The following is a 144,179-nucleotide window of genomic DNA, read 5'->3' as shown; positions in this document are numbered from 1 at the left end:
GCAATCTACAGATTCAATGCAATTCCCATCAAAATTGCAACTCAATTCTTTTCAGACCTTGAAAAAAAGATTCTCAGCTTCATATGGAGAAACAAAAACCCAGAATCTCCAAAACAACCCTATACAACAACAGATCATCTGGGGGTATCTCCATCCCCAATCTCAAGCTGTACTACAGAGCAATAGTAATAAAAACTGCATGGTATTGGCATAGAAATAGAAAGGAGGATCAATGGAACTGAATAGAAGACCCAGAAATAAACCCACATACCTATGAATACTCAATTTTTGACAAAGCAGCCAAAACCATTCAATGGAAAAAAGATAGCATCTTCAGCAGATGGTGCTGGTCTAATTGGAAGTCTACATGCAGAAAAATGAAAATAGATCCACATTTATCACCCTGCACAAAACTAAAGTCCAAGTGGATCAAAGACCTCAACATAAAACCAGATACGCTAAATCTGTTAGAAGAAAAAGTAGGGAACAGCCTAGAACTCATTGGCACAGGAGACAACTTCCTGAACAGAACTCTAACAGCACAGACTTTAAGAGCAACAATCAATAAATGGGACCTCATGAAACTGAAAAGCTTCTGCAAAGCAAAGGACACCGTCATCAAAACAAAGCGACTGCCTACAGATTGGGAAAGAATCTTCAGGAACCCTTTATCTGACAGAAGGCTAATATCCAGTATATGTAAAGAACTAAAGAAGCTGAAAAGCAACAAACCAAGTAATCCAATTAAAAAATGGGGAACAGAGCTAAACAGAGAATTCTCTGTGGAGGAATATCGAATGGCAGAGAAGCACTTAAAGAAATGCTCAACCTCATTACCATTAGGGAAATGCAAACCAAAACAAAACGACCCTGAGATTTCACCTTACACCCATTAGAATGGCCAAGATGAAAAACTCAAGTGACAACATATGCTGGAGAGGTTGTGGAGAAAGGGGAACCCTTCTCCATTGCTGGTGGGAATGTAAACTGGTACAACCACTTTGGAAGTCAATCTGGCGCTTTCTCAGACAATTAGGAATAGTGCTTCCTCAAGACCCAGCTATACCACTGCTAGGCATATACCCAAAATTTGCTCAAGTACACAAAAAGGACATTTGCTCAACCATGTTTGTAGCAGCTTTATTTGTAATAGCCAGAACCTGGAAACAACTCAGATGTCCATCAACGGAGGAATGGGTACAGAAATTGTGGTATTTTTACACAATGGAATACTACTCAGCAATCAAAAAAGAGGAAATCATGAAATTTGCAGGCAAATGGTGGAATCTAGAAAAAGATCATTCTGAGCGAAGTATCCCAGGAGGAGAAAGACAAATATGGAATATACTCGCTTATATAGACCTAAAAGATAAGATAAACATAATGAAATCTATACACCTAAAGAAGATAATCGAGAAAGCGGGCACGGGGTATGATGATCAATCCTCATTTAGAAAGACAAATGGGATGTGCATTGAACGTATGACAGGAGTCTACTGCAGAAAGTATCTGAAGGACTCTACCTAGCAGTGTTCCAAAGTAGATACTAAGACTCATAACCAAACAATCGGCAGAGTGCAGGGAATCATGTGAAAGAAGCAGAGATTTATGTGGAAAGGATAGGAGCTCCACAAGGACCAAACATATCTGGGCACAGGGTCTTTTCTGAGATGGACACTCAACCAAAGACCATGAGAGGATAAAACCTAGAACCTCTGCTTGGATGTGACCCGTGATAGCTCAGTAATCAATTGGTTTCTTATAGTAAGGGGAACAAGGACTATTGCTAACAGGAACTCAATGACTGGCTCTTTGACCTCCCCACCTCCCAAGGGAGGAGCAGTACTGTTAGGCCACAGAGGAGGACTTTGCAGCCAGTCCCGAAAATACCTGACAAAAGGAGTCTTATGAAAGGGGAGGAGGTCCTCCCCTATCAGTGGAGTTGGAAAGGGGCAGGGAGGAGATGAGGGAGGGAGGGTGGGATTGGGGAGGGAATGAGGGATACAGCTGGGATACAAAATTAACAAAATGTAACTAATGAGAAAAAAAATAAAGAAAAAGAAAAAAAAAGGAAGAGCTGGAGAGGACGGGAACCACACAAGGAGAGCAACAGAACCAGAAATTTGAACACAGGGAACTTCCCAGAGACTCATACTCCAACCAAGGATTATTCATGGAGATAACCTAGAACTCCTGCACAGATGTAGCCCATGGCAGTTCAGTGCTCACCTCCCCCTGAGCGGGGAGAGCAGCCTTACCAGGCCACAGAAGATGACAATGCAGCCACTCTTGATGTGGTCTGATAGAAGATCAGAAGGAAGGAGAAGACCACCTCCCCTATCAATGGACTTGGGGAGGGGCATTTGTGAAGAAGGGGAGGGAGAGTGGGATAGGGATGGGAGGAGGGAGGGGCTTATGGGGGGGATACAAAGTGAATAAAGTGTAATTAATAAAAAATAAATAAAAAATAAACACCATGGATTTCTTGTAATCAGTTTTAGGAACACAAAATAAAACAAAACTGAGGGTGGCCCAAGATGGTGGCCACCAGTGAATACCATATCTGAGGGGCACAGGATCTGAAACTACTACGAAATGTTGAGTGGAGGCACACCTGAAGCCTGAGGCTTCACTGAGGCTTTCTCAATGAGAGGGTACCACCTGGGAGCTGGGACAGTTTGGATCCAGGTCACTTGTGGACGTCTCCAGGGACAAAGAATGGTGACTATTCAGCAATAAATAATAAATTTAAAAAATTAAAAAAAAATGGGGAAGGAGATCCAAGATGGCAGAGCTGGAAGTACTGTGTTCGAAGAGCAGGACAGCAGTGATGGCACGGGACAGCAGTGATGGCACAGTGAATAACAAATCGAACTCTGGGCCCTAAAATACCAGCAATTGTGTTTCCCAGGTGAGAGGAAACTCCACTGTATGGGAATCAACTGGGTTCAGGTCACCCAGCTAAAACCCAGAAGAGTTCCCTGGTCCCTGTGACCAGCACAGAGCCACACGTCTGCGTGGTCTGATCACCTTCCCAGGCTGGACTGTGGGCACCAAAACACAAGAGACTGGGATTTCCAGTAGAAAGAAAACCATACCAATGAAGGAAGCAATCAGGACCGACCCCAAGTTACCCAGACAATCCCTGGAAAAGGACCCAGGGTCTGGTAGGTGCTCACACACCAGCCCAGAATGGGGTGCTCAGCCAGAAGCCCAGTGACCTATCTGTGCTCCAGACTCACTCTCCCAGACACAACTGTGGGCCCCAAGGCACCAGAGACTGGGTTTCCCTGTCAGAATGAAACCCTACAGTGAGGAAAACAGCAGGTCTGAAATCAGAGCACTCAGCCGATGTCTCCCCCCCCCCAAAAAAAAAAGTTCTTTGGAAAAGTTCCAATGTTCCTGCAGACACCCAGTCATCAGCTTGCAACCACCACTCGTCTGTGCCTGTGTGTTCTACACACCACTCCAGACAAAACTGTGAACCCCAAAACACCACAGACTTGATCTCCCTATTGGGAGGAAACGCCATGGTGGGGGGAAATATCAGGTGTGACCTCAGGACACCCTACTCCAGAAAACTTTCTGGGTTCCCACAGGCTTCAGGCACTAGCCTCCTGTTGCACACAGGAGCTGTTCTTACCTGCCATTGATTAACACTTGGGGCACAAAGCTCCAACCTCAGATCTACAGAAGCCTGGGATCCCTGATATCAGCCCCCAGAAACTGCACCAACGGGGAACCAGTTATCCATAACAAAATTGACCAAACTTCTGGCCTCCCAGGCTCTTCAAGAGGGATGTGCCTAGAAAATATTCTAAGAACAGAAACAGCAGCTCACTAAATTCAGAGCAAGAAACCCAGCAGGAGGGTAGCTGTTTCCAGGACTTCTCTGGGTGAGAGGAGAACCCCCATCCCGACTAACAAACACCATAGTTACCACTCAGGTCTACACACATGACGTGAGCTGTGACAATTCCTGAGAAACACCAGCCATTCAGTGGCCATACCCAAAAAGCTGAGGAGGCCTCCTTCAGGAAAAAAAAAATCATCTTTCTGCCAAGGGGATTCTCCCCACCACAGGATTCCAGGAAGCACCAGAAACTAATAGCCAACATCTAAGATAGCCCAATGGGCAGAGACCAGCATAAAAGCTCAACCAACAAAAGGCAGAGCTATGTGGCATCTCCAGAACCCAGCTATCCAGGGGCAAGCAGGCCTGGACACTCCAGTACAAATGAAATTCAAGAAGATTACCTTACATCTATGCTTATGAAGAGGATAATAGAGGAAACAAATAAAATGAGTAAAGAAATACAGGAAAATAAAGTCAAACATATTATGACCATCCATAAAGAAATACAGGAAGATGCAGCCAAACAGATTGTGGCCTTTATAGAGGAAATTATTAAGTCCCTGAAAGAAATAAAAGAAACAGAGGAATATTAAAAAAAAAAAAAAAAGAAAAAGAAAAAAGAAAAACAGCTGAAGGAATTGATGGAAAAACAGGAAAATCCAGTCAAACAGGTGAAGGAAATCAACAAAATGGCTCCAGACCTGAAGATAAAATTGGAAAACTTAAAGAAAACACAAAAGGAGGAAATTGTGGAAAGAAAGAACTTAGGGAAGAAAGCAGGAACCACAGAGGTTAGCATAACCAATAGACTACAAGAGATGGAAGAAAAAATCTCAGGTGTGGAAGATACAATGGAAGAAATTGATGTATCTGTCAAAGAAAATGTTAACTCTAAAAAATTCCTGACACAGACCATCCAAGAAATTCAAGACAACATAAAAAGAGAAAACCTGCACAGATGTACCCCATGGCAGTTCAGTATCCAAGTGGGTTCCATTGAAATAGGAACGGGGACTGTCTCTGACACGAACTGATTGACCTGCTCTTTAGTTACATCCACCTGAGGGGGAAGCAGCATTACCAGGCCACAGAAGAAGACAATGCAGCCACTCCTGATGAGACCTAATTGACTAGGATCAGAAGGAAGGAAAAGAAGTCCTCCCCTATCAGTGGACTTGGGAAGGGGCATGCATGAAGAGGGTGGAGGAAGGGAGGGATTGGGACGGGAGGAGGGAGGGAACCACAGGGGAGATACAAAGTGAATAAAGTGTAATTAATAAAGAAAAACAAAACAAAAAAAGTAAAGAGAGAGAGAAAGAGAGAGAGAGAGAAAAAAACCTAAGAATAATAGGAGTATAGGAAAAAGAAGATTCCCTGCTCCAAGGACCAGAAAATATTTTCAACAAAATCATTGAAGAAAATTTCCCCAACTTAAAGGAGAGACCAATAAGAATACAAGAGGCCTACAGAATACCCAATAAATTAGACCAGAAAAGAAAATTCTCCCGCCACATAATAATCAAAACAGTAAGTATACAAAACAAAGAAAAGATACTAAAAGCTGCAAGGGAAAAAGTCCAAGTAACATATAGTGGCAAACCCATTAGAATCACACCTGATTTTTCAACAGAGACTATGAAAGGCAGAAGGGCCTGGACAGATATCATGCAGGCCCTAAGAGAACACAGATGTCAGCCCAGGCTACTATACCCAACAAAACTCTCAGTCCTCATAGATGGAGAAAACAAGATATTCAATGACAAAAACAAATTTCAACAATACCTACACACAAACCCAGTGTTACAGAAGACACTAGAAGGGAAAATACAACCCAAGAAAACGAGCTACATTCAAGAAAACACAGGAAATTATTAACCTCACTACAGTAAAACAAAAAGCAACCAAACACACAACCTTTTGACCACAGCCAACATCAAAATCAAAGGATCTAACAGCCACTGGTCATTAATCTCTCTCAACATCAATAGACTCAATTCTCCAATAAAAAGACACAGACTAACAGAATGGATGCATAAACAAAACCCAGCAATCTGTTGCATACAAGAAACACACCTAAGTCATAAAGATAGACATTACCTGAGGGTAAAGGGTTGGAAGACAGCTTTCCAAGCAAATGGACCCAAGAAGCAAGCAAGAGTGGCCATTGTAATATCTGATAAAATAGACTTTCAACCAAAATTAATAAAAAGAGATGGGGAAGGACACTTCATAATCATCAAGGGAAAATTCCACCAAGAAGACATCACAATCCTGAACATCTATGCCCCAAATACAAGGGCACCCACATTTGTAAAAGAGGCATTGATAAAACTTAAACCACACATAGATCCCCACACATTAATAGTGGGAGACTTCAACACCCCACTCTCAACAAAGGACAGGTCAACAAGACAGAAATTAAACAAAGAAACAGTGACTCCAACAGAGGTCATGAATCAAGTGGACCTGACAGACATTTACAGAACCTTACACCCAAACACAAAAGAGTTTACCTTCTTCTCAACACCTCATGGAACCTTTTCCAAAATAGACCATATAGTTGGTCACAAAGCAAGCCTCAATGGATACAAGAAGATTGAAATAATCCCCTGTATCCTGTCTGATCACTATGGAATAAAGCTGGACCTCAACAACAACAGAAAAAAGCAATAAGCCTACGCACACATGGAAACTGAACAATTTCCTACTAAATGACAGCTGGGTTAGAGAAAAATAAAGAAATTAAAATCTTCCTAGAACTCAATGAAAATGAAGACACAACATACCCAAACTTGTGGGACACAATGAAAGCAGTGTTAAGAGGAAAGTTCATAGCACTAAGTTCCCTCAAGAAGAAATTCGAGACAGCTCATTCAAGCAACTTAATGGCTCACTTAAAAACCCTAGAAAAACAAGAAGCAGACACACCAAAAGGGACTATATGGTTGGAAATAATCAAACTCGGGGCTGAAATCAATCAATTAGAAACAAATAAAACAATTCAATAAATCAATGAAACCGAAAGCTGGTTCTTTGAGAAAATCAACAAGATAGACAAACCCTTAGCCAAGCTAACTAAAAGGCAGAGAGACACCATCCAAATCACCAAAATCAGAAATGAAAAGGGGGACATAACTACAGACACTGAAGTAATCCAAACAATCATTAGGACTTATTTCAAAAGTCTATATGCCACAAAATTTGAAAATCTAAATGAAATGGACAATTTTCTTGTTTGATTCCAGTTACCAAAGCTGAATCAGGACCAGGTAAACCAATCAAATAGTCCTATATCCCCCAAGGAAATAGAAGTGGTCATCGAAAGTCTCCCATTCAAAAAAAAGCCCAGGACCAGATGGTTTCAGTGCAGAATTCTACCAGACTTTCAAAGAAGAGCTAACTCCAGTTCTCTTCAAACTATTCCACAAATTAGAAACAGAAGGAGCATTACCAAACTCATTCTATGAAGCCACAGTCACCTTGGTACATAAACCACACAAAGACCCAACAAAGAAATAATAGAATTTCGGGCCAATCTCCCTTATGAACATTGATGCAAAAATACTCAACAAAATAGTTGCAAACCCAATACAAGAACACATCAAAGATATCATTCACTATGACCAAGTAGGCTTCATCCCAGGTATGCGGTTCAATATACAGAAATCCATCAACGTGATCCTCCATATAAACAAACTGAAGGAGAAAAACCACATGATAATCTCCTTAGATGCTGAAAAAGCATTTGACAAAATCCAACATCCATTCATGTTTAAAGTATTGGAGAGATCAGGGATAAAAGGGACTGACCTAAACATAGTAAGGACAATATATAACAAGCCTATAGTCAACATCAAACTAAACAGAAAGAAACTTAAAACAATCCCGTTGAAATCAGGGACAAGACAAGGCTGTCCATGCTCTCCATGTCTCTTAAACATAGTTCTTGAAGTCCTACCTAGAGCAATAAGACAACTAAAGGAGATAAAGGCGATACAAATTAGAAAGGAAGAGGTCAAAGTATCACTATTTGCAGATGATATGATAGTATACCTGAGTGACCCAAAAATTCTACCAGGGAACTCTTACAGCTGATAAACACCTTCAGCAAAGTGGCCGGATAGAAAATCAACTCAAAAAATCAGTAGCCCTCCTGTATATAAAATACAAATGGGCTAAGAAAGAAATTGGGGAAACAACACCATTCAAAATAGCCACAAAGGACATAAAGTACCTTGGTTTAACTCTACCCAAGCAAGTCAAAAACTTGTATGAAAAAAACTTGCAGTCTCTGAAGAAGGAAATAAAAGAAGATATCAGAAGATGGAAAGCTCTCCCAGCCTCATGGCTTGGTAGGATTAACATAGTAAAAGTGGCCATCTTACCAAAAGAAATCTACAGATTCAATAAAATTCCTATCAAATTACACAACACAATTCTTTACAGATCTTGAAAGAAAAATTCTCCATTTCATACAGAATAACAAGAAACCCTGAATCACTACAACAATCCTCTAGACTAGGTTCAGATGGAAGGAGAGGAAGATCTCCCCTACCATTGTACTTGGGGAGGGGCATAGGAGAAAACAGGGATGGAGAGTGGGATTGGGAGGGGATCAGTGGAGGCTACAACTGGGATACAAAGTGAATAAACTGTAATTAATAAAAATAAGTTACAATTTAAAAAATAACAACAACAAAAAGAAATTAAGGAAACCAGGCCCTTAAAATAGCCACAAGTAACAATGTGTCTTGGTGGAACTCTAACCAAGCCAAGTGAAAGACTTGCATGACAAGACCTTCAAGTGTCTGGAAAATGAAATTGAAGGGGATATCAGAAGATGGAAAAATCTATGCTCATGGATTGGTGGGATTAACATAGTAAAAATGGCCATCTTACCAATAGCAATCTACAGATTCAATGAAAGAATAATTGTTAAATTTATATGGAAAAACAAAACAAAACAAAAACCCTGAATAGCTAAAACCATTTTATACAACAAAATAAATTTTGGAGGTATCTCTGTCCTTGACTTCAAGTTATACTTCAGGGAATTAGTAATAAAAACTGCATATTATGGCTTACAAGCATACTGGTAAACCAATGGAATCAAGCTGAATATCCAGACAGAAACAACACACCTATGCACAGTTGATTTTTGACAAAGAAGCCAAAAAACATACAACGCAAAAGAAAAAAAAAAAAAGCATCTTCAACAAATGGGCCTGGTTTAACTGGATGTCTGTATGTAGAAGAATGCAAACATACACATATTTGCTACCCTGAAGAAACTCAAGTTCACATAGATAAAGACCTCAAAATAAAACTAGATACACTAGATCTATTGGAAAAGAAAGTGGGGAACAGCTGTGAACTCATGAGCATAGAAGGCCACCTCCTGAATAGAATACAAACAGCTCTGGCTCTAAGCAACCATTATTAAGTGGGATCTCATGAAACTGAAAAGCTTTTCTAAGACAAAGGACACTGACAATATACCAAACTGGCAGCCCACAGATTTGGAAAAAATCTTCACCAACCCAACATCTGTCAAAGGGATAATATCAAAAATATATAAATAACTCAAAAAATTAAATACCTACAAACCAAGTAATCCAATTTAAAAAGGGGGGTACTGAGTTAGCAGAGAATTCTTAACAGAGGAATCTCAAATGGCCAAGAAGCAGTTAAAGAAATATTCAACATCCTTAGTCATCAGGGAAATGCAAATCAAAATGACTCTGAGATTCCATATCACTCCCATCAGAATGGCTAAGATCAAAAGCACAAGTGACAGCACATAAGGGCTAGGATACAGAGAAAGAGGAACACTCCTCCATTGTAAGCTTTTTCAACCATTTTGGAAATCAGTCTGGTGGTTTGTCAGAAAATTGGGAGTAGCTCTACATCAAGACCGAGCTTTCTCACTCCTGAGCATATACCTGAGATGCCCCATCACAAAACAAGGATATTTGCTCAACTATGTTCATAGTAGCTCTATTTGTAATATCCAGAAACTGAAAATAACCTAGATGTCCCTCGACCAAAGAATGGATTAAAAAAAAGTTTGGTACACAATGGAATAATACTCATGGATTAAAAACAAGGAGATCGTAAAATTTGCAGGCAAATGGCTGGAGCTAGAAAACATCATCCTGAAAGATACACACATCCTGAAAGACACACAGGATATGTCATCACTTATAAGTGGATATTAGCCATATAGTACAGAATAACTACACAACAATTCACAGATCTAAAGAAGCTAAGAATCAAGAAGGGCCTAAGGAGGATGCTCAAATCTCATATAGAAGGGGAAATAGAATAGTCTGCAGTAGTGGTTAAAGAGAAGGAACACTGAGAGAAATGAGGGTGCAGATCAGATAAAGGTGAGCAGGGGCAAGAAGACAAAGTGTTTGAAAAAAGAGGAGTAACCACGGGCAAGGCATCTCTTAGACAAGCCAGAGATTTACACCAGGGTAGGCTCCTGGGAGGATATGGAGGTGACTGTAGCTGAAACCCCTGCTGGCGGGGGTCATGAAGACTTGAGAGGCCACCTTTTAACCAGACAGGACTTCTGGTGGACTCTTTAACTCTCTCTCTCTCTCTCTCTCTCTCTCTCTCTCTCTCTCTCTCTCTGGCGGAGAGAGACGAACACCAGAAATCACCCTGCCGTCAGTATATGCAGGGATCAAGATAAATCAGAGATTGAGGGAATGGCCTATCAATGCCTGGCCCAACTTAAGACGCATTCCATAGGAGAGAGCCAACCCCTGACATTAATGATGATGCTCTACAGTGTTTGCAAATATGTGCCTAGCATGGCTATTCTCTGAGAGGCTCCACCCATCCATGGATTGAAACAGAAACTGAGACTCCTAGTCAAACATTGGACAGTGCATAAGAAGCCTTGTAGAAGAGTGGGGAAAGGATAGATCAGCCCAGAGGGGAAAGGAGTTCCACAAGAAGACCAACTAACCTGGGCCCAGAGAGGTTCATGGAGACTGAAGCACCAACCAAGGACCATGCATGAACTAGACCTAGGCCCTCTATGGTCCACCAGAAAGGGGATAAGGGCTGTCTGTGACATGGTCTCTGTTACAAACTTTTCAATCACTTCACTCTGGGGTCAAGGCTACCTTGCCAGGACACTGTGAAAGAGGAAGAACACAGTCCTGATGAAACTGGATACGCTGGGGTGGGTATGGGCAATATCCACTTTTCTGAGGGGCAAGAGAGGGAGATGGAGGATAGGGGAGGGACAGAGGGAAGGGACTGGGAGGCGAGGAAGCAGGTGGCCAAGAATGAGATGTAAAGTGAATAACTAAATAGAAAAATGAGTGTATAGGTGTGTGTTTGGAAAAAAAATGAGTGTATAAAGCATTCCATAAGTGTACTTTATATATTCAATTTTATTTATATATTTTATACACACTTATTAGAGTTTGATTTCATTTTAAAGCTATATGTTAAAGGTCACTCCTCCAAGACCAAGGGCGTAAATGGTTGGAAATGCTTTTGGAAACCTGTTTTTCCTGAATGAGAAGATGAAATTACAAGAGTTAGACAAGATAAATTAGAATTTATGACCCCGCAAAATAATACATCGTAAACATTCAGAAATACAGTCACTGAATGGTAACATCACCATTATTTTCACATTATTAAACTAAATAAATTCAAAATAAAAAATAATTTCTTTTTTAAATAGTAAATTTCTATGGAAATATCACAAAATTTAAACAGTTATTTCTAAGGCTGATAATATATAAATGCTTTCTCTTTGTCATTGATTTAAAGAGAAAAAAGATCTTGCTTATTTTTACACTTAATGACAAATGTGACTCACAATAGCATTTCTTCAACAGTGGTCAACATGTGACCTCCAGCAGGCCACAGGGTTCTGTCAGGAAGTTACCTTGACAATTTCTAAATATTCTTTTCTCCATAAAGAGTCAGTAATTGTCCTTTAAATGTATGTTTTAATTTCAAAAGTGACATTTCTAAGTCTAAAAAATGGCTCTGTCCTCAGACAGAAGTATTTTAATGTGGCTGTTTTGTCGCATTTTTCAAGCAATTAATTTAATATTTTTTCCCTAACTGCTTAATAAAATTCGGTACTGCATTCACTTGTTTTCTCATTTTGCTTTGCACGGAAGAGTGAAAACCATTTTTTTTTAGAAGTCCGCTTCCGCCACCTAGTGTCTATATTTGGACCTACAGTAGAAGAAGGTGGGGGTTACCTTAATCAGGCATAATGACTTACAAGCATAATGTATACAACTATCAAAGAATGAATTCAATACAGTTATTTTAAAGGAATTTTTAAAAATTTAAATCGCATAACTACATTCTCATACATAATCATTTGCAAAAATTTGAAAAATGGAAGTACTAATTTTGCTTCCAATTTGAAATGCAGAGTTTTTATTCATACAGTGTCACACAGAAAGTTATTTTTATAGTGACTTCTTTTACTTTTTGCGATTATAATATAATTCTCATGTCCCCCCTCTCTCGTTTCCCTCTAAACCCTATCATATAACATTCCTTGCTCTTTTTTACAAGTCCGTGGCCTCTTGTTTTATTAATTGTTACATACATGAACTTAAAAATATTTATGGGGTGCCGGAGAGATGGCCCAGTGGTTAAAAGCACTGACTGCTCTTCCAAAGGATCCAGGTTCAATTCCCAGCACCCACATGGCAGCTCACAACTGTCTGTAACTCCAAGATCTGACATCCACAGACATACATGCAGGCAAAAAAACAATGCATATAAAATAAAAATAAATTATTAAAAAATATATATTTGTAATGTAAATACATACATAGATATGTACAATTTGCTCAGTATGTACAATGTTTTTTGTATATAAATTTTCAGGGTTGGTTAGTTGGTATTGGATAACCAATAAATGTGCTCTTCCCTTCTGAAGACTATCTCCCAGTCTCAGCACTACTTTATTGCCTATAGTACTTTGGGGCTGAGGCCTCCTGGGTTTCATACTCCCATCCATAGTAACATGTCTATTGTTGTTGTCCTTTTCAGCATATGTTTAGGTAGTCATGTTGGTGAGTCATTTTATTGTTGTTGTTTTGTTTTCTGTTTTTTTTTTAATGTCTGACTTTCTTTTATTTTCACTGTTTCAAAATTTATTTTTATTTTTATGAATTAGTTTGTAACCCCACTATAGCCTCCTCCCTGATCTCCTCCCAATCCCACCCTCCCTCACTCATCTCCTCCCATGCTCCTCTCCAAGTCTGCTGATAGAGGAGATCTTACTCACCTTCCTTCTGACCCAAGCCTGTCAAGTCTCATCAGAACTGGTTGCATTGTCTTCCTCTGTGCCAGGTAAAGCTGCTTCCCCATCAGGGGGAGATGATCAAAAAGCCAGCCACTGAGTTCATGTCAGAGACAGTTCCTGTTCCCATTACTAGGGAACCCACTTGGAGACTGAGCTGCCATGGGCTACATCTGTGCAGGGATTTTAGAGGTTCTAAGTTATCTCCTTCTATGGTCCTTGGTTGTAGTATCAGTCTCCCCTGGGCCCAGAAATTTTTGATCTCTTGCTCTGCTTGTGGAGCAACTTCCCCTCCAGGTCTTCCTTTCATAAGATTCTCTGTACTCTGTCCAAAGTCTGGCTATGAGTCTCAGCATCTGCTTTAATACCCTGTTGGGTAGAGTCTTTCAGAGGCCTTCTGTGGTAGGCTCCTATCCTGTTGCCTGTTATCTTCCTCTTCCCCTGTCCATTCCTTTTGCCTTTCTGTATGAGGATTGATCATCTTACCTCCTTGCTTAGCTTCTTTAGGTGTACAGATTTTAGTATGTTTATCCTCTATTATATGTCTAATATCCACTTATAAGTGAGTATATACCATGTGTGTATTTCTGCTTCTGGGATAACTCACTCAGGATGATCTTTTCTAATTCCTACCATTTGCCTGCAAATGTCATGATTTCCTTGTTTTTAAATGCTGAGTAGTATTCCATTGTGTAAATGTACCACAATTTCTGTATTCATTCTTCAGTTGAGGGACAACCACTTTGGAAATCAGCCTGGTGCTTTCTCAAACAATTAGGAATAGTGCTATCTCAAGATTCAGCTATACCACTCCTGGGTGTATTTCCAAATAATGATCAAGTACACAACAAAGACATTTGCTCAACCATGTTCATAGCAGCTTTATTTGTTATAGCCAGAATCTGGAAACAACCCTTTCTTTTTTTAATTGTAATTTTATTTATTCATTTATTACATCCTGATCATAGTCCCCTCCCTCCTCTCTTTCTGGTCCCACCTGTTTCTACTACCTCCCCCCCCCCAGACTCCTCAGTCAAGGGGAGCTACAGACCATTCCAGCATATCAAGTTCCATCAGGACTGAGCACATTTCTAGGAGACATAGTCTCACAGCCAACTACCCACATGTTTTGGTAGGGCAATTGGAACCATTAATAACCAAATTTGTTATTGACTGTTGTATATCATTTCCCATCACTTTTTTTCAATTTTGTAGTAGTTCAATATTTTTCTGTTCTTTATCTGCTTAACTATGTCTAGAATGGTTTATTCTTTCATGCACTCTCAGACACTGTTCCCTTCAGTGAAGAGGCCTACCTTCAAGTATATTTTCTATTCCTTTATCATGGGAAGTTTATTTTTCTCATTCAATTATAATGGACAACTTTGCTGCTTATAGTAACTTAGTTTGGCATCTTTTGTTGTTTGGAGCAGCATCCTATGTTCTTGTGGATCTTAACTATCTCTTTAAAAAAATCTGCTGTTATTTGAATCTGTTTGTAACTTTCTGTATTATTTCTTTGTCCACTAGGTCCACTAATATTTTGTGTGGACAGAAGTCTTTTTCTGGTTCTCTTTCTTCTTTATTTTCTTGTGTGTTTGTGTGTGTGAACGTGCATATATATGTGTGTGTATATGTATATATGATGTCAGAGGGGCTGTGTGATATGTGTGTATGTGTGTATGTGTGGTTTTGGGGGAGTGACATTTGTGTGTGGTATGTGTGTGGTGTGTATATGTATTGTGTGTGTATGGTGTATATATGTGTGGTGTGTATATGTGATGTGTGTATATGTGTGTGTATATGTGGCATGGGGACAAGTGGTGTGTCTCTCTGTGTGGTGTATATATGTGTGTGTGGTGTGTATGCATGTGGTGTGTGGGGATGGTGTGCTGCATGTGTGTGAGAGAGACAGAGATAAAGAGAGAGAGAGAATGCCTAAAGAGGCCAGAACATCAGATCAAACAAAATTAGTTTTCAACTGCCCAATATTGGTGCTCAGAAGTGAACTCCAGTCCTCTGCAAGGCTGGTACAGGCTTTTAACAACTGAGCCTTATCTTCCATTCCCATGACCTTCTTTTTTTGCTGTCCTAAATGCCTCTGAATCTGAGTGATCATCAGTTTCCTTACATTTGGGAATTATATTTGCTCTGATTTGAAAGACAGATTGAGTCTACTTTTGCCAGCGGGTCTTCTCATACTCTCACAGCCTTATAAATTTGACCTTGTAATGTTTCTCATAGATCTCATCTGTTATACCCACACTTCCTGCTACTTACATCTGCCAATGTCTGGATGTTATAATTTATTTATCCTGTTTTCAATATCGGATATTCTGTTTTCCTTTATCAATTTTGCTAGTAAGGCTTTCTTACATGAGCTTTGCATTTGGCTTAACATGCGTTTCATTTATAAAATTTATTTTTTCTGTATTTCTATTGGACTTGTATTGTTAATCCCTCTTTCATATCCTGTATCGACTTATTTTATTCAGCTGTTTATTTGGGTTGTCTTTTAATTAATTTAAGAATTTGTTTACACCCTCTTTCATTTTGTTCCACAATTTTTTTTTTTATTCAATGCAGTTTATTCAGGAACCTTGAACAATCTTCTGACCCTGGGGAAAGCCAGCCCACAGCTTAAATAGCCTCTGGGTAGCCAACCCCACCGTGCCACGTGGGCAATGCAGATAGGTCCACATACATGGAAGCAAGCCAGACCCTCAGCCTTAGCCAAATATGGAGTTGTTTGTGACAGAGAGCACTCACCATCAGGAAGGTGGAAGGCGGAAACCAGCTCCATCTTTAAAGCGCGGCATTACACAGCTCTCTATAGTTCCCCCTTTTTGTTTTAGACGCATCAGGCAAGAGTAGAGGTCTGATCTCTGATATTAGAAATAAATTGGAACTTTGTACTGATGTTCATTTAGGTGTCATCCACCCAAAGAGCATCAGACCCGTCTGATACCTTTTTCTCAGAGGCGGGACCTGGGGCATCAACCCGCATGCAATCAGACATGCTCTTCTCTGGGTCGAAAGCGGCTGACCCTGAGTGCAGTGCTTAGTCTCGCATCCTGAGCATAACATTTTACCTCCCATGCTTGGGGAGAATGTCCTGCTTCAATGGCTGTAAAGGCCTGAATGGTCATGGCTGCATTACGCTGTTGTAGGACTCTAATCTTGCATATACACCACAGGCAGGCCAAGGAGACCAACACCATAAGGCCTGCTAACGCTCCCATGCCTGCCCATTCCTTCAGATGATTCATGGCTGCAGCAATCCATGATGATAATCCTGTGGCTAGTCCTGCGTCCACTCTGGTAGAATTTACTGTGACAATGGCCACTCTCAGCTGCTCCATCGTAGTATCAAATTCTCCAGTCCAATTAACTAAAATATAGCTAGATAATTGTTTAGACAGATTTGCAGCACAGGAAAAATTCTCATATTGTATGCTAGTGACACAAAGTCCAGCATACTTTCATTAACAGCCAAGTTGAGCGATTTGCCATAGGGTATCAATTTGCTCCTGCACGAGGTCAATCCTCTGATTGAACACCATCAAGCTTCCTTTTAGTTAAGCCTTAATTCCTTTTTGTACATCTAAGGCATGAGCTACATTGGCTAAAAGATTATTCAGGGTCTGAGCAGTCTGTATAGTATGACTCATGGCTAATGCCCCGGTGGTAGCTCCAACAGCCGCCAATGCGATGACAGTAACAATGGCGGCTGTAATTCCAAGATCCCTTTTCTGTCTGAAGAGAGTCATAGTGTGAGGGGCATCAACAGGCACAGGCAACCAGCAAGGCATGCGAGTAACCAGGGCATACCTAAATTCACTAGCATTCCAGCATTGGGCAAAAAAGCAAGTATCATTACCACAATTACTTGGCTCTATCTGGCTAACAATGAATAAAAATGGGGAATATAGACAAACAGGTGTGGGCTTATAGGAAATATTATGAGAAGTCTTAACCCCCTCGTTGGAACATCCTGCATCAGTTCTAGAACTAACAGTGGTGGTGTCCGAGGTCTGAGTAGGTTCAAGACACCATTGCCCCCAGGGTCGAGACATGCTCCATGTAAACTGACTAACTCCATGTTTTCCTCCACTTTTGAAAGTCATTTAAGGTTCTTAAATTATCTTTTTTCCTTTTTTTTTTAATTTTTCATCAATTACACTTTATTCATTCTGCATCTCCCCCATAAGCCCCTCCCTCCACCCTCTGCTTGCATGCCACTACCCAAGTCCAGTGATAGGGGAGGTTCTCCTCTCCTTTCTGATCTTAGTCCATCAGTTCACATCAAAAGTGGCTGCATTGTCCTCTACTATGGCCTGGTAAGGCTGCTCCCCCCCAGGGGGAGGTGATCAAAGAGCAGGCTAATCAGATTATGTCAGAGGCAGTACCTCTTCACATTAGTATGTAACCCACTTGGACACTGAACTGCCCTGGGCTACATCTGTGCAAGGGTTCTGGGTTATCTCCATGCATGGTACTTGGTTGGAGTATGAGACTCTGGGAAGTTCCTTGTGTTCAAATTTTCTTGTTCTGTCACTCTCTTTGTGGAGACCCTGTCCTCTCCAGCTCTTACTATTTCCCAGTTCTTACATAAAATTCCATTCACTCTGTCCAGCAGTTGCCCATCAGGCTCAGCTTCTACTTTGATAGTCTGTAGGGCAGAGGCTTTCAGAGGCCCTATGTGGTAGGTTCCTAGGTTGTTTCCTGCTTTCTTCTTCTTCTGATGTCCATCCTCTTTGCCTTTCAGGATGGGGATTGACCATTTTAGGTAGGGTCCTCTCTATTGCTTAGTTTCTTTAGATGCACAGATTTTAGTGGGTTTGTCCTATGTTGTATGTCTATATGAGTGAGTATATACCATGTGTGTCTTTTTGCTTCTGGGACAACTCACTCAGGATGATCCTTTCCAGGTCCCACCATTTACCTGCAAATTTCATGATTTCCTTATTTTTCATTGCTGAGTAATATTCCATTGTATAGATGTACCACAATTTCTGCATCCATTCTTCAGTTGAGGGGCATCTAGGTTGTTTCCAGCTTCTGGCTATTACAAATAAAGCTGCTACAAACATGGTTGAGCAAATGTCCTTTTTGTGTACTTGAGCCTCTTTTGGATATATGCCCAGGGGTGGTATGGCTGGATCTTGGGGAAGCACTATTCCTAGTTGTCTGAGAAAGTGCCAGATTGATTTCCAGAGTGGTTGTACAAGTTTACATTCCCACCAGCAGTGGAGAAGGGTTCCCCTTTCTCCACAACCTCTCCAGCATGTGTTGTCACTTGAGTTTTTCATCTTGGCCATTCTCATGGGTGTAAGGTGAAATCTCAGGGTTGTTTTGATTTGCATTTCCCTAATGGCTAATGACGTTGAGCATTTCTTTAAGTGCTTCTCTGCCATTCGATATTCCTCTGTCGTGAATTCTCTGTTTAGCTCTGTTCCCCATTTCTTAAGTGGATTACTTGGTTTGTTGCTTTTCAGCTTCTTTAGTTCTTTATATATACTGGATATGAGTCCTCTGTCAGATAAAGGGTTGGTGAAGATTCTTACCTAATCTGTAGGCAGTTGCTTTGTTTTGATGACGGTGTCCTTTGCTTTGCAGAAGCTTTTCAGTTTCATGAGGTCCCATTTATTGATTGTTGCTCTTAGAGCCTGTGCTGTTGGTGTTCTGTTCAGGAAGTTTTCTCCTGTACCAATGGGTTCTAGGGTATTCCCCACTTTTTTTTCTAGCCGATTTAATGTGTCTGGTTTTATGTTGAGGTCTTTGATCCACTTGGACTTCAGTTTTGTGCAGGGTGATAAGTATGGATCTATTTTCATTTTTCTACATGTAGACACCCACTTGGACAAGCACCATTTGTTTAAGATGCTATCTTTTTTCCATTGTATGGTTTTGGCATCTTTGTCAAAGATCAGGTGTCCATAAGTGTGTGGGTTTATTTCTGGGTCCTCTGTTCGGTTCCATTGATCCACCATTCTGTTTCTATGCCAGTACCATGCAGTTTTTAAAACTGTTGCTCTATAGTACAACTTAAGATCACGGATGGAGATACCTCCAGAAGATCTTTTATTGTAGAGGATTGTTTTAGCTATTCTGGGTTTCTTGTTATTCCATATGAAGTTGAGAATTTTTCTTTCCAGGTCTGTAAAGAATTGTGTTGGCAATTTGATGGGAATTGCATTGAATCTGTAGATTGCTTTTGGTAAGATGGCCATTTTTACTATGTTAATCCTACCAAGCCATGAGCATGGGAGATCTTTCCATCTTCTGATATCTTCTTCTAATTCTTTCTTCAGAGACTTGAAATTTTTTTCATACAAGTCTTTGACTTGCTTGGCTAGGGTTACTCCGAGGTACCTTATGTCATTTGTGGCTATTGTGAAGGGTGTTGATTAAATGAACTGTGAGTAGAGAAAGCTCCAGAATAAACTTTCCAGCTAATACTTTTGCCAGTGTGATTTGAAGAACTAGGTGATTCTCACCCCATACCTTTCTTCCCTTCCTAGACCCCATTGATTCTACCAAACTTCAAACATTAGCAATTGTTACTTAAAATTAATGAGAATGCCCAGAAAGCCCTTCCTTGAAAAAAGAGTTTTATATAGTATTACAGAATTAATGATAACAATAGTGACATTTTTCAAACTATTTTGGGAAAGGAATGGTATTCTCAATAGTTGCTATTGAAGTGTATTTTAAAAGAAACTGAAAAAGAAGAAAAAGATGAGTAGAAACAGAAATAAAACCATATAAGTACAGTTTTACCAAGGTATAATCCTTAGCACTAAGTAAATTTCTTATTGGATTAAAGTAAAATATACAAGACATATTTAAGAAAAACTTCATTCCATGCTTCTTTTTGCCAGATCTTTCAATGAAATTTTATGGGAGATAAAAGCTTTTATAGTTACAGCACATATTTGAACAGGTGAGACTAATCTGAAGAGTTAGAAAATGGCAGAAAATCATTCTTTAAATTTCAGAGATCTTAGACTATTTTGCACCCAAGCTAAGTGCTACCCGCTACCCTTTCACGGAGCACTTCAGGCTAAAAGCAATATCTGCAGAGTTGGGAATATTAAATATATTTTATTTGGAATTTCAAGCAGTTTTTGTCAGCTCTGACATACTAAGACTCATAACCAAACCTTCGGCAGAATGCAGGGAATCATATGAAAGAAGGGGGAGTTTGTATGACGTGGAAAGGATAGGAGCTCCACAAGGACCACATATATCTGGGCACAGGGGTCTTTTCTGAGACTGACACTCCACCAAGGACCATATATGGATATAACCTAGAACCTCTGCTTGGATGAAGCCCGTGGTAGCTCAGTAACCAATTGGTTTCCCATAGTAAGGAGAACAGGGACTATTTCTGACAGGAACTCAATGGCAGGCTCTTTGACCTCTCCACCCCCAAGGGAGGAGCAGTCCTGCTAGGCCACAGAGGAGGACTTTGCAGCCAGTCCTGAAGATACCTGATAAGACAGGATCAGATGAAAGGGGAGGAGGTCCTCCCCAATCAGTGGACTTGGAAAGGGGCAGGGAGGAGATGAGGGAGGGAAGGTGGGATTGGGAGGGAATGAGGGAGTGGGATACAGCTGAGATACAGAGTTAATAAAATGTAACTAATAATAAAATAATAATAATTAAAAAATGCGAATTCCATTTCAGCTGATATATGCTCTTTACTAGTGTTTTGTAGAACATGTGGCTTTAAAACAGGAGACATGTCAAAAAAGGTCCTCCCCTTCATCTCCTTTATGTTTTATTGTTGCACTCTTAAGGACCTTCCACACTACTTAGAAGTGTTAACTTAAATGTAGTCACTGAATCAAGGGCTATCACTAACAGCTATAGTCCAGAGAGAAAAATAGAATCAATAGGGCTTTTAAAATATTGGCTGCCTGTTTTTGAGATTCTTTTCCTTCTGGGGATTTGCCTTGCCTAGCCTTGATATGAGGACTTCTCCATTGTCTTACTGTTTCTTGTTTTTGTCATGTCTGGTTGTTGTCTCTTGGAGGCCTGCTTCTTTCTGAAAGGAAAACAGAATGAGAGAGTATCTAAAGGAGACAGGATGTGAGGAAAGCCGGGAGGGGTGGAGGAAGAGGAAACTGTGGTTGGGATGTTTTTTATGAAGGAAGAATCTATTTCCAATTTTATTAAAGTGTTAAATTGATACTAGCATTTGGTATAAATCTCTTTTATCCAGCTCTTTGAAGTTGAGCACATATTGCTCTTGATATAGGGTTGAGAAGAGAAGAGATTCTGCAGAAGTGAGGCTGGTTAACATGCAAGAATTCACTGCATACAAGGTATGGACTGGATCAGGGAGCTTTCATTTGGGTCATTGCCAAGTTTGGAAATTGAAGCCAGTTATCCCTCAGTATCCTCGGCCTGATCCAGATGGTTACGCTCCATGTTGAATATGTGTGCCACCAAGTGGATCACTGAGAATGAGGAGACATCAGGCATAGGCTATATCAAAGTCAACACCTTTAGTTCTTCTAAAACTCTATGGTGCTATCTAAAGTATGCTGCTACTTTCTCTGTCCTGGCTTGGCAATCTTCAAGGAAAAGTGACTTATTTGTGTGTCTTCCCCAGTGTCTTGAATGGAGTGGAACCTACGTGTATGGCTTACCACATATTTTTTAATTATATTAACAAATAAAGTAAGAGAGGAGGTGAGTTGGGTGCAAGACCAAAGCCCCATTGTTCTCCAATCTGAGGAGGCCTGTGGGGTGCTGATCAGCTCTAAGCTCAGAGATCTTTCCACCTGCACCTGAGTGCCTGCCTACCTAACATTAACAGTTTGCCAGCAGAGACACTGAACTCAACAGAGTGAGTAGGACATGAGACCAAAGCCCTACTTTCTTTACCTACTCCCAACCTCTCTGACCATCAGGAACCACCAAATCTGTTAAAACCAGAGATATCATAATGGGTAGAGGTCAGCATAAGAACACAAACAACAATTCTCAGGGCTATTTCACATCACCAGAAACCAGGAGTCCTACCAGAGCAAGCCCTGGAGATACTATCACACCTGATGCACAAGAGAAAGATTTCACATCTGAAGTTATAAAAGTGATAGAGGCCATAAAGAAAGAAAATAAATCCCTCAAGCTACAACAGGAAAATACAAAGAAAGAGGTGAAAGAATTGAAAAAAATTGCTTAAGAAATTAGAGAAAAACAGGAAACTGCAATCAAACAGGAGAACCAAATTAATAAAACTGTCCAAGACCTAGAAATGAAAGTAGAAACAATAAAGAAAACACAACCAGAGACAATTCTAGACATGGAAAACCTAAGAAAGAGGACAAGAACTACAAACACAAGCATCACCAACAGAATACAAGAGATGGAAGACAGAATCTCAGGAGTGGAAGATATAATTGAAGAAATTGATAAAACAGTCAAAGAAAATGTTAAATCGAAAAATCTGCCGACACAGAACAGCCAATAAATCTAGGACAATCTTAAGAATAATAAGAATAGAAGAAAAAGACTCCCAGCTTCACGGCTCACAAAATATTTTCAACAATTCATAGAAGAAAATTTCCCCAACATAAAGAAAGAGATGGAAATGCCTGTAAACTACAAGAAACATGCAGAACACAAAATAAATCAGACCAGCAAAGAAAATTACCCCACTACATAATAATCAAAACAATGTACAAAACAAAGAGAGAATATTAAAAGCTGCAAGGGAAAATGGCCAAGTCACATTAAAGGCAAACCTATCAGAATTAGAATTACACCTGACTTCTTAACAGAGACTCTAAAAGCCAGAAAAGCCTGGGCAGATATATATTAAAGACACTAAGAGACTATAAGTGTCAGCTCTGACTACTTTATCCAGCAAAATTTTGATCATGATAGAGGGAGAAAACACGATATTCTACAACAAAAACAAATTTAGACAGTATCTATATAGGTACAAATACAGCCCTTAGGGATATACTAGAAGGAAAACTTCAACCCAAGGAAACCGACTACACCCCAGAAAACACAGGTAATTAATAACCTGACATCAGCAAAATCAAAAGAAGGGAATCACACACACACACAATCTACCACCATCAACACCAAAATAACAGGAAGTAACAACAACTGGTCATTAATTTCTCTCAACATCAATGTCAACAACAGAATGGATAACAACTGACAATGAGGAAATCCAAAAATCATTACATCTTACTTCAAAAGCCTGTGTTCCACAAAATTGAAAAATCTAAAGGAAATAAATTATTTTCTGGATAGATTTCGCCTAACAAAGCTAAATCAAGATCAGGCAAACAGTTTAAACAGTCCTATAACATCTAAGGAAATGGACTCAGTCATCATATTATCCCGAGCAAAAAAAACAAAACAAAACAAACAACTACAACAAAACAAGTCTAGATGGCTTTAGCTCAGAGTTCTATCACACATTCAGAAAAGAGCTAATCCTAATACTCTTCAAAAGATTTCACAAAGTAGAAACTTAAGGAAAGTTGCCAAACTTTCACTCTACAAAGCCACATTCACCCTGTTGACTAGACCAGACAAAGACTCATCAAAAAGAGAATTTCAGACTAATATCACTTATGAACACTGATGCAAAAATAGTCAATAAAATATTTACAAACCAAATCTAAGAACACATCAAATACATCATCCACCATAAACAAGTAGGATTCATCCCAGGAATGCAGGGATGGTTCAACATAGAAAAATCCATCATCAACATAATCCACAATCCATAATCCATAATCCAAACTCAGAGAAAAAAAATCACACCATTAATTATCTCATTATACGCAGAAAAAGTGTTTGACAATATCCAGCATTCCTTCATGCTGAAAGTTTTGGAGAGATCAGAAATAAAAGGCCCATATCTAAACATAATATTGGCTATATAGAACAAGCTGATTGCCAACGTCAAATTTAATGGAGAAAAACTCAAGTCAATTCTACTAAAATCAGTGATAATACCAGGCTGCCCACTCTCTCCATACCTCTTCAGTACAGCAATAAGACAACTAAAGGAGATCAAGGGCATAGAAATCAGGAAGGAAAAAGTAGAAGTATCACTGTTTGCAGATGATATGATAGTGTACTTAAGTGAGCCAAAAAATTTACACCAGAGAACTCCTATAGGTGATAAACAGCTTCAGCAAAGTAGCTGAATACCAGATTAAGTTTAAAAAAATCAGTAGCCTTCCTATACACAAATGAAAAATGGGCTAAGAAAGAAATTAGGGAAACCTCACCCTTTACAATAGCCACAAATAATATAAAGTACCTTGATGTGACTCTAACCAAACAAGTGAAAGACCTGTATGGAAAAAAAGCCTCAAGTCTCTGAAGAAAGAAACTGAAGAAAATATCAGAAGATGTAAAGATCTCCCATGCTTATGGATCAGTACGACCAAGAGTAAAAATGGCCATCCTGCCAAAAGCAATCTACAGATTCAATGCAATCCCCATCAAAATATCAATAAAATTCTTTACAGACCTCTAAAGAACAATTCTCAATTTCATATGGAAAAATAGAAAACCCAGATTTGCTAAAACAACCCTGTACAATAAACGATCTTCTGGAGGTATTCCAGATCTCAAGCTGTACTACAGAGCAACAGTAATAAAAACTGCATGGTACTGACATAGAAACACACTGGAGGATCAATGGAACTGAATCAAAGATCAAGGAATAAACCCACACACCTACAGAAACTTAATTTTTGACAAAGAAGCCAAAACCATACAAAGAAAAAAAGATAGCATCTTCAATAAACGGTTTTGGTCTAACTGGATGTCTACATGTATAAGAATGCAAGAATATCCAAATTTATCTCCCTGCACAAAACTCAAATCCAAGTGGACCAAAGACCTCAATATAACAGCAGATATACTAAATCTACCAGAAGAAGAAGTGGGAAAGATCCTTGAACTCATTGGCATAGTACAGCTCCCAGAAGAGAAAACCAACAGCTCAGGCTCTAAGAACAACAATCAATAAATGGGAACATTTAAAACTGAAAAGCTTCTTTAAGGCAAAGGATACTTTCAAAAGAAAGAAAAGACAATCTACAGGTTGGAGAAAGATCTTCACCTATATCAGGCAAAGGGCTAATATTCAAAATGTAGAATGAACTCAAGAAATCAAACTACAATAAACAAAATAATCTAATTAAAATTGGGGCACAGATCTAAACAGAGAAATTTCTGTTCTGGTTTCTTTTTTTCTTTGTTTATTAATTACAGGTTATTCACTTTGTATCCCAGCTGTAGACCCCTCCCCCATTTTCTCCCAATCCCATGCTTCCTCCCTCATGTCTTCCCATGCCCCTCTCCAAGTCCACTGATAGAGGAGGTCCTCCTCCACTTTCCCCTGACCCTAGATTATCAAGTCTCATAAGGACTGGCTTTATTGTCCTGGTAAGACTGCTGCCCCCTCAGGGGGAGGTGATTAAAGAACCACCCACTGAGTTCATGTCAGAGACAGTCCCTGTCCCCCTTACTAGAGAGCCCCCCACTTAGAAACTGAGCTGCCCAAGGCTACGTTTGTGCAGGGGTTTTAGCTTATCTCCATGTTCGGACCTTGGTTGGAGTATTAGTCTCAGAAAAAGAGTCCTGGGCCCAGATATTTTGGTTTTAAACAGAGAATTTTCAACAGATTAATTTGGAATGTCTGAGAGTCTCTTAATAAATGGACAAATTCCTCAGTCATCAGTGAAATGCAAATCAAAACAACTGTGATATTCCATCTCACACCAGTAAGAATGGCTAGATCAAAATTTCAAGTGACAGCACATGCTGAAGAGGATGTGAAGAAAGTGGAACCCTCCTCTATTGCTGGTTGGAATGTAAACTTGTATAACCACTTAAAAATCAATCTAGTGCTTTCTCAGAAAATTAAGAATAGTTCTATCTAAAGATCCAGCTATACCACTCCTGGGCATATACCCAAAAGACACTCTGCCATACCACAAGGACACCTACTCAAATATTTTCATAACAGCTTTATTCACAATAGCCAGAAAGTAGAAACAACCTAAATGTCCCTCAACAGAAGAGTGGATAAAGTAACTGTGGCACATTTACACAATGAGATGTTACTAAGCTATTGAAAACAAGGAAATCATGAAATTTGCAGGCAAATGGATTTAACTAGAAAAGATCATCCTGAGTGACGTAACACAGGCCCAGAAAGACACACATGGTATATACCCCCTTATATGTGGATTTTAGCTGTAAACTACTGGATAAACATACTGAGGCACAGACCCAAAGGACATAAACAACAAAGAGGATCCAAGGCAGGATGCAGAATCTCACTCAGAAGAGGAGACAGAACGGACAGAAGTAGTGTTTGAAGAGAAGGAACAGGGAGAAGAGGAGATGTAGAGAGGTAAGAGAGTGGATATTAGACCTGGGGAGAGAAAGGGAGAGAGGATAGAAAACCTTTAGTGAAAAGAGAAACTGAGAGTGGTGGTATCTCTGTGACAAGCTGGAGACCTAACCTAGACTAGGCTCCTGGAAGAATATGAGGGGAGTTCAAGCAGAGTCCCAATAGTAAAGGCCATAGAGACTGAAGAGGACATCCGCTAACTAGACTAATCTCCAAGTAAAGGGGAGGAGGATGGACACCAAAACACCTTCAAATACTCTGACCCTAAATTTACCCTGCCTTCAAGACGTACAGGGAAAAAGATAGAGCAGTCAGATCAGAGACAGAGGGAATGCCCAACCAATGCCTAGCCCAACCAAATACCCACACTATGGGAGAGTGTCAACCTCTGACACTATGAACAATACTCTTCTAAGCTTCCAGACAGGAAGGGTCTTGTCAGGTATGGCTTCTGACACTCTACCCAGCAGTGTCCCAGAACAGATGCTGAAACTCACCGCCAAACATTGGGTGATGAGTAGGGAGACTTGTGGGAAAGTGGGAGGGAAGGTAAAAGTATCTGGAGGTGGTAGGAGCTCCACCAGAAGACCGACAAGGGCCAGCTAACAAGGGCCCAGAGGGGCTTGCTGAGACTGAAGCATGAACCAAAGACCATGCATGAACTGGACCTTGGCCCCTAACAAAGATCTAGCAGGTGGACAGCTTAGGCTTCATGTGGGCCCTCTAGTAAGGGAAATGGGGACTGCATTGGACATAGACTCACTTGCCAGCTTTTAGATCACTTCCCCCTGGTGGGACTGCCTTACCAGGATGCAGAAGAAGAGGGCATGCTCAGTCCTGATAAAACTTGATGAACTGGGGTGGATGGAAAAGGGACTCCCCTTTGCTGAGAAATAGGCAAGGATGGAGGGTGGAAGGATGGTGAGACTGAGAGGAGAAGAGGGATGGAGCTACAACCAGGATGCAAAGTGAATATAAAATAAATAAATTTTAAAAAGCATATTAAAATTCATCTTTAAATGAAAGAAAAGAAGTAAAATAATCTCAATTCACTATGAAAATCAAAATATATTGGCTGTCGACAGACCCATAAAGATTTTATGATGCCATCAGTTTATCAACAAATTAGAAAAAATATCAAGATCAGAGACTAGAGAGACTGGCCAGCGGTTAAAAATGAATACTTATGTGTGGTAGGGAACCCAAGTTTAGTTCCCAACACCCTTTTTGGCAACTCACAATTATCTACAACTGTAGCTCAAGTGGATCCAACAACCTTTCTTGGCCTCTAAGTGTACACACAGGCGCACAAACATGCATACATACAAGTAAAGTTAATTTCATTTTTAGTTATGTGGATACTCTTGTTTATTGAGGTCAGAAGTGGCAGATCAAGGTGGACCTGGAAGTATAGGTGGTTGTTAGCTGCCAAGCCTGGCTGCTGGGAATTCAGTTTGTCTTCTGCAAAAGAGTACATGCACTTAACTGCTGAGCCATTTCTCCAGCCCCCCAAATACACCTTAAAGAAAGTACAAGATTAACCAAAAGCAGAGATGATTCCAGAATATGAATGGAGGAGCTATAGCTAGATGGGAATGTGATCAGGGCCCAAATTTGAAACTAAAAAGCCAGATTCCAAAAGAATAAAACAGGATTGGTGATTGAGACAAACTCAATTCTTCAGCAGCATAACTCAAAATAGAAACAGTTGGGCTGACACTAACATTTCAGTGAAAGCACTGGGATTTGAAAACTGAAAAAAAAAAGGTAAATGAGAGTGGGCATGGATCATTAGGATTTCTGAAACATAAAAATACTCAACAGCAATTGGTACCATCATGTTGTAGAACATTTCTTTTGAAGTTTTCTAAAGATAAATTTTCCCTTTTGCTTGATTTAGTTGCCTATATTAAGGCTTCCTGGGAGCTTACGCAAGAGGGTTTCATTTTCAAGAACTGCTTGACCTTCAGTGTGAGATCACAACCAGACTGGGCAATTTAGTGAGACCCTGTCTCAAAATATGAGGGAAAAAAGTGTTAAGAAAGAAATATTCTAAAAGGAAAATCTAGTCCACTATGATTTTGGAAAGTAAAGCATCATCTTATGTTTGTGAGACACCTTACCTCATAAATATTCAGCAAAAACTTTAAACATACCAGCTTATTCTAATGATGCCCCCCCACTCTTTTGTCTCAGTCAGCCTCTGGGCTTCATTTTCTTATCTGCAAGGGCCCAAATATCCCTTCCACTTTCCTGAGAAAGAAATTAGGAAAGCAACACCCTTCACAATAGCCACAAATGACATAAAGTATCTTGGTGTAACCCTAACCAAGCAAGTCAGAGACTTGTATGAAAAAAATTTCAAGTCTCTGAAGAAAGAATTAGAAGAAGATATCAGAAGATGGAAACAACTCCCATGCTCATGGCTTGGCAGGATTAACATTGTGAAAATGGCCATCTTACCCAAAGCAATCTACAGATTCAATACAATTCCCATCAAAATACCAACACAATTCTTTACAGACCTTGAAAGAAAAATTCTCACCTTCATATGGAATAAGAAGAAGCCCAGAATAGGTAAAACAATCCTGTACAATAAAAGATCTTCTGGAGGTATCTCCATCCCTGATCTTAAGCTGTACTATAGAGCAACAGTTTTAAAAACTGCATGGTACTGGCATAGAAACAGAATGGTGGATCAATGGAACTGAACAGAAGACCCAGAAATAAACCCACACACTTATGGACACCTCATCATTGACAAAGATGCCAAAACCATACAATGGAAAAAGATAGCATCTTCAATAAATGGTTCTGGTCTAACTGGATGTCTACGTGTAGAAAAATGCAAATAGATCCACACTTATCACCCTGCACAAAACTGAAGTCTAAGTGGATCAAAGACCTCAACATAAAACCAGACACATCAACAATTCTACCAACAACCCTCAGCACCCAGAATTAATAAGTCCCCATTCCTCGATATCACAGCAAAAATACCAACAATATGAAAGATAAAGCCACTATCTTCTTTCTAAACACTGTCAGTCATGTAGAACTATTTGCCACTGAGAAATACCTAGAGGAACTCCAGGATGCAAAATGTCAAAGAACAATCATAAACTTGATCTAAGTTTAAAAACACAGACCCTCTATACTTAGCTTTACCACTTCCTCCTCCAAGTTCTAACCTGGTGAGCTCCCTTTACCTCCCTATCCACATCTTTTCTGAAACACACAAAATTTACCCTGAGTCCAACCTTTCTACCCAGTTAGATCTACCTCTACACTCTAGGTTTGGAATCCCAGCTGACTTTACCCCAACCAAGCCATTTATAACCTCTAGACCCATCCCACCCCTACACCTTGTTTTCATCCCCAACTTGGTCTGGCTATAACAACTCAGATCGTACAGAAGAAGTCCACATGCCCAGAGCTCATCACAAGAATTCCAATATTATGAAGATTGAGCTACTTTCTTCTCTCCAAAACCTACCAGTCCTGTAGAAATGTTTGCCAATGAGAATTACCTAGATGAACTCCAGGACACAGAATTTAAATGAACACTCATGGTATAGATCAGTTTGTATAGAAATCCATGAATTCAGAATAGAGATTTCCCATTAAATCAGATGTTGCTAAGTGTATTCCTGACACTGTAGCCACTGTCTTATGCAATCTATTTTGTTTCATTATAAAAGATAAATAAATTCCATAGTATATGGTCTAAGTACACTTCTCAAAGTATTTATACTCAATCTGTACTGAATGAAATTATTTTATTTTTATTTGTATGATCTCTTTGCCTGTATGTATGTATGTGTACCATGTGTATGCCTAGTGTCCTTAGAGATGAGAAAGAGGACATCAGATACTTTGGAACTGGAGTAATGAATGGTTGTGAGCCACCATATGTGTGCTAGGAATCAAACCTTGGTCCTCTACAAGAACGACTCTTCTTAACTGCTGAGCCTTGTCTCCAGTCCTTATTTTTATTTTTTAAATGTATTTGTATGTGTATTTTAAAATATAATTGTGGGGGGGCGTCTTTGTGTGTCCACATTACCCTCTCATTCTGACTGAGCACTTATTAGTGTTCCTGCAATCTTTGGAAGTCTCTTAAACTTTTTACACCAGAAGTCTTTTCTGAACCTTCTATTGCCTTTACACTCAGGCTTACTGTTTACATAAAAGATTATTGGTAATTATCTACAATGCTTTATTATAATCAATTAGATTATGAGCCACTTCTTTAATGATGAAGTCAAATTTTATATATAATCTACATGTAACATATATTCACTATGTCTTTACTGACAAGCTACATGACAAAAATAGGAATGAACACTGAAGATAAACCTTAGGAAAGAGTAAGGTTACAACTCGCAAAGATCTGCCTGCCGCTACCTTCTGGGTGCTGGAATTGCAGGCATGTTCCACCACATGTAACCTTTTTTTATTTGACAATCTATTCTTTTCTCTTTAAAAATGTTATCCTATCTATCATCTATCTATCTATCTATCTATCTATCTATCTATCTATCTATCTATCTATCTATCTATCTATTTTTGGTTTTGGATTTTTGTGATACAGTGTTTCTCTGTGTAACAGCCTGGCTGTCCTGGAACAGGCTATGTAGACCAGGTTGGCCTTAAACTCAGAACTATGCCAGCTCCTGCTGCAATGAAAGGAGTGCAGAAACACTACCCAACCCTCAGTTTTGTTTTGTTTTGTTTTTGACAATCTAAATAAAGTTTTGTTACATTTGTTAATTGTTTCAAATCATTAACTCTGATTCATTCTCTTATCTGTCTAAAATTGCTAATGCTTATCTTTATTAGTTCCTTCTTCTAGCTTTCCAGTCAGTCTTTTTAATATGGAGTTTCCAAACAAAAAGTGAGATTGTTCAAGATTTGCCTTCATTCCTGATAACATATATAATAAATAAATTATATATATGCATATATATAATCATGAATACCTCTCAGCACTGTGCTACATTCCATAAGTTTGGGAGTGCTGTGATTTTATTTTCACTAGTCCCTGTGTAATTTCTCATTTGTGCATTTCCAAGTGTTCTATCTATTCTTGATTTATAGCTTCATTCCACTGTAATCAAAAGAGATACATGGATTAATTTTAATAGTTTCCACTCATTAAAAAAGGTTTTGTTTCCATAATGAAATCTATACACCTAAAAAAGATAATCAATTGAGCGGACATGGGGTAAGATGATCAATCCTCATTTAGAAAGACAGATGGGATGTGCATTGAACGTATGACAGGAGTCTACTGAGCGCATCTGAAAGACTCTAACTAGCAGTGTTTTCAAAGCAAAGACTCATGACCAAACCTTTGGCAGAGTACAGGGAATCATAAGAAAGAAGGGGAGTTAGTCTGATGGGGAAAGGATAGGAGCTCCACAAGGACCAAATATATCTGGGCACAGGGTCTTTTCTGAGACTGACATTCAACCAAGGACCATGTATGGATATAACCTAGAACCTCCACTCAGATGTAGCCTGTGGTAGCTCAGTAACCAATTGGTTTCCCAAAGTGAGGGGAACAGGGACTATTTCTAACAGGAACTCAATGACTGGCTCTTTGGTCTCCCCACCCCCGAAGGGAGGAGCAGTCCTGTTAGGCCACAGAGGAGGGCTTTGCAGCCAGTCCTGAAGATGCCTGATAAAACAGGATCAGATGAATGGGGAGGAGGTCCTCCCTATCAGTGGACTTGGAAAGGGGCACAGTGGAGATGAGGGAGGGAGGGAGGGACTGGGAGGGAATGAGGGATCGGGACACGGCTGGGATACAGAGTTAATAAAATGTAACTGATAAAAAAAATAAAAAATAAAAAATAAAAAAAAAGGAATAAAAAAAGGTTTTGTTTCTTTAGATGCTTCTTTAGATGTATAGATTCTAGAATGTTTATCCTATATTATATGTCTAATATCCACTTATAAGTGAGTATACACCATGTGTGTCTTTCTACTCCTGGGATACCTCACTCAGGATGATCTTTTCTAGTTCCATCCATTTGCATGCAAATTTCATTATTTCCTTGTTTTTAATTGCTGAGTAGCATTCCATTGCATAAATGTACCACAATTTCTGTATCCATTCCTCCATTGAGGGACATCTGGGTTGTTTCCAGATTCTGGCTCTTACTAATAAAGCTTCTATAAACATGGTTGAGTAAATGTCTTTGTTATATACTTGAGCATCTTTTGGATATATGTCTCGGAGTGGTATAGCTGGATCTTGAGGTAGCACTATTCCTAATTGTCTGAGAAAGCACCAGATTGATTTCCAAAGTGGGTGTAAAAGTTTACATTCCCACCAGTAATAGAGGAGGATTCCCCTTTCTCCACATCCTCACCAGCGTGTAAGTTTTTGATCTTAGCCATTCTGATGGGTGTAAGGTGAAATCTCAGGTGAAATGCAAATCGTTTTGATTTGCATTTCCTTGATGACTAAGGAGGTTGAGCATTTCTTTAAGTGTTACTCTGACATTCGATATTTCTCTATTGAGAATTCTCTGTTTAGCTTCCTACCCCATTTTTTAATTCGATTGCTTGGTTTCTTGCTGTTTAACTTCTTGAGTTCTTTATTAATTCTGGATATTAGCCTTCTGATAGATACAGGGTCAGTGAAGATCCTTTCCCAGTCTGTAGGCTGTCATTTTGTTCTGATGACAGTGTCCTTTGCTTTACAGTAGCTTTGCATCTTAATGAGGTCCCATGTATTGATTGTTGATCTTAGAGCCTGTGCTGTTAGTGTTCTATTCAGAAAGTTGTCTCCTGTGCCAATGAGTTTAAGGCTCTTCCCCACTTCTTCTTCTAACAGATTTAGTGTGTCTGGTTTTATGTTGAGGTCTTTGATCCACTTGGACTTTAGTTTTGATGCAGGGTGATAAATATGGATGTGTTTGTATTTTTCTACATGTAGACATCCGTTTAGACCAGCATCATTTGTTGAAGATGGTGTCTGCACACCTAAAGAAGCTAAGCAGGAAGAAGGATCCTGGGTGAGATGATCAATCCTCAGTCAGAAAGGCAAATGGGATGGATATCGGAAGAGGGAGAAAGCAGGGAAGAGGACAGGAGCCTACCACAGAGAGGCATTGACGGACTACCCAGGAGGGTATCAAAGCAGATGCTGAGACACATAGATAAATTTTGGACAGAGTGCAGGGAATCTTATGAAAGAAGAGGGAGATAGAAAGACTTGGCTGGGACAGGAGCTCCACAAGGAGAGCAATAGCACTAAAAAATCTGGGCACAGGGATCTTTTCTGAGACTGATACTCCAACCAAGGACCAAGCATGGATATAACCTAGAACCCCTGCACAGTTCTAGCCCATGGCAACTCAGTGTCCAACTGGGTTTCCCTAATAATGGTAAAAATAACTGTTTCTGACATGAACTCAGTGGCAGGCTCTTTGATCACCTCCCCCTGAGGGGGTAGCAGCCTTACCAGGCCACAGAGAAAGACAATGCAGCCATTCCTTATGAGACCTGATAGGCTAGGGTCAGATGGAAGGAGAGGAATACCTCACTTATTGGTGGACTTGAGGAAGGGCATGGGAAAAGAAGAGGGAGGGAGTGTTGGATTGGGAGAAGATGAGGGAGGAGGCTCTAGCTGAAATACAAAGTGAATAAACTATAATTAATACAACAATTAATAAATTTTTAAAAAGAAAAAAAAACTTTGTGATCTAACATATGGTATTGCTTGGAAAATATCTAATATGCACTTTTTCTCCATTATGGTTGCAAAGATTGTTTTACATGAGTACTTTAAGTCCAGTTGCTCTTTTCCAGTTCTCATTGAACTTTTTTTCTTGATTTTTCTGTGAGTCATTGAAAGTGATGTTATTTAAAGGTGTTAAGGTTAGCAATTATAATTGTAGGGCTTCCTTAAATTATTCAGTGTTTGCTCTGTATATTAACAGCTTGTAATGAGTAGTACATATATGCTTAGACTTTTTTCTTCTTTATGAATTTAACATCACTTGTCTTCTATAACAAATTTTTCCTAAAACATATTGTATCTAGTATTTACACTACTAATTTTTTATCTGTTTTGGCCACTACTTACATGAAATATATATATATATATATATATATATATATATGTCCTTTCACTTTTAATCTATGTATGTTTGGGAGTTTAAGATGAGGTTGAAATTTTCATTTTGCTCATCTACACCTTTGATTTAAAGATTGCTCTATTTACACTTAAAACAAATTACTCATAGGAAATGACTTATTTGCAAGATACTTGATCCCATTGTGAACCCAGAGACTATGAACTGTGAAACCCTGTTTCTTGTTTGGTGTTGCTCATCCCTAAGACACACTTAATCCAAGAATTTTCTGTTCATTGTAAACATGCAGTTATGGTGTGTGTCAGCCCTAGAACATACCTTTAATCCAAGAGCTTCCTTTAAACAAGATTTAATAAAGTTAACCTTAGGTCAAGAAGCAAAGTAAGTAACAAGATGACAGAGATTAAGTAGAAAAGAGGGACTTTGTGAGAAGAGTATTTAAGACAGCATGGAGAAGAAGAAACAACTCTGAGCTCTTTTTCCTGGTTTTATTTGGCTTTCTGTTGCTGTAATAAAACACCATGATCAAAAGCAACTTGGGGAGGAAAATGGTTGACTCACGTGTTAAGTAAGGCCCATTAAAATATTGGTGGATTTCTCAACAGAAACTCAAAAATCCAGGAGATCTGGGAATGACATATTTCAAGTCACCAGTCCATCAAAAAGGAATAGCAGGACTATTTAATTTATTTACCTGATCTTGATTCAGCTTCAGTAAATGGAATCTATCAAGAAAATTGTCCATTTCATTTACATTTTCAATTTTTGTTGCATATAGGCTTCTGTAAAGCAAAGGAAACTGTCAACAGAACAAAATGACAGCCTACAGACTTGAAGAAGGTCTTCACCAACCTTACATCTGACAGAGGGCTAATATCCAGAATACATAAAGAACTCAAAAAGTTAAATACCAAAAAATCAAGTAATAAAATTTAAAGAATGGGGTACAGATTTAAACAGAGAATTCTGAAAAGAAGAATATCAAATGGCAGAGAAACAAAGAAATGCTCAACATCCTTATTCATCTGCAAAATGAAAATCAGAATGACCCTGATATTTCTCCTTATACCCATCAGAATGGCTAAGATTAAAAACTCAAGGGATGACCCATGCTGAAGAGGATGTGGAGAAAGGGGAAATCTCCCTCATTGCTTGTGGGAATGTTACCTTGTACAACCACTTTGAAAATCAATCTGATGCTTTCTCAGAAAACTGGGAATAGTACTACCTCAAGATCCAGCTATACCACTACTGGGAATATACACAAAAGATGCCCCACCATTCAATAAGGACATTTGTTTAAGTATATTCATAGCAGCTTTACTTGTAATCGCCAGAATCTTGAAACAACCTGGATGCCCATCAGTTAAAGAAAGGATACAGAGAGTGTGGTACATTTATTTACACAATGGAATACTACTCAGCAATTAAAAACAAGGAAATCATGAAATTTGCGGCAAATGCTGGGATCTAGAAAAGATCATCCTGAGTGAGGTAACCCAGAAGCAGAAAGACACATATGGTATATACTCACTTATACCGTTTGACAATCTCAACCTGGATCTGCCATTCCTACTCCAGACCTATTCCTGCTCTTTGACATTGCAGCTGGATACATATTTGTTCTCAATTTTGAAAATTTAAATGATAGACTCCATTTAGGAAAAATTAAAAAAAAATTAAATTAAGTACATCAGTAGCCTACAGGCTACTGGTAATCATCTGTGACTGAGCTCCAGGAGTTATTTGCCTAAACTCCACAGAGCCAGGGCTTCCTTGTCCCAAGAAACCCTTCTCACAGTGGATGGGAGATTTCTGATGTCTGGCTGCTGGTTTAGAAGCACCCCGGATCTGAGGCTCTGCAGGCACTGAATTGCAAAGGGCTTCCTCCTGTTCTCTACTGGCAGGTTTGGTTCTGCTGAGCCAAACGTGCGCTCAGACAGCTCAGTGGCATTGCAGACCCTGTACCCGGGAATCCAGTTATGGCTGCAGAACTGGAGTGTCTAGGTGCCTGCCAGGAAGTCTTGTGTAGCCACTATTGTGGCTCAGCGCTTGGTGCCCCTGAGCAGTTTTGCAGGTCCACCAGACTTTGGTAGCTGCACAACCTGCTGTGCTGTCTGCCACTGCGAGTCTGAGCAGCTCATACAGTCCGGCTGTGTGGAGTTGGTAAGGCCGGTACTTGCAGGCGCAGGACTGAGGCAGGATTATACCGCAGATCTAGGGCTCAGGACACAGGTGATGCTGGCTGCTGAGGCTGCGGTACCAGTATTCCAACCTCTACTGTCTCAGTTTCAGGCAGCAAGATATGTGCCACTGGGGCTATGGCTCGGCACCTCTGAGGGGGGACGGAGGTCCAAAGAAGGAAAGTGTCCATTTCTGTTCACAGAGAAGTCTGTGTTTGACCTAAATCAAAAATCTCTGCTCCTGTGGTGTCCCCCCTCCTTCAGGGAGCCACCATGTCGATTTTCCGATTTCAGTTGCCCCTCCACTCACCAAATTCAGAGTTTCAAATCCTCTGCATTTCATAAAAGGTGCAAGATGATCGCCGCCATCTTGGATACCCCTCACAAGTATTTTATTGAGTATTTTGGCATCAACGTTCATAAGAGAGATAGGTTTGAACTTTCTGTTGTTGTTGTGGGGTCTTTGTGTGGTTTAGGTATCAAGGTGACTGTGGCCTCATAGAATGAGTTTGGCATTGTTCCTTTTGTGGAATCATTTGAAGAGAATTGAAGGTAGCTCTTGTTTGTAGGTCTTGTTGAATTCTACGTCGAAACCATCAAGACTTTGGCTCTCTGTAGCAGGGAAATTTTAACACTGCTTCTATTTCCTTGGGGGATATAGGACTATTTAATCTATTTCCCTAATCTTGATTTAATTACTTAATTTAATTTTTCCTAAATGGAGTCTATCAAGAAAATTTTCCATTTCATTTAAATTTTCAAATTTTGTGTCATATAGGATTTTGTAGTAAGACCTAATGATTGTTTGGATTTCCTTAGTGTCTGTAATTATGTCCCCCTTTTTGTTTCTGATTTTAATGAATTGGATAGTTTCTCGCTGCCTTTTAGTTAGTTTGACAAAGGGTTTTTCTATCTTGTTGATTTTTCACAAAAAAAAAAAAACAGCTCTTGGTCTCATTGATTCTTTGAATTGTTTTCCTTGATTCTAATTCACTGATTTCAGCTGTGAATTTTATTATTTCCAGCCCTCTATGCCTCTTGGGTGCGTCTGCTTCTTTTTTTTTTTCCCCCTAGGGCTTTTAAGTATGCCGTTAAGGTGTTTATATGAGACATGTCCAATTTCTTTCTGGAGGCACTTAGTGCTGTGAACTTTCCTCTTAGCATGGCTTTCATTGTGTCCCATAACTTTGGGTAAGTTATCCCTTCATTTCAATTGAATTTTAGGAAGTCTCTAATTTCTTTTTTTTTTTCATTTCTTCTCTCACTAAGGTGTCATTGAGTAGAGAGTTTTTTAATTACCATGTTTATGTAGGATTTTTGTTATTTCTGTAGTTGAGGTCTAGTTTTAGGCCAGGTTTCTCTCATAGGATACAAGGGATTGTTTTGATCTTCTTGTATCTGCTAAGGCTTGCTTTGTGACCAACTATATGATCTATTTTGGAGAAGGTGCCATCAGGTGCTCAAAAGAAAGTATGCCCCTTTGAATTTGGGTGAAAATTTCTGTAGACATCTATTAGGTCCATTTGATTTAGGACCAATGTAAGTGTCATTATTTCTTTAGTTAGCGTCTTGTCTAGATGATCTGTTCCTTGTTGAGAGTGCTAATGTCTCCCACTATTAAGGTGTTGTAATCAATGTGTGATTTAGGCTTTAATAATGTAATGTTTCATATTCAAAAGCAAGTGCTCCTTTATTTGGAGCATAGTTGTTCAGGATTGTGATGTCCTCCTGGTACATTTTTCCTTTAATGAGAATGAATTGCCCCTCCTCATTTTTTTTTATTAATTTTGGTTGAAAGTCTATTTATTAGATTTTAGGATAGCAATCCCAACTTGTTTTCTGGGTCTGTTTGCTTGAAAAATATTTTTCCAGCACTTTACTCTGAGATAGTGTTTATCTTTCTTTCAGAGGTGGGTTTCTTGGAGGCAACAAAATGTTATATCCTGTTTCAACAACCAATCTGTTAGTCTGTGTATTGTTTTGTTGTTATTTGTTTGTTTTTTAATTTATTTATTTTTTTATTAACTACAGTTTGTTCACTTTGTATCCAAACTGTAGCTCCCTCCTTTTTACTCTCCCAATCCCACTCTCCCTCCCTCATCTCCTCACAAACTCCTTCCCCAGTCCAGTGATAGGGAGGACCTCCTACATTTCCATCTTATCCTAGTCTATCAGTTCTCATCAGGACTGGCTGACCTGTCTTCCTCTGTGGCCCAGTGAGGCTGCTCCCCCAACAGGGGAAGGTGATCAAAGAGCAGGCCAATCAGTTCATGTCAGAGACAGTCCCTGTTCCCAATACTAGAGAACCCATTTAGAAAATGAGCTGCATGGACTACATGTGTGCAGATATTCTTTGATATCTCCATGCATGGTTCTTGGTTGGAATATCAGTGTCAGAAAAGAGCTCTGTGTCCACATTTTTTGGTCTGTTGCTATCCTTGTGAGTTCCTGTCACCTCCAAGTCTTTCTATCTCCCTCTACTTTCATAAGATTCCCTGTAATCTGCCCAAAGTTTGAGTCTCAGCTCCTGCTTGATAACCTACTGGTTAGAATCTTTCAGAGGCTCTCTGTGGTAGGATCCTGTTGTATTTCCAGTTTTCCCCCTCTTCCGATGTTTGTCAGTTTTATGTTTCTGAGTGAGGATTGATGATCTTACCCAGGATCTTCTCTCTTGTTTAGCTTCTTTAGGTGTGCAGATTTTAGTATGCTTATCCTGTATTATATGTCTAACATCCACTTATAAGTGAGTATATACTATGTCTGTCTTCCTGCTTCTGGGATTCCTCACTCAGGATGATCTTTGCTAGTTTCCACCATTTGCATGCAAATTTCATGATTTCCTTGTTTTTTAAATGCTGAGTAGTATTCCATTGTGTAAATGTACCACAATTTCTGTATCCAGTCCTCAATTGAGGGACATCTGCTTTCTTTCCAGCTTCTGGCTATTACAAATAAAGCTGCTATGTATATGGCTGAGCAAATACCCCTGTTGTATACTTGAGCATCTTTTGGATATATGCCCAGGAGTGATATAGCTGGATCTTGAGGTAGCAGTATTCCTAAATGTCTGAGAAAGTGCCAGATTGATTTCCAAGGTGGTCATAAAAGTTTACATTCCCATCAGCAATGAAGGAGTGTTTCTCTTCCTCCACATTCTCTCCATGTATTGTCACTTGAGTTTTTGATCTTAGATATTCTGATGTGTGTAAGGGGCAATCTCAAGGTCATTTTGATTTGCATATCCCTGATAACTAAGGATGTTGAGTATTTCTTTTAGTGTTTCTCTGCCATGCTATCTTCCTCTATTGAGAATTCTTAATTTTTAATTGGATTACTTGATTTGTTGCTGTTTAATTTCTTGATTTCTTTATATATTCTGGATATGAGCTCTCTGTCAGATATAGGGTTGGTGAAGATTCTTTCCGAGTATGTAGGCTGTCATTTGGTTCTGCAACAGTGTCCTTTGCTTTACAGAAGCTATTCAGTTTTATGAGGTCCCATTTACTGATTGTTGATCTTAGAGCCTGTGCTGTTGGTGTTCTGGTCAGGAAGTTGTCTCCTGTGCAAATTAGTTCAAGGCTCTTCCCCACTTTTTATTCTAACATGTATTGTATATCTAGTTTTATATTGAGGTCGTTGATCCACTTGGGCTTTAGTTTTGCAGTGTGAAAAGTGTGTATTTATTTGCATTTTTATACATGTAGATATCCAGTTGGACCAGCACCATTTTATGAAGATGCTGTCTTTTCTCTATTGTTTGGTTTGGGCATCTTTGTCAAAAATCAGGTGTCCATAATTGTGTTGGTTTATTTCTGGGTCTTATATTAGATTCTGTGTCTATATTAGTATCATGCAGTTTTTACTACTATTTCTCTATAGGACATCTTGAGATCAGGAATGGAGATACCTCTGAATGATCTATTGTTGCCAAGGATTGTTTTAACGATTCTGGATTTTTGTTATTCTATTTGAAGTTAAGAATTATTCTTTCAAAGTCTGTAAAGATTTGTGTTGGTATTATGATGGGAATTGCATTGAATCTGTAGATTGCTTTTGGTAAGATAACCATTTTTATTAATGTTAATCCTGCCAATCCATGAGCATGGGAGATCTTTCCATCTTCTGATATCTTCTTCAATTTCTTTCTTTCTTTCTGGATTTTTTTTTAATATATATACAAGTATTTGACTTGCTTGGTTAGAGTTACACCAAGGTATTTTATGTTCTTTGTGGCTGTTGTGATGGCTGTAGTTTCCCTAATTTCTTTCTCTGCCCATTTGTCTTTTGTATACACATGGGCTACTGATCTATTTATTTATTTATTTATTTATTTATTTATTTATTTATTTTATTGAGCTACTTTGCCAAAGGTGTTAATCAGCTGTAGGAGTTCCCTGGTGGAATTTTGGGCTCACTCATGTATACTATCATATCATCCACAAATAGTGATAAATTGACTTCTTCCTTTGCAATTCGTATCCCCTTGATCTACTTTAATTGTATTGTTCTAGCAAGGACTTAAAGAACTATGTTGAAGAGATGTGGAGAGAGTTGATAGCATTTTCTTGTCTGTGATTTCTGTGGTATTGATTTAAGTTTCTCTGTTTAGTTTTATGTAGACTATAGGCTTGATGTATATTGCTATTACTGTGTTTAGGTAAGTGCCTTATATCCCTGTTCTCTTCAGGTTTTTAAGCATGTATGGGTGTTGGATTTTTTTCAAAAGCTTTTTCAGCATCTAAGGAGATTACCATATTTTTTTTTCTTTCAATTTTTTATATGGTAGATTACACTGATGGATTTCTATATATTGAACCACCCCTGCATATCTGGGATGAAGCCTACTTGGTCATAATGGATGATATCTTTGACTTGTTCTTGCATTCGGTTTGTGATTCTTTTATTGAATATTTTTGCATCAATGTTCATAAGGGAGATTGGCCTGAAATTTTCTTTCTTTGTTGGGTCTTATTGAGGTTTAGGTACCAGAGTGACTGTGGCTTCATAAAATGAGTTTGGTAATATTCCTTCTGTTTCTATTCTGTGGAATAGTTTGAAGAGTATTGATGTTAGTTCTTTTTTGAAAGTATGGTAGAATTTTGCCCTGAAACTATCTGGCACTGGGCTTATTTTTTTTTTATGGGAGACTTTTGATGACAGTTTCTATTTCCTTAGGTGATATAGTACTATTTGATTTCTTTACATAGTCTTGATTCACCTTTTGTAAGTTGAATCAGTTAAGAAAAGTGTCCATTTTATTTAGATTTTCAAATTTTGTGGCATATAGGCTTTGTAGTAAGACCTAATGATTGTATGGATTTCTTTGGTGTCTTTTGTTATGTCTCCCTTTTCATTTCTGACTTTGTTGATTTGGATAGTATCTTTCTGCCTTTTAGTTAGTTTGGCTAAGAATGTGTCTATCTTGTTGATTTTCTCAAAGAACGAGCTCTTGCTTTCATTCATTTTTGAATTGTTTTATTTGTTTCTAATTTATTGATTTCAGCCCTGGGTTTTATTATTTCCAGCCATCTACTTCTCTTGAGTGTGTCTTCTTTTTCTTTTCTTTTTTTTTTTCCCATAGGTCTTTCAGGTGAACCATTAAGTTGGTTGAATGAGATGTTTGAATTTCTTCTTGAAGCCACTTAGTGCTATGAACTTTCCTCTTAGCACTGCTTTCATTGGGTATGTTGTACCTTCATTTTTTCATTGAATTCTAGGAAGACTTTAATTTCTTTCTTTGTTTCTTCCTTGACCCAGCAGTCATTGAGTAGCAAGTTTTTCAGTTTTCATGAATGTGTATGCTTTTTGTTATTTCTGTTGTTGTTGAGTTCCAGGTTTAGTCCTTGGTGGTCAGATAGGATACAAGGAATTATTTCAATCTTCTTGTGTCTCTTGAGGCTTGCTTTGTAACCAACTATATGGTCTATTTTGGAGAAGCTTCCATGAGGTGCTGAGAAGAAGGTAAATTTTTTTGTGTTTGGGTGAAAGGTTCTGTAGCTGTCTGTTAGGTCAACTTGATTCATTACCTCTGTTGGAGTCACTGTTTCTTTGTTTAATTTCTGTTTTGTTGAACTTTTTTTTTTGTTAAGAATGGGGTATTAAACTCTCCCACTATTAATGTGTGGGTATCTATGTGCGGTTTAAGTTTTATTAATGTTTCTTTTACAAATGTGGGTGCCCTTGTATTTGGGGCATAGATGATCAGAATTGTGATGTATTCTTGGTGTAATTTTCCTTTGATGAGTATGAAGTGTCCTTCCCATCTCTTTTGTTTAATTTTGGTTGAAAATCTGTTTTATTAGATATTAGAATGGCTACTCTTGTTTGTTTCTTGGATCCATTTGCTTGGAAAATTGTCTTCCAGCCCTTTATTCTCAGGTAATGTTTATCTTTATTTTTTTGACTCACATGTGTTTCTTGTAAGCAACAATTTGTTGGGTCTTGTTTATGCATCCATTCTGATAGTCTGTGTCTTTTTATTGGAGAGTTGAATTCATTGATGTTGGGAAAGATTAATGACTAGTGGCTGTTAGATTTTTTATTTTGCTGTTGGCTGTGGTAGTGTGTTTGTATGCTTGGCTACTTTTAGTTTTGCTGTAATGAGGTTATTTTTTTCCTGTGTGTTCCTGAGAGTAGTTAGTTTTCTTAGGTAGTATTTTTCATCTCATATATTCTATAATGCTGGATTTGTGGGTAGGTATTTTTTAACTTTGTTTTTGTCATTGAATATCCTGTTTTTTCCATCTGTGATGACTGAGAGTTTTGCTGGTTATAGTAGACTGGGCTGACATTTGTGTTCTCTTATGGTCGGTCTGCATGATATCTGTTCTGGCCCTATGGCTTTCATAGTCTTTGTTGAGAAGTCAGGTGTGATTCTTGGGTTTGCCTTTATATATTATTTCACTTTTTTCCCCTTGCAGCTTTTAACATTTTTCTTTGTTTTGTGTAATCACTGTTTTGATTATTACGTATGGGAGGATTTTTCTTTTCTGGTCTAATTTATTAGGTGTTTTGTAGCCCTTTTGTATGCCTATAGGATACTTCTTTAAATTGGAGAAATTTCCTTCTGTTATTTTGCTGAAAATCACAGAAGACAGAAATCTTCTTTTTCCTCTATTCCTATTATTCTTGGGTTTTGACTTTTCATTTGTCTTGGATTTCTTGAATGGTCTGTGTCAGGAATTTTTTAGATTTATCATTTTATTTGATAGATACGTCCATTTCTTCCATTGTATCTTCCACACCTGAGATTCTCTTTTCCATCTCTTGTAGTCTGTTGGTCATGCTTACCTATGTAGTTCCTGTTTTCTTCACTAAGTTCTTCCTCTCCATGAGTTCCTCCGTTTGTGTTTTCTTTAATTTTTCCAATTCTATTTTCATATCTTGAACAGTTTTTTTTATTTCTTTCACCTGTCTTACTGTATTTTCCTGTTTTTTCCTTCAACTCCTTCACCTGTTTGTTTGAACATTCCTCTGTTTCTTTTATTTATTTCAGTGATTTAATCATTTCCTCTGTGAAGACCACAAACTGGTTGTATCTCCTTGTATTTCTTTATAGGTGTCCATAATCTGTTTGACTTTATCTTCCTCTGTTTCTTCATGCCTTTTTTGTTTGTTTGTTTCCTCCATTATCCTCTTCATAAGCATAGCCGTAAAGTCATCTTCTTGAATTTCACTTATGTTAGGGTGTCCAGGGTTACTTGCTCCTGGATAACTGGGTTCTAGAGATACCATATTGCTTTGCCTTTGGTTGGTTGTGCTTTTACCTTTGCCTCTACCCATATGGCTATCTCAGGCATATGGACCTTCGTGGTAACTGTGGTGTTGGTAGTCACGGGGTCTGACCTCTCACCAGAAGAAGTCCTAAAGACAGCTGCTCTGCTGCTAGATTTATTACTCTGAATTTAGTGATTTGCTGCTGCTGCTCTCACACTGTGCTTGCTGGGTGCAGTCCTCTTGAAGAACCAGGGAGTCCTGTGGTTTGGTCAGTTTAGGTAGGGATAACTGGTTGCATCTTAAGGCAGTATCTGGGGGCTTATCCCATGTATCTCAGGCTTCTGTAGGTCTGAGGTTGGAGCTTTCTGCTCCAGTACCCATTTGGTAAACAGTGGCAGGTGAGTGCAGGACTCCTGTGTGCAGCAGGAGGCTAGAGTCTGGAGCCTTCAGGAACCCAGAAAGTTTTCTGGAACTGGGTGTCCTGAGGTCAGACCTGATGTTTCTCATACCATGGGTTTTCCTTTTGACAGGGAGACCCAGTCTGTGGTGTTATGGTAGCCACAGATCTGTCTGGTATGGTGAGTAGCACACAGGAGTAAGGGAGGTGAGTGGGGGAGGTGACTTAGCAACTGTGCTCCTGCAGGAACTTGTGAACATTTCCTGTGAACTTTTCGGAGGGAGGGGTCAGCTGAGTGTCCTGAAGTTGGACCTTATTTTTCCCTCACTGTGTCATTTCCTCCTGACAGGAAAACCCAGTCTCTAGTGCCCTGAAGCCCACAGCTGTGTCTGGGATGGTGAGTGAGGTGGGCAGGCAGGTCTCTGTGATGGCAGCTGAGTGCCCGCTGGATCCCTGGACCTTTTCCAGGGATTGTCTGGGTGACCTGAGTTTGGTCCCAATTGCTTCCTTCACTTTAGGGGTTTCTCTCAACTGGAAATCCCAGTCTCTGGTGTTGTGGTACCCCCAGTTAGGTCTGGGATGGTGATCAGAGCACACAGGAGTGTGTCTCTGGGCCAGCAACTGAGAGCCTGTCAGGACCCAGGAACTCTTCCAGGGTTTAGTTGGGTGACCTGAAACCATGGCATTTCCTCTCACTTCGGAAACACAATCGCTGGTGTTTTAGGGCCCAGAGTTCAGTCTGTTGGTCATTGTGCAGTCACTGCTGTCATGTTCATCAGACACAGTGTCTTCCCAGAGCAGCCATCTTAGATCCCTCCAGTCTGTGTCTTTTTCTTGGAGAGTTGATAAGTAATAGTGACCAATGAATGTTAGTTCCTCTTACTGTGGAGTTGGTGGTGTTACTGTGTTTCTATGCTTGTTTTCTTTTAATTTTTGTTGTGAAATTATATGTGTCCTGTATTTTCTTGGTTGTAGTTAATTTCATTGGATTGGAGTTTTCCTTGTAGTATCTACTGTAGGGCTGGGTTGCTGTGTACTTATTGTTTACATTTAGTTTTGTCAAGGAGTATTTTGTTTTTTCCATCTATGCTGGTTGAAAGCGTTGTTGGGTGTAGTAGTGTGGTTTGGCATCTGTGTCTGCATGACATCTGCCCAGGCCCTTCTGGTTTTCATAGTTTCTGTTGAGATGTCTTGTGTGAACCAGATAGGTCTAACTTTGTATATTACTTTGTCTTTTGTCCCTTGCTGCTTTTAATATATTTTCTTTGTTCTATAGATTTAGTGTTTTCACTATTATGTGACATAAAGAATTCGTTTTCTGGTGTAGTAGATTTGGTGTTCTGTAGACCTAATGTATGTTAACAGACATCTCCTGCTTTAAGTTGGAATATTTTTCTTCTATGATTTTCTTGAAAATATTTTCTGTATTTGGAGCCTGGAATCTTCTTTTTCATCTGTTCCTATTATTCTTAGATTTCATCTTTTCATGGCATCCTTGATTTCTTGGATATTTTGTATTGAAACTTTTCCAGTTTTACTTTTTCTTTGAGAGATGTATCAGTTTCTGCGATTGTATCTTCACCGCCTAAGATTCTCTCTTCTACCTCTAGTATTCTGTTGGTGATGCTTACCTTTGTGGTTCCTGATCTTTTCTCTAAGTTCTCCAGCTCAAGGGTTTTCTCTGTTTGTGTTTTTTTTTTAATTGATTCTAATTCTGTTTTCATGCATTGTACCATTCCTTTATCTGTTTGATTGTAGATTCCTGTCTTTCCATGATGGCTCTGTGTATGCCACTAATTGTACCTCTACATGTGCCTCTATTTGTTTGTCTGTATTTGCCTGTATTTCTTTGAGAGCTTTGTTCATTTCCTTTTTATGTGTCTCTAATAACTGCATAAGCATAGATTTGAGATCATTTTCCTGTTTTTATGATGAATTAAAATATCCATTGACTTTTGGGTTTCTAGTGAACCCATGATATCCTGATTTTTGCAGGATGTGTTCTTACACCAACCTCTAGCCATCTGCTTCTCTGTTACCTTCACTGTTTGTTTCTGGAGTCTGTACTTCAGACTGGGACCATCTGTCTCTGGTGTAGGGAGTACTCTTCAGGAAGTTGAGAGAGGTTCACTGGTTCAAATGTGGGTGTTGGTGTTTAGGCTCTAGCTAAGGAGGAAAGTTGCAGGCACAGGTGCACAAGTGTGGGCATGTGCATGGAAGTGCGCTTTGAAGGTCAGGGTACTAGAGCATGTAGATGCCTGGAAGTGTGGAGCTTAAGCACAGGAGTGGGTGCTGGTGCAATTCGCCGGGGCAATACGCATGTGCATGTGCCCTGTATACCTAAGTGGTCTACAGGCCTGTTGTACTTTCCTCCTGGTATTCAAATCTGTCTGAGCCCCACAATTTTTTTGCCTGAACCCCACTGGTACACCCACAGAACAGGGGCTTCAAGGTTGAGAAACCTGTCCAAAGCATCCTTATGTTGCCCACAGTGGGTGTGTTTGCGTGGAAGATCCCATGCCTGACTGCTAGAGTATAGAGACCCTGGATCTGGGGCTCTGCATGTACTCACTTGAAGGCACATTCACTCACTAGCAGGCTTAATAGGAAAGCACAGGCCTTCCCCTTGTTCTCTACTCTCAGATTTGTGTCTGGAGGGGTAAATAAAAATGTCGGAGATCTGTCAGCTCAGTGGTATCTACTGTTTGGCCACTGGGCAGGGAAACTTGTACTTGGGGTAGCCACCTGTGCTTTCTCAGTCACTGAGCATAGAGGCTCCTGATTGTGTCAGCTACCTCATTGCAACTGTAGACATGGGAGGCCCATACAGCCTCCACTCACTAGACCTGTGTCCACTTATTTCAATCTCAGTCACTGAGCACAGAAGCTCATGCTTAGGGCAACCACTGCCACCTCTGCCAAGCAGGAAGGCCCATGCATGGGGCAAGGGGAAGTGCAAAGGAGTTAAATATTCGCCACTCTCAGTCCCTGGAGACGTCCATTGGACATCCATTGGATATATGGATCCAAACTATTCCAGTTCACGGGATATCCTCTCTTGCCTTAATATTAATGTTCTGGCTTCATCTGCCCCATCACTCACCAATTTCAGAGTTTGGGATCCTGTGCCCCTCTTATATAGTGCACACTGGTTGCTACCATCTTGGACTCCTCTAACGAAACCTCCTCTTTTCTGAGGAGAAAGGACAGATTAGAGGATGGGGGAGAAAGGAGGAGAGAGGGAGGCATTGTGAAGAAAGAGGGGAGGAGAAGAGGTGATCTGGCTGTAAATTAAATCAATTAATTAATTTAAAACATTATGATAACATGCTATACTCCACAGACCCAAAAAATCCAAGAAGAGCCCAAGGTATGATCCTTGAATCTCACTCATAAGAGAAAGAAAAAAGACATCTGAAATAGATGGAGGGAAGGACCTGGAGGGGTTGAGGAGGGTAACAGGAGCAGAGATCATGTGTATGGAGAGGGTTGGGGAAGAGGTTGGAGAGGGGAAGACAAGGATAAGGGAAATCAACGGGAGCTGGGGATCTCTGGGATGGGGAAGAGGCTCCAGGAATTCTGTGGAGATGACCCTAGCTATGACTACTAGAAGTAAGGATTAAGGAGCCTCAAGTTTCCGCCTCCTGTAGTCAGGTGGGACTTCCATTGGAAGAAGGGGGAGATAAAAAAGAAAAAAAAATTACTTGTATGTATGTTTTCAGTACTGACCATTTGATATTGGATAACCAATTGGTGCGCTCTTCTCTGGGGAAAACTAGTTCTCTGCTCTCAGCATTTATTAATTACCTATAGTTCTTTGTAAGGTTAAGGTCCTGTATGCTTTTCCCATTCAATCTGTTAGGTCCATATTTATTGTCCAGCTCATGTTTGGGAAGTCATGTTGGGGATATATATTAAATGATGTAAACTGCAACCAACGTTTTGAATCACAGATTATTATAACTTATCCTTCTATGCAATTTTGGTAGCAACTATTGTCGTAAGGGTTCAATAAAATGTGTAAGTAAATTCTTACAATACTTTATTTATTCAGCTATCCCTCCAAAGCCATTGGATTGGTCCTGGGACACCTTCTTCATGGATACTGATGATTGCTGGTACTCAAAGTCCTTATGAAAAACAACAACAACAACAGGTTTTTGTGATAACTATACACATATTCTGGTATACTTTAAATTATTTTTTGATTACCTGTAGTATTCTAGGGTAAGACTATATATATATATATATATATATATAATTCAGAACCATCTGTTTTTATTGAAAAAATAGATTAATAAAGCTATCTTATCAGAGTTTAATCACCTGGTGTGTGTGGGTGTGTCTGTGTAAGAGAGAGAGAAAAAAAGATAAAGAGTGCACATTTTGAGACACAATCACAACAAAGAGTGAGCTAACTGGGAATGGCATAGAGGTATGAAATCACAAAGCCTGCCCTGAGTGACACAATTCTTTTAACAAGGCCACACCTCCTAACCCTTTCCAAACAGTGCTATCTATTGGGGACCAAGTAAGTATTCAAACATATGAGCCTATGGGAACCTTTCTTTCTCAAACAACTATAATCAATTTATTTTAGTTTTATGCTCAGATTGTATAAACCTCTGTGTACATTTTCATTAAATAATGTAACATAGTAGTAAGAGTAATATAGTCATGAGTTGGAGCCATAGTTTTGACCATTTGTTAGTTTTATAACATTAAAAATGTTGCTTACATCTCACTTAACAATTCCTAGCCTGAAAAACAAGAATAATTGACATTAAGTGAAAAGCATAACTATACAGATTACATTAAATAAAGCATACCAACTTCCTGGTTATTTAAAGAGTCAGTTTTATCCTGCATACTCAGTGATTCACTTTTACTTTAAAATATTGTTTTAGGGGTCAATAGAAATCAAGTCATTTGGTATACAGCCCTCTCCTGATTAACAGAAATATCCATTTTAAAGGCAGCCTTGTAAAGTAGAGAGGACTACTTCATGTCATCAATAAATTTGAATAGATGAGTCGCCCTTTATTTCTTGATAGGATTACTCTTGTGTTCTTACACTTATAGTCCATATTTATTAGTGAAAATAGAGAACATTCAAGCAATATAAAAGTAAAAGAAATCCCTTAAACAAGAACTCTTTTGCATGCTTGCAGGTTTTGATGTATACGTAAGTATAAATAGACATTTATTTTTAAAAATTAGAATGTTGTTCTATGTTTTTTTCATTTATATCTTGAGTGTATTTCCATTATAAAATTCTAAGCATCTTTAAAACTTAATATTATAAAGTTGATTTTTGAGTAGACCTTTTTCATAGAATGTTTTAGTTTGAAATTCTGTCTCTAATGCCTACTGGAAACTTGTGTCAGCTGTAATATTTGCAATCAGCCAATTATGCTGTTTAACGAAAGCTCCACTAAAAAGCTGAGTTTTGGTCAAATGAAAAAATGTAATCATTTGGGAAGTATGAGCTCCCCAAGTGCAAGTGACCTTTCTGCTGCCTTCAGCAGTCCTGGAATAATTTTCAAAAGTAAGCATAAAGAAATAGAATTTGCTTCACCCCTTCAGGGGGAAATGACTCAGTTAAGAAACACTTCTCTCAACAGTGGTTATATTGGAGGTGCTCATCATAATTTTCTACTTTGTAATAAAACTTGAGATTGGAATAGCTAGAAGGATTTCCACCTATGTTGTAATGGGGGTGGGGAGAAGACAGAGCCTTGGAATTATAAGCATGTTGAATGACATCTTTGTGACTACTCAAAGAGAACTTAGGAGAAGTTCATTGCTTGAACTGGCATGAACTGGGGTTCTAGCCATGCTGCCTGTGGTTCCCCAAGGTAATGCTAGTAAAACCATACCCTAAATCCTAGACCACAACTCATCATGGGAAACCATGCAAATGCTTTCTAAGAAGAAAGAGTTCTTGAAATCTGTTATAAGCCTTCAATCCGTAGGTTTGTGATACTATCCTAGCTGTTAAACTACAAAGAGTGTAATGCTGTGCCTCTCTCTGTGCCTTATTGTTTTATGTATAATATTATTTTTTCTTTCTAAACACTACAGTATTTGAGGCTCTCCAAAGGATGAGCTGAAGATTAGGAAAACTATGCTGAAATATTTATTTTATTTTGAAGTATATGTATTTTGTCAGTAATATTAGCAGTAAATATAAATTTATTAATTTTTGAATTGAATATTGAATGCCATATGTACATGGTACCATTCTGTCAGCTGACACTACCCTGTGTTTTGAGACTTCCATAGATCTGCCACATGTGTTATAGAGAAATCCAATGTTTTCCTTGTGATCTGTGACTCTGATTTGAGCCTCTGCTTCACTAATATCACTGTTGATCTGCGTATGTGTTTGATACATATTTAGCCAAGTAATTCTGTTCCTTTCCCTCTATTTTGTTCCAAAATCCTTGTATAAGAAATTCAAGTGCTTTGCTTGCAATTTGAAAGCACAGAGAGATTTTTTTTAAGTGTATATAAAGAAAGCACTTTCCAAGTAAATGGTAAACACACATTTTTCTTATAAGTCTTTTGGCCAATGTTATGAGGAATTTCTCACTGATAATCTTTCCCCCACAGGATTCAACATGTTCCTGGAATTCTCGTGTTCAGACCCCTCACCCGCACAGATTTCCTTTTGTATTAAAACTTCTAAATTGTTAGATCCCTTCAGCCAGCACCACTCTCCACCAACATCATCATACTTACTTTACTACAAAAAGTCATTAGGTTACCTATTCCATACTCTGGAGGCTTAAATAACAGCAATTTGTTTCTGATAGTTGTAGAGGCTGGGTGTTCAGAGGTCAAGATGCTATCTGAGTAGATTTTCCTCTGTCCTCTTCTCTCCTGTCTCCTGGGCTTCCAAACAGCATCCTTGTTGTATTACAGTGTGAATTTTACTTGGTAATTCCAGCACCTGCTGCCACTTTTTTTTTTTTTTCAATGCAGCTTATTCAGGAACCTTGAACAATCCTCGGACCCTGGGGAAAGCCAGCCCACAGCTTAAATAGCCTCTGGGTAGCCAACCCAGGCTTGCCACGTGGGCAATGCAGATAGGTCCACATACATGGAAGCAAGCCAGATCCTCAGCCTTAGCCAAATGTGGAATTGTTCGTGACAGAGAGCACTCACCATCGGGAAGGTGGAAGGCAGAAACCAGCTCCATCTTTAAGGCATAGCATTCCGCAGCTCTCTACAGTTCCCCCTTTTTGTTTTAGACGCATCAGGCAAGAGTAGAGGTCTGATCTCTGATATTAGAAATAAATTGGGACTTTGTACAGATGTTCATTTAGGTGTCATCCACCCAAAGAGCATCAGACCCGTCCGATACCTTTTTCTCAGAGGCGGGACCTGGGGCATCAACCCGCATGCAATCAGACATGCTCTTGTCTGGGTCCAAAGCGGCTGACCCTGAGTGCAGTGCTTAGCCTCGCATCCTGAGCGTATCATTTTAGCTTTTTTTGGTATCCAACCATGCTTGGGGAGAATGTCCTGCTTCAATGGCTGTAAAGGCCTGAATGATCATGGCTGCATCACACTGTTGTGAGACTCTAATCTTGCATATATACCACAGGCAAACCAAGAAGGCCTGCTAATGCTCCCATGCCCGCCGATTCCTTCAGATGATTCATGGCTGCAGCAATCCATGTTGATAATCCTGTGGCTAGTCCTGCGTCCACTCTGGTAGAATTTACTGTGACAATGGCCACTCTCAGCTGCTCCATCGTAGTATCGAATTCTACAGTCCAATTACCTAAAATATAGCTCGACAATTGTTTAGACAGATTTGCAGCACAGGAAAAATTCTCATGCTGTATGCTAGTGACACAAAGTCCAGCATACTTTCATTGACAGCCAGGTTGAGCGATTTGCCATAGGGTATCAATTTGCTCCTGCAAGAGGTCAATCCTCTTATTGACCACCATCAAGCTTCCTTTTAGTTGAGCATTAATTCCTTTATGTACAACTAAGGCATGAGCTACATTGGCTAAATGATTATTCAGGGTCTGAGCAGTCTGCCCAGTATGACTCATGGCTAATGCCCCGGTGGTAGCTTCGACAGCCGCCAATGAGATGATGGTAGTAACAATGGTGGCTGTAGTTCCAAGATCCCTTTTCTGTCTGAAGAGAATCCTGGTTACTCGCATGCCTCACTGGGTGCCTGTGCCCATTGATGCCCCTCACTTTTTTTTTTTAAGAAAGAAAATACACCTAATTTAAGGCCACACCCTTATAATCTAATGTAATGAAGATCTCAAATCAGACTTACACAGGCTTTAAAAAGAAAAAGGAAAGGGAGTGGGAATAATGTAATTATATTTTAATCAAATAAAAAAAGATAAAATGTAGAATAACAATATCAGGATTCAAAAAGACCTCATAAGTGAGATAAGTGATGTTTTTTTTCATGGGATTAAGCAAAATATAATATTTTTTTATGTATGAATGCTTTCCAATATTTAAGAAATACCTATCATATTTTAGATGCTAGGGTTGGTAGTGGAGAAAAAACAGAGGAGATTATGTATCTCACAGATTTTTTCTTTTATTATAAAATTTGTTTTCATATGATACAATCTGATTAGAGTTTCCCTTCCCCCTACTCCTCCTAGTTCCTCCCCATCTCCTTCTCATCCAGATTGACAACTTCACTGTCTCTCATTTGAAAACAAATATGAATCTATAGAATAATAAATTAAAATAAGATAAACAAATTGGAATATGACAAAACAATCTAAACAAGAAAGAAACACATAAAGATGCAGAGACATGCACACATAGAAATCCTATAAAAACTCCAAACCTGGACTCTGTTACCCGCTTTTCAATCACTTTCCTCTTGTGGAGCTGCCTTGCCTGGCCTCAGTGAAAGAGGATGCACTCAATCCTGATGTGACTTGATGTGCTCAGATGGGTTGGTAGTAGTGGGGCTTTCCTTTTCTGAGGGACTGGAGAAGAAGGATAGGGAAAAAGGACGGTAGGTGGGGATGGGAAGAGAGGAGAGAAATGAATATGATTGGGTTGTAAAGTGAATAAATAAAAAATAAAATAAGAAAATTAAGTAATCAACAAACAAAACCTGAAACATGAATCTTTAATGTAGATGCAGAAAACATGTAAGAACAAAAGAGGCTCAAATTAACATTATAAGACAAAGAACTTCCAAAGATGCTTGGGATTCATTTTCTGTTGGCCATCTACTGCTGGACATGAGGCCTACACTTCAGAATTGACTGTTTCCTCAGGGAGACTCCCTTGGAGAAAACTGGTTTTATTTGTAAGTGGTTATCAATTGGAGTCATCTTCTGGGTTAGAGATTGGGGTTGGAGGCATGTATCTACTTCTTTTGGCTCTAGGCTCCCACCGGATGCAAACCAAACCCATGCTTGCTTGCATGCTGCCTCAGTCTCTGAGTTCCTGTGTGTGCTAGCACTGTTTTGTCTAGAAAGCCTTGATTCCTTTGTGTGTCCTCCACCCATTTTTGGTGTTTACACTCTTTCTGTCTCCTATTCCACAGAGTTCCCTGAGCCATAATGGGAAATATCTGATACATCTCATTCAGGGCTAGGCATTACAATGTATCTCACTCTTTGTACAATGTCTGCCTGTGGATCTTTGTATTTGTTCCCTTCTACTGTAGGAGGAAACTTCTCTGATGATGTATTTTGATCATGGCAATTAAGTTCTATTTGAAATACATTTAATTGTGTGTGTTGAAGGCAGGGTGGGATTGCATGTGTGTGGAGGCAAGAGGCTAACATACAGGACTTGATACTCTCTTTCCACCACAAGAAGTCTGGAATCAAACTCTGGTGCTCAGACTTCAGAGCAGATGCTGCTTTATCCTCTGAGCTAGCTCACCAGCCTGGCAATTCTACTATTTTTATTGCAGACTAAAACTTTCTGTATTATTTTTGTCTACTTTCCCTTACTCTCCAAATCATATTCTCTCTTTCTCCTTCCCCTCCCTTCCCTTTCTTCTTTTCTTCCCTTCCTCCCCTTCATCTCTATTATGCCTGTCCACTCTCCCTTTGTACTTCTCTCTCTCTCTTTCTCTTCCCTCCATTACTCTCTACTCTCCTTTTTCTCCCTCTCCTTAACTTCTGTGGACAATAAAGTTTCTGTTACTTGCTGCACCTGTCATATTTTTGAAACCTCCTCTTAACTACATTCTCCTTTACTTCACCACCTCCTTTCCACTGTCTGAATAACCTATCTACACTCATTTCAGTGACTTTGACTTATCAGTTCCTTTGGATGAAATATCACCCACAGAGAATACAAAAAATTGTTCCCAAATGGTGTTTCCATGCAGAATTTTTGTCTTCTGTGTCTCTCAGTGACTTTGAAAGTTCTCAAACAGAAAAATTGGAGACAATGTGAAAAAAAAATCTTCTGTGACAAATAGTTTACCTAAGCACATTGCTACAAAAATAGGAAATGTTGACATGTGAGACTAAAGGTTAATGATGACATTTCCTGGAACAGGGTAAGACTATAAAGGAGAAAAAGAAAATCCCTATTTCACTCAGCCTTTCTTGCAGATTTTAGGTCGGGGGGATTTTTCTGATACTAATTCATTCATGAAAACAAATATTTCAAAGTGTTTTGCACAAACATATCTTGTAGTGACTCTCCTGTTATTTTTATTGTCAACTTAATATAACCTGGGGCCACCTGGACTTCAACTGAAGAGTTGCCTTGAACAAATTTGTCTGTGGGCATTTTCTTTATTAATGATTGGTGTCCAGTCCACTGTGGATGATATTATATCCAGGACTTTGGTTCTGTGTTTCAAATGAATTTTCATTGTCCAAGCTGGTAGGATAACTGCAGCTCTTCACCCCTCTGCTCCTTCAAGTCCAGCCCCCACCCCAATCTTATCCTCAGCCTTGTAGCAAACTACATGCCAAGTCTTTCTTTCTTTACTCCCCTCTCCAATGGATCACACAGGTCTTCCCTTCCAAACTTCCTTCCCTCCACTCATTACTTTAAATAAGCCCTGAACTCTTGCAAACATTCCCTGGGAACCCACAGGCCACTCTGGCCTGAGGAATCAGGTAGCCTAACTACTGATCCTCACCTATCCTTGTACTTCTCCAATCCATCTCCTCAGTTTCATCCCCAGGTCTGTAACAGACCACATGCTGTAGCCTCCCCTTTCCTACCTCACAAGCTGGTCTTCTCTTCCAACCCTCTTCCCTATACATACCTTTATTCCAGTCCCTAACCTAAGCAGGCTTTCTCTGGGAACCTGCCAGGCAAGTCTATCAGAGAAGCCAGTAGGCCAGCAAGCATGTTGGCCTGCTTCACTCTCTCTCTCTTTTCTCCAATATACTATCTCCCAGTCTCATCCAGAGCTCTGTAGCAGACTGCATGTACAGTTTCTCCTCACTCTCTGCTTCCATTCCCAGGGAACCAAGCTGATCCTGGATGTAAAATTAACTCACAAAAATGAGTAGCCTTCCTATACACAAATGACAAACCCTACTGAGAAAGAAGTCAAGGAAATAACACCTTTCACAAAAGCCTCAAAAAAATTATCTTGGAGTAACCCTAACCAAGCAAAGGAAAGACTTATATGACAAAAATACAATGATCTTTATGTGTAAAAAAAAAAAAAAAAAAGTAAAACATTATTTGTGCAGTAATAATAATATAAAAAAAGTTTGTTTTTCCATAAGATCTATGGATACCATCTGGAATGTTAGGTTTGATAATATAGAAAATTGTGCTTATAAGTATTACATTCTTGTTACCATTTGTTTTAATTGCATTGCCAGGAGACACTCTAGAAAACCTACATACTTATTGCACAATCATAATTCGTAATGAATCTAAAATAAGGTGAGTTTGCAAAAGTAGAAATTACATTTAGGCTCTCATTCATGACAACCATAAGACAGTAAGGTAGCCAAAACAAACAAACAAACAAACAAACCAGTCAGATATTTGTCAAGACCAAGCATTTCCAGGAGATGGCAGTATAAGGCAGGTTTGAATTCAAGGGAACCTGAAAATTGGAATCTTCATTACATAGTATATTTAATACAGAACTATGCTATTAACTGAAGTGTACATAAAAATAATAGGCACTGTTGTTACAGTATCATATAGGTCAAAATATGAGCTTTACCAGGCCTGATCACACAACATTTTAAAGGAAATAGTGAGATTAAACACATCTTAAACATTTTGCTCTGAATAGTTCCAAGAATTTAATATTGAGTGCTTACTGGTAAGATGATTTTGATTTATTTCACAGCAAAGCTCTAAGAACACTGTTACATGTGGGTAAGCAGACTTGCAGTTACTCTTTGAGAATATTCACTTTTACTGTCTAGCATGGTCTTAGGTATTGTGTGCTATTAAAGTAGCTTTTATTCACCTGATTTCATTGTCATCTCTGAGGCTAAATGCCTCTTTCTGCTAATCTAGGACCAGTACTGAAAGATTCTACTTTCTGTATAATCTAATCTAGGTCTAGAATGTTTTCAGCCTTTGAGACTTACAGCTGAATAAGTTCACCTCTTCTAGCTCTTTCTGAACTCTGGCTGGCTGTTCTGGCCCAAACTCTTTTCCTAGCCGACTGATTCAAACTAGCTTCTCTCTTGGCTGCTTACTGAATTGCTCAGTGTTAGCCTCATACTAACTTTGGCAGTGTGTTCTAATTTTCTGGTTCCTTCTCATTTTCTGGCTTATTCTGTCTTCACCTACATCTACTTTGTACTCTTTCTGCAATCTGTCTCTGTACAACTGTCCCGAGAAAGACTGCCTCCTCCCTCTCTCTTCCTGCACTGGTCTCCTAAATTCTCCTTTTCCTGTCTCTTCTGGTGAGAGTCAGGCTTCTCTTATCTCTGGATCATTCTGTCAAATCTTTCTCTGATTTGTCACTTTGTCTGTGATTAGACATTACTTTAGACATCACTTTCAAACATTAGTGCTTCCTTTTACAAACTAACTTTACCTTCATTGTTTGGGATTAAAGTTGTGTATTAAGGGTGTGTACTAAGGATCTGTATTCCAGCCAAAGGTGCCAGAGGGATTAAAAGTGTGTGGCAGGTCTGCATTCCAGCCTGATCACATAGACATAGGTCTTGGAATTTGATCCCTTGCAACAACAACCATGTTTCTGAGTTAAAATCCCCCTAAAGTATGAAAATTCCTCTACAGTGTGCTAAATACTTATATGCATGTATAAAGAGCACTTGGCTGCTTTACATTTCTGAACTCTAATCACTCGCAAGTGTAATTTATATGAAAGGTATTTCAAAAATGAATCTTTACCATGGTTTATAATGGCTAGACTGGAAGACTAATTCACTAATTTTATACAATAAATTTTAAACTATTAATTCAAAAGAAGGATTTTAAAATTATTTTTACTAGTTGCATGTTGCAAAATGCCATTAATTCATTCTTTTGCTCCTGTATACACATTTGAGATCTCCTAGGTCCTAGCCTAGGAGGGCTGCAGAACTTCAGCAGTATGTTATAACCTGAATTTTTTTCAATTTTATTTTTTTCAATAAAAATGTTTTATCGAAAATAGATTCTTTTCTCATACAGTATAGCCTGATTATAGTTACCCCTGTCTCTACTCCTCCCAGTATCTCCCCAGAAAGGTATTGACTCCCTTTCTGTCTATCATTAGAAAAGAACAGGTTTCTGAAAGGTAACATCCAAACATGACAAAATAAAAAAATAGATAAAAGTAATAACTATTATGTCAAAGTTGGACACAGAAACCAAACAGTGCCACGTGTGGTGACACATACCATTAATCCCACCATTTGGGAAGCTGAGACAGGCAGATCTGTGAATTGGAGGTTAGCCTGGGCAAAGCGAGTTTCAGGACAATCCCTGTCTCAAAACAAAACAAAACAACCAAAGAAAGAGACAAAAAACAAAACCCCAAAAACCCAACAGGAAGAAAAGACTCTCAAGAGCAGGCACAGAGAAATCTATCCACTCATTCTCACAGGCAGGAGCCCTGCTCCATTGATTTGTTGGGCCATGTTCTCCTGGTGTCTTCCATCCCTTCTGACTACTACAATCTTTCCTCCTCATCTTCAGTAGGGTTTCCCAATCTCTGATTTAGGGAAAGGGACCTGATATATACCTCCAGTTCAGATTCTGTTTATATAAAATATCTGCCTGTGGGCTCTGTGCCTGTCCCCATCTACTGCCTGAGAAAACCCTGTGATGATGACTAGATAGGACACTGATCTATCATTATGGCATAATATTATTAGGAATCATTTTGTTGATTTCTTTTAGACCAGTAGGTTTTGGTTTTACCCTAGGTCTCTGGTTCTTAGTTACCAAAGCAGTGTCAGGTATGAGTTCCTTCTTATGGAATGGACTTTAAGTCAAATCTGATATTGGTTGGTTACTCCCAAAAGTTCTGTGCCACCATTGCCCTAGCATGTTTTGTAAGCAGGAAAAAATTGCAGATTAAGGATTTGTAGCTGGCATGGTGTTCATGTTTCTCTTTCAATAGCCTACAGAGTGCCTTCCCTTACCAAAGAGACTAGAACTTAGGAGTGAAAGCTCCATGTAGGCACCAGCTTGACTTTTCCAATGAATTGTTTGGATATTATCCTCAGCAATGGCACCCACTGACATTTTGCAGAGAACAATCCTTTGTCATAGCATCAGCTTGGACTGTGTGGAGATTTCAATGGACCCCCTTGGCCAAAAGCTCAGTTGAATACAACCCAGTGCCACCATTGGACTGGTGACAGGAGATGGCCAGTTGAGACTCCATATGCTCCATTACTAGGAATACTCATGAGTAAACCATTATAGATTCCAGAAAGTTTGCACTGCAATTGGTTTCCACACCATGTCCCAAAGCTCCCAGTTCCAGCTGTTTCTCCCTCACATTCACTCCCTCTATCCCACCACACCTGATCCCTCCCACTCCTGCCTTCACCCAACCCCAGGCCAACTATAAAACTTTTTCTATTTTCCCTTCCTCTGGAGAACCATGCACCCCCTACCCCTGAGAGTCTTCCTCTTTACCTAACTTCTCTGGGTCTACAGAATGTTGGTATCATTTACTTAAAAAATAATATCCACTAATGAATAAATACATACCAGGCTTGTCTTTCTGTGTCTGGGTTTGTGTTACCTCACTCAGAACATTTCTTTTTCTAGTTCCATTTATTTGCCTTCAAATCTCATGGTGTTATTTTTTTTAAACAGCTTAGTAATACTCCATTGTGTAAATGTACCACATTTTATTTATCCATTCTTCTGTTGGAGGACATCTAGCTTGTTTCTAGCTTTTGGATATTACTAATAAAGCTGCTATGAACATAGTTGAGTAAGTGTCCTTGTGGTAGGATGGAGCCTCTTTTGGGTATATGCCCACGACTGGTATAGCTGGATTTTGAGGTAGATCACTTCACCACTTTCTGAGGAACTACCACATTGATTTCTGTACTGGCTGTACAAGTTTTTACTTCCACAAGCAATGGAAGAGTGCTCATCTTGCTCTACATCCTCACCAGCATGATATGTCACTTGTGTTATTGGTATTAGCTGTTCTGACAGATGTAAGATGGAATCTTAAGGTCATTTTGACTTACATATTCCTGATGGCTAAAGATGCTGAACACTTCTTTAAATATTTTTTAGCCATTTGAGATCTTACAATTGAGAATTCTGGGTGGAGCCACTCAGGACAGCTATGTGAGATTCCCATGTGTTAAACATAGCAGAGAATCATTAATCATATCAGGGGTTTCCTGTCTCTCATGGGGTGAGTATCAGGTTAGGCCAAGCACTGGTTGGACATTCCCTCAACCTCTACTTTATTTTTGTCCCTGCCCATCTTGTAGGAAAGGTAAATTTTGGGTCAAAGTTTTTGTGGATAACTAGACATAACTCTTAGTGGAGAGTGGCCTCTTCAGTCTCCATGACCCTTGTTGCTAGGAGTGTCAGCTAGAATCACCCTCATATCTTCCCACATGGTAGGCTCCAGCTTGTCACAGAGAAGTACCAACTACCGATTTCTCTTTTCTCTGAAAGCCCTCTGTCTTATCACCCCACTCTCCCCAGGTCTAATATCAACCCTCATTTCTTTTCTTGCTCCCTTTCTTACCCTGTTTTCTCTCTTCAACTAATTGTGCTGTCCATCCTATTTCTACTTCTGAGTGGGAGTTAACCATCCTCCCTGGGATCCTCTTTGTTACTTATTTTATTTGGGTCTGTGAGTTGAAAATTCTGTTTAGATCTGTATTCCATTTTTAATTGGATTTGGAGGGTCGTTATTTAGTTTCTTAGTTCTTTATATATTTTGCATATTAGTACTCTATTGGATGTGGAGCTGGTTAAAAAAAAAATTCTGTTCTGGAGGCTGCCTCTTAGCCTGATTGATGGTGTCCTTTGCCTTACAGAAGCTTTTCATTTCATGTGGTCCCATTTTAATTGTTTGTTAATCATAGTGTCTGCATTATTGGTGCTCAGTACATAAGGTCATCTCATGTGTTCAAGGATATTCCCATTTTTAATTCTATCAAGTTCAGTGTATTTGGCTTTCTGTTGAGGTATTTGATTCACTTGTACCTTAATTTTGTGCATGTTGATAGATATGGATCTATTTACATTCTTCTACATGCAAAACATCCAGTTTGTCCAACGCCATTTGTTAAAGATACTATCTATTTTCCAGTGTATGTGTCTGGCTTCTTTATCAAAACTAAGGGGTCCATATTGTGTGGGTTTACATCTAAGTCTTCAGTTCAATTCCAGTGATCATCATATCTTTTTCTATGTCAATACCATGTGGGTTTTATTACTGTAACTTTGTAGCACAGCTTGAAATCAAGGATGTTGGTGCCTGCAGCAGTTCTTTTACTGTTCAGGATATTTGTTTTTCCATATGAAGTTGAGAATTGTCTTTTCAAGCTCTTCAAAGAATTGTACTAGAATTTTGATGGGGTTTGCAATGAATCTGTAAATTCCCAATTGGTAGGATGGTCATCTTTACTATGTTGATCCTACTGATTCATGAGCATGAGAGCTATTTCCATCATCTGATACCTTCTTCACTTTCTTTATTCATAGACTTGATGCTTTTATCAGACAAATCTTTCACTTGTTTAATTAGAGTTATAAATAATATAAAATATCTTGGGATATTACATATCTTGGGGCTATTCATTGTTTCCTATAAGTTTGGGTATGCTGTGTAATCATTTTTATTGAATCCTAAATCATTCTTTATTTCCACCTTGACTCAGGTTTCATCCACTAGAGAGTTGTTCGGTTTCTATGAGTTTGTAAGCTCTCTGTTGTTTCTGATACCCAGTTTTAGTCCATGGTGATCTGATAAGATGTAGGGATTTATTTCCATTTTCTTGTATCTGTTGAAACTTGTTTTATGTTAAGTATGTGGTCTATTTTGGAGAAGGTTCTATGACACACAGAGAAGAAGATATTTTCTTTTGTATTGGGTAAAATGTTCTATAAATATCCGCTAGATCCAGGTTTATAATGTCTGTTAGGTCCCTGTTTAGGTTGTGTCTGGATGACCTGACCATTTGTATTTGTGGGTACTGAGGTCTCCCACTATCAGTGTGTGGGTCAATATGTGATTTAAGTTACAATAGCATTTCCTTTACAAACATATATGTCCTTTTGTTTGGTGCAGAGATTTTAAGAACTGCAATGTCATCTTGATGCATTTGATCAATGCATTTGATGCATTTGATGATTATGTAATGTTCTTCCCCATCTTTTTTGATTGGCTTTAGTTTGAAGTTGATTTTCTTAGAAATGAAAATGGCTATATCAGTTATTGGAGCCACTGGAGCCAAGCTGAGATCATGCCACTGAGCACCTGTCATGGCCCATTTCACACTAGTGGTCCCCAAAGTTTGAAAGTACAACATGGCAACCCTCAAGGGCCAGCTGATTGTGAATCTTCTTAAGGAATAACAAGAGCTTCAGAATAAGATTTCAGTTGTTGGGGTTGGTGCTGTTGGCATAGCTCATGCCATCAGTATCTTAATGAAGGCTTTGGCAGATCAGCATGACCTTATTGTTGATATCATGGAAGACAAGTAGAAGAGAGAGATGATGAATCTCCAGCATGGCAACTTTATCCTTAGAACACCAAAAATTATCTCTGGCCAAGACTATACTACACTCCAAGGTGGTCATTATCACAGCAGAAGCCATCAGTGAGGAGAGAGCCTACTCAGTTTGGTCCTGTGAAACTGGAACATCTTCAGGTCCATCACTCCAAACATCGTGAAGTACAGTCCAAAATGCAAGCTGCTTGTTTTATAAACCCAGTGGATATTTTGATCTTTGTGGCTTGGAGAATAATGTGGCTTTCCCCAAAACTGAATTATTGGAAGTGATTGCAATCTGGATTCAGATTAGTCCCATTACATGATAGGAGAAAGGCTTGGAGTTCATCCCCTAAACTCCCATGGGTGGATCCCAGGGGAGCATGGAGACCCAAGTGTTACCATGTGGAATGGCATGAATGCTGCTGGCCCTGAAGAATCTCAACCTCAAACTGGGCACTGTGACAGACAAGGAACAATAAGAGGAGGCTCACAAGCAGGTAGTTGGCAGTGCCTAGAGATGATCAAAGTAAAATTTTATACCTACTGGGCTATTGACCTCTCTGTAGCAGATTTGGCAGAAAGCATAATGAAGAATCTTAAGTAGATGATTCCCATTTCTACCATGATTAAAGATCTTTATGGGATCAAGGATGATATCTTCCTCAGTGTCCCATTTTTCCTGGAAGAAAATAGAATCTCAGATGTTGTGAAGGTGACTCTGACTCCTTAAGAGGAGGACTGACTTTAGAAGAATGCAGACAGTCTCTGGCAGATCCGGAAAGAGCTCCAGTTCTAAAGTCTCTCCATCTCCTAACACTTTACTCTCCAGGCTGCAGTAGGGTTTCTATGGAGACCACACACTGTCTCCTTATCTGAGCTGTGGTTAGTTCAGTTGTGTTCAGGTGGTCTGGGCTAAACCTCAGTTCCCACAGCTCAACCCTTATGCTAAGTGGTACTTGTGTAGTGGTAACCTGGTTAGTGTGACATCCCACTATCTCTAAGACACATTGCCAATTGTATAAAGGCTCACCAAACATGCCTAGGCAAACGAGTTCCCAACTAGTCCTAACCTGGCTCCAATGTGTAAATCTATTATGCACATCTTGTGCATAACTCTTCTAATAGATGTTATTTTATGTGTTACATGTGTCTGTAGGGTACATTGCAATAAGATGTAAAAAAGCAAGATCTGCATATGGATGATGCTACCAACTACCCAGGTGTCATGCCAATGAAAACACCAAATAAACACTGAGCAGTGAAAAAAATGGCTATGCCAGCTTTCCCCTTGGGTCTATTTGCCTGGAAAACCTTTTTCCAACCCGTTACTCTGATGTAATATTTATCCTTGATGTTGAGGTATATTTCTTCGCAGCAGAATAGTGGTTTCTGTTTCCCATCCTTTTGGTCCATGTCTTTTTATTGGAAAATTGAGACCATTGATATTGAGAGATATAAACGACCAATGATTGTTATTTTGGTGGTGGTGGTGGTAGTACTGTATGTGTGTGTGTGTGTGTCTGTGTCTGTGTGTGTTTGTGTTTGTTTGTGTGTGTGTGAATGCTTCCTTTCTTTTGGTTTTACTAGTGTGATATTATTTAATTCTTCTGTTTTCATGGGTATAGTTAACTTCCATTGATTGGAGTTTTCCTTCTAGCCCCTTCTGTAGCTGTGTTTGTAGACTGACATTGTTTAAATTTGACTTTATCATAGCATACCTTGTTTTCTTCATGTATTGTGATTGAAAGTTTTGCTGGGTAAAGTAATCTGGATCAGTATCTATGAGCTAGTAGAGTCTATAGCACATCTGCCCAGGTCCTTGTGGGATTAAAGTCTTCCTTGATAAGTCTTGATGAGGCCTCTCTTTATATGCTACTTTGACTTTTTCTCTGGCAGCTTTTAATATGTTTTCTTTGTTATATAAATTTAATGTTTTGATTATTATGTGGTGAAAAGACTTTTTTTTTCTTGTCCAGACTATTTGGTGTTTGGTATGCTTCTTGTACCTTTTTTTCACTGATAAGGGAGGTCCTCCTCTCCTTCCTTCTGATCTTTGTCTATCAGATCTCATCAGGAGTGGCTCCATTGTCATCTTCTGTGGACTTGGGGAGGGGCATACGTGAAGAAGAGGGAGGCAGGGTGGGAACTGGAGGAGAGAAGGGAGGGGTTTATGGGGGGATACAAAGTGAATAAAGTGTAATTAATTTAAAAAAATCCAACATGCATTCATGTTTAGAGTCTTGGAGAGATCAGGGATACAGGCACATACCTAAACATAGCAAATGCAAATTCAGCAAGTGTATAGCCAACATCATACTCAATGGAGAGAAACTTAAATCAATCCCCCTGTAATCAGGGACAAGGCAAGGCTGCCCATTGTCTGTATATCTCTTCAACATAGTGCTTGTTATCCTAGCTAGAGCAATAAGACAACTAAAGGAGATCAAGGGGATACAAATCAGAAAGGAAGAAGTCAAAGTATCACTATTTGTAGATGATATGATAGTATACATGAGCAACCCCAAAAATTCAACCATAGAACTCCTTCAACTGATAAACACCTTCAGTAAAGTGTCTGGATACAAAATCAACTCAAAAAAATCAGAAGCCCTCCTGTATACTAAAGACAAAAAGGCTGAGAAAGAAATCAGGGGAAAAAAGCACTCTTCACAATAGCCACTAATAACATAAAGTACCTTGGGGTGACTCTAACCAAGCAAGTGAAAAACCTGTTTGAGAAAAATTTCAATTCTCTAAAGAAAGAAATTGAAGAAGATATCAGAAGATGGAAAGATCTCCCATGCTCATGGATGGGTAGGATTATCATAGTGAAAATGGCCATTCTGCCAAAAGCAATCTACAGATTAAATGCAATTCCTATCAAAACACCAACACAATTCTTTACAAATCTTAAAAGAAAAATTCTCAACTTCATATGGAGAAACAAAAGCCCCAAATTTCCAAAATGATCCTGTACAACAACAGATCATCTGGAGTTATCTCCATCCCTGATCTTGAGCTGTGCTACAAAGCAATAGTTAAAAAAAAATGCAGGGTATTGGCATAGAAACAGAAAACTAGATCAATGGAACTGAATAGAAGAACCAGAAATAAACCCACACACCTGTGGAAACCTGATTTTTTATAAAGAAGCCAACCACGTTCAATGGAAAAGACAGCATCTTCAACAAATGGTGCTGGTCCAAGTGGATGTCCATATGCAGAAAAATGAAAATAGATCCATATTTATCACCCTGCACAAAACTAAAGGCCAAGTGGATCGGAGACCACAACAAAAAACCAGTCACATTAAATTGGTTAGAAGAAAAACTGGGGAAGACCCTAGAACTCATTGGTACAGGAGACTATTTCCTGAACAGAACACCAACAGCACAGGCTCTATGATCAACAGTCAGTAAATGGGACCTCATGAAACTGAAAAGCTTCTATAAAATAAAAAACACTGTCATCAAAACAAAACAACAGCCTACAGACTGGGAAAGGATCTTCACCAAACCTACATCTGACAGAGGGCTAATATCCAGTATATATAAAGAACTCAAGAAGTTAAAAAGCAACAAATCAAGTAATCCAATTAAAAAATGGGGCACAGAGTTAAAAAGAGAACTGTTCGTAGAGGATTGTAGAATGGCAGAAAAACACTTAAAGAAATGCACAACGTCCTTAGACATCAGGGAAATGCAAATCAAAACGACCCTGAGATTTCACCTTACACCCAACAGAATGGCTAAGATCAAAAGCTCAAGTGACAACACATGCTGGAGAGGTTGTGGAGAAAGAGGAACCCTTCTCCATTGCTGGTGGGAATGCAAACGTGTACAACCACTTTGGAAATCAATCTGTCACCTTCTCAAACAATTAGGAATAGCAATTCCTCAAGATCCAGCTGTACCACTCCTAGGCATATATCCAAAAGATGCTCAAGTACACAACAAGGACATTTGCTCAACCATGTTTGTAGCAGCTTTATTCGTAATAGACAGAACCTGGAAAAAACCCAAATGTCCCTCAGTTGAGGAATGGATACAGAAATTGTGGTACTTTTACACAATGGAACACTACTCAGCAATTAAAAATGAGGAAATCATGAAATTTTCAGGTAAATGGTGGGACATAGTAGTGATCATCTTTTGTGAGGTATCCCAAGAGCAGAAAGACACACATGGTATTATCACTTATGTAGACCTATAAGACAGGATAAATATACTGAAATCTATACACCTAAAGAAGATAAACAAGAAAGAGGACCTGGAGTAGGAGAATCAATCCTCACTTAGAAAGACAAATGGGATGGACATTGGATGTAGGAGAAAACAAGTAATAGGACAAGAGCATACCACAGAGGGCCTCTGAAAGACTCTACCTAGCAGTGTATCAAAGCAGATATTAAGACTCATAACCAAACCTTCGGCAGATTGCGGGGAATCATATGAAAGAAGGGGGAGTTAATATGACATAGAAAGGATAGGAGCTCCACAAGGACAAAATATATCTGGGTACAGGGGTCTTTTCTGGGACTGATGCTCTAACCAAGGACCATGTATGGATATAACCTAAAACCCCTGCTCGGATATAGCCCATGCTAGCTCAGTATCCAAGTGGGTTCTCTAGTAAGGGGAACAGGGACTATTTCTGACATGAACTCAATAGCTAGCTCTTCGACACCCCCCCCCCCGAGGGAGGAGCAGACTTGCTAGGCCAGTTCTGAAGAGACCTGATAAGCTAGGGTCAGATGGAAGGGGAGAAGGTCATCCTCTATCAGTGGATTTGGAAAGGGGCAGGGAGGAGATGAGGGAGGGTAGGATTGAGAGGAAATGAGGGAGGGGGCTATGGCTGAGATACAAAGTAAATAACCTGTGATTAATATAAAAAATAAAAATTATTATTAAAAAAGGAGGACAGAGAGTAAGAACCTCAATCTTCATTCAGAAAGGCAAGAGAGATGGATATCAGAAAAGTGAGAAAATAGGAAACAGAATAGGAGTCTATCAGAGAGGGCTTTAACCAGCAGGGTATCAAAACATATGCAAGACTCATAGCCAAATTTTGAGTGGAGTGCAGGGAATCTTATGAAAGAAGGGGGAGATAAAAACAAACAAACAAACAAAAACACAACAAACCTGGAAGCAACATGAGCTCCACAAGGAGAGCAACAGAACCAAAATATCTGGGCATAGAGGTCTTTTCTGAGACTGGTACTCCAAACAAGGACCGTGCATAGAGATCACTTAGAACCCTTGCACAGAAGTAGCCCATTGCAGCTCAGTGTCCAAGAAGGTTCCCAATAATAGGAACTGGGACCATCTCTGACATGAATTCATAGGCTGGCTCTTGGATCAAATCCACCTGAAGGGGGAGCAGCCTTATCAGTCCACAGAGGAAGATGAAGAAGCCAGTCCTGATGAGACCTGATAGAATAGGGTCAGATGGAAGGGGAAAAGTACTTCCCCTATCATTGGACTGTGCAAGGGACATAGAAGAATAAGGCGGATGGAGGATGAGATGAGGAGGGAATAGGGGAGGGGGCTACAGCTGGGATACAAAGTGAATAAACTATAATTAATAAAACAAAAATATAAAAAAGAAATGGTTGAATCAATGGAATCACATAGAAGACTCAGAAATAAACCCACACAGCTACAGATACTTGATTTTTGACAAAGAAGCCAAAACCATACAGTGGAAAAAAGACAGCATCTTCAACAAATGGTGCTAGTCTAACTGGATGTTTACATGTAGAAAAATGCAAATAGATCCATACTTATTACCCTGCAAAAAGTAAACTCCAAGTGGATCAAAGACCTCAACATATAACAAGACACACTAAATCTGTTAGAAGAAAATGTAGGGAAGAGCCTTGATCTCATTGGCACAGGAGACAACTTCCTGAACAGAACACCAACAGCACAGGCTCTAATATCAACAATTAATAAATAGGACCTCATGAGACTGAAAAGCTTCTGTAAAGCAAAGGACACTGTCAGAACAAAACAAAAGCCTACAGGCTGGAAAAGAATCTTCACCAACTTTATATCTGACAGAGGGCTAATGTCCAGTATATATAAAGAACTCAAGAAGTTAAAAAGCAACAAATCAAGTAATCCAATTAAAAAATGGGGTACAAACAAAACAGAGAATTCTCTGTAGAGGAATATTGAATAGTGGAGAAACACTTAAAGAAGTACTTGACGTTCTTAGTCATCAGGGAAGTACAAATCAAAAGGACTCTGAGATTTCACAAAGGCTAAGATCAAAAACTCAAGTAACAACCCATGCTGGAGAGGATATGGAGAAAGGGGAACCCTCCTCCATTGCTGGTGGGAATGTAAACTTTTTACAACCACTTTGGAAATTAATCTAGTGCTTCCTTATTCAATAAGAAATAGTGCTTCCTTGAGATCCAGCTATACCACTCCTGGGCATATATCCAAAAGATCATAACAAAGTACATAACAAAGATATTTGCTTAACCATGTTTGTAGGAGCTTTATTTTTAATATCCAGAACCTGGAAACAACCTAGATGCCCCTCAACTGAGGAATGGAAACAGAAATTGTGGTAAATTTTCAAAATGGAATACTACTCAATAATTAAAAACAAGGAAATCATGAAATTTGCTGGCAAATGGTGGGAACTAGAAAAGATCATCCTGTGTGAGGTATCCCAGAAGCAGAAAGACACACATGGTATATATACACATGTATAAGTGGATACTAGACATATAATACACTATAAACATACTAAAATCTGTACCCCTAAAGAAGCTAAACAAGAAGGGGTTCCAGGGTAAGATGATCAATCTTCATTTAGAAAGACAAATGGGATGGACATTGGAAGTAGGGGAAAACAAGAAACAGGATGTAGCCTATCATAGAGGGCATCTGAAAGACTCTATCTAGTAGTGTATCAAAGCGGATGCTGAGACTCATAACCCCACTTTGGGCAGGGTTCAGGGAATCTTATGAAAAAAGGGGAGATAGATAAACCTGGAGGGGACAGGAGTTCCACAAGGAGAGTAACAATACCAAAATATCTGGGCACAGGGGTCTTTTCTGAGACTGATACTCCAACCAAGAACCATGAATGGAGATAACCTAGAACCCCTGCACAGATGTAGCCCATGGTAGCTCAGTGTCCAAATGGGTTCCATAGTAATGAGAACAGGGACTGTCTCCGACATGAACTTATTGGCCTGCTCTTTGATCACCTCCCCCTGATGGGGTAGCACCCTTACCAGGCCACAGAGGCAGACAATGTATCCAGTCTTGATGAGATTTGATAGGCTAGGGTCAGATGGAAAGGGAGGAGGAGCTCCTTTATCAGTGGACTTGGAAAGGGTCATGGGAGGAGATGAGGGAGGGAGGGTGGGATTGGGAGGGCATGAGTGAAGGGGCTACAGCTTGGATACAAAGTGAATAAACTATTGAAGAGCTTAAGATAGCCTGAGTATAACTCCATTTTGAAATAAAGATTTTGACTGGGAACTAAATTCAGGTACCAAGAAATATCACAGAATGTACACCTGGCAGAAAACAAAGTTAACTCTCCTAGCAACAGCCTCCAGGAAATATAACAGAATAAATGCTTCATAGAAAATAGAGACAAACTCCCTGGCAATAATCAATGAGAATTGGTTGAGAATCGGGTGGGAAAATTCTCCCCGATGTTTCAGATATGGTTTAGAAAAATAGCCATTGTGATTATATGCCTTAGCCATTGTGATTATGTACCTCAGAAAAGGTCACTCTGCCCTGCTAAACTCCACCCAATTCTGTAACGCCAAGGCTTGTGCCCCCCTGCTTGCTGCCATGGAAGACCCCTGCTCACAGACTTTCCCTTTAAAAATCCTGTTCACTCAGAGCTCAGGGTCCCACTTCTCTACTGCTGCGCCAGTGAGACTTGGGTCCTGAGTTCGATCGCTCTCGTAATAAAGCTCTCTTGCAATTGCATCGAGTCATCTCCTGGTGGTCTCTGAGGGTCCCGTGAACCTGGCATAACACTATAATTAATATAAAAATTAAAATTAAAAAAAAAAGATTGGAGTAGAAAAGGTGACAGCAGCACATTTTTCCACAACTCTCCTACTTATCATGAGAGCCAATTCCCAAAGTGTCATCCCCAGCTCTGTAGCAGGAAAAATGTGCTGCTGTCTCCTTTTCTGCTCTGACCTAATTGCCAATGGATCTCAAAGACCTTCCCCTCCAATCTTCTTTTTTAATTTTAATGGGTTAGAAGAGGGTGGCTGCTGGAGGTGGAATCTGGTGCAAAGCAACAGGTTGGTAGAGGAAGGTTAGAAGGGAAAGATTTGTGGGTTATTGTAGGACATGGAAGCAAGGGCTCAGTGAAGGCTCCCATAGGTACCCTCCAGAACAGGGTCTGGAGGAACAGAGAGAAAAAAGAAAGTCTGCAGGGGGCCTAGTTGATTTTTTGGCTGGTATGGCATATGATATAGCAGGAGATGCCTACTGGAGTTGGTTGCTTGGATATAGCAACATGTGAGGAGAGTGAAGTTAGGGAGTGGTCTGTGGGATCCACAGTAGATGTGGGCAGCAGAGAAGGGAGACCACAGCTGTTAACTTGTTATAAACTACATTTTCAAAGCTTTTTGAGTAACAAGATTGTCAAATTTTTGAATAACAAATGGAAATCTTTATGTCATATTAACCAATGTATTCTTGAAACAATATATTAGTTATGAGAGTTGAAAATGGAAACATTAGATAACTGAGGTATTTTTATTTGTGAAGCTTCTTAAAGGATTATTTATTTTTATTAATTATCATTTATTCACTTTGATTCCCAGCTGTAGCCTGTACCCTTGAGACAAAAGGGAGTGGTTCCAGTTGGGGAGGAACTGGGAGGAACAACTGATCAGGACATATTATGAGAAGAGAATCTAGTTTTTTTTTCTTTTTGTTATTTTTATTCTTATATTGATATTATATTCTTTTTTTAATACAGTACGACCTGATTATAGTTTTTACCCCTCTAGTCCTCCCATTTCATCCCTACTTTTCCTTTCCTCTAGATTCACTCCATACTGCCTCACATTAGAGAACAGGCTTCTAAGAATTAATAACCAAACATGACTACACACACACACACACACACACACACACACACACACATATATATATATATATATATATGATGAAGCAAAAAGTATCATCCCATCACAGTGTTCTTCCACATCTCTACCTCTCCTTCCTCTAATCTGCCCTTGAAATCTGTTATTTCTCCCTCCCAGGGAGATCCTGCATCCCCCTTAAAACACTTTTTTAACCTAACCACCCTGGATATACATATTGTGGCTTAGTTATCAGTTACTTAATATCAAATATCTACTTATCAGTGAAGATAAAACATGCTTATTCTTAAGAGCCTGGGTAAGCTCACTCAGGATGAATTTTTCTAGTTCCTTCAATTTGCCTGTGGATTTCAGAGTGTTACTTTTTAACAGATGAGTAATGGTCTATTGTTTAAATGTTCATTATTTTTTTAAAACAGAAATAAGAAAAACTAAAAGCAATATATTATCATTAGAATCATATTTCAATGGATAATCTTCAACTGCTTGTCCATATGCCACGAAGGTTTATTCAACACCAAACTTGTCTCTCAATCCATGAACAGTTTTTCAAATATGTGCCATTCATAATTATTAAAAAAAATTGATACAACATAAAATAAAAAATATACTTACTGCAACATTAAGCCTATTTTCTTTTTTTTTTTTTCAATGCAGTTTATTCAGGAACATTGAACAATCCTCGGACCCTGGGGAAAGCCAGCCCACAGCTTAAATAGCCTCTGGGTAGCCAACCCAGGCGTGCCACGGGGGCAATGCAGATAGGTCCACATACATGGAAGCAAGCCAGATCCTCAGCCTTAGCCAAATGTGAAGTTGTTCGTGACAGAGAGCACTCACCATCGGGAAGGTGGAAGGCAGAAACCAGCTCCATCTTTAAGGCATAGCATTCCGCAGCTCTCTACAGTTCCCCCTTTTTGTTTTAGACGCATCAGGCAAGAGTAGAGGTCTGATCTCTTCTGATATTAGAAATAAATTGGGACTTTGTACAGATGTTCATTTAGGTGTCATCCACCCAAAGAGCATCAGACCCGTCCGATACCTTTTTCTCAGAGGCGGGACCTGGGGCATCAACCCGCATGCAATCAGACATGCTCTTGTCTGGGTCCAAAGCGGCTGACCCTGAGTGCAGTGCTTAGCCTCGCATCCTGAGCGTATCATTTTAGCTTTTTATGGTATCCAACCATGCTTGGGGAGAATGTCCTGCTTCAATGGCTGTAAAGGCCTGAATGATCATGGCTGCATCACACTGTTGTGAGACTCTAATCTTGCATATATACCACAGGCAAACCAAGGAGACCAACACCAGAAGGCCTGCTAACACTCCCATGCCCACCCATTCCTTCAGATGATTCATGGCTGCAGCAATCCATGTTGATAATCCTGTGGCTAGTCCTGCGTCCACTCCGGTAGAATTTACTGTGACAATGGCCACTCTCAGCTGCTCCATCGTAGTATCGAATTCTACAGTCCAATTACCTAAAATATAGCTCGACAATTGTTTAGACAGATTTGCAGCACAGGAAAAATTCTCATGTTGTATGCTAGTGACACAAAGTCCAACATACTTTCATTGACAGCCAGGTTGAGCGATTTGCCATAGGGTATCAATTTGCTCCTGCAAGAGGTCAATCCTCTGATTGAACACCATCAAGCTTCCTTTTAGTTGAGCATTAATTCCTTTATGTACAACTAAGGCATGAGCTACATTGGCTAAATGATTATTCAGGGTCTGAACAGTCTGCCCAGTATGACTCATGGCTAATGCCCTGGTGGTAGCTCCAACAGCCGTCAATGAGATGGTAGTAACAATGGTGGCTGTAGTTCCAAGATCCCTTTTCTGTCTGAAGAGAGTCATAGCGTGAGGGGCATCAATGGGCACAGGCACCCAGTGAGGCATGCGAGTAACCAGGGCATACCTAAATTTACTAGCATTCCAGCATTGGGCAAAAAAGCAAGTATCATTACCACAATTACTTGGCTCTATCTGGCTAATAATGAATAAAAATGGGGGATATAGACAAACAGGTGTGGGCTTATAGGAAATATTATGAGAAGCCTTAACCCCTCGTTGGAACATCCTGCGTCAGTTCTAGAACTAGCAGTGGTGGTGTCCGAGGTCTGAGTAGGTTCAGGAGACCATTGCCCCCAGGGGCGAGACGTGCTCCATGCCAATTGACTAACTCCATGTTTTCCTCCACTTTTGAAAGTCATTTAAGGTTCTTAAATTATTTTTTTCCCTTTTTTCTTCAATTTTTCATCAATTACACTTTATTCATTCTGCATCCCCCCATAAGCCCCTCCCTCATCTCCTCCCAATCCCACCCTCCCTCCTCCCTCTGCTTGCATGCCACTCCCCAAGTCCACTAATAGGGGAGGTTCTCCTCTCCTTTCTGATCTTAGTCTGTCAGTTCACATCAAAAGTGGCTGTATTGTCCTCTACTGTGGCCTGGTAAGGCTGCCCCCCCCCAGAGGGAGGTGATCAAAGAGCAGGCCAATCAGATTATGTCAGAGGCAGTCCCTCTTCACATTACTATGTAACCCAATTGGACTCTGAACTGCCCTGGGCTACATCTGTGCAGGGGTTCTAGGTTATCTCCATGAATAGTCCTTGGTTGGAGTATGAGTCTCTGGGAAGTTCCCTATGTTCAAATTTTCTTGTTCTGTTGCTCTCCTTGTGGAGACCCTGTCCTCTCCAGCTCTTACTATTTCCCAGTTCTTACCTAAAATTCTGTTCACCTGCCCAACAGTTGCCCATCCGGCTCAGCATCTGCTTTGATAGTCTGAAGGGCAGAGGCTTTCAGAGGCCCTCTGTGGTAGGTTCCTAGGTTGTTTCCTGTTTTCTTCTTCTTCTGATGTCCATCCTCTTTGCCTTTCTGGATGGGAATTTGACGTTTTAGTTAGGGTCCTCTCTCTTGCTTAGTTTCTTTAGATGCACAGGTTTTAGTGGGTTTGTCCTATGTTGCATGTCTATATGAGTGAGTATATACCATGTGTGTCTTTTTGCTTCTGGGACAACTCACTCAGGATGATCCTTTCCAGATCCCACCATTTACCTGCAAATTTCATGATTTCCTTATTTTTCATTGCTGAGTAATATTCCATTGTGTAGATGTACCACAATTTCTGCATCCATTCTTCAGTTGAGGGGCATCTGGGTTGTTTCCAGCTTCTGGCTATTACCAATAAAGCTGCTACAAACATGGTTGAACAAATGTCCTTTTTGTGTACTTGAGCCTCTTTTGGATATATGCCCAGTAGTGGTATGGCTGGATCTTGAGGAAGCGCTATTCCTAGTTGTCTGAGAAAGCGCCAGATTGATTTCCAGAGTGGTTGTACAAGTTTACATTCCCACCAGCAGTGCAGAAGGGTTCCCCTTTCTCCACAACCTCTCCAGCATGTGTTGTCACTTGAGTTTTTGATCTTGGCCATTCTCATGGGTGTAAGGTGAAATCTCAGGGTTGTTTTGATTTGCATTTCCCTAATGGCTAGTGAGGTTGAGCATTTCTTTAAGTGCTTCTCTGCCATTCGGTATTCCTCTACAGAGAATTCTCTGTTTAGCTCTGTTCCCCATTTTTTAAGTGGATTACTTGGTTTGCTGCTTTTCAGCTTCTTTAGTTCTTTATATATACTGGATATGAGTCCTCTGTCAGATAAAGGGTTGGTGAAGATTCTTTCCCAATCTGTAGGTGGTCGCTTTGTTTTGATGACGGTGTCCTTTGCTTTACAGAAGCTTTTCAGTTTCATGAGGTCCCATTTATTGGTTGTTGCTCTTAGAGCCTGTGCTGTTGGTGTTCTGTTCAGGAAGTTTCCCCCTGTACCAATGAGTTCTAGGGTATTTCCCACTTTTTTTTCAAGCCGATTTAATGTGTCTGGTTTTATGTTGAGGTCTTTGATCCACTTGGACTTCAGTTTTGTGCAGCGTGACAAGTATGGATCTATTTTCATTTTTCTACATGTAGACATCCAGTTAGACCAGCACCATTTGTTGAAGATGCTATCTTTTTTCCATTGTATGGTTTTGGCGTCTTTGTCAAAGATCAGGTGTCCATAAGTGTGTGGGTTTATTTCTGGGTCCTCTGTTCGGTTCCATTGATCCACCATTCTGTTTCTATGCCAGTACCATGCAGTTTTTAAAACTGTTGCTCTATAGTACAACTTAAAATCAGGGATGGAGATACCTCCAGAAGATCTTTTATTGTAGAGGATTGTTTTAGCAATTCTGGGTTTCTTGTTATTCCATATGAAGTTGAGAATTTTCCTTTCCAGGTCTGTAAAGAATTGTGTTGGTAATTTGATGGGCATTGCATTGAATCTGTAGATTGCTTTTGGTAAGATGGCCATTTTTACTATGTTAATCCTACCAAGCCATGAGCATGGGAGATCTTTCCATCTTCTCATATCTTCTTCTAATTCTTTCTTCAGAGACTTGAAATTTTTTTCATACAAGTCTTTGACTTCCTTGGTTAGGGTTATTCCGAGGTACCTTATGTCATTTGTGGCTATTGTGAAGGGTGTTGTTTCCTTAATTTCTTTCTCAGCCCTTTTGTCTTTTGTATACAGGAGGGCTACTGATTTTTTTTGAGTTAATTTTGTATCCTGCCACTTTGCTGAAGGTGTTTATCAGCTGTAGGAGTTCCCTGGTAGAGTTTTTGGGGTCACTCACGTATACTATCATATCATCTGCAAATAGTGATAATTTGACTTCTTCCTTTCCAATTTGTATGCCCTTGATCTCCTTCAACTGTCTTATTGCTCTAGCAAGGACTTCCAGAACTATGTTGAAGAGATATGGAGAGAGTGGGCAGCCTTGTCTTGTCCCTGATTTCAGTGGGATTGCTTTAAGTTTCTCTCCATTCAGTTTGATGTTGGCTATAGGCTTGCTGTATATCGCCTTTACTATGTTTAGATATGTGCCTTGTATCCCTGATCTCTCCAATACTTTGAACATGAATGGATGTTGGATTTTGTCAAAGGCTTTTTCAGCATCTAGGGAGATTATCATGTGGTTTTTTTCTTTCAGTTTGTTAATATGGTGGATCACATTGATGGATTTCCGTATATTGAACCACCCCTGCATACCTGGGATGAAGCCTACTTGGTCATAGTGGATAATATATTTGATGTGTTCTTGGATTCGGTTTGCAAGTATTTTATTAAGTATTTTTGCATCAATGTTCATAAGGGAGATTGGCCGGAAATTCTCTTTCTTTGTTGAGTCTTTGTGAGGTTTAGGTACCAAGGTGACTTTGGCTTCATAGAATGAATTTGGTAATATTCCTTCTGTTTCTATTTTGTGGAATAGTTTGAAGAGAATTGGTGTTAGCTCTTCTTTGAAGGCCTGGTAGAATTCTGCGCTGAAGCCATCTGGTCCTGGGCTGTTTTTGGATGAGAGACTTTTGATGACCGCTTCTATTTCTTTGGGGGATATAGGTCTATTTAGTTGATTTACCTGGTCCTGGTTCAGCTTTGGTAAGTCAAATCGATCAAGAAAATTGTCCATTTCATTTAGATTTTCAAATTTTGTGGCATATAGACTTTTGAAGTAAGTCCTAATGATTGTTTGGATTTCTTCAGTGTCTGTAGTTATATCTCCCTTTTCATTTCTGATTTTGTTGATTTGGGTGGTGTCTCTCTGCCTTTTAGTTAGCCTGGCTAAGGGTTTGTCGATCTTGTTGATTTTCTCAAAGAACCAGCTCTTGGTTTCATTGATTCTTTGAATTGTTTTATTTGTTTCCAATTGATTGATTTCAGCCCTGAGTTTGATGATTTCTAGCCGTCTACTCCTTCTTGGTGTGTCTGCTTCTTCTTTTTCTAGGGTTTTTAAGTGAGCCATTAGGGTGCTTGAATGAGCTGTCTCGAATTTCTTCTTGAAGGCACTTAGTGCTATGAACTTTCCTCTTAGCACTGCTTTCATTGTGTCCCACAAATTCGGGTATGTTGTGTCTTCATTTTCATTGATTTCTAGAAAGACTTTAATTTCTTTCTTTATTTCTTCCCTGACCCAGTTGTCATTTAGTAACAAGTTGTTCAGTTTCCATGTGTGTGTAGGCTTTTTGTTATTTCTGTTATTGTTGAGGTCCAGCTTTATTCCATGGTGATCAGACAAGATACATGGGATTATTTCAATCTTCTTGTATCTGTTGAGGCTCGCTTTGTGACCCACTATATGGTCTATTTTGGAGAAGGTTCCATGCGGTGCTGAGAAGAAGGTAAATTCTTTTGTGTTTGGGTGTAAAGTTCTGTAAATGTCTGTTAGGTCCATTTGATTCATGACCTCTGTCAGAGACATTGTTTCTTTGTTTAATTTCTGTTTGGTTGACCTGTCCTTTGTTGAGAGTGGGGTGTTGAAGTCTCCCACTATTAATGTGTGTGGATCTATATGTGCTTTAAATTTTATCAATGTTTCTTTCACAAATGTGGGTGCCCTTGTATTTGGGGCATAGATGTTCAGGATTGTGATGTCTTCCTGGTAGAATTTTCCCTTGATGAGTATGAAGTGTCCTTCCCCATCTCTTTTGATTAATTTTGGTTGAAAGTCTATTTTATCAGATATTAGAATGGCTACTCCTGCTTGCTTCTTGGGTCCGTTTGCTTGGAAAGTCGTCTTCCAACCCTTTACCCTCAGGTAATGTCTATCCTTGTGTCTTAGGTATGTTTCTTGTATGCAACAGATTGCTGGGTTTTGTTTACGTATCCATTCTGTTAATCTGTGTCTTTTTATTGGAGAGTTGAGTCCATTGATGTTGAGAGAGATTAATGACCAGTGGCTGTTAGATCTCTTGATTTTGATGTTGGCTGTGGTCATCAGGTTGTGTGCTTGGTTGCTTTTTGTTTTACTGAAGTGAGGTTATTTATTTCCTGTGTTTTCTTGAATGTAGCTAGCTTTCTTGGGTTGTATTTTCCCTTCCAGTGTCTTCTGTAATGCTGGATTTGTTTGTAGGTATTGTTGAAATTTGTTTTTGTCATTGAATATCTTGTTTTCTCCATCTATGAGGACTGAGAGTTTTGCTGGGTATAGTAGCCTGGGCTGACATCTGTGTTCTCTTAGGGTCTGCATGATATCCGTCCAGGCCCTTCTGGCTTTCATAGTCTCTGTTGAAAAGTCAGGTGTGATTCTAATGGGTTTGCCATTATATGTTACTTGGCCTTTTTCCCTTGCAGCTTTTAGTATTTTTTCTTTCTTCTGTATACTTACTGTTTTGATTATTATGTGGCGGGAGGATTTTCTTTTCTGGTCAAATTTGTTGGGTGTTCTGTAGGCCTCATGTATTCTAATTGGCCTCTCCTTTAGCTTGGGGAAATTTTCTTCAATGATTTTGTTGAAAATATTTTCTGGGCCTTGGAGAAGGGAGTCTTCTTTTTCCTCTATACCTATTATTCTTAGGTTTTGTCTTTTCATATTGTCTTGCATTTCTTGGACGGTCTGTGTCAGGAATTTTTCGGATTTAACATTTTCTTTGACAGATACATCGATTTCTTCCATTGTATCTTCTACACCTGAGATTCTTTCTTCCATCTCTTTTAGTCTGTTGGTTATGCTTACCTCTGTAGTTCCTGTTTTCTTCCCTAGATTCTTCCTTTCCATTATTTCTTCCATTTGTGTTTTCTTTAATTTTTCCAATTCTATCTTCAGGTCTTGAGTTGTTTTGTTTACTTCCTTCACCTGTCTGATTGTACTTTCCTGTTTTTCTTTTAGTTCCTTCAACTCTGTTTCTATCATTTCATTCAGTGTTTTAAGCATTTCCTTTCTAAAGGCCATAAACTGTTTGGCTGCAGCTTCCTCTATTTCTTTTCGGATGGCAATATTCTGTTTGAGTTTATCTTCCTCTATGTCTTTACGAATCTTATTTGTTTCCTCTGTTATCATCTTCATGAGCATACTTGTTAGGTCATCTTCTTGGATTTCAGTTATGGTGGGGTGTCCAGGGCTACTTGCCCCTGGGTAACTGGGTTCTGGAGATGCCATATTGCTCTGTCTTTTGTTGCTTGAGCTTTTACGCTGGCCTCTACCCATTGTGTTATCTTAGGAGTTTGGGGTTATTTTCTGGTGGTTCCTGGGGATCCTGTGGTGGAGAGAATCGCCTTTGCAGAAAGCTGGTTTTTCCTGAAGAATGTCTTCTCAGCTTTTTGGGTATAGTCCCTGGATGGCTGGTGTTTTTTCAGGAGTTGCTCACCTCAGGGATATAGACCTGAGTGGTAACTGTGGTCTTTGTTAGTCGAGAGGGTTCTCCTCTCACCCAGGGAAGTCCTGAGGGCAGCTGCCCTGTTTCTGGGTTTCTTGTTGCAAATTAATGATCAGCTGCTGTGACCCAGTTGGACATCAGGCGCGCCTCAACTGTTTGTGCTTGTGTCTGGAGCACAGCTGAGTGCTGGCGCCTCGGCCCCACTAGACTGCTAGACTTTTTCTAGGGAAGGATTGGGTGATTTAGATCAGTACAGTTTCCTTCCTTCCCCGTGGATTCTCTGGAGACACGGACTCCTAGTGTCTTTTTTTGCCCTGGTGCACACTGCTCAGTGTCCGCCAGCTGGCTGGCCACAGAAATTTGCCTGTGCCTGGAGCACAGCTGTGTGATGGCGGCTCAGTCTCTGCCAGCTGTCTGGTGCGCAGAAACTGCCTGTGTCTGCCTTTGCGGCTTTTGGGAGCCCGAGTGGCTCCCTAAGCTGGGTAATTTTCCGGGGACCTTTTCAGGTTGGGGGTGAGCTGAGTGCTCTGAGATCAGACCCGCCGTTTCTATCTCCGGCGGCGAATAGCGCGCGCAGGCAGGCAGGGCTCTGTGCAGGTACCTGGGTCCCCGGCTCTGGCTCCGGGCTGGCTCCTGGGGTGCCAGTGGAACCCGCCTGAGTCTTTTCCAGGGGATGTCTGGGTGACCTAAGGCCGGTCCCAATCGTTTCCTGTACCCTGGGGTTATCTCTCGACTGAAAATTCCAGTCTCTGATAGTGTGGTGTCCAAGGTTCAGTCTGGGACCGTGACCAGAGACACTGGCTTGTGGCTCTGGGCTGGGGCTGGGGCTGGCGGCCGGCAGCCAAGCGTCTGGCGGAACCGGGATCTCTTCCGCGGTTTAGCCGGGTGAGTTAAAAGCTGATTGAATCCCCCACCGTGGGGTATCCTCTCACCTGGGAAACACAATGACTGTGTTTTATGGCCGAGAGTTCTGATTGCTGTTCACTGTGCTGATCCTGCTGTGCTGCTGCTCAGAATGAGAGTCCTCCCGGCGCCGCCATCTTGCCCCTCCCCTCGAGAATCTAGTTTTTAATTAATTTATTTAGTTATTCACTTTACATCCCAATTGTATCCCTGTACCTCCTATCCTCCAGGTCCCACCCTCCATCTCTCTTTTCTCTATCCTGTACCCAGAAGAAGAGGAAAACACCCCCCACACATACACATTAACCCATCCCAGCACATCAAGTCACATCTATACTGAGCACATCTTCTTCCACTGAGGTTTGGCAATGCAGAGATGCCAGGGGGAAGTGATCAAAAAGCATGCGACAGAATCTATGCCAGGGTCAGCCCTCACTCCCCTTACTAGGGAACCCACATGAAGACCAAGCTGCCCATTTGATACATATGTGTAGGGGTCCTAGGTCAGGTCCACACATGGTTCTTGGGCCCCCCTGGGCCCACGTTGTTTGACCCTGTTGGTCTTCTTGTGGAGCTCCTGTCCTCTCCTGGTTTTTCTGTCTTTCCCCCCACTCTTCCATAAAGCTCCCTGCACTCCATCTGGTGTTTGGCTATGAGTATCAACATTTGTTGCGATCCTTTGCTGGGTGTAATCTCTAAGTGGCCAACTATGTTAGGCACCCATTTGCATGAATAATATAGTGTCACATAAGCAGTACTTCTATGGAGAAAAATGCCAAGGTCATTATGAAGTATATATGCATGTAGCTTCCATAATGACTATGGTCACCATTGTTATTATTAGAAATGAAGATATCCATTGGATGGGTTTTGATGTTTTAATCTGTTTTTGCTGAAAAAGAGAATATTTGAGACTAAGCATTTCTTAAAGAAAAAAAAATAGTACTTCGTGGCTCTAAAGGCTAAAACTTCAAGATCAGATGGCAACATCTGGCAAGAGGTTCATGTTAAATTCTTTTTGCCCCAACATGCTATTTTTATTGATTATTTAAAAACTTCACACAGTGCACCCACATCACACTTGTTTCCCATTTCTTCCAGGTCCACTTTCTTATTCTTGTTCCCACACCCACAAATACACCAAGTCCAATTTGTGTTGCTCATATACTCATTGGAGCACAGTCAAAGTTCCACTGACCAGCCCTCAAAGACTACTGAGGAAACCCCCTCTGTTGTTGCCACAAGGAGTCATCAACGGTGAAGAGTTATACTTCAGCATCCCTATCACATTTTTTTTCAACAGCCTCCAGAACTCTTTGTATCTCTTCCTATTTATATGTTCAATAATTTTAAGTCAGTCACAGACAAATTTAATATTTCATATTGTCAAAAAGGTCATATATATACCAATTTTAGTTATCCCAAGAATTCTTACTGCATGAACATGGTTTTCATAGAGAATTGAGATTGGTTCATCTTCTTAGCCTGGTGCTTCCCCATGATACTGCGAATTCTCTCAGCAGAAATCATACTGAAATTATTCTTTTTGCATGTTGCATTTCTTGTTTCTTAGATCTTTATGCTTTCTTCTTTCTTGATTTATTTTAAAACATGTGGTACAATTGCTTTAATACAAAAGGCATAAAACTTAAATTCATAGCTTGAGATGTTTTGACAACTGCACAGACACATTTACTCAGCCACTTATCATGATGTAAAACATTTCAGCCACCTAGTAATGTTTTCATTTACCCATTTCCAGGCAATTACCTTCAATATCACAGGCAACCATTTTTACTTTTATCATTATAGGTTTCTTTCTGCCTGTTTTGGGTTATATGGTGTGTATTCCTTGATGTCCATTTTAATAACATGATTTTAAAATTCATCCACATCCTTGATAATGCTTTTTATTGTTATGTTATATTCTATTGTAATAATACTTTATCTGTAATCATGATGATTCCTATTTAGGTTGCTTCTAATTTGGAAAATCATGACTAAAACTACTCAGAACAATCTTGTAAGAGTCTTTTGCAGATGTATGCTCTTGAGTATGTAACTAGCTTTATAGCTTTTGTAAATAACCAAAGGGAATTATAAGTTTTCTAATGTCACATCACTTTACAATTTTATTAGCCATATATTAAAGACCTGTTTACTTATTCTTTTAAAAATCTTTTAAAAATATATCTATTTTTTATTTTTTTGTATATAATTTATCTTTAAACTGAGAGATAAAATTGTATGTATTCTTAAAACAGGATGTTTCTGTTTTTCCAATTTTAGTGAGTATAAGATATTCTATCGCTATAGATTTAGTTGTATGATCCTGAGAAATTTTTCATGACTATATTTGTTTTGATAGTTTTGACATTAGTAAAGGTTCTAGTGTCAAGTAAGGATTCTAGATTTTGAACTTAAAATAAATAAAAAAATCATTAATGATACACATTTTATTATATTCTGAAACTTCTATATTCTATATACATATATGAATTTCTGAAGCTATTTCCATTGCTTAATTTTCTTTTGACTCCTTTCTGCAATCATTTTTCTAAACATTTTTGTTATGTTGAATGTTGGTTCACTATTTATTTATTTATTTATTTATTTATTTATTTATTTATTTATTTATTTGTAGCAATATATTCACTTTGTATCCTAGCTGTGGTCCTTGTCTCCTCCCATTCACCCTCCTTCCCTCTTCTTCCCCATGCCCCTCTCCAAGTCCACTGATAGAGGAGGACCTCCTCTTCTTCCATCTGACCCTAGCCTATCAGGTCTCATCAGGACTGGCTGCATTATCTTCCTCTATGGCCTGGCAAGGTTGTACTCCATGGGGAAGTGATCAGAGAGTCTGTCACTGAGTTCATGCCAGAGACAGCCCCTGCTTCCCTTACTAGGGAACCCTCTTGGGGAGTGAGTCTATGGGCTACATCTGTGCAGAGGTTTTAGGTCCTCTCCATGCATGGTCCTTGGTTGGGGTATCAGTCTCTGCAGGGAACCCTGGACACAGGTTTATTTGTTTGTTTTTGGCTCTGTTGGTCTCCTTGTGGAGCTCTTGTCCCCTCCAGGTCTTTCTATGTCCCCCCCCTTTTTTTCATAAAATTCAATGCACAGTGCCCAAAGTTTGGCTATGAGTCTCAGCCTCTGTTTCAATACCTTGATCAGTAGAGTCTTTCAGATGCCCTCTGAGGTAGGCTTCTGTCCTATTCCCTTTCTTCTGCTTCTGATGTCTATCCCATTTGCCCTTCTGAATGAGGATTGAGCATCTTCCTTACAGTCCTCTTTCTTGTTTAGCTCCTTTAAGAATATTGATTTTAGAATGTTTATCCTATATTATATATCTAATATCTACTTATGAGTGAGTATGTACCATGTGTGTCTTTCTGCTTCTGGGTTACCTCACTCAGGATGATCACTCCTAGTTCCCACCATTTGCCTACAAATTTCATGATTTCCTTGTGTTCAATACTGAGTAGTATTCCATTGTGTAAATGAACCACCATTTCTTTATCCATTCCTCCATTGAGGGACACCTATGTTGTTTCCAGAGTCTGGCTATTGAGAATAGAGCTGCTACAAACATGGCTGAGCAAATGTCCTTGTTGTATAATTGAGCATATTTTGGATATAGGCCCAGGAGTGGAATAGCTGGATTTTAAGGTAACACTATTCCTAATTTTCTGAGAAAGCAACAGATTGATTTCCAATGCATTTGTACAAGTTTACATTCCCAACAGCAATGGAGGAGGGATCCCCTTTCTCCATATCCTCTCCAGCATGTACTTGAGTTTTTGATCTTAGCCATTCTGATGGGTGTAAGGTGAAATCTAAGGGAAGCTTTCTTTAAATTAGGTTTGTGATCACTTTTGAATAATATCTTTATTTAATATGAGATAGGTGGTTACAGCTTAGGTTTTTCCCAGTGGGTACTCAATTAATCCAGAAATGTTGATTGAAAAGATCATCCTTAATCCACTTCACTTTAGTATATATTTGTCATCATTTTGGACACTTTATATGTGTTTGTTGGTTTTTGAATACTCTTTTCTATGCAATTGGTTCATCTATGTACAAATGTTACATTCTTAAAATTATTGTAATTACACTATAAATTTGTTTTTCAGGAATTGTGAACATAGTCAAAGTATATGATATACTAGAAAGTCTCTCTATGAAACTCATTAATTTATGCAATGAATATATACCAAACAAAATATTAAATTCAATTAAAATGCAATTGCATAATTTCTCCCTCTTTCTATTCCCTCCCATGTCCACCTCACTTCCCAATTCATGGCCAACTTTTTTAAACACTATTGGTTCATAGATATTTAAACAAATAAGCATATGAATACAACTTGCAAGTCTCGGTGTTGCCTACATGTATATGTTTCTAGGGCTGACCACTAGGTATTGGATAAATAACCAAAATACTCATCCCCTGAGGAATCCAATTCCATGGGTTCATATAATGCTTTTCTGTCACCACTGCTAGAGCCCTATCCTACAAAGACATACAACTGAAGTCTTGTTCTATTGGTAGAATTTTTCTTTTTTTCTTCTTTTACTTTTCTCTTTCTCTTTCTTTTTTTTTTCTTTTCTTTTTGAAACAGGAGTTCTCTGTATAGTCTTAGAAATCCTGAAACTCACTCTGTAGACAAGGCTGGCCTCAAAGTCACAGAGATCTGCTTGCCTCTGCCTCCTGAGTGCTGGGATTAAAGGCATGCACCACCACCACCACCTAGAAGAATTTTCTTTTAATAAGTGTGATCAATCCTTCCTTATCTTTTCTGAATAGGTTTTTTTTTGAAGTCTACTTTTTAAATATTATAATAGCTATAGCGGTATGCATTGAATACCTTTTCTCACATTTTTGATTCTAAAGTGGTGTCTATACTTTATGTTGGTGGCAGAAAAATGGTGGGCCCTGTATTCTAATCCAGTCTGCTAGTTCCCATCATTTTACTGGGAACCATTATTATTAAGACTTATTATCTAATTAATTATTCACTTTAATTAAAATACAACATTTACCACCTTCATTTTTCCTCCCTCTATCTCCTCCCATGAACCATCCTTCCATCTTCTTCCATGATTCCCTATGGTCCCTCTGAAACTAATAACCTCTTTCTTTGTTATTGTATCATATATATCTAAATGCACTAATATATAAGTGTATATTCTTGAATTCATTTAGTGTTATATGTATATATTGTGGTTGTGTGTGTGTGTGTGTGTGTGTGTGTGTTTTCAGGGCTCACCACTTGGTATTGGCTAGCAATTTAGGGATCTTAACCCTGGGAAACACTAATTCTCTAATTCCCAGCAGATTAGTTTCCAGTAGTTCTTTGTTGTGGTGTGACACCACAAATTCCTCCTTCCATTTTAGCATAAATAAGGTGTCATCCTTATCCATATCTTGTTTAGGTAAACATATTTTTATTTACAAATTTATTGGCAGAATACAGGACATTGAGGCTGACCCAGTCAAGTTAAACTAGTCCCATCCTCAGTGTCCATCTAATTGTTCAAAGATGTACAATGCTGAATCTGCATCTGCAGTTCCCTTTATCAAGTACAGTGATCACCTTTCAGGCAATCTTTAAAACAAAAGAAAGGAAATCGCTCATTAATCTTTTCGTGTCTTTTCCTTTCTTCCATGAGAGAAAAGATTCTAGAGTGATTTTGGTAACATTTGGACATAAGGCAGAACACTCTCAATTAGATCTTCTAATGAAATCTCACCTTCTTTCTCTTCTTTCTTTTTGTCTATTTTTAGCGCAAATCCAGGAAGAAGTGCATGGTGATACATGCAAATGTTCCCACCTCCAGGACACACCTCAAACCAGCCATACTTGTTATTTTCAATAGCTTCAAGGAAATGTCTGCACATTATTTGAATTTTGGGGTTGTTTTTTCTTTTCCACCTGTCTTTGTTTGAAGAATGCACACACCACAGATTTGAGATCTGCACCATTACTTATTTTTTTGTTCAGCAAATACAAGTTTGAACAACTCTTTTAGTTCTTGTAGTTCTTTTTTCTTGTCATTGTTCTTCTTGTTTTTTCTTTTCAGCTTCATTTTGTGCTATCTGAAGCAGATTCTGTTAACCAATTTTCACATGATGAGTGACAGCCTTAATGAACTTCTGTTACTTTGGTCCTTTATTCTTTAGACTGAAAGTTTTGTCTTCCATGATCTTCTCCTCCTTCTGCTTGTCTGCCTTCTTGATGCCCCGGGCCTGAGGCTGTTTCTTGGGGGATATTGAGAAGGTGGGGACACCAGGCTGACTGTGGTACAGATGACTACAGTCAAGGTGCCCCACAGCGTGCCTGGAGCATTAAAATCCAGCAGTTGCCACAGTTCAGGGAAAGCCACTCTATTTGTAATTCAATTCTTTTAATGTAATATCCTTTGATCATATTCTTTCCCTTCCCCCAACTCCTCCCAGATCCTTCACGCCTCTTTTTTGTGTTTGTGCTTGTGTGTCTCTGTGTCTGTCTCCCTGTCCTGTGTCTTTCTGTCTTTCTCTTTCTCAAAAAGAACAAAACAGCTCAAAACAAACACAAACTTGCCTCTTATTGCTTTTCCCACAAGTTTTGAAACTTTGTATCTCTATTTGTCTGTTTGTTGTTTTGTTGTTGGACTTTTTGTTGTTTGAGACATGCTCTCACTATGTAGCTCTGGGTGTCCTGAAACTCACTATATATATCAGGATAGCCTCAAACTCACAGAGTTCTGCCTGCCTCTGCCTGACAAATGCTGGGATTAAAGATGTGTGCCACTATGCAGAGCTTATGTTATTATTTTAATGTACTTCAATTTTTAAAACATAATTTTTTTCATCGTTCCTTCCTGATTCATTGGCTTTTAAAAAGTAATTTGCATATTTTCTATGTACTTATACATCTATAATCTATCTACTAATCTATCTGTCTATTTATCTATTTACTATTTATTTGTCTATATATCTATCTATTTATCTATCTATCTAGTTTGTTTCCAATATGGTTAAGTAATTTACTCTCTAGGTCATCTTCCCTTTCCTTATGTTTGGTTTGTCAATTGCAGAGCTTTGATTTGTGGTTACAATGAAGTATAAACATGAACTCAGTGGCCAGATCTTTGATCACCTCCCCCTGGGGGGGGGGTGCAGCCTTGCCAGGCCACAGAGGAAGATGGTGAAGCCAGCCTTAATGAGTCTGATAGTCTAGGGTCAGATAGAAGGGGTGGAGGACCTCCCCTATCAGAGTACTAGGGAAGGGGCACAGGGGGAGAAGAGGGAGAGTGGGAGGGACTGGGAGGAGATAAGGGAGGGAGCTACATCTGGAATACAAAGTTAATAAATCATAATACATACATACATACATACATTTGAATATAACAGGCTGTTTTAAATACTAACAACTTATCTCGATTATCAACAACAAACAAAAAGTAACATAGCAAGAAAAAAATTCGCTTGTATTCCATTTCTCCTTACATTTGTTATTTTGATATTTAATTTATATCACCATACATTGTGCATTTCTTAACATATTAGTATACTTATTCATGGTCAGCTTTATTCATATTAAAGAGGAGAATTGCTTACATAATATGATGGCAAAATTTGATAATTCTGAATTTATATAATTATTTCTTTTGATAATTTCATACATTTACACAATGTATTGTGTCCATGTTTACCCCCTATTACCTTGTCTCATCACCCTCCCACACCTGCTGACCTTTTCTTTCTTTCCAAATAGTACCTAGTACCTTTCATGTCTTTTTTGTGATCCACTAAGCTTAATTAGGATTGATTACATGAGCATAGATAGGATGCTATTTTCTGAAGCATGGGAAACATATTAGCAGCTATACTACTGAAGAATGTCATCAGCAACTATTAACTACTGATAGAATTAGGTACAATTGGATGTAAATAAGAAAAAAAAGATAAGTGAATGTAAAATTATCCCAGTGGTAGGAAAAAAGTTGTGCTTGGAAATTTTATATATTGATACAAAAATAAAGTAGTTTAAATTTCTTGTATGTCATATATGTGTGTGTGTGTGTGTGTGAAAAAGCAATTCATGTACACAGACTTGATTTTGTGAAAATTAATCAAAATATTAACAGTGTCCATTTTATACAATTATTGACAACTATTTTATTCTAATAATCAAGATAAAAGAATAACAACTTCTTTATTCAAAGAGTGTTTCCTTGAATTCATCTGTTAGCAGTCTATCCCTCATATTAAATTTGTTGAATGAGCTAACCTCATACATTGTCCTATGGATATCTATTATGGTCTTCCCAAACTGGGGACAGGAATGACTATTTCCATGATCATAAACATAGAGTTGAGTTTGGAGGAGAGAAAGAAGGTTAGGAAATGATATGTGAGAAAAATCAAAGGGAAAAAGGAATTCCCATTGGTCCAGTAAATCACTTTGAGTCTATTCCCTTTGACCAACAAACCTTTATTTTTTTCTCTTTATTCCAACGGGCAATCACTTTTAGTTTCTTTTGCTTTCTTTTTTAAAGACATCTTAAATTTTTACATTATGTGTATGTAATTATGTATGACTGTGTATAAGTTTTGCACCTGTGAGTACTGTGCCCTTGGAGGCCAGAAGAAAATGTTGGATCCCCTGAAGCTGGAGTTACAAGTGATTATGTGCTGTCTGCTGTGAGTGCTGAGAACCAAATTTTGGTCCTCTAGAAAAGTAGTAAATGCCCTTAACTGTTGGGCAATCTCTCTAGGTCCTCCGGGCTCTGTTTTTACTTTAGATAATGCACGTGGGTACATTGATACAGTATTTATCCTTTTCTCATGGTTTAATGTTGCTCAGCTTAATTTTTGTGATCTTAACCATGTTATAGGATATAGTAGGGTTTCCTTTTTTTGTGGCATTTGAATAACATCCCATTGCACCTGCATACCACATTCACTTTACTTGTTCATAATGTTATCAGTGAACATCTGAGTTACTTTCTTGACTATTCTGTAAAATAATTAACAAAACATGGATTCGTAAATTTGCATTTAAGTGTTCCTTTTATTTGCATTTTCTGAATGACTAAGGATGTTGAGTATTTCTTTTAAGTTGTTCTCTGCCATTCAGTATTCCTCTGTTCTCTACTTAGCTCTGTACCATATTTTTAATTAGATTATTTGGTTTATTGGTATCTAATTTATTGAGATCTTTATATATTCTGGATAATAGCCCTCTGTCAGATATAAGGTTGGTGAAAATCTTTTCCATGTCTGTAGGCAGTCATTTTGTTCTGTTGACAATGTCCTTTGCTTTACAGAAGCTTTTCAGTTTCATGAGGTCCCATTTACTGATTGTTGATCTTAGAGCTTTTGTTGTTAAGTGTTCTGTCCAGAAAGTTGCCTCCTGTGTCAATGAGTTCAAGGCTCTTCCCCACTTTTTTCTTCTAACAGATTTAGTGTGTCTTGTTATATGTTGAGGTCTTTGATCCACTTGGACTTTAACTTTGTGCAGGGTGGTAAATATGGGTCTGTTTGCATGTTTCTACATGTAGATATCCAGTTAGACTAACATCATTTGTTGAAGAAGCTGTCTTTATTCCATTGTATGGTTTTGGCTTCTTTGTACAAAATTAAGCTTCTGTAGGTGTGTGGGTTTGTTTCTGGGTCTTCAATTCGATTCCATTGATCCACCGTCTGTTTCTATGCCACTACCATGCTATTATTACTGTTGCTCTATAGTACAGTTTGAGATCTGGGGTGGAGATACCTCCAGATGATCTTTTATTGTACAGGATTGTACAAGGAGAACAACAGAGGCAAAAAAAACCCTTGTCCAGGGGCCCTGCAGAGATGGATGCTCCAACCAAGGCTGATGAATGGAGAGGACTTAAAGCCCTTGTTCAAAGGAAGCCCATTGGCTGCTTACAAGTGGGTTCCCTTGTAAGGGGTACATGGGCTGTGTCTGACATGGACTCAGTGACTAGCTGTTTGATCACCTCCCCGGGGGGTGGGGGGGGCGTGCATCCTGGCCAGGCCACATAGGAAAATGATGCAGCCAGCCTTGATAATGCCTGATAGGCAAGGGTCAGATAAAAGGGGAGGAGGTCCTCCCTTATCAGTGGACTAGGGAAAAGGCACAGGAGGAGAAGAGAAAGGATGGGTGGGACTGGGAGGAAATGAGGGAGGAGAATGCAGCAGGGATGCAAAGTGAATTGTGATAAATAAATGTATAAATAAAATTAAATTTAAAAATAAAAAAGGTTTCCTTTTATTTTGGGTATATAATAGGAAGTAAAATGATATCTTATATGGTAGTTGTTTGTATAATAGTTTTCAGAAAGTGATACGATTTTTTTCCATAACAGCTCCACTGTTTTGCATTCCTACTAACAGGATACAGAGGTTAGAATTTCTGTACATCCTGCATCTTCAAAATGCATGCTATTTCTATCATATATCCATATATACTTCCACCAGGATAGATTGACCTGATTTTCTATTTTACTTTATAATTATGGATAATCTAGCTGCACAAAGTGCTACTTGAAATTTGAATTTTGGTGTGTTTGTACTCTAATAAAATTCACTTTTGTGATGTAGGTAGCAGAATTGCTGTAGCTCTCAGTCAATTTTGCCATTATGAGATCCAAAAGTTGATGTTATGAAGCAGAACTCTATTAGTGTTAGTGAAGTTATTATGTACTAAATGCATTGTAGTTATAATATTTTGAATCCCAATTGTTTTTTTTTCTATTTTGTGTTAAATCCAATAAATAATTTATAAAATCAATTCCATAGATTGTTTACCTGTATTTTCTTCTAAGAGGAATACAATTATTATATTTTATTTTTAAGCTTTTAATATATTTTGAGCTATTTTGTATTAGAAAAGAGGAATCCAAATTTATTCTTCTTTATGTAATAGCCAGTTTTCTTGAAACTTTATTGAAACTGTTTATTGAATCATGCGATTTTTCTAGTATCATTTCCAAAGATCATTTGTTGATATGCAGTAGAGTTTATTTGTACCCTATCATTCTACCATATTGGTATAAGTTTGTTGTTGTTGTTGTTGTTGTTTTTAATGTAAAAACCACAGTTTGTTACTATAGTTTTTTAGCAAGGGTTGAAATTGGAAAATGTGTATACTCAGAGTTTATTCCTTATTCAATATTATTCTGAGTATCTGATGTTTCTTGAGATCCCACCTTTATTTTTTTAGCTTTTTACATATTCCTTTTAAAAAACACAATAGAATTTTATTGACTTACTTGAATTGAATTTTATTGACTGTGCCCTTGGATTGTTTTGATTCACATAATGGTCAGTAGTATATGTCATCCGGTTTGGGCTACAGAGTACCTAGGAACTTTTTCAAAACATTATTCTAAGTGTCAGTGATAGTGCGTCCAGATGAGCATTTGAATCTGAAAACTACATAAAATGGACTGACCTTCCTAAGGTAAGCCACACCAAGTATATTGAAGGCATAAATAGAAGAACACCAAGATAGAACTTCTCTTTCCCAGATGCCTTCAAACTGGTCTATCAGTTTTTCTCTGGGACAATCTGACGCTACTGTCATAAGCCTTCCATACTCTTAATACTACACTATCAACATCTACTTTGTAGACCAGAGAGAACCATTGGTTCTCCTGGGCATTCAGCTTGCTTACTGCAAAGATGGGTTCTGTGGGTTCCAATAAACACAAAATTCAATTCTTCATAATAAATACAACACACATGTTCACAAACACACACACATGCACACTTGCTTCTTTCTCTCTAGAACCTATATTAATATTGGTAATATGGGCATTTTTAACAATATTAAATCTGAAAATTCATAAAGGATGTTTTTTACTTATTTACAGCTTCTTTTTATTTTATTACATTTTTGTTTTTATATTAATTATAGTTTATTCACTTTGTATCTCAGCTGTAGGCCCCTACATCATTCCCTCCCAATCCCACCCTCTCTTTCTCATCTGCTCCCATGCCCCTCTCCAAGTCCACTGATAGGGGAGGTCCTCCTCTCCTTCCCTCTGACTCTAGCTTATGAGGTCTCATGCAGACTGGCTGCATTGTCCTCCTCTGTGGCCTGAAAAGGCTGCTCCCCCCTCAAGGGGACTTGATCAAAGAGCCAGCCTCTAAAAAGGAGAACCCTGGATAAGATGATCAATCCTTACTCAGAAAGACAAACAGGATAGACATTGGAAGAAGGGAAAAACAGGAATCAGGAGAGAAGCCTACCACAGAGGGCCTTTGAATGACTCTACCCAGCAATGTATCAAAGCAGATGCTGAGATTCATAGCCAAACTTTGGGCAGAGTGCATGGAATCTTATGAAAGAAGGGGGAGATAGACCTGGAGAAGAGAGGCACTCCACAAGGAGAGTAACAGAACCAAAACATATGGGCACAGGGGACATTTCTGAGACTGATATTCCAACCAAGGACTGTTCATGGATATAACCTAGAACCCCTGCTCAGATGTAGCACATGGCAGCTCAGTTTCCAAGTGGGTACCCTAGTAAGGGGAAAAGGGACTGTCTCTGACATTAACTCAGCTTTGTTTTTTTAATAATACAAGTTTTATTTTAAAAATAACATTAAAACTGTTCAGAAAACCTATAATCAATATAACCAAAATAAAAAAACACCAAAATATAAAAGTATATATCTTTCTATAATCTGTGGGCAAAAAAATGCATTTTTGTCCCAATATTTTTAATATGTTATCTTTATGTAAAGGAATTATATTAATAGCTAACAGCTTCATTTTTTAATCAGCATTTTATAGTTAAATAAATTTGTGCCTCTTGGTTAAATTTATTATTAAATACTTTGTTGTACTCTATTAGGTATCTTTGTAAATAGAATTGTACTCTTAATCTTTTTCAGATTATTCTTTATTAATAAAGAAAAATGCAATTGAATTTAGTATTTTGATTTTGTTTCCTGAATATTTAGTGAATGTATTATTTATTTATTTATTGATTTATTATTTAAATTAGTTACTAATTATTCATTTTAATGAAATTCTAAGTGTTATCTAAACATTTGCTTTTGATATATATTTCTAAATACCTTTGACTCCCCACCCCTCAAGGGAGGAGCAGTTCTGCTAGGCCACAGAGGAGGACTTCGCAGCCAGCCCTGAAGATACCTGATAAAACAGGGCCAGACGAAAGGGGAGGAGGTCCTCCCCAATCAATGGACTTGGAAAGGGGCAGGGAGAAGCTGAGCAAGGGAGGGTGGGATTGGGAGGGAATAAGAGAGCGGGATACAGCTGGGATACAGAGTTAATAAAATGTAGCTAATAATAAAAAATAAATAAATAAATATGCCAAAAAAGGGAGATGTTCAAAATATTCACATCCCTGTACAACAAAATATGTCTATAAAAGTCAATCAAGAAATATTAAATCTGCTACTCAAACCAAGAAATCAGGCAAAAATTATATTATCAGAAATATTTAAAGAATATTCCAACATTTACTCTGAGCCTGAACTGTCTTATTTTCTCAGTTGTTCCATTTTTTCTGAAAATGTTTGATTCAATACTGATTTAAAATTTATTAATATTAATACAGTATACTATTTAGGGATTAAGGACATACAAGAAAATTCAAATTCAAAATGGAAACCTTTAGGCATGAGTTACCTGTGGGGATATATTATGATGAATTAAAAACTGCAGTTTTATTCAATTCCATTTGTTTTCAAGTCTGAAACCTTTTTGGGGGTCTTGTTTTACACTTAGGAAAACTGAAAAGATGACTCATTCCTGTTCTTTGATATTAGCAAATTTACTTTTCCTTACCTTGTTCACACACACTAACCACAATGAATAAGCCTATGTTTTAATGTTTTACTCTGGATCATTCACATGCTTTTCCATTTGAAGAGTACATATTTATTTTAAAATATGTGTGTAATAAGCTTTATTTTATAGCCATTAACGGGTGACTAGGCACCATTAATCTCAATACCCAAAATGTCTTTTGCTAAGGACTGTTCAGATCCATTAGGGGATGCTAGGTACCCATATATATAACTGACAGGAGTCAAACTTTCTGCACAGTTACAATGGCTCTTCATTATCCTTTGAGAGAGTAGACTTTGACCTTTCATAGTCTTTAGAGTGTACCATCCTTCAGGCATAACATTCTTTCTTAACATTGAACAGACCTCAAGCTTAACTTCTTTTTGAATCATAATAAACTCATTCTTGATTTATGGTGAAAGTGAGAAAAACATAAATGAATAGAAACACAGGTCCTTGTTCTGACACATTATTAAGATTTTCCTATAAAGCTTCTGGGAAATAGAATTTCATTGTAATGGCAACACTCTAACATTACTCTGTGATATAAGCAACAAGGCACATTGCTTTGTGAGGTTTTAAATAGTATTTCATTCTTCCATCAGGTAAGGTATGAAATAAGTGTCTATGAACACAAGGGATTTCTGTATCGGGTGCACGAGTGGATCGGTGCAAATCTTTATTTGAGAGTGGTCAATATCTCTTCATACATAAGCAATCAGCTAAACCAAACCAGTGGCAATTGATCTATGAGCTAAGGATACTGTAAAAGAGGATATCTCTAAGTGGGTATTTCAGTTAAATTTGTATTTAGAAAACTGACAGACATTGAGATGTTGATGTCTGCAGTCCCAAGTAGATGGCTGGAGAGTCTGACTTTTTTTGTTTTGTTTTGTTTTTCTAAGTGTGGGGAATCAGAAGCACATCTAAATGAGAGTTCCAGTAGTAAATGCTGTAGGGCCTGAAAACATGTTTTAGAGTTATGAAAGATGACTATAATGTGGTAATTGTCCCATAAATCCTGCCAAGTGAATTTGTTTCCTACTATGGTAATTCTTTAGGCTAAGTTTTGCTAGCACATGGTTTCTTAACTAATCTTCCAAGGAAGAAAATGATGAAACTGAAAAATAATCTGCTCTCCTGAAACAAAATATTTATTTACTTATTCTGGAAAGTAATACCAACTATATTTGTCATGCAGAACTACAAAAACAAACAAACAAACAAAAAACAGCTAATAATCTCCCAATAGGTGAACTGACACATCTGACATGTTAACTAAAGCACCGTTTTTGTTCACACAGCTTAAATTTCTAACTTTCAAGTTCCTTAGATGTATATTTTTTGGGGGGTGTTAAAGCTCAAAACTAGGAAACAAAGGAACCAAACATTGTATTTTTGTAAATTTAAACTTGCGTTGTTTTCTATAAAAAGTCACGAAGCAATAAATTGAAATTAATAATAATATTTTCAATGAGATGGCAATACTCTGTTTTTATGTAGCATGTTCTCTACTATATAACTAAATTCATTCTTTGAAATTTCAATTTTCTGTGAATGTCACTGAACTCCTCCCAAAGATTAGAGGGCTGGCTGAAGCCAGGATACATGTCACTGTGCATGCAACTTTCAAACCTCCCCTTTTCATTGCTTTCTGAATTGTCTTGCTATTTTCTTCTAGTACAGAGAAAAATGATGCCCTAGAAATGGAATTTCCTCATCTCTGTGCAGGAAAGAGCTCATATTCATTTTCTTAGCTCCTCATATCTTCAAAAAAGATAGTTATTGTTAGCATGGACTATTCCTAGAGCCAGAAATGTTGTGGTTAGGGCACTTCATCAACAAAATCACAGTTGCTCTGACATTCCATAAGTGATGCACTCCTGTTCTTACTCCCTATTAGATTGCTCCAGGAAAAAGGTCTGTTACAGCTAAATTGTTTCATGCAGTGTTTTTACTTGTCTGTGGCTTTGGTTTGTAACAAGTCTTTCTCTGCCTGTATGGTGATACACAGTATTCCATGAGCCTTAGGCAGCAACAAAAGACATGGAAGTTATTTAGTTATTTGGTTATTTAGTTATATAACAGTTTCACTGAAAAGTATTCATGAGTATTGAAAATTATACTCTCCTTTTTGCTTTTTGTCATGTGTCTCTAAGAATATGAAACCCATCTGATACAATGAGAGATGAAATGTCTTACTTTATGCACTTTATTATTTTACTACAGTTAATATATTATGTACTATATATGTTATATACAATTATGTGCAGTGTTATAGGTTTAGTCATTTTACAACAAATTAACAATAGCAAAAATTCAGGTATTTGTAATACAGTAAGAAGACAAGTTTGATAATGAAACTAAAATATACCATCACTCTCCAAACTTGGAGACAATATTTCATTTTCAAGTATCATTGAAACATCAAATTAGGAAAGAAAACAAAATGACATTACAGTAACTAAATTTTAGACCTTAGACTTGCTCAAAACATGTAAAAATAAAAATGGCAAGAAGAACAACAAAATATAGTTTCTCAGGAATATTTGGATAACTGACTCATTCTAGAGCCAGAATAAGGCAGACACAAAATAAGTATGAAATATCGTCATGTTTTCTAACTATAATTCTTAAAAAATTTTATTGGATGCATAGGAAGAGGACACATTTCACAGGAAAATCTAAAATAATATGAACACCAAAATAAGTAAATCATAAGAAAAAAATCATGAACCTCTACTGGCAGTGACAGAAAATATATAAATGAACATTGAAGAAGGGCTGTTACTTAAAATAGAATGTTGATATATGTTCATGAAGTAGCATAATTGAAACCCCTGCAGTTTATAATAACAAAGGCAGGGATCCTTTCAGAATCACCAAAAGAACCTTGATCTTAAGGTGAATTACCATGATGATCAACAAATTTACCTAGTCTCAGTCAGCAATTCAAAACAAGAAAACCATGAAATTTGCAGGCAAATGGTGGGATCTAGAAAAGATGATCCTGAGTGAGGTATCCCAGAAGGAGAAAGACACACACACAGTAAATACTCACTTAAAAGTGGATACTAGACTTATAAAATAGGATAAACATATTAAAGTCTGTACACCTAAAGAAGAAAAACAAGAAAGAGGACCTAGGGTAAGATGATCAATTCTCACTTATAAAGACAAAGGGAGTGGACATTGAAAGTAGGAGAAAACAAGTAACAGGACAGGAACCTACCACAGAGGGCCTCTGAAAGACGCTACCTAGCAGTATACCAAAACAGATGCTGAGACTCATAACCAAACCTTCAGCAGAGTGCAGGCAACATATGAAAGAAAGGGGAGATAGTAAGACCTGGAGGAGACAGGAGCTCCACAAGGACTTAATATATCTGGGCACAGGGGGCTTTTCTGAGACTGTATCTCCAACCAAGTATCTTGTATGGATATAACCTAGAACCCCTGCTCAGATGTAGCCCATGGTAGCTCAGTATCCAAGTGGGTACCCTAGTAAGGAGAACAGGGACTATTTCTGACATGAACTCAATGGATGGCTCTTTGACTCTCCCCCACACCGAGGGACGAACTGCCTTGCTAGGCCACAGAGAAGGACATTACAGCCAATCCTGAAGAAACCTGATAAGCTAAGGTCAGATGGAAGGGGAGGAGAACCACCCCTATCAGTGGATTTGAAAAGAGGCACGGAGGAGATGAGAGAGGGAGGGTGAGATTGGGAGGGAATGAAGGAGGGGGCTTCAGCCGGGATACAAAGTTAACAAACTGTAACTAATATTTAAAAAATAAAGTAAAATAAACAATAAATAAATATATATATAAATACAAAAAACCACAAATTCACCTAGTTTCGAAGTGATTCCCAGCAAATAAATATTACTTATAAATATGAAAAGAAACAATAATACATGTATAATTAATTCAACATTTTGATCAAGGGACAAGAAGACTTTGTAGACCTGCTTTAGCATAATGAATTTGATGAGTTATGCCAACATGCCTAGCCCCAAGTCTAGCCTAAGTTTTCAATCACAGGGTTCTATAAAGAACACACTGGGTCAAATGAAAGTGACTGAATGTGAAAGATATATTATTCTAAAAGCATTGTGTCATATTCTTAGGCCCATGGTTTGTATGGCTTGTCATTAAGTTGTCTAACTAAATCAAAGTCTGTTTCTGTGTCTATATGTGGCCAAACAAATGAGAAACAAAACGTCAACAGACGCATCCGAATTAGGACGATGTAGCAGTTCTTCGTGCGAATTTTAGCTTCGTGTATTTCAAAAACATTCATTCAAAAGCAAAACCTACAAAGAAAATCTGACAAACAAATGTAATTTACTTCCCCTTACCTAGACAGAAATTTATATCTGCTACTGTAAACTTGATCAAAACTCCATAGCTGCTGAAGTCATAGGGCCGAGAGAGAAAGCTACTTCTTCTGTTTTGGTAAATGGACATAACATGACCATCAAATTGTCTTTGAAATACCAACATTAGTGCTCATAGATGAGTGCTATTGTTTGATTTTGTCAAAGAAACTGCTTTTGCAGGGGCCAGCAGTAATTGCAGAGGCCCATAACTGTTCAAAATGCTGATAATGAGGAACTAATGCACAAACATAAATGAAACCACTAAAAAAAAAAAAAAAAAAAAGAAAAGAAAACTTCAAGTTCCAAGGAGCACCATGGAAAGCATGGTAAATAGAAATCCAAGTCTGAGTTATGGGCATAATGTGGCTACTACACTCCTACACTCAGATCAGCTGAGATCACCTGTACAAGACTTGGCCTGTCAACACCTTCTCAAGGAAGGTGGAGTTGGACCTGGAGATCCATTCTTCTATGAAGATTTATGTACACATACAGATTGATGGGACAAGAACAGCCATTTTATTTTGCGATGTAACCACAAATATGGTACCATGATTTGATAAACAAGTCCTCAGTCATGATTCAGTAAATAACCCTAATAGAACTTACTGGGACACACACAAACACACACACACAAAATGATAGTAAAAGCATGAGAACATTGAAAAGTGGAAGGAAGAGGAAATCTTCCTGAGCGGGACAAGGACAAGAGAGGGTAACAAGAGGCAAATATGGGAAAGAAACATTGCATACATATATGAAAAATAATGAAATACATTATGTATAATTGGCATGTACCTAAAAAGAACATTTTAAATGTCTCTAGACCAATCTGCTGAGATAATTCACCAAGTTATAATTCTACTAGTCTTCTACAATTTTGGACATGAGGTCTCTATAGAACTTCAGCCTTTTTAGTATATAGCCTGTGGAGCATCATTCAGGTACCCATTGATCTGATTTTTATTTTTCAGAAATATTTGTTGTTCCACTACTACAGTACTGCAACTGACCCCCTACCTGTCATCCATGTTTCCACCTAGAATATGAAGATAAGGTAGAGAACCTGTTGCAACAGACCCAGTTAACCCAGATGGACATAATCCCAGCTATTTTGGAGTGTCAATCAAGAGGATTTCAAGTTTGAGGTCTGCCTGAGCTGCAGTAGAAATTTGTTGTGAACCCAAACAACTTAGTAAGACCAAGTCTCAAAATTTTAAAAATGAAAATAGATTCAAGCATTTGGGAGGTAGAAATAGGAGGGTATCTGTGAGTTCAAGGCCATACTGGTCTACAAAGAGAGCTCCAGGCCAAGCAAGGAGGTGGAGACAGAAACAGAGAGAGACTTAGTAAATGATTGATTTGTTAATAACTTGTGAGCTGAAAAAAAAATGTGATCCCACCCAACTCAAAGATTTTTATACAGAATCTTAACCTCCAACATGACTATATATGGAGACAGACTTTGTGGAACAATTAAGGTCAAGTGAATTAATAAGTGTGGCCTTAATCTGACAGGATCAGTGTCCTAAGAAGAAACACGTGGGAATTTTCTTTCCACCAGTGTTCAGAGTAAAGGACACGAAGACAAAACCATGCTGTATAAGGCAAGATGCCAGATCTCAAGAGAAACTAAGCCCTACTTAGCCACTTCCAAATGGCCTTTCTAAGAAAATTATATTTTAGAAGCATTTTTATGACTAAACAATAGGATAGCTTGATCTATTCAGACTAATTGTGCTATTTTCTTTTGTAAAACTGGAAGGTAAGAATATTGGTCCAGCTAAGAGTAATATTATACTGCGAAATGACCTGTCTTCAGAAGTGGTAGAAAATTTATACACTAGGTATTTTAAGTACACAATACAGTGCAATAAAGGTTGTGGCATGATAGGAACAAAGCTTCTAATTTTAATCATTTGTTCATTTGCTGGGTCATTGACTCATATTTCCTCAAGGGAATACAAACACTAACTTTAGTCTGACTCGTTATTTGTTGAAACCTAACCCAAATTCCAATATAGTGAGCCCGTGTTTCTTTCTCATTCTCCTTGATGAACAGGATGCACACAACAGAGCCATCTGGCAGTAGAGAGAAAAATGATGTAAAATATGATATATGTGTGTGTAAATAAAATATTGATGAATGAATTTCTGAGAGCTGAGATAAAAGTAAAGCAGAACAGACAGGTAAATCATCCTGATATTTGTGTTAGTGCTGAAATCATGTTCCTCTGCTTTTTCCCCCTGCTGACAGCAGTGTGGATGACAAGGAATATTTTAAATTTTGCAGCTGACACAAATACTTAGGCACAAGAAGCACTTTCCACTTTGCTGCTGAGTGAGCAACCTGCCTTCCAGAGAAAAGGGAACATATAGTAATATTGGACTATTTACCTACAATCAGTACTTCATGTTTAAATGAAGGTGAGGGGGCATGGAAAACAACGGGATGGAAATACAATAAGTGAAATATGAGTGAAGTCAAGGTTATTCTTTGCCTCTTTTGTTATTTTCTTCTCCTTTACATTGATTTTGATTTGTAAGTTGAGTGTAAGTGTGGGAAAAGAAAATTCTTGAAATTGAATAGTTACTAATCTTCATTGGCACGTATACTTTCTTATATATATTGGATAGTTGTCATGTGCCAAACATTGTGCTCTCTTGCTTGTCTTTCAAACCACTTTGAGATATAGATCATTATTTTCTCTAATTTTACAGATTAGAGATACAGGCTTAGAGAGACTGTAACTTGCCTAAAACCTTGGATGATAATAAGAATCAAGAATGTAGTATGATTTCAGAACCTCTGGTTTTAGTGACCATGATACACTGATTTATCCTCTAGTGTTTAAGAAAACTACAAGCAGTACCTTGTCTAAGATTAGATACTAGGATCTTTCAAAGTTCATTATCCCTGCTATGGATCTATCAATCTGCAACATTTCAAATATTGTAATAATTCCTCCACTTATGCTGTTAAAATATTGAAAGTTATCATTGAAATAAGTAGTTTCTATTTATCAGATTTAACATTGAATTTCTTCTTTTCAAGCTTCCAGAAATATATTTATTATTCTTTCTTTACTTTTAATTTTTTCTTCACAAATTATTCATTATATATCATGACTGAAGCCCCCTCCCTCAACACCTCCAGTCCTACATTCCAAACCTCTAACCCCCATCCTCTTCCCCTAGTACACTGAAAGAGAGAATTCTCCACCATTGCCATTTGCTCATAGTTTGTTAAATCTCATCAGGACTACCTGGATCCACTTCCTCCGTGGCTTGGCAAGGCCACATTACCAAGGACAATTGATCAAAGAGCAGTCAATGGTGTTCATGATAGAAACAGACCCTGCTCCCCTCACTCGGGGATCCACATGGAGACTGAGTTGCCAATCAGCCACATTGGAGCAGGGGTCTACTTCCTCTCCATGCATTGTCCTCTGTTGGTGTATCAGTCTCTGCAGGTCCCTTGACTCAGATCCTTTCACTGTGTTGATCTTCTTGAGGAGCTCCAGTCCCCTCCATGTCCCTCTATCTCCACCCCTCTCTTCTTCCATAAGACTCCCTGTGCTCTGCCCAAAGTTTTGCCTTTAGCATCAGCATTTGCTTCCATTCCATGTTGCATGGAAACATTCAGAGGACCCTCTAAGGTAGGCTCCTATCGTGTTTCCTCTCTTCCACCACTGCTGGTGTCTATCCTTTTTGCTATTCTGAAAGAGAAGTAAGCATCCCCCCTACGGTCCTCCTTAGTGTTTAGCTTCTTTAGGTCTGTAGATGGCTATCGTATATTATAAACCTAATATCCACTTATAAGTGAGTGTATACAAGCCTAAATTTCTGTTTCTGAGTTACCTCATTCAGGATGATTTCTTCTACTTCCATCCATTTGCCTGCAAATTTCAGCATTTCCTTGTTTTTAATAACTGAGTAGTATTCTATTGTGTAAATGTACCACAGTTTTTGTATCCATTCCTCCAATGAGGGACATCTGGGTTGTTTCCAGATTCTGGCTATTACAAAGCTGCTATGAACATAGCTAAACAAATGTGCTTATTGAATGGTGGGCATATTTTGGTATATTCCCAGAAGTGGCATAGCTGGATCTTTTTTTTTTTTTTTCTGGGTTAGAACTAATTTATTAACCAACTGAGAAGTGACATATAGGAATTTTTTTTTCAGTGCAGTTTATTCAGGAACCTTGAACAATCATCTGACCCTGGGGAAAGCCAGCCCACAGCTTAAATAGCCTCTGGGTAGCCAACCCCAGCGTGCCACGTGGGTAATGCAGATAGGTCCACATACAAAGAAGCAAGCCAGATCCTCAGCCTTAGCCAAATATGGAGTTGTTTGTGACAGAGAGCACTCACCATCGGGAAGGTGGAAGGCGGAAACCCATAGCTGGATCTTGAGTAGTGTTATTACCAATTTTCTGAGAAAGTGCAGATTGATTTCCAAAATGGTTGTACAAGTTTGCACTTTCACCGGCAATGGAGGAGGGTTTCCCTTTCTCCATATCCTCTCCAGCATGTGTTGTCACTTGAGTTTTTGATCTTAGCCATTCTGATTAGTGTAAGATGGAATCTCAGAGTTGTTTTGACTTACATTTCCCTGACGACTAAGGATGTTGAGCATTTCTTTTTTTTTTTTTTTCAATGCAGTTTATTCAGGAACCTTGAACAATCATCTGACCCTGGGGAAAGCCAGCTTAAATAGCCTCTGGGTAGCCAAGCCCAGCATGCCACGTGGGCAATGCAGATAGGTCCACATACACGGAAGCAAGCCAGATCCTCAGCCTTAGCCAAACGTGGAGTTGTTTGTGACAGAGAGCACTCACCATCGGGAAGGTGGAAGGCAGAAACCAGCTCCATCTTTAAGGCACGGCATTACACAGCTCTCTACAGTTCCCCCTTTTTGTTTTAGATGCATCAGGCAAGAGTAGAGGTCTGATCTCTGATATTAGAAATAAATTGGGACTTTGTACTGATGTTCATTTAGGTGTCATCCACCCAAAGAGCATCAGACCCGTCTGATACCTTTTTCTCAGAGGCGGGACCTGGGGCATCAACCCGCATGCAATCAGACATGCTCTTCTCTGGGTCCAAAGTGGCTGACCCTGAGTGCAGTGCTTAGCCTCGCATCCTGAGCGTAACATTTTAGCTTTTTATGGTAGCCAACCATGTTGAGCATTTCTTTAAGTGTTTCTCTGCCATTCTATATTCCTCTGTTAAGAATTCTCTGTTTAGCTCTGTACCCCATTTTTAATTGGATTATATGGTTTATGGTGTCTAATTTCTTGAGTTCTTTATATATTCTGGATACTATCCCTCTATCAGATGTAGGGTTGGTGAAGGTCTTTCCCATCTGTAGGCTGTCGGGGTTTTTTTTTTCACATTTTTTTAATTTTATTAATTACAGTTTATTCACTTTGTATACCAGCTGTAGCCCCTTTCCCCATCCCCTCCCAATCCCACCCTTTGTCCTTCTTCTTCTCCTGTGCCCCTCCCCCATTCCAATGATAGGAGAGGTCTTCCTCCCCTTCCATCTGACCATAGTCTATCAAGTCTCATAAGGACTGGCTTCTTTGTCTTCCTCTTTTGCCTGGCAAGGCTGCTCCCCCCTCAGGTGAAGGTGATCCAAGAGCCAGCCCATGAGTTCATGTCAGAGATGATCCCTGGTCCTATTATTGAGGAACCATCTTGGATACTGAGCTGCCTTTGGCTACTTCTGTGCAGGGGTTCTAAGTTATCTCCATGCGTGGTCCTTGTTTAGAGTGTCTGTCTCAGAAAAGACTCCTGAGCCCACATTTTTTGCTTCTGTTGCTCCCTTTGTGGAGCTCCTGTTCCCTCCAGGTCTTTCTATCTACCCCCCTTCTTTCATAAGATTCATTGCACTCTGCCCAAAGTTTAGCTATGCATTCAGCATATGTTTTGAAATCCTGCTGGGTGAAGTCTTTCAGAGGCCATCTCTGATAGACTTCTGTCCTGTTCCCTATTTTCTCCCTCTTCCTATGTCCATCTCATTTGCCTTTCTGAATGAAGATTGAGCATCTTACCCAGGGTCCTCCTTCTTGCTTAACTTCCTTAGGTGCACAGATTTTAGCGTGATTATTCTATATTATATTTCTAATATCCACTTATAAGTGAGTATGTACTGTGTGTGTCTTTCTGCTTCTAAGATACCTCACTCAGGATGATCTTTTCTAGATCCCACCATTTGTCTGCAATTTTCATGATTTCTTTGTTTTTAATTGCTGTTTTGTTTTATTGACAGTATCCTTTGCTTTTCAGAAGCTTTTCAGTTTAAAGAAGTCCCATTTATTGATTGTCAATCTTAGAGCCTGTGCTGTTGGTGTTCTGTTCAGGAAGTTGTCTCCTATGCCAACGAGTTCAAGGCTCTTCTCCACTTTTTCCTCCAATAGATTTAGTGTGTCTAATTTTATGTTAAGATCTTTGATCCACTTGGACTTCAGTTTTGTACATGGTGATAGATATGGGTCTTTTCACATTTTTCTGCATGTGAACTTCTAGTTAGACCAGCACCATTTGTTAAAGATGCTATGTTTTTCCATTGTATGGTTTTGGCATCTTCATCAAAAATCAGGTGTCCATAGATGTGTGGATTTATTTCTGAATCTTTGATAAGATTGCACTGATCCACCATTCTGTTTCTATGCCAATACCATGCCGTTTTTATTAACGTTCTCTATGGTACAGTTTAAGATCAGGGATGGAGATACTACCAAAAGATTTTTTTAATTTATTTTCTTTATTAATTACACTTTATTCACTTTGTATCTTCCCTGTGGTTCTCTCCCTCCTCCAGTCCCAATTCCTCCCTTCCTCCACCCTCTGTATGCATGCCCCTCCCCAAGTCCACTGATAGGGGAGGACTTCTTTCCCTTCCTTCTGATCCTAGTCAATTTTAGAAGATTCTTCTAGTTATTCTGGGGTTCTAGTTATTCTTGGGATTCTTCATATGGGTTATTCCATATGAAGGTGAGAATTTTTCTTTCAAGATATGTAAATAATAGTTTTGGTAATTTGTTGGGAATTGTATTGAATCTGTAGATTGCTTTTGTAAAATGGTCATTTTTATTATGTTAATCCTACCATGCCATGAGCATGGGAGATCTTTCCCTCTTTGGATACCTTCTTCTGTTTCTTCAGAGACTTGAAGTTTTTTTCATACAGGTCTTTGACTTGCTTGGTTAGAGTTACACCAAGATACTTTATGTTATTTGTGGCAACTGTGAAGGGTTGTTTTCCTAGTTTCTTTCTCAGACAAATTTTCTTTTGTATATAGGAGGGTTACTCATTTTTTTTAGTTGATTTTTTTATTCAGCCACTTTGCTGAAGGTGTTTATCAGCTGTAGAAGTTCCCTGATATAATATTTGGCATCATTCACCAATACTGCCATATCATCTACAAATACTGATATTTTGACTACTCCCTGTACAATTTGACTCCCATTGATCTCCTTTAATTATCTTATTGCTCTAGCAAGGACTTCAATTTCTATGTGGAAGAGATATGGAGAGAATGGGTAGCCTTGCCTTGTCACTGATTTTAGTGGAATTTATCTAAATTTCCCTCCATTTATTTTGATATTTGCTATAGGTTTGCTGTATATTATCTTTACCGTGTTTAGGTATGTGCCTTGTGTACTTGATCTCTTCAGGACTTTAAACATGAACAAGTGTTGGACTTTATCAAATGCTTTTTCAGCATTTAAGGAGATGATCAATTGTTTTTTTTTTTTTCTTTCTTTCAGTTTGTTTTTTATGATGCATTACATTGATGAGTTTCTATACATTGAACTACCCCAGCATACATGGGAGAAAGCCTACTTGGTCATAGTGGATGATATCTTTACTGTTGTTCATGGATTCAGTTTTTGAGTATTTTGTTGAGAATTTTTGCATCAGTGTTCATAAGGGTTATTGGCCTGAAATTCTCTTTCTTTATTGGGTCTTTGTGAGGTTTAGTTGGGTGACTGTGGCTTCATAGAATGAGTTTGGTAATGTTTCTTCTGTTTCTATTTTGTGGAATAGTTTGAAGAGAATTAGTGTTAGCTCTTCTTTGAAGGTTTGATAGAATTCTGTGCTGAAACTATCTGGCCCTGGACTGCTTTTGTTTGTTTGTTTGTTTGTTTGTCTGTTGTGTTTTTTGTATGGGCCACTTTTGATGACTGCTTCCATTTCCTTATGGGATGTAAGACTGTTTAATTTATTTACTTGATCTTGATTCTGATTTGGTAAGTGGAATCGATCAAGAAAATTGTTCATTTTATTTAGATTTTCAAATTTTGTGGCATAGAGGCTTTTGATGTAAGACTTAATGATTTTTTGGATTTCTTCAGTGTCTATTGTGTTCCCTTTTCATTTTTTTTTTCTTTTCAAGAGATGTACTGTTTATTTAAGGGCCCAAAACACTGGTTTAAAAAAAAAAAAAAAAGAAGCCTGTCACACGTGAGGGCACACATCTGTAACTAGATCAAGAAGGCTGAGAGAAAAGACATTCCTGAATGCAACGCCATCCTGGACTACAGAGCTGGTTTATGTCTCAAAAGACTAAGGAAAACCAACAACTTAATTTGATAATGATTGCTAATACTAAGAGCTAGTCTGTGTCCTAAACTTTATACATGTTTACTCGTGAAATCTTCAAAATAAGCTTCCGAATCAGGTTTTTTTTATTATCCCTCTGCATACAGGTGAGACAACTAAGGTGCAGAGAAAAAATGGAGCTCAAGTCTCACAACTGGATAGTGGGAGACTCAGTTAGGCCTGCGTGGCACAGAACTGTGATCCCCACTGCAAGAGAAGGTGAGGCAAGATAGCCACAGGTTCAAGGCCAGCTTGTCTCTAAAGTCTTCAATACCACTTAACAGATACTTCATGAGGTGAGGTTGCTCTGCGTGATCTGAGCTGAGCACAGTGAGGTGGACCTCTTGTTGGCAAACCTCTTAAAGCCATGAATGCAGTCATTATTCAAAGGACAGTGTATCATCTTTCCATACTTCTTAAAATCTCATCATCTACTCTAGATAGTTTGCTTACTCTTACAAGCTGATCAAAAACAGCAGAACCCAGACCATGTCAGCAATGGCCCATGGGCTGCACACCTACATCTGCCAGAGAGCACAAGGAGGTGCTTCTATGCGGCTCTGGACTACAGCAGTGTCTGCAGAAGAAACCACAGTCATCACCACTCACACATGCTAGGACCTCCTGGCCCTTTTTAATTGTCTGGTTTCTATCCCCATTCCAGTTCTTTTTTACAGTTGAAAATAAGGAATCACTTAAGAGTGAAGCACCTACACAACACTGTTGAAAATCAACAGGTTAAAATGGGAAGGTCCCAGATTCCTGTTTACAAACACTGAAAACACTTCATCCTAGCACACAGAATTATCTTCAGGTTCTGTTATGTTCTATCCAGTTTTGACTCTCCCTTTTTGATGATTTCTTCCATTTCACCTGAGATCACTCCTTAATAGTAATTTGGTTCTATTGTTTTTAACTTCTCTTGATACTCCAGTGGCAAACCTTTCTCTTTAGCACCTAGGCAAATAACTTTCTTGTACTGTGGTGACATGGGAGCGCTCTCATAATTTGTTATCAGGCAGGTTGTTTCTTTCCCTTCTTGACCTGAAAATTTAATTTCTATTATAACATATACACCAATTTTAACTCCTTCTTGCTTCCATGCTACCTCTCACTTGTTTTGCCTTAGAAATTGCTAAAGTCCAGCTTGAAGTCTTGCAAGCAGACCGTGCAGCAGAACACCACAGAGGGTGTTTTGCAAGTGGATCCTCTCCTGCAGCAGGTTGCTGCCTTAGGCAAAGTACAGGCACTTCTCCCCATCCTCACGTGCTCCACACAGCCAGAGCTTGCCATGTCCAGCACCACCAAGCAAAGAGGAGAGGAGAAGGACCACCAGCACTGCAAGAGCAGTGCACTTTCAACCCACTCCAACCCCCTTTTCATTTCTGATTTTGTTGATTTGGATGGTGTCTCTCTGCCTTTTAGTTAGTTTGGCTAAGGTTTTGTCTATCAAGTTGATTTTCTCGAAGAACCAGCTCTTGGTTTCATTGATTCTTTGAATTGTTCCCTTTGTTTCTACATTAATGATTTTAGTCCTGAGATTGATTGTATCGAGGCTTGTACTCCTCTTGGGTGTGTCTGCTTCTTTTTTCCCCCTAGGGATTTTAGGTGAGCCATTAAGTTGCTTGCATGAGATGTCTTGAATTTCTTTTTTTTTTTTCAATGCAGTTTATTCAGGAACCTTGAACAATCATCTGACCCTGGGGAAAGCCAGCCCACAGCTTAAATAGCCTCTGGGTAGCCAACCCAGGCGTGCCACGGGGGCAATGCAGATAGGTCCACATACATGGAAGCAAGCCAGATCCTCAGCCTTAGCCAAATGTGGAATTGTTCGTGACAGAGAGCACTCACCATCCGGAAGGTGGAAGGCAGAAACCAGCTCCATCTTTAAGGCATAGCATTCCGCAGCTCTCTACAGTTCCCCCTTTTTGTTTTAGACGCATCAGGCAAGAGTAGAGGTCTGATCTCTGATATTAGAAATAAATTGGGACTTTGTACTGATGTTCATTTAGGTGTCATCCACCCAAAGAGCATCAGACCCGTCCAATACCTTTTTCTCAGAGGCGGGACCTGGGGCATCAACCCGCATGCAATCAGACATGCTCTTCTCTGGGTCCAAAGCGGCTGACCCTGAGTGCAGTGCTTAGCCTCGCATCCTGAGCATAACATTTTGGCTTTTTATAGTAGCCAACCATGCTTGGGGAGACTGTCCTGCTTCAATGGCTGTAAAGGCCTGAATGGTCATGGCTGCATTATGCTGTTGTGAGACTCTAATCTTGCATATAGACCACAGGCAAACCAAGGTGACAACACCAGAAAGCCTGCTAATGCTCCCATGCCTGCCCATTCCTTCATATGATTCATGGCTGCAGCAATCCATGATGATAATCCTGTGGCTAGTCCTGCATCCACTCTGGTAGAATTTACCATGACAATGGCCACTCTCAGCTGCTCCATCATAGTATCGAATTCTCCAGTCCAATTACCTAAAATATAGCTAGACAATTGTTTAGACAGATTTGCAGCACAGGGAAAATTCTCATGTTGTATGCTAGTGACACAAAGTCCAGCATACTTTCATTGACAGCCAAGTTGAGCGATTTGCCATAGGGTATCAATTTGCTCCTGCACGAGGTCAATCCTCTGATTGAACACCATCAAACCTCCTTTTAGTTGAGCATTAATTCCTTTTTGTACATCTAAGGCATGAGCTACATTGGTTAAAAGGTTATTCAGGGTCTGAGTAGTCTGCCCAGTATGACTCATGGCTAATGCCGCGGTGGTAGCTCCAACAGCCGCCAATGAGATGGCAGTAACAATGGCAGCTGTAATTCCAAGATCCCTTTTCTGTCTGAAGAGAGTCATAGCGTGAGGGGCATCAACGGGCACAGGCACCCAGCGAGGCATGTGAGTAACCAGCTAGTAAATTTACTAGCATTGCAGCATTGGGCAAAAAAGCAAGTATCATTACCACAATTACTTGGCTCTATCTGGCTAATAATGAATAAAAAATGGGGGATATAAACAAACAGGTGTGGGCTTATAGGAAATATTATGAGAAGCCTTAACCCCCTTGTTGGAACATCCTGCATCAGTTCCAGAACTAGCAGTGGTGGTGTCCGAGGTCTGAGTAGGTTCAGGAGACCATTGCCCCCAGGGGCGAGACGTGCTCCATGTAAATTGACTAACTCCATGTTTTCCTCCACTTTTGAAAGTCATTTAAGGTTCTTAAATTATTTTTTCCTTTTTTTTAATTTTTCATCAATTACAATTTATTCATTCTGCATCCCCCCATAAGCCCCTCCCTCCCCTCCCAATCCCACCCTCCCTCCTCCCTCTGCATGCATGCCACTCCCCAAGTCCACTGATAGGGGAGTTTCTCCTCTCCTTTCTGATCTTAGTCCATCAGTTCACATCAAAAGTGGCTGCATTGCCCTCTACTATGGCCTGGTGAGGCTGCTCCCCCTCAGGAGGAGGTGACTAAAGAGCAGGCCAGTCAGTTCATGTCAGAGGCAGTCCCTCTTCACATTACTATGTAACTCAATTGGACTCTGAACTGCCCTGGGCTACATCTGTGCAGGGGTTCTGGGTTATCTCTATGAATAGTCCTTGGTTGGAGTATGAGTCTCTGGGAAGTTCCCTGTGTTCAAATTTTCTTGTTCTGTTGCTCTCCTTGTGGAGACCCTGTCCTCTCCAGCTCTTACTATTTCCCAGTTCTTACATAAAATTCCATTCACTCTGCCCAACAGTTGCCCATCAGGCTCAGCATCTGCTTTGATAGTCTGTAGGGCAGAGGCTTTCAGAGGCCCTCTGTGGTAGGTTCCTAGGTTGTTTCCTGCTTTCTTTTTCTTCTGATGTCCATCCTCTTTGCCTTTCCGGATGGGGATTGGACATTTTAGTTAGGGTCCTCTCTCTTGCTTAGTTTCTTTAGATGCACAGGTTTTAGTGGATTTGTCCTATGTTGTATGTCTATATGAGTGAGTATATACCATGTGTGTCTTTTTGCTTCTGGGACAACTCACTCAAGATGATCCTTTCCAGATCCCACCATTTACCTGCAAATTTCATGATTTCCTTATTTTTCATTGCTGAGTAATATTCCATTGTGTAGATATACCACAATTTCTGCATCCATTCTTCAGTTGAGAGGCATCTGGGTTGTTTCCAGCTTCTGGCTATTACAAATAAAGCTGCTACAAACATGGTTGAGCAAATGTCCTTTTTGTGTACTTGAGCCTCTTTTGGATATATGCCTAGGAGTGGTATGGCTGGATCTTGGGGAAGCACTATTCCTAGTTGTCTGAGAAAGCGCCAGATTGATTTCCAGAGTGGTTGTACAAGTTTACATTCCCACCAGCAGTGGAGAAGGGTTCCCTTTCTCCACAGCCTCTCCAGCATGTGTTGTCACTTGAGTTTTTGATCTTGGCCATTCTCATGGGTGTAAGGTGAAATCTCAGGGTTGTTTTGATTTGCATTTCCCTAATGGCTAGTGAGGTTGAGCATTTCTTTTAGTGCTTCTCTGCCATTTGGTATTTCTCTACAGAGAATTCTCTGTTTAGCTCTGTTCTCCATTTTTTAAGTGGATTACTTGGTTTGCTGCTTTTCAGCTTCTTTAGTTCTTTATATATACTGGATATGAGTCCTCTGTCAGATAAAGGGTTGGTGAAGATTCTTTCCTAATCTGTAGGCAGTCGCTTTGTTTTGGTGATGGTTTCCTTTGCTTTACAGAAGCTTTTCAGTTTCATGAGGTCCCATTTATTGATTGTTGCTCTTAGAGCCTGTGCTGTTGGTGTTCTGTTCAGGAAGTTTTCTCCTGTACCAATGAGTTCTAGGGTCTTCCCCACTTTTTTTTTTTCTAGTGGATTTAATGTGTCAGGTTTTATGTTGAGGTCTTTGATCCACTTGGACTTCAGTTTTGTGCAGGGTGATAAGTATGGATCTATTTTCATTTTTCTACATGTAGACATCCACTTGGACCAGCACCATTTGTTGAAGATGCTGTCTTTTTTCCATTGTATGGTTTTGGCGTCTTTGTCAAAGATCAGGTGTCCGTAAATGTGTGGGTTTATTTCTGGGTCCTCTGTTCGGTTCCATTGATCTACCATTCTGTTTCTATGCCAGTACCATGCAGTTTTTAGAACTGTTGCTCTATAGTACAACTTAAGATCAGGGATGGAGATACCCCCAGAAGATCTTTTATTGTAGAGGATTGTTTTAGCAATTCTGGGTTTCTTGTTATTCCCTATGAAGTTGAGAATTTTTCTTTCCAGGTCTGTAAAGAATTGTGTTGGTAATTTGATGGGCATTGCATTGAATCTGTAGGTTGCTTTTGGTAAAATGGCCATTTTTACTATGTTAATCCTGCCAAGCCATGAGCATGGGAGATCTTTCCATCTTCTGATATCTTCTTCTAATTCTTTCTTCAGAGACTTGAAATTTTTTTCATACAAGTCTTTGACTTCCTTGGTTAGGGTTACTTCGAGGTACCTTATGTCATTTGTGGCTATTGTGAAGGGTGTTGTTTCCCTAATTTCTTTCTCAGCCCTTTTGTCTTTTGTATACAGGAGGGCTACTAATTTTTTTGAGTTAATTTGTATCCGGCCAATTTGCTGAAGGTGTTTATCAGCTGTAGGAGTTCCCTGGTATAGTTTTTGGGGTCACTCACGTATACTATCATATCATCTGCAAATAGTGATAATTTGACTTCTTCCTTTCCAATTTGTATGCCCTTGATCTCCTTCAACTGTCTTATTGCTCTAGCAAGGACTTCCAGAACTATGTTGAAGAGATATGGAGAGAGTGGGCAGCCTTGTCTTGTCCCAGATTTCAGTGGGATTGCTTTAAGTTTCTCTCCATTCAGTTTGATGTTGTCTATAGGTTTGCTGTATATAGCCTTTACTATGTTTAGATATGTGCCTTGTATCCCTGATCTCTCCAATACTTTAAACATGAATGGATGTTGGATTTTGTCAAAGGCTTTTTCAGCATCTAGGGAGATTATCATGTGGTTTTTTCCTTTCAATTTGTTAATATGGTGGATCACATTGATGGATTTCCGTATATTGAACCACCCCTGCATACCTGGGATGAAGCCTACTTGGTCATGGTGGATGATATCTTTGATGTGTTCTTGTATTCGGTTTGCGAGTATTTTGTTGAGTATTTTTGCATCAATGTTCATAAGGGATATTGGCCTGAAGTTCCCTTTTTTTGTTGGGTCTTTGTGAGGTTTAGGTACCAAGGTGACTGTGGCTTCATAGAATGAGTTTGGTAATGTTGCTTCTGTTTCGATTTTGTGGAATAGTTTGAAGAGAAAGTTCAAAAGTTATTATATACCATAGATAGATAGATAGATAGATAGATAGATAGATATAGATATAGGTATAGATATAGATATATTCCTAAATATATGCTGCTTAGTCTTTATAATGTTACTTGTACATATGATTTCAGGCTGAAAATTTTTTTTAGTTTTGAAATTTATAAATCTTTTTTTAATCTCCTAAGATAAAGGAAATTTCAACCATCGATTGCAAATCAAAATGAAGTTCATAAAAATTTTGGAACAGATAGATCAACTCTATCTCCAATCTCTCAAACATTATTTTACAAATAGTGTCATCCATATGGGCAAGGTACTACATTATAAAATATTTCGTAAAGTAGCAACCATTCATGCTATGATAAACACTAGTAGGGTTAAAAATAAAAACAAAACACCATCTTGCCCTCCCTCCGACCAAGCAAGGCAAAGGGCTGTGAACCCCCTCCCCTCCTTTCTGTCCTTCCCATCTCCACCTCCCCAAGACCCACTGGACCCCGAAGCCAGGGTGATGCTCCCCATGTCTCCTCAGTCCTGACCTGGCATCATGCATCAGGCCACCGGATTAAAAGCTGAACCCTTACCTCATGTGTGCCCTTTGCCGGGGCTATTTCATCGATGCCCCCACCATTGTGGAGTGCTTACATTCCTTCTGCAAAACCTGCATAGTGTTCTACTTGGAGACCAACAAATACTGCCCCATGTGTGATGTCTAGGTCATAAAACGCGACCGCTGCTAAGCATCGGGTCAGACAAAACCTTCCAGGACATTGTGTTCAAGTTGGTGCCTGGGCTTTTTAAAGATGAGATAAAGCCTTGATGGGATTTCTGTGCAGCATAACCTCTGAAGGAGGGTCATCAGTCTCTTGCTCTATCTTTGACCAACCCCTCTGAGCTGTCTCCATCTGCAGTACCCAATGGCTCCAAAGAGGACAATGGCGAGTCCTAAAGCAGGAGAAGGGGGTTCTGGGCAATGATGAGACTGTCTGTCTTTCCATCGAGTTCTAAGATGGAGTGAGGGACAGAGAGAAGAAGAGCCTCTTGGAAAATGGGGGTGGGACAAGGAGAAAACTGGGCTGCTTTTCCTTTGATGCCCAGCAGCCATTACTATTGTGCACCTCGCGAAGTTCCTCCGCAACAAAATGGATGTGCCCAGCAAGTACAAGGTGGAGATTCCCTATGAAGACAAGCCCCTGAAGAAACACTACACCCTCATGGACACTGCTTACATCTACCCCTGGCGGAGGGTGAGCCTAATGGGCCTCTCCCCCTCAAGTACCATATCCAGCCAGACTGCAAGCTGCTCACTCTGCCCACAGTGTTCACTCCCTCAGAGGGCACCAGCACCAGAGGAGCATCAGAGTGTGAGTCAGTCAGCGACAAGTCTCCCAGCCCTGTCACCCTTCCGGCCACCTCCTCCTCCTTGCCCCAGCCCTGCGATCCCATTCCATGACACTCCCAGCTCCCACGTCCCCCAGCCACCCACTCTACCTTCCCCACTCTGCCTTCGACTGCTGGTGGGACCACCACAGCTATCAATGAGGGCACTTCGATCTGCCTGCATAAGCCATCCTCCACCAGCAGGAGGCGCAAGATGACCTTAACGGAGCGCGTTGCCCCTCTTGAAGAAAGGGCTCCTTCCCTTTAGCAGCCACCTTTCCCCTCTTTTTTACTTTTTCTGGTCCCCCTTTTTCCACCTTTGACTTTCCGTATTTCCTCCCATCTTCAGAGTCGGAGGTGGGTTTTATAAATCTATCTATCTATCTATCTATCTATCTATCTATCTATCTATCTATCTATCTATGTACATAGGAAAAATTATACATACATACATACTTATTTTCTACCAACTAACCAGATTAATTTAAATGCCACAGGAAACAAACTGTGTGTGTGTGTGTGTGTGTGTGTGTGTGTGTGTGTTGGGGTGTTAGGGTCTAGGGGTCTTCTGCAGTTTACTCTGCTCTTCTGAGGGTACCTAGAAGTCTTGGGGGGACATTGGAAGTACTAAAGCCTTTTATGTGTCCCTATGCTTCCCAGGGCAGAAGGCATGTTGGGTTTCCTTTGCCCTAGTTGACTAGATATGGGGTCCATCTCGGCTGCTCTCCACCCCTGTCCAAGCCCCCACCGCCTTATTGAATGTCCACAGGATTTCTAAGAGAATGCCTTTTAAAAGTGCAGTTTGTCCTCTGGCTGTGAGGATCAAGTATCCTTAGAGAAGGAATTTCCCTCACCTCCTCAGACAGTGGAAATTATGTGCAAAGACTAGACAGTACTGCTTTTTCCCTCTCTCCCCTCCGTTTCCCCCCTGTGTGTGGCCTTTTCATTCTTTACTTTGTGAAACAGAAGAGTCTGACTATGGGGAGACCTCGGCCCTGAAAAATCCATGTGTCATTTGGGCATTTGAACACTTCATTTCTTCCTGCCCTACTCTGACCCTGGAACCCATATTAGCAAGACTGGGGGAGCCTAGTGTGGAGAGTTGAGGTGGGGAACCCCAGACAAACACAGACCCCAGTTTTGCCAAAAGCCAATAGCTCTCCAGTTCACTTTTTCATCCCCAGCTGAGGCCGGGTAGGGACAGGACACAGGCAACAGAAGCACAAGAAAATAAAATGTAAGTGGACCCCAATTCTACCCAGTGGGCCACCTATTAGGACAGACTTTGCCCACCTAGCTTTCCTGAAGTATACATAGATCTAGGGGGTGAGGGGAGGCCAGCATATATGGTTATGAGCCCATGGTGTCTGTTTACACCATGTCCTGAATCTGAGGTCCTGTGACTGTTCCCTCCTGTCCTGGATCATTTGTATCTCTTGGCTTTGTAATAAATGCTGCACACTCAAAAAAAAAAAAAAAAAAAAAAAAAAAAAGCAATATCTTCCAGTCATTGGCCAGTGAATCATTTCTTCCCTTCAATTAGTTTTCGCTACTAAAGCCTTTCCCACTGAAATTCTTTCATATTTATCTCCTGGGGATATTTTTGGTCTTACAAAATTCAGTATTTGCGGGGGGTAATATTCAAAGAATATAATCCATTCTTTGACCAATTATGAAATCAATAACTGTTTTTCATTCTTATCACAAACTACCTAAAAGAAGCAATAAAACCACCCTGATTCAATCATTGGGTTTCATCCCTTCTGACTCTACCTAATCTTAATCATTCTCCAAAGGCTTAAAAGGGAGGAAAGCTATATTTTGACTCAAGAGTTTAGAGAGTCATAGTCTATCATGGCATGGGAGGTAGCATGGAGAATTTTGTACTGTAGGAGCAAGACAGTGTGGTGACAGGTTTTTTATATGGCAGAAGAGATGAAGAGGGAGAGAGAGGACTAGAAGCAGGGGCAAGTGTTAATAGTCAAGGACATACCCTAGTAACCTAGCCATATCATGCCCCTTTAAAGCTCTATATGCTTCAAAATGACACCCCAAACTGGGTATCAAGCATTTAAAAAAAAATCTGGGATTTAAACCACAGCAAGAATCATTCCATCAGTATGGGATAATTAATGAGTAGGAGTAATATGATGATATTGGTGTGTACATCATGCACATATTCCTACTGCTGAAAGGCATTAATCGTAACAACCTTAGTTGTGAAATCTGGTTATTAATGTCACACTGTTTAAATAAGTTCTAATAAGGACATACAAGAATGAGTAGAAGCAGAAAAGGAAGTGTGCCATTTATTCTTTTTAAATTTTTGATATAATTCACTTCCCAAATGAGAGTCATGGTGAAAATAAACATACTAAGAATCAGTAAGAGAATTTTGTTAGTGTCCATGAGCATGCCAGTCCATCAGATCACTAAATTGTTGACTGATTGACTCAGGGTTATTTGATGAAAACCACAATTCAGCAATCTGATCTCAGCATTTTAAAAAATTCAATTTCATTTTTCAAAACAAAAAATGTACCTCAAAGATTCATTTTTATTCCTCTTTCAAAGACCTTCAAAATTCTGTTACATGAAAATAAAAATCCAAGGGACTTTTATAATTACCTTTTATTAGGGCTTGAAGATTACTGAAACTTTGAAGACATAGTGAGATGTAGTCTTGAACTGAAAGAAAAATCATAAATTTTGTTACATTTTTCAAATATATGTTTTTAATAATAAACTATATTTAAATTTAATGGTAAACTCAAGTAATCACATTCTAAACAGGCTAAGCCATCTTGAAATTGAGGTATATTACATGGTATTTCACCTAACATTTCTTCAGATCTATGTACATATTACAACTTTTATATTCTATCTGTACAGTCACACTGAGGGGTTCACATGGTATATTGAGATCTTGGCATATCTTCTTAGTTTGAAAGTTTATGATTGCAATCTCTAAACTAGATGTCTATCATAAGGAGTTTTTCTAGATTTTCGTCAAAGGCATTGCCTAAAATACCAAGGGATCATGGAGCTCTATTACATGATAAACCCTTTTCCCAGCTTCCATCCCATTTGTGTAGAGAGCAGTCTTCATTTCTAATTTCAGTCTCAGTTGCATTTAATGCATTCCTAGTAATTAGACAGCATGAATTGGGTTATTGGCTTTTGACGAACTTTTAGTTGAGGTCTAACCAACTTGGCTGAACATAAATGTTTTCTCTATTCTCGAGGAATGTGAAACTCATTCAGGATATTGGACTTGTTCTTTGTTCTGGGATGGAGATTCCTTTGTTCCTTTGTTGAATGAATTCAATCACAACATTGTAAAGCTTTTCTATTTTCCCAAGGAAGCTGTGGACTGAAAAAATAAAACCAAATGCAGACATTTCAGGTGACTATTCTGCTTTATAGTGTGAAGTGCATGCTCTTTTTTTTTTTTTAAGAAAAAAAAAGGAGACTGCTGCCTTGTAAAGTTTTATTTTCTTTTCAAAATATGTATTTAGTCACAATTGCATATAGTAATTCTTTTTCATTAGGAGAAGGGATATCTTTTCTTCAACAATTATTTGCTAATAAATGATAGAAAAGCCCAACCTGAAAACCCCCATCCCCAAGTATAGGGTTTTCAAGCCTGTTATTTTATTTATCTACTAATGAAAAAAAAATGCTGGGAAAAATTGGATTGTTTAGTGTCACATATCCAGATCTAGCCTGTCAGCATCTTGCTCTTAATATTATTTAAGATTCTATTTTTATTACTCTGCTTGAACCACTGGGACAGGTCAATTGAAGAAAGTCAATATTACCACTGTCAATCAACTTGGGAAGGAACTAAGAACATAAAGTTTGCATACACTTTCCTTGGATATAGCCAGGGAAAGATAAGCTCCAAGACCCAGGAAGTGACATTCCTAAAAAGAGACTCCTTTTTGTGAGAGAGAAGACACATGGCAGCTGAATAAGGTATAAAAGAAAGAAAGACTCCTGTGAAAGAGATATTGATTTTTATATCTAGGTTCCTGTTTTCCTCTGTTTCCTCATGTTACCTGTATGTTTCGACTAATGTTTAGTTAACACCACAGCCTGGTTATACTTGGGAATTAAACAAAGCAGCTATCTGAAGCAATGGATTTGGCGACTATTAAGACAATTTTGTGGTAGTTAACAGATTAGTGGCTGATAAGACAGCTGACTTGCCATAGTGAAGTGAGAAGAGATTAGTTAATGGGTTGCTGTCAGATAGAAGGACTAATTTCTGGTGTTCTAAACAGACAGTTATTGTGGCTAAAAGTATGGTATCATGTATGTCAAAATGATCAGAAAGGAGAAACTTTAGTATCTTCATCACAAACAAATTCTAAATGTTAGAGACAATGAATAACCTAAGAATCCTGATCTAGTGTTTGTAGATGTACCAAAAAAATGTACCAAAACACCACTCCATAAAAATGTACAATCCTTACCTTTCAATAAAAAGTATTATAAGAATAAAGACCTAGGAGGAAAAAAACAGTCTTCTGGAACACACACCCAAAAAAATGAATTGATAAAAAATAAGTTTCTGCATTAAATAGCAAGATATTTTATAAAACAAAAAATAACCTCTAGAAACATGAGGGAGTTTAGCCACATGCAGCTGGAATGTTATTTATATACTAAATGGTGTATATACTTCTGTTCAATATTTAAGTAGGAAAATAATTTAAATATACATATCTTTTTTTCTTAAACACAGATTATATTTACCTTTATGTATCCAATCATAACATAACTTACCAGTAATATCTCATATAATGACAAAATTACCCAGTGAGTGTCTCCAATAGTTTTTAACATTTAAAAAAGCACATTTGGAAATGGAACATCAAGAATGAATTTAAGACTTGGAAAGGGGCAGGGAGGAGATGAGGGTGGGAAGGTGGAATTGGGAGGGAAAGAGGGAGTGGGATCCATCAGTTAACAAACTGTAACTAAAATTTAATTTTTTTAAAAAAGAATGAATTTAAGTTGTTTACCTGAAAATGAATAGGACAGGAGGCAATATTTTAATTATAGTTTTGTATATTCTTCAGAACTTTATACATATGTATAAGAGAGGGCTGTACTTGAGGTTGAAGAATTAAGCAGGGTTAGTGACAGCATGATGGGATGGCTTAGCCAAAACTAAAATCATATGAAATGCCTTATTGGCCAAACATTTTAAGTACATTAAGCCCATTTCAGGAAAGGCAAATGTATTTATTTTGTTTGTGGTTCCTAGATTTTATAAAGTCATATGACTATAAAATATTACTCTCATTTGAGAGTAAATGTGGAATTGTCTAGGAAGAACAAAGAGCACAAATGGGAGGAAGAAAATAGAGGGTAGTGGTGAGAATGGAATGGGTGTATGCTTAATATATATACCTGTATTTTTTTGACAATTTTCCTAAATTTTTATTGGGTATGAGTTTTCAAACATTATGTTTATGAGCAGTAATGATGGAACTGGACTGGACTGCACCTTCTCTAGGCTGCATGGTGAAAGCCACCAATAGTGTGGTGGAACTTTTATAAGGTTGTGGCTCTTGAGGTCAGCAGATGTCAGCCCACATACCTCTCTGTGTTTGTGGACTGGTTTGGTGATCCACTGGGTATCAGGATTTCTTCTGATAGCTTTGGAATGTGTCAATGAGAATAATCTCAAGAAAATGTATATGTGGAATCTTCAACAACCCTGTAAGAATTCAGGACTCTCAAAGCCCCACAATGGTGTCCATCTCTCTCCTCAGCAACAGACTGAAGGCTCTTGGCAAATTTAGCTGGTTAACAATATGGTGAACAGGTTTGCCATAAGCTACACCCTTAGGAAACGGGCTTTTTGCTGCCACTAACACAGAAAGGAATTCTGTCAATGACATAACCTTGCATGGTCTTGTAAACCAGCTTTAGGGGCCTTATCAGGTCGGGCCGGGTGGGGTTGCAAGGCCTGTGAAGCACAGAGAGCTTGTGTTATTACCAGCAGTGGACCCTCAGAAGAAAGCACATCACATTAGACTGCTTCTTCCTCTATAGCTTCTGGATGTATTTGTATGCACCCATCTTGGCTCACCTGATGGCCAGACCTGTAAGTATTAAGAAAAAAACCATAGTGATAGTATGAATAATAGATCCTTTGTGTCCATGTCATCTCCAGGAATTGTTATCTTTTATCATTGATAATAAACATTGTGGGGTTTTTTTTCCTTTTGCTGTGTAAAATAAAAATTTCATAAATTATAAAAGCATGTCATAGCAGAAGGGCCTTATTTCAAGACTACCATTCATCAAGGCAAGGATCTTGAAGCAGCTGATTACATACTTTCTATAATCAGGAAGCAGACAGAGAAGAATGCTTGTGCTAGCCTGTGTCCAAGACGCACACCAAGAGAATGGTGTTGCCTACTCTTGCTGAGGCTGTTTACACATCAAGTAACTTAATAAATGTAATCATTCAAAAACATGCCCTAAAGCTAAATAATTTCTCAACAGTGTGCATGGAGGTGAATGTCTCTTAGGTGATGCCAGAGCCTTAGAAGTTGAGAAGACAACATAAAACATCAAAATCACTTTTGCTAGAGTGAGGTGGTAGCTCTTTGTTTTTATTTATATTCACCCAAGGATCAGCAATATTGAGCATTTTTCACATATACTGTGCAAAAAGGTGATGGGGATATGGAGATATTTATTGAATCATATTATAATATACATAGAACAAACAATAATACTATATCCAAAAAATGTTCATCAGCTGGTATTCTTTAATAAAAACATTAAGGAAAGGAAGCATCACAAGTAAGGAGGAAATTTATATCCTGGAAATTCTTCTTTCTTTCTTTCTTTCTTTCTTTCTTTCTTTCTTTCTTTCTTTCTTTCTTTCTTTCTTTCTTTCTTTCTTTCTTTCTTTCTTTCTTTCTTTCGTTAATTTGTTCTCTCATATAACTGGACCATTGTATTTCCTCCCTCTCTCCACTCCTCACCTCTTCCCTCCCTCACCATCCACTCCTCCTCTGTATCCCTTCAAAAACGGGCAGGCTTTTCAGAGATTTCAACCAAACATGGCATATCAAGTTACAATAAGATTAAGCATATCCCCTCAAATTAAGGCTGGATAACACAACACGGTAGGAGGACAAGAGTCCCAAAAGCAAGCAAAGGAGGCAACTCCCTTTCCCTCTGTTAGGATTTTCACACACACACACACACACACACACACACACACACAAAAGAACAAGCTACACAACTGTAACATATATAAAGAGAGCATAAGATAGACCCATGCAGGCTTCCTGATTGTCTGTTCAGTCTCAATGAGCTCCTCTGAGTCTAGGATTGTTGATTCTGTGGATGGAAATTCATTTCTTGAATAAGTTTAAAGGCTCATTCATTGACTCTGTACATTGCTGAAAATGCTTATAATACACTGAAGAAGAGTTGTGCATAAAATCTATGGAAAGTGGGCACTGATCATATTTAAGCAAGCTATTCCTACTCTTTTCCATGCTGCCCACCCCGCCTCTGGATTTCTTTTTTCCCATTTATTCATTAATTTAATCTCTTTACAGCCTTATCCCAGTCTCCATCCCTCTTCTCCTCCCAGTAACGCTCATGCCCCCTCCTGCTATTTCCAGTCTTTTTTTCTCAGAGAAGAGGAGGTCCTCAAGGATATTAACCCACCCAGGCACCTCAAGTCACACCAAGACTAAGCACATCCTCTCCCACTGGGGCCTAAGAAGACAACCCAACTAGGGGGAAGGGATCCAAAGGTAGGCAACAGAGTCAGTGACAGCCCCTACTCCCATCGTTAGGGGATCCATATGATGACCATGCTTGCACATCTATTACATATGTGTAAGGGTTCTAGGCCCACTCCATGCATGTTCTTTGGTTGGTGGTTCAGTCTCTGTGAGTCCCTATAGTCTTCAGTCAGTTGACTCTGTTGGTCTTCTTGTGGTATCCTTGACCCCCAACCCCCGGCTTCCTCCATCCCTCCTCCTGCTCTTCTACAGAACTTCCTGAGCTCTGCCTATTGTTTGGTTGTGGGTCTCTGCATCTATTTACATCAGATCCTGGGTGGAGCCTCTTAAAGACAGTTATGCTAGGTTCTTGTCTGCAGTCATAGCAGAGTTGATATTGTGGCCTCATAAAACAAAAACTGGGCAATATTCCTTCTGTTTCTGTTTTGTGGGATAACTTGAGGAGCATTAGCATTAACTCATCTTTGAAAGTCTGATTAAATTCTATACTAAAACAATCTGGTCCTGAGCTGTTTTGGGACTTGTAATGACTACTTCTATTTTATTAGGGGTTATATGTCTGTTTAAATTGCTTACTTAATCTTGATTTAATTTTCATAAGTGGTATGTATCAAGAAAATTATCCATTTCTTTTCCCATTCGGTGTAGTATAGGTGTCTTAGGGTTTTATTGCTGCAAAGGGACACCATGACCATAGGCAGCAATGCTTATAAGGGAAAAACATTTAATCGAGGCTGGTTTAGTTTCAGAGATTTAGTCTATTATCATCATGGCAAGAAACAATGGTGGTCTGCAGGTGTGGGCAGACATGGTGCTAGAGAAGGAGATGAGAATTCCATGTCTGTGTCTGCTAGCAGGAGAATATGAACTGGCTTGAGCTTCTGAGACCCCAAAGCCCTCTTACTAGTGATGTATCTCCTCCAGAAAAGCTGCCAAGTTCTGCTGCCTGCTAGGACTAGAACATAGCCCACTTGTTCAATTACATCTTCATCATCTTTCTGGTTTTGATGGTTTACTTCATTGACTAAACTTGGCCGTTCTGGAGCTTACTCTGCAGACCAACATGGTTATGAATTTAGAAATCTGCCAGCCTCTGTTTTTCACATGCTGGGATTAAAGGTGTGTACCACCATGCTTGGACTTAAGCTGATTCTTTAATTCCTGTTCACATTTTGGAAGCTTAGCTAGGTAGGGTCTTGCCATGACATCATCACTTCCTTTATTTTATTTAATATCAGGCTTTTCTTTATTCTGATTTTTTCCTTGAATACAAACAACTCCAGTCCACGTTTTGGTGTCCCTTTTTTCACAACATATGCATTTTAAAAATTTTTACTTGCCCAGCTTGCTTCTTTTCATTATAAATCTTCATAAGAGTGAACACTGACACAACCGAGTCAATACTAGGCTGTTTTGAGATTTTTCCCATCACTTTAAGCTCATGTAGACTGTGTTTACAGTGGAAAAGCAGCTGTATTCTTGAGCAAAATATCACAAGAACAATCTCTAGGCCACACACTAAAATTTCTCTCCTCTGAAACATCTTGACTAAGGCTCCCACAGTCCAAATTACCCTCAGCACCACTATCTTCCTTGTTCCTACTAGTATAACACATTAAACCCCACATAAAGCATTCAATTGCTTTTCTAATCCAAAGTCCGCTTTCAAAAGCATGATGGGGCCTATCTCAGCAATACCTTACTCCTGTCTTGATTACGGTTTTATTGTTGTGAAAAGACACCATGACCACGGTAACTCTTGTAAAGGAAAACAGGTGATTGGTACTGGCTTACAGTTTTAGACTTTTAGTCCATTATTGTCATAGAGGGAAACATGGCAGTGTGCAGGTGCAAGCAAACACTCAGAGTTCTACATCCAGGTAGGCTGGTAGCAAGAAGTGAACTAGATGGAGCTTCTGAAACCCTAAAGCTCACCCTCTAGTGATATACCAATGAGTGACCAGAGAATTAAAAATTAATGGGTATTGGTTTAAAGTTTAAAGCACAAGCCTGAATGAAGGTCAGCCAGGTGGAAACACATCCAGCCACCAGCATTCTTTTCTTTCCCACTAGAAATACAGTTGCTAGGAAACTGATTCCTCTCCCCTAGGGCACCCAAACAAGGGAAGCCAGACCATTAATGGTTTAGGGGCCTTCCTGCAGCCAATCAGTTCAAAATGCAAAATCTACTTTCTTGCTTGAACCAATAGACAATTGACAGGCAGGAATCCCCCTGCTTTGGGGGTATTAGGAGGGACTGGACTCTTTAAATCACCCACCTAACCTGAGCACAAGACTTTTTGCTCTCAACTGCTCTGGCAGTGTAGGTATAAACCTGAGCTAGCTTGTAATAAAAAGATCCTCGTGTGTTTTGCAACAAGCTCTATTCCTGGTGGTCTTTTGGGGTCTTGTGAATCTGGCACAAGACCTTCAGCAAAGCCATATATATTCCAACAAGGCCTAATCCCTTAATAGTGTCACTATTTATGGGCCTATTGGGTCCATATTCTTTTCAAGACAACACAACAAGTTTTTAAATTATAATCATATGATTCTCTAAGTTTCTTCAGAATCTGCTGTTATGTCTCCAATTTGTTAATTTAGAACTTCTTTCTCCAACTTTTATTTAATTTGGAGAATGATACTAAGTCCTATTGATTTTCTCAAAGAACTAACCCTTTGTTTTATTGATTCTTTTCAATATTTTTGTTTGTCTGTTTGTTTTATTGATTTCAGCCAGAGGGTTTTTTTTTTTTTTTTTTTTTTTTTTTAGTGTCTACTCCATTTGGATGTGTTTTTTTTTTTTTTTTCTTTTTGTTTTAGAGATTTTAGGACAGAGAGTGAGGTGAGGCCACTGCAGTAGGTCTGCTACAGAGCTATGGATGAGACTGGTTGTTGGACTTGGAGGAATGGAGGGAGAGGTGAAGATCTGCAGTTAGCCTACCTGCTTAGCTGGCAAAAGTATCTGGAGGTTTTCCAAGCAGTGTCTGCTGGAGATGGGTGCTGGAATGAAGAAATCAGTGGGGGAATGGAAATTGGTAGGAGATTATCAGTGAAATTTAGAGGAGATGTGTCAGAGAGGAAGGAATGGCCATAGCAGGCATTCTGCTACACAGCTGGAGGTTAGTCTGGGGGGCTGGATGTAAAAGAGCTGATTGAAAGGTGAAGATTAGCCTAACTAGTTCCTGCTTTTCTCATAGGAGTGTCCTGTAAATTCCCCAAAGAGTGCCTGCTGGAGTTGTGGGATGGGATAAAGCAGTGAATGGGTGTAGGAAATTTAGGATTGGATTTGGAAATGCTGAGGAAGAAGTGAAAATCTGCAGTTAATTATCTGCTTTGTTACTGCACTCTTAGAACACTTATTTTTCATTTACTTTTTTAATGATTCTTTATGAATTTCATATTACGCACTCCACTTCCACTCATTTCTCCATCCCTTCATGCCTGCCCTCCACCCTTACAATAGCCCCAAAGGAAAAAAATACTGTGAATGTTGTGGTGTGTCATGGTGTGACTCACAATATAGCATTTTGTATATACTTCCTTGCTTGCAAATATTCCTTGCACTAGCACCAATTAGTCATTGGTCTGGTATAAGGCCTCTGGCTTCTGCTGAACTATCAATACTGAGTCCATATTGAGACTCTTCTCAGACATTTTATTGTTTCCCTGTGTCATGGAAATTCTGCAGCTTTGGTGGGCCAACTCAAAACCCTAGATCTAGGCCTGGGTGGTTGCTGAGGTATTCAGCATGCCAGCTCTCCTACACCCACATCACCAGGGTGAGCTCTAGAGAACCTCTTAACACAGATTAGGCACATTTAAAGATAATAGTGGTTGCAAGTGCTAGTAGAGATTATACTATATGACAAAGGTATAGAATGTTTTGACTGTTTGCCTTTTATAATATAGCAACTGATCCTTTTGAATGTACTTAAATTGGTAAGCTAGTTATTATCGCTCATATTTTACCAATGGTGAAGTTGAGTACCAGGAAGTTTCACTGACTTCTGTTTTTTTAAAGATCAACTAATAAGTGATAGACCTTGTAAGAGTTTTGAAATATAACGCATAGTTTATAACATCTTGCAGTGATTCATTTTGGAATGTTAGTAAATAACTACACCCAGTAGAAATATTCCACTCAGATAATTTGGTATAGAAAGATTAGTTAGCTGATTGCCAATGTTATACCCAGTTCGTGAGACCTCCAAAGACCACCAGAAATAGACTCCACTGCAAACAAATGAGGGTTTATTTACTACAAATTAGAGCCCAGGTTGCAGCAACCTCCTTGGTGAAGAAGAGGAGTGCAGTGGGGCTGTCAAGGGGAACAAGATTTTTAAAGGGAAAACCAGCACCTGGTGGTTTACATGCCTTGGTGTTACATGATTGGGTAAGGGAAATTGACTTTTGAAGTGATTGCTTTACTTTAAGTGCCAAGACCATAAACAGTTCTGGCCTGGCCATCTGGGTTGGTTTCCTACCAACTGTATCTCTAGTGGGCAGGAAAAGAATGCAGTAGAGCTAGTTTCTCTCCCCAGGAAGCTGGACATGTCTCCATCTGGCTGGCCTTTGTTCAGGCTTGTGCTTTAAACTTTAAACCTATACCCCCCAAACAATCTAATTTTTAATTTTTTGGTCTCTCACACTAGCTGTGTACCTATTGGTCGAACTAGTATATTCTTCATGAGTCTAACAATTCCTGTGAGCTTCTCTAAACCCCTAACCTAAGCACTGTAGAAGTACAAAAGTTCTTAAAATGTCCGGGATACTTTTCATACCAAACTGTGGCATGAAGATCATGCCAGCCTGATTAGTGTACACTGACAGGAACAGGTAATAGCTTCTCTAACCTTCAGGGGCATCCATAGTTCAGCTGCAAAGCATTAGGGGAAGGGAGTTGAGTGGTTACTCTTAACTACATTCAAAGACACAGACAATCAGAACAAATCAGGATATTAAAATATACCTTTGGTTTCCTGCTGTGAGAGTCTGAGCAAACTATGGCCACCTAGGATATGTACTGAAGAGTACTGGTTGTCAAGGAAACTTTATTAATTTCAGAAATGCCTAGGTGGGGCCCTCAAAACACTTCATTCCTCTTCAACACTCTAGATCTGCCCACCAATGTCCTGCACATCTTTCAAAGGGGGAAATGGCGTATTTGGGACATGTGGGCAGCTGGAGGGATGGGCCCAACCCAGGGTGAGCAGCAGCTATCCAGATTTGACATGAATGGTGGGGGGAGACAATCTAATGAAAGGACCAGGCCTGGCCCCCTCCCTTAAAGTCATCAGTCCCAGGATAGGTCACCAAATCCAGGGGGGAAAAAACATAAAATTCCCCACTCAAGGAATAGCCTGAGGATAAGCACAAGAATGGGAAGGTATCTTATCTCAGTGTAGGGCATCTGTGCTTGGCAGCCCACAGATCTAACATTCGTGAGATCTACAGATACTCGCTCAATGTTAGTTATTTTACTTAGCCAATCACTTTGTAACAAGCTTGCCCTTGCTGAATGTCATCCAATCCTGTAACTGCTAAGCTAAGAATTCCAGGTTTTTGTTCAAACCCCAAATAAAAACCCTGTCATGCAGCTATTCTGGGCTCTCCTCTCTGATCCACCGCATTGGTGATGGTAGAGAGACTGAGCTTAAGCCCGAATAAAGCTCTTTGCTCTTGCATATGTGGTCCAGGTCCTGGTAGTATTTGGGGACCTTAAGATCTGTGCAAGAGGTGTGCCAGGATTGTAAATATGTGAGCAATTGTGTACATGCATTGTATAATTAATCTGAGGGTGGATACTTTCAGTTATATGTGCAATTTTAAAGTTTGTTGGTATTTAATATATGTTGACATGTTCATGTGAGGTTGGGTAATAAATACGTATAAACGGTTTGGATTTAAATATGTATATGCGCATATACACACACACATAAGTTTATGTGCAAGCGTATGAATGATTTTATTTTATGATACATAATTAGTCTGATAACATCATGTTTGATTTAATGGTTATGGAAGACATGTACTTTGTGAATGCCTGGACCTAGCTGACAGTGTGGGATAGCATGTCTGTGAATAAATACATGAACATGTGAGTACTGTGAAAAAAAAATCTGTGCACAACAATAAATCTATCATGGGAGAATATTAAAGACTTTTTAACTTTTTAATAAGTGACTTAGGCAGAATTACCAAAAAAGCTACAGTAAATAGCTATTTATGACCAGTATCTACCTACTTATCTAAAAATTAAACCAAGGCTCTACATTCCCATTCACACACCAGGCTCTGTACAGATTCTATCTGAGGTGGCTGCAACTCTACACCCTGACCTCCCTCTGGTTTCTTTCAACCTCCTTCTGAGATGAGATTCTGCCCATTAAATGGATACAATAGCTTCCTTTCCTCTTTCTACTAGTTTTTCAAGATCCTACTATGTTCTCAGCCTTACCCATTCCCATCACCCTCTCCCCTTCTGCCCTTGATCCTTAACTCTGGCAGCTTAATGTAGGTAGTGTTGCCAACTCTAGACAGGGGCTGGTGTCACAGAGCCTTTCTGACACACAGGGGAAACTACCTGGCACCCAGAGACATTCACAGGTTAATGCTTATATTGGTGGCTGATGGTAGAGGAGAACTAAGCTCTCACAAGATGCCTCCAGCCCATGTTGTGATTTGGGAAGGTTAGGCTGTCAGTTTGGTGGCTTAGGCCTCCCTAGGGAGGGACAGAACTAACTCCAGATGTGCTTCCCTTTTCTGCACCAACCCCATAGAAACTCCTATTAACTCTTTCCTAGAGTGTCATCCCACAGCCTTCCATACCTTCTTCTCAGATCTCTAATTTATGCATGCTGACCCCTTATCTAACACCCTGGCCACTACCAAACCACCAACCCTACCAAACCACCAACCAGGATTAAAAGCATGAAGCAGGATGTGGACATGAATCATCCTTCTTTCAGGCTCAGAGAGGGAGGGGGGCTGAAAGTGAGGGTCCCTGCTCACCTCCAGACCAGATCAAGAAGGTGTCAGGCAGATTACCACCCAAACACTGGCCCACCCCAAAGAACTCTACCCTTATACAGTCAGGTTTCTCTCCTAGGCTGAGGCCTGGCCCTTAAGTGGCACAGAAAGTAGCCTTTTTGCCTCAGTCTTCAGCTATGGAGGAAAAAAATGAAGAAGAGAAGAAGTAGAAGATTGCACAAGTGGTGGGGGTGGATGGGAAAAGGAATTTAAGAGACTTACAGGTTCAGTGATGCCCCAGATATGGACATATCCCACACAGGAGACAAGTTTAGATCTAATTCAATGCCTAGGAGCAGCATTGGAGCAAGAACCAACCCATTCCTGGCTAAGTGGATTCCAAAATACAGTTCTTACTAACCACCCACTGGAAAACAAAAGAAAACAAAGCAAACACAGGTTCAAGGGGTTGCGGTAAGAAAACATGGAGATGTACCAGAGACGAAGGAAGTCAAATTCCTACACCTTAGTTTCTAATTCCTTTGCTTTTTGACACAGGTTCTCAGATAGAACACCTTCTTGAAGGGTGGGGGCCACCAAGTTGGCACTTCTCTGTTTTTAGAGACAGAGTTTTAGTAGCAACGACAGTTCTAGCAATAATCAGGATGGCTTAAAACTTACAGCAATCTAGTCTCTGCCTTCTGGTTGCTGAGATTATAGTCATGTGCCACCATATCCGTTTTATGCAGTAAATGACTACAGAGTATCATGTGCACTAGGCAAACACTCTACCAACTCAAGTATGGATACCTCCTAGTTTCTAATTTCTAGTGTGAGTAGTTAAAAATTAGGGAGACACCTGGATATAATGGTGAATCCCTGTAACTCCAGCTCTTCTTGCCTGATTTTAAAATAAATCTTAACTGCATCAGAATTAAATATTTGTTAAATATGTTAATTATCTTAAGTAGTTTCTTTCAGCTATTTTTGTTGGGTTTTATGAGATTAGAAAGTTCTTCACTGTCAATAAATATATCCATTAATATTTTAACCTAGAACCCCTGCTCAGATGTAGCCCATGTCAGCTCAGTATCCAAGTAAGTTCCCTAGTAATGGGAACAGGGACTATTTCTGACATGAACACAGTGGCTGGCTTTTTGCTCACATCTCCCTGAGGGGGGGGGGAACAGCCTTGCCAAGCCACAGAGAAGGACAATGCAGCCATTTCTTATGAGACCTGATAAGCTAGGGTAGATGGAGGGGAGGAGGACCTCCCCTATCAGTGGACATGGAGAAGGGCTTGGGAGGAGAACAGGGAGGGAGGGTGATATTGTGAGGGAATGAGGGAGGGGGATACAGCTGGGATACAAAGTAAATAAACTGTAATTAATATAAAAAATAAAATTTAAAAAAATTAAGATAAAAGAACACACCCAACAAAAATCAGGCATCACGGCTTAATCAGTAACCCCCAAAATAAATTGATATTTTAATACATCAGAAATATAGGAAAATGACTACAAAGCTACACTAATAGAGTTATTAAAAGCACATAAAGAGGAAATGAACAAAGCTCTCAAAGAAACACAGGCAAGTACAGCCAAACAAATAGAGGCACGGGTAGAGGCACAAGTAGAAGCACAATTAGTGGCTTATAGAGAGGAAACAAACAAAAATATAGAGATCATCATGGACAGACAAGAATCCATATTCAAATAGATGAAGGAAAGGGTGCAAGACATGAGAACAGAAATAGAATCAATAAAGAAAACCTAAACAGAGAAAACCCTGGAGCTGGAGAGCTTAGTGAAAAGATCAGGAACCACAAAGGTAAGCATCACCAATAGGATACTAGAGATAGAAGACAGAATCCCAGGTGCTGAAGATACAATTGCAGAAATTGATACTTATTTCAAAGAAAAAAATGTAACATTGGAAAAGTACCAAACAAACAAACAAACAAAAAACAACATTCAAGAAATCAAGGAAAAGAAAACACGAAATCTAAGAATGATAGAAATAGATGATACAAGAATATTGAAATAATCCCTTGTATCCTATCTGATCACCATGGACTAAAACTGGACCTCAATGACAAAAATAGCAAAAGGCCTACACACACATGGCAACTGAACAACTTGCTTGTAAAGACAGCTGGATCAGAGAAGAATAAAGAAAGAAATTAAAGACTTCCTAGAATTCAATGAAAATGAAGGCACAACACCCAAGAAAACACAGGATACAGATAACTTCACAACAAAGAATAAAAAGGAAAAAAAATCATTGAAATACAGTAACACCATCAAATTTACAATAAGAGAAACTAACATTCATTGGTCACTATTATCTATCAATATCAACAGACTCAACTCTACAATAAAATGACATAGACTAACAGGATGGTTGTGGAAACAGGATCCAACATTTCTGCTGCATCCAAGAAACACACCACTGCAACAATAGTAAACACTACCTCAGAGTAAACGGATGGAAAAATATTTTTCAAGCAAATGGACCCATAAAACAAGATGCGATAGCTATCCTAGTATCTAATAAAATAGACTTTCAACCAAAATTAATAAAAAAAAAAAATGAGGAGGGGCACTTCATTCTCACCAAAGGAAAAATCCACCAGGGGACATCACAATCCCGAACATCTATGTCTCAAATAGAAGAGCACCTGCGTAAATGAAACATTATTAAAGCTTAAATCACACATTGATCCCAACACCTTAATAGTGGGAGACATCCCACTCTCAGCAAGGGTCAGCTCATCTAGACAAAAGCTAAATAGGGAAATGATGACACTTACAGAGGTTCTAAATCAAGTGGACCTAATAGATGTCTATAGAACATTTCACCCAAACTCAAAAGAGTATAACTTCTTTTTACCTCCTATGGAACCTTCTCAAATATTGACCATATAGTCAGGCACAAAGCAAGGCTCAACAGATACAAGAAGATCAAAATAATCCCTTGTAACCTATCAGACCACCAAAGCCTAAAACTAGACCTCAGCAACAATAGAAAAAACAAAAAGCCTACATACAAATGGAAACTAAACATCTCTGAACTCAATGACAGCTTGGTGAGGGAAGAAATGAAAAAAGAAATTAGAGACATCCTAAAATTCAATGAAAATAAAGCTAAAACTTACCCAATCCTAAAGGACACAAAGAACGCAGAGCAAAGAGGAAAGTTCATAGCACTAAGTTCCTCCAGAAGAATTTTGAGACATCTCATGCAAGCAATTTAATGGCTCACCTAAAAGCCCTAGGGAGAAAAGAAGCAGACACACAAAGAGGAATAGACTATTAGAAATTATTAAATTCAGAGCCTAAATCAAAGATTTAGAAACAAAAAAACAGTTCAAAGAATCAATGAGAACAAGAGGTGGTTCCTTGAGAAAATCAAGATAGACAAAGCCTTAGCCACACTAACTAAAAGGAAGAAAGAAAATATCCAAATCAACAAAATCAGAAATGAAAAAGGGGACATAACTACAGACACTGAGGAAATCCAAACAGTCATTAGGTCTTACAACAAAGTATTATAGTTACCAAAATTAAATCAAGATCATGTAAATAGACTACATAGTCCTATATCCCCCAAGGAAATAGAAGCAGTCCTCAAAATCTCCCTTCTGGAAAAAAATTTAAAAAAAGCCCAAGGCCAGGTGGTTTCAGTGCAGAATTCTACCAGACCTTCAAAGAAGATCTAACTCTAATTCCCTGTAAGCTATTACACAATATAGAAACAGAAGCAATATTATCAAACTCATTCTATGAAGCCACACTCACCTTGATACCTAAACCACACAAAGATGCAACAAAAAAGTATGAACATTGATGCAAAAATACTCAATAAAATACTTGCAAACCAAATCCCAAGAAAACGTAAAAGATATCATCCAACATGAACAGGTGGGCTTTATTCCAGGCATGCAGTGGTGGTTAAATATATGGAAATTGATCAATATAATCCACCATATAAACAAATTGAAGAGAAAAACCACACATGATCATCTCCTTAGATACTGAAAAAGCATTTGACAAGATCCAACATCCATTCATGTTTAAAGTCTTAGAGAGATCAGGGATACAAGGCACATACCTAAACATAGTAAGAACAATATACATCAAGCCTATAGCCAACATCAAACTCAATGGAGAGAGACTTAAATCAATCCCCCTGAAATCAAGGACAAGGCAAGGCTGCCCACTCTCTCCATATCTCTTCAACATATTACTTCAAGTCCTACCTAGAGCAATAAGACAACTAAAGGAGAACAGGGGATTCAAATCAGAAAAAGAAGAAGTCAAAGTATCAATATTTGCAGATGATATGATAGTGTAAATGAGTAACCCCAAAAATTTAACTGGAGAACTATTTCAGGTGATAAACACCTTCAGCAAAGTGGCTTGATACAAAATTAACTTGAAAAAATCAGTAGCCCTCTTGTATATGAAAGAAAAAGCAGCTGAGAGTGAAATTAGGGAAACAACACCCTTCACAATAGCCACTAATAACATAAAGTACCTTGGTGTGACTCTAACCCAGCATGTGAAAGACCTGTTTGAAAGAAAAACCTTCAAATCTCTGAAGAAAGAAATTGAAGAAAATATCAGAAGATATACTGAGAACTGTGAGTGAACATATATCCACACAGAATCCCACTATAAAATGGGATGTGAGTCTTGTCTCATTGATCAAAAAAAAAAAAAAAAAAAAAAAACATGCCCCCCATAGGTAGGGTAGTTATAGGGCCCAATAAATAATATGAATCATGATATACTCTGGCAAGCTTTTCCTCAAAAAGAATGTCCTATCAATAGTAACTATTGTTTGATCGATCAGTTCAGGAATGCCTCATGCTAATGTGACTAATGTTTCTTTTGCGGAAAGGAGGACCTTGCCAACACTTGTTCTCCAAATTCCTTCAGGAATTTCTGAACAACATGAAAGAAGACTGTCCCAGACAAATACACAACTACAACTATTTCCAAAACTCAGCTCTGTCTTGAAGTTTGTTTAATCAACTTTAACAAGTTTGAAATTGCTTGTAGTAATGTGAAAAAAGGCAGACATATTTTAAAGAGTACAAAAATAGACGCATACTTTATTGAAACTTTGATAATAAAATGTTGAACATTTTGAAGCCTGACAAAAAAGAAAAGAAAAATGAAAGTATAATCATGGTCCAAAGATATGTGTTTTAAGAAGTCCTTTAGTGGTTCTGAAATAAACACAGGTTGAGAATCATTTTCAAAGAACTTACAGAAAAAAACCTTTCTGTTAGTTTTTCTTCATGAATATAATTAGGACCGAGACTAGGGTAAAGTAAGTGTGATAGCTAATGTATAAAAATCCTCCTCCTCCTAATTTTACAATTAACATTCATAGCCCAGCCACAGAATGCTCCATAGTTATTGTATACCTCAGACTGGTTATATCAGTTTGTTATATACCAGAAGAAAAGTAATATGATTAATGAAATAATACCAACCAGCAACCAATTCATAATACATCTTTTTGTAATATTGCTGGATTAAAAATCAGAAATGAATCTCTAAAATTTTAAATCAGATAAACCACATTGTAAACAAAGCTTTTAAAACAATGCACTAGATATTTGCTTTTGTCCAGATCTGTTTCACTTTATGTATACTTTAAAAAGATTGTCTTATAGACATCAGAAAAAGGTGAAAACAAGGAACAAGACAAGAGCATACCAAGACTCTACCCAGCAGGGTATTAAAGTGGATGCTGAGACTCATAGCCAAACTTTGGGCAGTGTGTATAAAGTCTTATGAAAGAAGGGGAGATAGAAAGACCTGGAAGGGTCTGGAGCTCCACAAGGAGAGCAACAGAACCAAAAAAGACCTAGGGGTCTTTTCTGAGACTGATACTCCAACCAAACACCATGCATGGAGATAACCTAGAACCCCTGCACAGAGATAGCCCATGGCAGCTCAGTCTCTAAATGGGCTCCCTAGTATGGGGAAGAGGGACTGTCTCTGACATGAACTCGATAGCTGGCTCTTTGATCACCTCCCCATCAGATATATAATATAGGATATACATACTAAAGTCATAAGGAGGTGAAACAAGAGGTGTGATTTTGACAAGGTATCTCACCTGCTGTCACAAACAAAAGGAGATGGACCTAGAAATTCTTCCCTGACTTCAGTGAAGGCCTGGTAAAACCAGTATTTCCACTGAAATTTAAATATCAAAGCAGCTGCTAGAACAGTGGCTCCCAACGTACATGTAAATGTGCTGACTTCTTTGTTTTCCCAACAAGTTTCTCCTACTTTTATGTCCTTTTTTTATGACTCACTGAATTTAATGAGGATTGTTTGCATGACTGCAGATATTTATTGGAACATGGGTATTATAGAAAAGTTTTCATGATATGGTGGCTTGAATAAGAATACTCCTCCCTATATTCTCATATATTTGAATGCACAGTCTCCACGGAGTAAAACTGTTTGATAATATTTGAAGGGAGGTCTGTCCTCATTAGAGTAGGTGTGGCCTTATTGGAGGAAACTGATGATGGCTTTGAGGTTTCAAAAGCCCATACCAAGCCCAGGTGCTCTCTCTCTCGCTCTCTCTGTCTGTCTGTTTGTCTGTCTCTGTCTCTCTCTGTTTGTGGATCAAAATGTAGCTTTAACCTGCCTGAGTGCCATAATACTCTCTGCCATGACAATAATGGACTAAACTTCTGAAACTGTAAGCAAGTCCTCAGTTAAGTGCATTTTTTATAAGTGTTGCCTTGGTCATGGAGTCTCTTCATAGAAATCGAACTGTGATTAACACACGTGAAAACTCAGATTATAGTTATAAAGCAATAAAATAAACCTAGGAGTAAATGAAGGGAGGTTTTTGTGTGGTTTCATTGTTATTGCTATCCAACTAGGATAATAGGGCCAACTGGAGGGATATAACTACTGAGAAAACATTTGTACCAGTTTGCTGGTACCACTTATCCTGCATCATTCAAGAACTGACCAATCAATTTCTATTATCTATTTAACTTTATAAATACCATGAATTAAGCTGAGTCTAGTACTCTCACATTTGTTCCATAAAATAATCTTTTTGTTATATTTGTACTTATCTGGGTTCATCCATTTTATGTTGCTTTGTTACCATAGGAACTTCACTCTAACTTCTTTTTTTTTCTTTAAAATTATCACCTTTCTTTATGTTTCCAAGATATTCCATGGGTTACAGATTCTTTTTTATTTTATTTTATTTATTTATTATTATTTATTACAATTTATTCACTTTGTGTCCTGGCTGTAGACCCCCTTTGTCTCCTCTCATCCCAGCAACCTTCCTTCTTCTCCCCCTATTCCCCTCCCCTAGTCCACTGATAAGGGATGACCTCCTCCCCTTCTATCTGAACTCAGACTATCAGGTCTCATCAGGGATGGCTACATCATCTTCCTCTGTGACCTGGCAAGGCTGCATCCTCCAAGGGGAGGTGATTTAAAGTCAGCCACTGAGTTCATGTCAGAGACAGTCCCTGCACCCTAAGAAGGGAATCCACTTGGAAACTGAGCAGGGTGCCTAGTTCCTCTCCATGCATGATCCTTGGTAGGAGTACAGATCTCTTCAGGGCCCACTAGGCCCAGGTTTTCTGCCTTTGTTGGTCTCCTTGTGAAGTTCCTGTCCCTTCCAGGTCTTTTTATTTCCCTCTTCTTCCATAAGGCATCTTGCATTCTTCCCAAAGTTTGGCTATGTGTCTCAGCATCTCCTTAGATACCCTGATGGGTAGAGTTTTTCAGAGGGCCCCTGTGGAAGACTCTTGTCTTGTCCCTTGTCTTCTCCTACTTCCAGTCTATCCTGTTTGCCCTTCTATCACTCTAACTCCTAATATCACTTGGTTGGCAGTAATTTTTATAGCTTTTACATAAGAATAATTTAAATATATCAAAATATGTCAATAAGGATTTAAATAATCCTTCACACTCATCTGAATGGTTCATATGTATCTTTTCATGTCAGCTAGTATTTCTTGAACACAATATTATTTGAATATATATAAAATAAATAAATGAAGTTTCAAGATTTAATGATTTAATTTTCACAGCAAACATATAGTAAGTTATTTTTAATTACTTTATTTATTTATTACAAATTATTCACTTTGTATGTCTGCTTTAGCCCCCTCCCTTGTCTCCTCCAAGTCCCACTCACCCACACTCTTCTCCCCATATGCCCCTCTCCTAGTCCACTGATAAGGGAGGTCTTCCTCCCCTACTATCTGACCTTAACCTATCAGGTCTCATCAGGGTTGGCTACATCATCTTCATCTGTGGCCTGGCAAGACTGCACCCTCCAGGATGAGGAAATCAAAGAGCTGGCCACTGAGTTTATATCATAGACAGCCCATGCTTCCCTTATTAGAGTACCCAATTGAAAACAAAGAAGCCTATGGGCTTCCTCAACAGGGGTTCTAGGTACTATCCATGCATGGTCCTTGGTAGGATTATTGGTCTCTGTGGGCTCCCTGAGCCCAGATTTTTTGGCTCTGATGGTCAACTATTAGAGTTCCTGTCCTCTCCAGGTCTTTCTATCTCCCTCTTTTTCCATAAAGTTTCCTGTACTTTGCCCAAAGTTTGGCTATGAGCCTGAGTATTTCCTTCGATACCCTGGTGGGTAGAATTTTTAATAGGTTGTCTGTGGAAAGCTCCTCTCCTGTTTCTGTCTTATCCTACTTCTGATATCTACCCTGTTCGCCCTTCTGAGTGAGGTTTCTGCCATTTCCCCAGGGTACTCCTTGTTGTTTAGCTTCTTTAAGACTATAGATTTTAGTATGTTTATCTTGTTTTATACGGCTAATATCTACTTATAAGTGGGTATATACCATATGTGTCTTCCTGTTTCTGAGTTACCTCATTAGGATGATCTTTTCTAGTTCCCACCATTTCCATGCAAAATTCCTGAATCCATTCTTCAGTTCAGGAACATCAATATTGTTTCCAGATTCTGGCTATTCCGAATAAAGCTGTTATGAACATAATTTAGCAAGTGTCCTAATGTAATGCAACTTATAAACAAACTAAAAGAAAAAAAAGACACATGAACATCTCCTTATATGCAGAGAAGCATTTGACAAAATCCAACACTTGATCTATTCAAAGTTTTAGAGAGAAGGCACATATCTAAACATAGTAAGAGCAATATAAGCAAGCATATAGCCAACATCAAACTAAATAGAGAGAAACTTAAATCAATCCCACTGAAATCAGGGACAAGGCACCACTCTGTACTTATCACTTCAACATAGTTCTTTCTGAAGTCCTAGCTAGAGAAATAAGACAACTAAAGGAGATAAAGGGGATATAAGTCAGAAAGGAAGAAGTCAAAGTATCACTGTTTGCAAATGATATGATAGTATATATAAGTGACCACAAAAATTTTACCAGAGAACTCCTTTAGCTGATAAATGCCTTCAGCAAAGTTGCTAGATACAAAATTAACTAAAAAAAAAAAAAAAATCTGAACCCTTCCTGTATACAAAAGATTAAGAAAGAAATTAGGGAAACAATACCCTTCACAACAGCCACAAAAAACATATAGTACTTTTGTGTGACTCTAATCAAACAAGTGAAAGATCTGTATGAAAACAAAAACTGAGTTTCTGAAGAAAGAAACTGAAGAAGAAATCAGAAGATGGAAAGATCTCCCGTGCTCATGGATTGGTAGGATTAACATTGTGAAAATGGCCATACTGCCAAAAGCAATCTACAGATTCAATGCAATTCCCATCAAAATACCAACACAATTCTTTACAGACCTCGTAAGAACAATTCTCAATTTCATATGGGAAAACAAAATACCCAGAATAGCTAAAACAATCCTCTACAATAAAAGATGTTCTGGAGGTATCTCCATCCCTGACCTGAAGCTGTACTACAGGGCAACAATAACAAAAATGTCATGGTACTGGCATAGAAACTTACTGGTGAATCAATGGAATTAAATTAAAGACCCAGAAAAAAACCCACATACCTATAGAAACTTATTTTTTGACAATGGAGCCTAAACCATACAATGGAAAAAAAAAAAAAAAGACAGCATCTTCAACAAATGGTGCTAACTGAATGTCTACATGTAGAGAAATGCAAATAGACCATATTTATCATCCTGCACAAAAGTAAAGTCCAAGTGGATCAAGGTCCTCAACATAAAACCAGGCACACTAAATCTGTTAGAAGAAAACTTGAGATGACCTTATGTGGCGGCAACCAGCGCAAACTGTATCTGAGGGGCAGAGGATCAGAAACTCCGAAATTGGTGAGAGGAGGGGCAGCTGAAGCCAGAACATCGACATTGAAGCTTCTTGAGAGAGAAAGGACAACCTGTGAAGGACGATCATTTGGACCCCGTTTACCTGCGGACTTCTCTGAGGACTGAAAGTGGCAGACATTCAATCCTCCTTCCTTGTTGGGCCTCCCTCCTCCTTGGTAGTACCTGATGCTCCTAGCACAGAAATCCCTGCTCAGTGACTGAGACAGAGAAGGCAGGCCTCCAAGTCCCTCATTCATAGACTGCTGGCTGTACAGTCTACCCAGATTCACCTGGTCAACCAGGTCTGCCTGACCACTCAGATCCACTGGGCCACAAAACCCTCAGCTCCCCAGAGCCTCCCAGCAGGCACCTGTACCAGCAGCTTCCCAGTTCTACCTCTGTGGCTGGACTACCAGCAGGCCTCGATACCAGGCTCCAAGTTCTACCACTGCAGCACCACTGAGCTGACACATCTCCTATACTAGAATTTGCCCTGGCAGGCCCAAATCTGAGAGTAGAGAACCCCTGTGCTTTTTTATTAGAGCTGCTAAAGAGTGAGTAGACCCTCAAGTGAGTGCTTGCAGAGCCCCAGATTCAGGGTATCTCTACAGTATCAGCCAGACATCAGATCCCTCCCACCCACACCCCCACTGTGGGCAACACAGGGATTCTTGGGACAGCATTCTCAACATTAAAGCCCCTGTTCTGTGGGTCTACCAGTGGAGACCAGGCAAACAATTCCTGGAGCCCAGACAAAATACTGTTCTGAATACCAGGACAGTATGACCGGCCTGTAAGCCACTGCAGTATTCAGGGAATCACGGATGCATATTGTGCCTATGAACAGCACCAGTGTCTTCACCCCCTCCTGAGCCTATACCCACCCCCTGCCCCACATTCCAGGCATCTACACTCTCTAGGACCCTGTCCTTCAAGGCACACTTCCACTCACATGTTCACGCTTGTTTGCCCAAAATCGTGCATTTGTGCCTACAGATCTTCTTCCCTTAGGTACAGCTGAAACATCAACACACTCTATAACCAGTGGACTTCTGTCATCTGCCTGAGGAATACTTCAGACACCAGGGAAAGATGGACTCAGTCTGGTCTAAAGTACAGACTCCAGGAACAAACAGTGAAGGATATGGATGAGCAGATGGCCAGAGGACAGCATAAGAACCATACCCAACAAAAATCAGGAAATCATGGCTTCACCTGCAGCCCCCCAAATCAATGAATATCTCAATTCATTGGAAACAAAGGAAAATGATTTTAAAGTTATGCTTATGCAGTTATTAGAGGCACATAAAGAGGAAATGAACAAATCTCTCAAACAAATAGCCACACAAATGGAGGCAAATAAAGAAGAAATGAATAAAGCTCTCAAAGACATACAGGCAAAACCAGCCAAACAAATAGAGGCACAAGTAGAGGCACAATTAGTGGCATATAGAGAGGAAAGAAACAAACAAACAAAAAATAGAAGCCATCATAGAAAGACAGGAATCCACATTCCATCAAATGAAGGAAATGGTGGAAGGCAGGAAAACAGAATTTGAATCAATAAAGAAATCACAAACAGAGAAAACCCTGGAGCTAGAGAACTTAGAGAAAAGATCAGGAATCACAAAGGTAAGCATCACCAATAGAATACAAGAGATGGAAGAGAGAATTTCAGGTGCTGAAGATACACTTGCAGAAATTGATACTCCTTTCAAAGAAAAAGTAAAATCAGAAAAGTTCCAAACACAAAACATCCAAGAAATCAAGGATGCCATGAAAAGACAAAATTGAAGAAAAGTAAGAAGAGATGAAAAAGAAGATCCCAGGCTCCAAGGTCCATCAAATATTTTCAAGAAAATCATAGAAGAAAATTTTCCCAACTTAAAGAAAGAGATGTCCATAAACATACAAGAGGCCTACAGAACTCCAAATAGGCTAGACCAGAAAAGAAACACATCATGTCACATCATAGTCAAAACACTAAATCTACAGAACAAAGAAAAGATATTAAAAGGAGCAAGGGAAAAAGGCAAAGTAACATATAAAGGTGGAACTATCAGAATCACACCAGACTTCTCAACAGAAACTATGAAATCCAGAAAGACCTGGGCAGATGTCATGCAGACTCTAAGGGACCACAGATGCAAACCCAGAGTACTCTACCCACCAAAGCTTTCAATCAACATAGATGGAGAAAACAAAACATTCCATGATAAAACTAAACTTAAACAATATCTACACAGCTGCCAGAGCCTGCCAGCAGAGTCAAATGGTTCTTGAGTTGGGAGTGAGGATTAAAATGAATAAACCAACACATAACACGTGGGACCTTTCCAAGAGGCTCTACCGGAGGCTAGATGCCTTACTTTATTTCAGACTCCTTTTAAGCCAGAGAAAAAGCTCTTCAGTACAATGAGTTAAATTCACAAAGAAGTGAAACAAGAGGTGTGATTTTGACAAGGTATCCCACCTGCTGTCTCAAACAAAAGGACTTGGAAATCTTTCACAGATTCCAGTGAAGGCCATGGTGAAAGCAGTCTTTCAGCTGAGATCTAAATATCAAAGCAGCCAGTAGACCAGTGGCTCCCAATAGGTCTCCCTTTTTTAATTTTTATTTTTAAATTGACCATAATTTAAGAGCTATGGAACAGAAGATTGTCCCTGTCTTAGGTTGTCTTCCCTGTTATTTATTCCTATTAGTATAGATGAGGCTATTCACACAGTGAAAAAAATATTTAACCACAAGCCATGCATGGTGCTGCTTGCATGTAATTCTAATACTCAGATTGGCAGAAGCAGGGAAGATCTATCTGAGTTCAAGACCAGCCTTGTCTACAAAGCAAGTCCAGGATTACACAGAGAAACCCTGTCTCAAAAACCCCCTCCCAAAAAATTAATCACTAATAAGAATATAGGAGAATTTCTCTTTAGAATTACTACAATTAGTATAGGGAATTGAGCCTAATTTTTATTAAAATGTTTTCTTGTAGGTATAGAAAAATTAGAAGGCATGAAAAAAATAGCTATTGTTATTAGGATTTAAGATCACATGTCAATTATTTTTGCCAAATGTGTTTATTTATAATTTATATATTTTACCTATACATTTTCAGTTCTTATTAAAAAGATATTATAATACCTATTCAGATTTGATGTAATTAATATTAAAGCATTTTTACTTATTTTTCTCATAATTGAATCTTAAATTAAATGAAATCATATGCCTTTGAGTATATATTACTTAATATCTTCTAAACTTTCTCTAGAGGAATCTT

General features: G+C 39.1%; 5 pseudogenes; 2 read left to right on the top strand and 3 right to left on the bottom strand.

Moving 5' to 3' along the window:
- Window positions 1-62,924: 62,924 nt before the first annotated feature.
- Window positions 62,925-63,908, top strand: LOC110542672 (L-lactate dehydrogenase A chain-like; annotated as a pseudogene).
- A 15,709-nt stretch (window positions 63,909-79,617) lies between these two features.
- Window positions 79,618-108,731, bottom strand: LOC132650122 (zinc finger CCCH domain-containing protein 15-like; annotated as a pseudogene).
- Window positions 108,732-108,952: 221 nt separating this feature from the next.
- LOC110543525 (gamma-glutamylcyclotransferase-like) lies at window positions 108,953-109,425 on the bottom strand (annotated as a pseudogene).
- A 5,333-nt stretch (window positions 109,426-114,758) lies between these two features.
- Window positions 114,759-116,102, top strand: LOC110544128 (polycomb group RING finger protein 2-like; annotated as a pseudogene).
- A 5,255-nt stretch (window positions 116,103-121,357) lies between these two features.
- On the bottom strand, window positions 121,358-121,930 carry LOC110543337 (large ribosomal subunit protein eL15-like; annotated as a pseudogene).
- Window positions 121,931-144,179: the final 22,249 nt, after the last annotated feature.

The sequence above is a fragment of the Meriones unguiculatus genome, chromosome X (genome assembly GCF_030254825.1).
Source record: "Meriones unguiculatus strain TT.TT164.6M chromosome X, Bangor_MerUng_6.1, whole genome shotgun sequence".
Lineage (NCBI taxonomy): Eukaryota > Metazoa > Chordata > Mammalia > Rodentia > Muridae > Meriones > Meriones unguiculatus.
The sequence above is the reverse complement of the archived record's forward strand: the minus strand, read 5'-3'. Positions and strand labels throughout refer to the sequence as shown.